Genomic DNA, 118,767 nt, shown 5'->3' on the forward strand with positions numbered 1-118,767 from the left:
TGTTTATGTTATTCGGGAAGTTCTAGCAGTTTTTCATTCTCACAATCAGGTTGGTTTTTTAGGTTTAATGTTTTGTTATATGCTGTGTGCTGCTCGAGCTCGTGGAGGGTTTTGTTTAAGTTGTCTTTGGGTGCTGATCTGAGACCAGCTCTGTGGTTTCTCTTTTGATGGTTAAGATCAGAACTGGGCTGGGACAAAGCTGGTCCTAGATCAACATAAGAGGGCACTGTCTGAAGATGAACAGGAAGAGAGTTGTTACATGCATGATGGGAAATGATATGTTTCCCAACCGTAGATCAAAAGAACAAAGCTAAACCACAAGTAGTAAACAGCCTCTGAGTTTCACATGTGCCATGGGCTGCCGAGCTTTCACATGAGCTGCTGAATTGACATTTAAAGGCTACAGTAACTTTAATACAAACACACTCAACAAAAGAAAGAGATAGAAAAGAAACAGCAAACACAAAATCTTTTTACAGCAGTCAAGCCCTAGTTATCAGGGTCAGGCCATGATGAGAGTGCAGGTCATTTCTAATTTATGGCTTCCATGGAAAAGACAAACCAAACTGTATTATGTGACCTTCAGTCTTTTGAGGTGTGTTTGCTAGTCAGACTTTCAGGTCATGATGACACGTTGTTGGGAAGCGTGCAGTCAAGTGGTGATTATGAGAGACAGTGTAAGAGGTGCCACATTGTTGTCCTTCTTTGCTTGTGCAGAGAGGGAAAGGAATCACATGCACAACCCACATGAGTCATGACTGGAAAAGTATCAGTTTCCTCCCATAATGACTTTGCTTAAAAGGTATCGGCTTGCCAAGGTAAAAAGTTGACAGCTGTGAAGGAACTTAACATCTATCTATCTATCTATCTATCTATCTATCTATCTATCTATCTATCTATCTATCTATATGACTATCTATCTATCTATCTATCTGTCTGTCTGTCATTTATCTATCTATCTATCTGTCTGTCTGTCATTTATCTATCTATCTATCTGTCTGTCTGTCATTTATCTATCTATCTATCTATCTATCTATCTATCTATCTATCTATCTATCTATCTATCTATCTATCTATCTATCTATCTATCTTTCTGTCTGTCTGTCTCCAATCTCATCAAGTGAGATCTTTAATATAAAAAAAACGGAGAAACTGTTTATAGAAAACAGAGAAATAGAATATATACTCTGTGTGTGGTGAATGCCATACAAGGAAACAGTCTAATCAGTCCACAGCGCTACAGTATATGGGCCTTGTGTTCTAGGACAGCATGGCCTTGATTGGTCTGTACCACCTGGTGGTGCGGTCAGACTGTCCTTACAAACTGTTCGTATCCAATGGGATTACATCTCAAAACTTGAGAGGGCATGTGCAACAATCATCAGTAATGATGCAGAGCCCCAGGAGAATGTGATTTTTCTTGATAGTATAGAAGAATGGCTGAGTCATCTCACTCGCGTGGTGAAATTGAGAATATGATTCAACCTACTTCTGAAACATTTCGGTGATTGCTGAGAAAGGAACACAAATTATAATAGGAGAATGATGGCGTGGGTTGTTCAATGTGTGGGACGCCGCGTTTCATTTACATTTTTTTGCTGGTTGCAAAAGTGTATTTTGCAGAAGTACTTTGTAAAATTTGTATTGTGTGATCAGGCAATTCAGTGCATCTTGTGATGTATTATGGGGTGCTTATGCTTAACAATGTAATATGTTTCATATACTGTATGTCTACACGTTTAAAGAATCACATATAAAGACCTAGGATAATTATAATATAAATATGAACTATTATTAGTATTATAAATGCATGCAATGTTCATACAAATTTCAAATGAATAAATATTGCTTTTAAAATGATAATACAACACACAATAATTGTATATATTAATAAATGTTATATAATTTAGCTTTTTAAGTAGCAGTTTCTTCCATTTGAGTTTTGAGGCAGCCATCTTGTGAAATTGGAACTGCTGTCTTGTTGTTATGCTGTGATAGGATTTGCCTCAGAAACACTGCATGAAATGCAAGAACACCCAGTTCTCGTGGTGGTGAAAGAATATGTAAAGTAATACAACCAGATGGCTCCCTGAATGCCATGTAGCCTTGCTCTCAATGAACACTTGGAACTTTCCAGAGAAGTCTATTGTGAATAGGACTGAAAGAGAGTACATGCTTTCCCACAGGAGAATAGTGCATCGTTAGAGCTGAAGTGGTGGGCTTCAGCCCTTTCTTTCCTCCTCTCCTGCTTTCATATGAAAAAGATTAAGTAACTTTTGAAACACTGATCTCGATCCCCCCCCCCCACACAGTCTGCTTGTGAAATGTAAGAATATGAATATATTTTCCAGTCCGGGATTCTATGTGTTATTTGTTTTGAAATGTTTTGTCACTTCCAGGCCCTTGGAGTCTTTGACTCAATGGAGCCAACTGTATAAATATTTAAGAGTATTGTTTCCATTCTTTGGGGGCTATTGCGGCAACATACATTAACTGAGAACTATTATAGCGACCACTGCTTTGTCATACAGTAAAATATATGAAATAATGTTGATTTTTCCAACCTAAATGAGCGCTACTTATAAAGGGGGAATAAGAGTGGCCACAAAAAAGCTATATAATCCCGAGTACAAAGATAAGGAATAAAATTAATACATTTTTCTGGTCAATTTTATGATATACTATTATATATGATGCTAATAGCATAGATTTGCATTTAATAATAAAACATTTCAAACATATGCATTATCACTAGGACTGTAGCCTACATTTCAAATCCTGTTAAATTACAATAATAATAATCATAATAATAATAATAATGATACATGTAGGATTGGAGTCATTACAAAAATGCTTTGAGTGAGTGTTTTTTACCATCTAGATTAATATTATTCTAAAAATAAACTGCATTCTCACGCATATAAATATACACGTCTTATGCGGGCTATAGGTTCTGAGTGAAGTTTCTTTTATACTTTCTAAAAAGTTTGGTGGGGGCAAGTAAGGTAGTGCACTCCGGGACACGTCGCCATCCAATGAGCGCGCGCCGGCTCGGTGACGTTGCCAAACGCTACCGGCCGACACGCCCCCAGCATGGATACAATCAGCTCTAATCGGCGCACGGCATACTGTCACTTTAACGTTGTGAGGACTACAGCCACGATGGGAGTTTTGATAGTCAATCCAGACAAGTTTTCAGAGCTCTCGTCGCCGGAAACTTATCTCTAAAGGACGCAAGCAGTCGGTGTGGCGCGCTCACGGCTCGATCTCGCATGATTTACATGCAGGATGTCAGTGTTGCTGAAAAGCCGGTAAGATAGTGCAAAGTGAGTTTGCTTACGAGAGCTGCCTATTCAGCACCACACAAAGGGATCTACTGAGTTCAATGGTCTACTGTCATCGGGTTTGAATGTCATAGAGAAACAACTACTCTTCAACGAAATGGATCACTTCGCAGCAGAGTGCCTTGTGTCAATGTCCAGCCAAGCAATTGTCCACGGTCCAAAAGGGAATAGAGAGATCAAGCCAGAAACTGCGGCTGCACAGAGGAACGGAGAAGAAACCAAGGAGCCTTTGAAAGACAACTCGTCTCTTTTCGTGGTGGCGAGAATTCTGGCGGATTTTAATCAGCAGACCCCCACCAATTTTGCCGAGCAGGCAAAAATCAAGGAGGAGAGCACGCCGCCAGCAGCAACCCTAACCAGAGATGATGGGAACTCTGCCACACCTACCACCACCATCACCGGCGACTCTGCTCTTAAACAAAGAAGCAAACGATTTAGGGGTCGAATTGAGCAAGAGCCCCCACAGAAAAAGCACAAATGCCACTATTCAGGTTGCGAAAAAGTTTATGGCAAATCGTCCCATCTCAAAGCCCACCTAAGGACACATACAGGTCAGTTTCCATTCCTGCCGAGTGTATTGCCGTTTCGCAGATCCAATGTAAACATCGCTTGTGTTCCGCGCAAGGTCAGTTTTTACGCGATGGGACAACTGTTGTGTTGCGGCGATAGTCTTTATTAAACGCGCATTTACTCTAACCGGTCGTTTTAAAAGGACATAAATTGTTATTCGAGGTAAGTAGCGTCGTAAATATCGGCACGCCCACTATGAGGAAGCTATATGGTAAACAGCAACAGTTCTTCTTCTCCCCCAGTGCCTCGCCTATACGAGCCAACTCAACACACACATGTCCAATAAACCAGTTTTCATTTTCAAGTTCAAAGCACTTTATTGGCACGATTATTCTGCGTGCAATATTGCCAGCGCATTAATGCACACAATAAAAAAAAAACAGAAAAGGAAAACACCGAAATAAGGTGGCATGACTGTTAACAAAAACAATAATAATAGCGACAACAATGCACCATAAAATAAACATTCAACAAGATTACAAAAAAACAAAAACACTGTTTACAACGTATGTGCGCGCGTGCTCATGCATACAGACATTTGTACTATACATTCAATACCTTCTCACAAAAATCTGCTCGCAATTAAATCTAACACGCTGCTGGCGAAAAAGAGTCAGGCACCCCATGATGTAATCGCTCATAAAGTCTTGTAGGCTATAGTTTCAGGAGGCGATGCTGGCAGTTCGCGTAAAGTCACTGGCAATAGCGCGCGGCGCGGCCGGCGAAACAGAGTCCAGAAACGGAGGGTTCGCGCATAATTTGGTTTTCTGCGCGTTAGTCCTTCAGATACATGCAATGGGGTTAAAAATGGAAAAAAAGAATAAAAGATGGGGGTTGGTGAGACTTCTGCGGTTGCTTGTTTGACTGTTAAGCTCTTTGTTGTGATGTGCCACACCCCCGTCGGACAGACTGCCAGCTGATCTGGCCAGCAACAGACTCGACCAGCCGAGCGCGGAATCGCGCGGCGTACCCGCCCTCAGCGCGGACCTCGGCCTTTATAATTGACGGTTAGGGTGGAAAATACATTTAGAAAAGTAATTATACGTTTCTGCACCGCGTTTTCACGCGTCGTGACGTGTAGCGCCGCTGCTATCATTTTATTAACCCCTCGCTGTTGTCACGTCAGACAATAGATGGTCCTCCTTACAGGAAACCTGCTCTAAATCGAAACGTTCTTGACGCCTTGACGTCGTAACCTCAGATCAGAGATAAACCGCATAACTATAAATTCAGAGTTTTCCGAAACACACCCCTGGTTACTCTAAACAGATGAGTGTTCAGACACTGCGATGTGTTTTATCAGGTAAAATAGATCAGAGTCAAGGTGTGATGGTAAGATTGATACACTAAGTTCATCATTCAAGTTTAGGAATGTTTTAGGCTAATTGTTGCTCATGTTGGTTGACCACAGTTGCAGAAAATCAGGGGAGGAGGCGATAGCCTATTTGCACATTTATTAAGGTAATAATTCGGTTAGTTATGGATCAGCTGTTGTGCAAAATTTATAGCTTTGCCTTGGCATTCTAATTGAAGCAATATGTCACAAAAATCCAAGTAAACTAGTTGTCCCGACTAATCCAGAACGCAACTAATAAACCGTAGTGACTCATCACTTGTGGTTATATGTAGATTTGACCTATACTTGCTTATGATGACCTACCAGTCTAAACCATCATCTTGAAAATTACAGCATAACACATTTCATCAGTCAGAAAAACAAAAACAGTCATAATAATACAAAATGTGCTATCATGCCTATCTGGATTTGCTTCCATCATGAGTAGCATATCTGGTGAGGCTGTCTCAAAACCTCACATTGACTTTAAAAGTATGTGTGTGTGTATAATATATATATATATATATATATATATATATATATATATATATATATATATATATATATATAGAGGGTTGACTGGATTTTCACAAAAGGCATCATGTATATAACTTTGATGTACTCAATGTGGGCGTGTCGTCTACAAGGTTGCTAGTTTTTACTTCGCTTGATAATAGGTTGGGTCTTTTACAGTATATATAATAACATGTTTATGTCAGCACACACCACATACCACCCTGCATTCAGGCATATTGTTCTGCAGAACTCCGGCTTCAGTTGTGGTCCAGTGTATGGTGTTGGTTACGTGTCTACTTTTGTGTTGACATGTCAGAGTAAGTCAGATAAATAGCTCAATTCATCGTTTGCGGTGAATTTGTTTATGCTGTGCATTTAAGACCTCCCTCACTTCCTGTCTTTCAGATGAGCTATTCTCTAAATTGCAGACTTTAGATTGGGTTTCACTGTAGTCACCGGTCTGCGATCGGACCACGATTCCGTTAAACAATGAGTGTTCCATCTCATTTGTTTTGGTAATCAGAGAATGTGGGTCATTTGAGTTCAGCAGCCCAGGCTCAGCCAACCTGCTCCTTTCTGGGCGCCTTTCTTAAGCACTCAGCAGATTTTCCATCAGTCTCTACCAATGGAGCAAAGAGAAGATGGATCTTTCTCCCAGCAACGCACTGCTTTTGAACTGAAGGGGGAACACAGAGTTATAAAAACAAACTTGGGGAGCCAAGAGTACTGAAGACCTCATTTGACTTCAGCAAACGCCCTAAATTCCCTGCTGGTTCTGGTTTGCACCCTGCTTTGGATCATTTTTCTTAATCCGGCAGGAATTGGGCACAGAGAGTTGCGTCCAGCTTTCTACTTAGACCGTAGTGTCGCCGATGGAGCCTTATACTGTAGCGGTAGGATAAAAGCTTGGGCTCTGGGGCTTTCCTTCATGCGCAGAGATGCAGTCACGCCAGTCAAACTGCTTTCGTGAAAACGATTAGTAATTTCTGAAAAATGCAACAGGTCTTGCTATGTTTCCATTTTGCTTTTTTACTGTCGTGGCAACTTAATTGTAAACCATTATTTACTTTATTTGTTCGGTAGTGGTGTTCTTGTGCTATTCTGTTGAATGAGTAGTTCCAGGGGAAAAGGGGATGGCCCAAACCATCACAAGTGCAAGCTTGCTGGCAGACGAAGGCGTTTTATGATAGAGCTGGAGCAGATGTACTGTCATGATCAAACGGCACAGAAATGTTGCAAAGGGCTCAGCTTTGAAATGCACTGCAGCAAATGCAGTAGTTTAAACAGCAATGAAAGGAACTTTTTACTTTGTACTTTTGAAGACTATACAATATCGCATTAGTATAGATAACTGTGTCAGTGCAAAGTCTTTTAAGTGTCCTCCCCAAGAATTTGTTACTAGCTCACATAACTTTGTAAAGCACTTGTTTGCGGACTGAAATGGCCTTTTCCATCTCGCTAGCAGTCTTATACCACATATGTTTGCCAAGCCACCAATTTTAGGTTCTGGATCTATTTGTAGCTCTGTTTTCTTTTTAAAGAAAGACTATGTATTGTAACACAGCAATTCTGTGGTAACCTGTGGTTACAGAGTGACCCTCACTGAGATAAGTCTGGTAAAATAACCTTCTTTTGACCTTTCGAGTGGACCTTTTCAGCTTAGCCTGACTGTACTGCCACTGCTTCTGTTCTCTGGATGCATCCTGGACTTTAATCTCCACGTTGTTGGGCTTTATAGTCGTGTTAAGATACGTTCATGGCCTAGGAGAGCATCAAGTATAATATTTGACAGATGTTTTATGGCTATGCACAGTCTCATAGCAAAAAAGGAGGACACACGGGAAAGTTGGAGAGGGTAGAAAGTAAGGAAAAGAATCCAATAGCATGTGGCTGGATGAGGAAGGGCTCATTAATCATCCTTATAAACACAGATGGACAGATTCAGAGAGATGCTTGGTTTGCATTTGATGAGTTGTTAGCTGTAATGGTGCACAATATGCTTTCAGATGATAATTTATAACATTCTCATTACTTTATGAGGCAGCCAAACTTGACTTGTTACCAGAAAAGGAACCTGTGGTATGCATGATGCAGATGAAATGGGTGTGGGGCCATCCGGGAACAAAAAAAAAGAAGATTTTCACAAACCTGCAAGTTTCGGTTTAGGAAGAGGAAGTGACATGGCTTGAGGAGACTGCCATGGCCATGGCTGTGACGTATTTTGGCTGTTTGTTATGCAGAAAAGACATTGTGTTCTTTCAGTGCATGTGAGTTTCTCATAAGTGTAGTTCCTCTGAAAGAGTTTTGCATGCAATACCTGACTTGAAAAATGTCAAAGCGAAACTGTTGTATTAGTAATTAAACCTCTAGAGCGTTAGATTTCTGCACATGTAAAGATTTAATGTAATGCAATAAAGCATTGCTCGATTCAAGTTTACCTCAAAATAGAAATTCAAGTCGTCACTCACTTGATTACAAAAAAAGTAGATGTGAGGTATGTGAAATGAAAGTAAATCAGCCCAGATTTTGGAGGTTTTAAAAGCACATACATAATTGTCTTTAACTGCAAACTGTACATCAAGTCATTGCAAGTCATGCAAGTCATGTTAGGCTTTTATGGATTTATGTGTTATATCATCATAGCAGCAAGCTGCATACAGGTTACACCAAAGATTAAGATATTTTATTTTGCACACTAAAATCATATTTCCATCTGTATTATGTATATGTCTTGTGGATCTGCTATTGAAACAGGGAGTATTTTGATGTTTCTGAATTGACTCAAAATGAACATTATGCCTCAAATGCTGTTGATGAAGCTCAACTTGCACTGAAAGCAGTATATTCCCTTAACTAGCCTGCATTCGATTAACTCACTTTCCAATATAATCCTCTTTTTATAAGTTTTAAGGTACGTATTCACTGGACTTGTGGTTGTCAGCATTCCCTTCAATACTTTGTGAAAGTCGAGGCTAAATGAAAAAGTTCATGAGGTCCAAATTGCTTTCAATAGCAAACCCATGACGGACCCTCGTGATCAGAATGGGTACATGTGGCCCCTGTGTTCTGGGTTAATCTCCATCGCCCCATAATCTAATCTGCTCCCTGTACAACTCCATAATGTCATCTGGGCCCAGTTCCTAGACTCATTATCCTGATTGGGCTACTCAGGACCTATATCACTAGTCCTTGTACTCATGGGAATATCTCCAGGGAAGTGGAGGGGCATGTTACCACATCAAGCCACTAAGTACTTGAGAGAGTCTTGAATATTGATAGCACGCCTCAGATCACACTGTTGCATGATGTGCTGTGCAAGGGAGATTAAATGAGATCACCTCCAAGGCCTCAGAGGTTTTTGTAATCCTCCGCCACATTGAGATGGTAAGTATGAGCAAGCGAAGCGGTGGGACGTAGAAGATGAGAGCGAATGCAGTACACAAATTGCTCATTGTGCTGAGTGGGTTGGTGAAGAGAAGGGGGACACAGCAGGTTGAGGGTCTAAGGTTACCAGACAGCTTTGTCTGATCTCCTGCAAATATGAGGAGGCGGGGTTTCTCTCCAACCCAAAATGCTATATAATACGGAGACAGATTTTGTCACAAATTGATGAGCAAGATTGGGGGAAGGATCTTAAATAGGACACTGCCACCAAAGACAGGATGAACTAATTTTAACAAGATTTAAATCTTAACTTAGCATGATGTAGTTCTACTCTCCACCTTGAGTATTATGAAATAGATTGTTATTGACTCACTATGGGTAAGGTCATAATTGCTGCCTCTGCGTGTGGCTAGTATGCATTAGCTTCAATCACCAGAAGCAGCATACATGCATACAAAGACCATAATGGCATATTTCACGGTTGGTTAGCTTTTTTGTTAGGCCTGTGAACTCTAATGTTCGTTACGTGACCCTTTGTATTGTCTTTAAGAGTCCCAGTAGTGTGCACAATGTAAAGATGACATTGTTTTGCTACAGAATCTGGTGCATGAACAAAAATGGTGTACGTGGTCAAATGTTTTCACTCGAACAATAGTACTGACCATTGGTTCAAATGTGCATTAAAACGGCAAATTCCTAGAACTCCCTCCTCCCAGGTTTATAGCAGATACATGCAAAATTAAACTGACTCGTCAGCCATTTTTCTTTCCTCTGCACTGGGTTATTTACAGACATGACATCCTGTGCTGTCATCCTGCCCGTGGTTCAGGTGGAAGGTTTTAGAGGATGGGTGGGACTTGGGCACTTCTGCCCTGTACTGGGCACAGTGCCATGGCTGGGGTGGAGTGGGGCTGGGCTCAGTGTGAGGGTGATGGCTTCACAGCAGGGAATCTACTTTCTCTGACTAAAACTATTTTCCGTTCCACACCCCTGGCCTGCTACCTCGTAACTAGAATATATGTTAGATGCCAAGAGTGCATGGGCTTGGCTGACCCACTTGCCATTCAGGATACGCACCAGCTAGTTAATTGGAAATGATGTTAAGCAGGGATCTTATGAGTTTTATATGAGCACCTGTGTTTATGTTTGAGAGATTAGTACAAACAGAAGAACTAGGTAATTGGGTAACAATGTTAGGTCAGGTTTTAAAATGTCATGCTGTAATCTCCCAAAAAAGTTATATTTGATTAAAAAGTTAAAAAAACAACATATAAATAACATATAAATAAATGTGATAAATACATGTCTAGGAACTTGATGCATATGCTTTGTTGTGTACTCTCTTTACACCATTTAACCAGTTATCTATATGAATCAGTTCTATCCACTTAGCATGTTTGTTTTCTGATTTTTATTGTCAGCCTCCTGTGTGAGTGGTAGAAACCATGCTTTGGTTCATCTCTCTCTCACTCAAATGTGATAGGCTGAAGTGCTGAAGCCCCCTGGGTGTTTCATCATCCACTCATCCACCCTTTTGCAGTCATCTATCTTTCCTGAAGCAGCCCTCACTGTCGAGAATACAGTTATTTTTCTTTCATATAAAGAGAAGCATACAGTTTTAGCTGCTGTTATAAAAGCGAAAACACAACTCATACTCACCGTAGATTTGGTATTTGAGTTGTTACCTATCAAACTCAGCTGAACGTATGTACACTTTACTTAGCTTTGGCAGAGTCTTATAAAAGCGAGTCTGTTCCTGCCTAACCATCCCCCCATTGCCCTGTGTCCTCTACGCCCACCCATAAGGGCGTAAGGTGACAGAACTGCTGAAGCATTGTATAGTTTGAGCTCTTTTGCTTTCTTACATTTAGTATGTATGGGTGTCGATTTCTCTGTGCAGGAAGAAGGGGATCTGGAGCTATATTTTGGAGCTGTATTTTCAGCTTCCTGAAGCATGAGCCGCCAGCTTAGGGTCTCACGCAAACTCTGTGTGGGGCGCTAACACTGCAATTTGTGGGTGGGGATGTACTGTACAGAGAGGCAGAAGTGTGGGGGTGGGTACAGGGTGGGATCCGTTGTCAAAGCCCTCCATTGATGTAGGTCACTTGCTCAGCTGCATCTGCTGGCAATCTGATTTGGTGATTCTCTGCAGTAGCAGTGCATGCATTTAGGTTTTTATGATGCGGATTGAGGGGGCAAACAAAAAGGAGTGGAGAGAGGCTGTTTTCTGCTGGCTGCCAGAACCTTGGTTTCCTTTCAGGCTTTTATATTGACTTTAGCTCTTGCCAGTGAGATGTTTGACCCCTTACTGTCTAATAAATCTGTATGTGGAGGATCCGGGCCTGTGTGTTCTTCCAGGCGTGGCTGTAGGATGAAAAGGATCATTCAGTGGACAGTTATGGGGGAAGGGTTGGCTTGGCGGTTTCGAATAGAGAGGATCTTACTGTCAGTGGTGTCATACTCAAGGTGAACCTTCAGGAACTAAATATGTTCAAAGAATAGACACCCATACATTAATGTTTAGATAATTGACCTACTCTTATACTTTCAAATCTGACTGACACTTGTTTATGAAATAATGACAACAAAAAATAAGTCAAAAGAATGTTTCAACAGTTTAAGAGTCCCAGTAGTGACACCCAAAATAACAGTAGACCCCACTGACTTTCATTGCATCGACAAATAATGCATTGAGACATTTATGAATGAAGAAAGAAATTTATACAGGTTTGCATCAACAATTTGGGTCGAAGTTTTGCAACATGTAAACAGAGCCTCAAACAGCTTTGACTAATGTTTGAACGTTTATACATGATTCTCAAAAGATTTTTATTAATAGTCATTTAATTTAAACTCTTATGATAATATAAAAATCAAATTTAGCACAGTGTCCTGACATTTAGCAGGCTTTTGTGCCTGTACATGAGTGTCAGCTCTGTGGGTGACCCTCATCCACCTGCCCTTGCCTGTTACCGTTTACGGGCTTACAGCTACAAACTGTCTTAATGGAAAATTGGGTTAAAATAATTATGCTGTGTTGCAAAACAATCCTAGTGGCCCAGTTAGGTCAGGACCCACAGGAACGTTCATTCCAAAGCTACAACAGTGAGTAGGGCAATGCTGCAAGATGTGCTCTTTGTGAGGTGGGAAAATATAGAGGGGAGGGGACATAAATCTGCAGCAGTTGTGGCTGCTTCCTCATATAATGTGTCTTAGACCGTGTGTGCACATGTGCTGTAGAGACTGGGAGGAGTGAGTTATGTCTAGTAGGCTAGGAAGGCTTGATTGAAATGCCTGATGGTGAAGGCTCTTCCGTCAGACACAAGGCCAGTACTATTGTTCACATTTTTCAACAGCATTAAAATCCTGGGAGGAGAATGCGCAATTGAAAGACAAGTGGTTTTTAGCGTTTTTCATTGAAGACAATAGAGGATGATAAATTAAACATAGTTGCCTTTGTCGCAATGTCTCTGGACAAGTCTGGCCCAGTCCTAATCGTTGCACCTGACCTAGCCGTAATGTCTTTGTTACACCCACATCCATTAGCATTAATCCTCAATTTCTCAAAGTCACTGGCACGAACAGAGTACTGAAAGCCTGATGTGACTCACCAAGACTCAGTGTGGTTTGTCAGCCCGGCACCCCCTCCCTCCATTAACACATGCATATGTGTGGTGTACTTCTGTCTTTTTGTTACAATCCCACAGTTGTCTCAAAATGCTGTGATCTGGGTCAAACCACCAGGAAGGTTTTCGCTCAGTCAGCAATCTGCTCACTAGACCTTCACAAGATTAATATAAAGTTGTGTCTAATGTAGATATGACGATAATGCTGACTATTTGTTATATTGCCCTCGACTATAACGTAGTCCAGGCAATGTTTGTGCCAGACTTTGCGTTTTCTGGTCTCCGTGGTGTGTTGCAGTCTCTGTGAACTCACATCTTGGCAATCTCAGTTAGATGGAGGGCGTGACCTATATCTTCTCCCAGCTCGGTTGCTGATGGGATTGCATATACTCCCAAAATTCCCTGCTCCTGTGGGGTAGTGATGAGATCATCTCGGCAAGCATCTCAGCCCTGGTGGAAAGGGGAAAGCTGAGTTGTTGGCAGAAATTCCCAGGTTTGCTGAGAGAAGCTGAGAACTCTCTTGCAGACAGTATTGGAAACTTTGCGATTAAGAACTGGCCTGTCTGGGTCTCCAATGGCCCAAAGCAGTCTCGTCATTAACATTGAGGGCTTGAGCTGGCAGACTTCTGCATGACCCACCAGGAATAAATTACAACCTGCTGGTAAGTGCTGCAGCTACATTTGTGGTGCCATTTTGGAGATCAGACTTGTTGTGGTTTTCCACAGATAACAAATCAGTGTTAGACTGGAGGCTAGGACGCAGTGTGCCCCTGATTCAGTATGCCTGATCTAATTGGGATCACCATGGGCAACATCAGGATCTAATACATATTGTATTGAAAGCATCATGTCTTGGTCTAGTTTACATCTGTATTTGTTGTATCGTTTTTTGCGTTGCCTCCGGCTAAAGTTAACTGAAGGCACATGTGTACTGTCTGTAAGATTCTTGGCCAAAAAACGTTGTAAAAACTAGATCTCTACAGTTGGAAATAGGCCTTTTATACTAATCTAAGATCAGTTTCCACTGTCCCGGTCCTGACCTTCATTACTGCAAGTCAGAATTAACAAATAGCACAGGGTTTCTGCTATAAACTCCTGTTCTACATTTTATGTGGACATTATGTGACGTCTGCAAGGGATATGTCGGTTTGGTATCTAGAGGATGAATTCAAAGTCTTCTCCTAATTACCTAATTAAAATGTTTTCTCAGTCAGATCTGCTTTCTGAATGACAGCAGCTGATGGTGCACTTGCAGACTTTGCTAATTTGAAAGCATGTTCTAGGGCATCAATTGTTTAGTTCTCGGCAAGCCTAGAGAGTCCACTTTGAGCTTGTGGTTAAAAGGATTTGTAAAGATCTCCCACTGGTGGTCTTTACTACGTTTCTCACGTAGTGTCTGGCTGTCTCCATCCCTACCTACGTCTCCGCCTGCGTAAGGGCCTCACGGTTGAAGAAACCTGAGGAATCTTATCTCACCCACACAGAGATGCTGGTAGCTCTTGTTGGAACAGGTGAGCGACACAAAGTCTCCTGGATCGACATTCAGTCTGTACTTGTGTTGCTCAGATAGTGGCCCGATCAGATGTCTGTGGCATAGACTTAAAAGGTCCTTTTCACCCATTTCCTACAGATTCAAAGCAATCTGAAGTTGTTCCTTCTTTGGGCCCTCTATGAAATGGAGTTGTGGATTTGCGATGTGTTTTTGTATTTGAAAGAAGACATGAGCAAGAGTTTATTTACTGACCCAGTGGCCCCAAAAGAGAACAGTTATGTAAGGCTGCTGTCTGTGACATAATGGTATCGCCTCTGAAGGGAAACACTGTTGCTCGGCTACCTTCTCTATGGGATGTCCGTACTAGCAACTGTGATGTAACTGCTGCAAAGGGTAACTGGGTCACTGTGTTCGTTAACACAGAGGTCGAATCTAAAGCTCTCTTAATTACTGGCCCCTGTTGTGAAAAAGACTTGGGCACATGCAAGGCTGGTTGCACCACACCAAAAAGGGTGTAGCTCATCAGTGTGAAGACATGCCATTGCCCATGTAACACAAACCACTTCAAAAAAAAGTCTCCTTTTGTGCCAACTGCCATGCTGTGAATAAATATATTGACCACAGGCAAGGGTATGAGTAAAGTTTACATAAATGATGTTGCGGGTATTTGCATGAACAGTTTGACACATTTTCAACATGACTTATGGCCTCACTATTGTTTTTCCCAAAGGGACAAAAAAAGGAAGTGTCCTCAGTGTCCCCTTTGCATGGTTTTTGACATGGTGGATAGAGCCGCAGCAACTTCCATCTGTTATGAAACCGTTATACGCTGGACAGTGTGACCTTTTTACATAAGCCTACTTCAGTGCCACGTCGAGAGCGCCCTCGTTGGTGATAATAATATTCCTGGAAACATGTCTCACTTGAACTTTTAGTCATGGTGAAACCATGCAAGCAAAAAAATTTTAAGCACGGTGTAACAGGTTCTTTTGAGCTTATATGCTAGCTGCCCAGTGCACTAGCCTTTGCAGTGAATTGTACAATTGTTGATAGAGTTTCCTGTAATTAAAACAAAGCCATAAATATTACATGGGATGTAAAGTACTAAAATTATTAAATTAAACAATTAAATCTGTAAAAGTCATGTCAAAATTCATAATCTAAATTATACTAAAACTTCAATTTAAAAAAAAAGCTACAAATTTAATTGAAACTCAAAAATGACAACAATATATACTAAAATGTGGATTATATAACATAATTATATTATATATAATTATTTCCTCTCAGAAGAATTTGTGTAACACCTGCGCATTGTATTTTTGTCACTATTCACACCTTTACATAGTCTAGTCTTGCTCGTCGCTGTTATAACCTGTGAAATATAATATTGCAATTCTTGCCTTTGCTGTGAAGCTCCTCAACACTCATAACTCACACTTTACAACCTTGACTTCCCACAGACTCTTTCTTGTGTTAATTAGACTGTAAATTACAGGTTGGCTCCTGTCGTTGCTGAAGGGAGAATCTCAGACCATCCACCTCTCTTTCCCCTTTCCTACTTCGCTAATGTTAGATCTTGTGTATTTATGTTTATATGCCACAATCATGACTAGATCCAGGATGTTTAAAAAAGGTCAAACAACAGTGACCCTCCCAGATTTGTTCTTGTGGGTGTGGCACGTTTGAAGGTTAGTGGATTTAAATTGCAGCTTTGTATATTTACGGTATGTTTGGATGGACTTGAATATGTGTGTGGCCAATGAGTATAAGATGTGTTTTTGTACCAATGAGAGTGCTACGAAGTTTCTTGCTTTACTTAAAGTGGGAGTAAGTGTTTGTGTGTGCGCAACTGTATATTTTTGTGCACGTGGGAGGAAATATAATATGACAGATTCAAGTGAACCTACACAGACATTGTTGTGGACACAAAGCTCATTCACACACAGGCTATATTTTCATATGTGTGTGAAGGTTTTATTTGTTGACATATAACATAGCAAGGGTCTACATGTGAGGTGCATATGTCATCACATTACTTTTTGTATGTGTGTTGGTTCACATGGTGGAAGCAGGTCTGTCTGAAAGTGAGTGACAGGGCATAGATTTAGATGAGGGCAGTCTAGACTCGCTCTGCCTGGTGTTTCTCTCGCTTTCTCAATCTTTTATAGTAGGGGGAAGGGACCCCAGCAAAGCTGTCGTCCCACACATAAATTTGGCATCATGTATATGTTTTGTTTGAAGTTGTTTTCCATTGGGGCCTTAAGGGGAAACCACAAAACAAAGGCAGCAGCAAAAAGCTGTCTGGATCTCTGCGTACTTTGCCTGTTCTGTCTAATTTAACCAAGTAATGACTGAGATGTCTGGCTTTTTTCTTTCCCGTTCTTTGCCTTTCAAAATTATGAAAAGTGCAGTCACAGAACCCTCACAATATTCAGCGGCGGTTTTAAGACCTTTGTGGTGGCGCTGCTAAGGGAGGGAAAACTGCTGTTGAAAAGCTGGCAAAATGAGTAAAGCAATTCTCACATTTATGGAGAAAGGCAACAAATGAAATGGGGCTAAAATACATGTTGTATCTGACATGTGTGCACAAAGAAAGAGGGCGTTGGTACCGCGTTTACTCGACTGTGAGGAAACCACACCGAGATATATGGTCCCATCTGGCTTTGGGTAGATTTGTGTCTAAGCCCACTTTTATTGCCTGAAGGGGAAGGGGTAGGGTATAATTTCCCATGCTTTTGGCTCACTGCTAGTTTCGTCTTTGAGTACAAGCCGGGGCAGGGTACCATAGTAAAGACCATTAACCTGCCTAATTAAACTGGCTGTCTGGCTCTGCAACATGTGGTTGTAATGGGGAGAAAATACTTTGCAAGTTCAGTTTGAGACGTGTGCCAGGTCCAAATAAACCAGCGAGTATGTGTTTGTGTGTCCATCAGTTATCTCAATAATGAGTCAGTAAATCCCATAAGCCTCTTTGGAGCAGTCAAAGTGATACATGTCCCCCTAGTATTCTCATGATTCTCCAATTAGCATGATGCAATGATTATTGGGCTGGAACATATGGTTCATTTTTAATGCAGTGCATTCTTGGTTTAATGTGTGGGCTTTTCACTCAGCTTAGCGAGTGTAAAAAAAAAACAAAACTTTTTTGCAGACTTTTGCTTCTATAGAAGAGGATTAGCATGCTCTCATGAGCCGCTTCTAAATAGTTGTGCCACATCAGGTCTTTCACGTCTGGTTAAAGACTGCTCATTTTGGGATTTAAAAGCCATCCGTGGAAGGTAAACCCTTGCGTGACCTGGATCTGAATGGTCTGGGTCATTCACTGTTGTTTTTAGTGTGAACTGATCTTGATTCTGTGGTGGTTTAGCTGCTCTAGTGTGTGAAGTTGGATTGTATGGGACCTGTATGGCTTTTGTGCACTGTTCACCTTCTCTTCGGTGAGTGCTGAATGTTAACATACCAAGAGAAACCACGAAACTGCTTCTAGATCAGTTTAAAAGAGTATATTATGCCAATGAGGCATGTCGGCACGGGCTTAATGGGGGCCATGCAGAATAAAAAAGGCAGCAGTAGGATTTTCTGTGCTGAAAGAGTTCATTGTCCACATAAGGGTTGGACTTGGTTCACATCAGTTGGCACCGCCACCCCTATTTATGGCTGTTAGCGACGCATGGTGGTGTTTATGATGTGGCCTCTTTAACACCTTGTTTTTGGAGCAAGTTTACGCTTTCAAAAATGGATTCAAAGCAAAGTTTCAACAATCGGATACTCTGAAGCACAGCTGCAACTTCTTATTTGTAGATGCCACATCGGCCTATAATCTGCAAAGACTGTAAAGCTTGTATAGCTGTTTTGAAAACATCACATATGTCTGAGTGATCATGAATGTGTGTAGTAAACACTAACAGCTGTGTGTTCTGCTTTCTCTATATGTTTGTCACAGGAGAGCGCCCCTTTCCCTGCACCTGGCCTGACTGCAGTAAGAAGTTTGCTCGCTCTGATGAGCTGGCACGGCACTATCGCACCCACACGGGCGAGAAGAAGTTCGGCTGCCCCCTCTGCGACAAGCGATTCATGCGGAGCGACCACCTGATGAAACACGCACGCCGTCACTCCGACTTCCAGCCGGCCATGCTGAAGAGGCAGCACGGCGGTGGCAATGCCACCGTCTCGAGCAGCACGCGCCCCGGATCCCTCAGCGATTATAGTCGATCTGACGCCTCAAGCCCCACCCTAAGCCCCGCCCTCAGCCCAGCCAATTCGCCTTAACCTGGCCGCACTTTCTTCCCGTGGTGCCTGGGTTCTCCAGGCTCATTTTTTTATTGTTCTTTATCCATCAATTTTTTTTTCCTAAAAATTTAGCAGCATAATAAGCGCCATGCTAAACCCCGTCGCTTGCTGTGGTGTACTGTACTGTACATAACTGCTTCTTGTAGTGCAATTTTCTTGTGCAACCCCTAAAAGAGAAAAAAAAAAACACAAAAAAGAAAATGCCTTTTCCACATGGCAATATTTACATGATGTACCATATGTCTGTATTTTTATAGCTTCTGGCCACAGCCTCTTTCCATTATGGGTTTTTGTTGCTTTCATATACAACCGCTCTGTTCAAATGAACTAAAAAAGTTGAAAGGTTTGACAGGTAAAGATGTTTCTTTTTAGTTAAAACGGGTGAGGGAGAGGGGCACACATACACCTCAGGATTCAGAACAGTTTTTTTTCTCCTTTAATACTCACATTGACTGCACAATACAAGCATCACTTTACTCCGAAATTCAACAGAGGTTGAATTTTGCGCCCTGCTCAGGGATGGCCTCGTTAGCTTGAAAGAATGAACATGATGAAGAGAAACATACGTTAAGAAACAGCCTTACACTTGGACAAAAGGAAACTTTGCACTCTTTTTTTTTTTTTTTTTTTTTTTGTTGGTTGGTTGGTTTCACATCAGGGGAAGCACATTCTGGGTTTTAACAGTCATTCATTCTCTTTATTAAAATCTTTTTTTTTGTAAATCAGTCTTTTAATGAGAGTGGCAGAATATACGAAGGGAGGGCAGTTCTGTCTCGAGACTGGAAATGACTTTATTTTCAACATCGCTATCTCCTGCTTACCCTGTAGTCACACAGAGCTCTGTTGGCCTGGGTCCATGTTTCAAAGGGAATCCTCTCAATATAGCACGAATGTCATTATCAGTCCACTTTTACATGCTTGAGCCGCCCAATGAGAAGAACAGACAGCACCACTTCTCTCGGTGGACTAAACTAAACTCCCCTTGAAAATTTGGAGGCTGAAGTTTTAAAGCAGCTGTTTCCTCAATAAAAACAGCACATTCATCAACTTCAGGGTTTTTCACTACAGTACGACACATTCAAAGGGACTTGTCTGGACGTACGCCTACTTCAGACTCAAATAAAGACAAAAAGCACATGACCAGAATCCACCAAAGACCAAGGTGTGAATGAGAGAACAGAGAGGTTTTTTTATTCTACCCAGAGCAACGAGGGAGGGAGGGATGTTGGCATTCTCTCAGGTAACAGCAGAAGTCCTGGACCTCTGCCCTCAGCAGAGCTCCATCTGCAGAGGCCTTCCACTTAGGAAACTGCATCATCCTACACAGGGCTATTCATAGCACACTAGCCAGGGAGACGAGTGCCATTACAGCGGAGCTTTACGCACTCTGTCTCGCTCACTCTATCTGACAAGAAGGAGTGGGCGTATGAAAGAGATAGATGGAGGGCTGAAGTTTAAAAGAAAGAGATATCAGATCTACCCCCCGAGTCATAACCAGACACCATGCAACAAATAGTAAAGTGACATTATTGCTTCCAAATTTGAAGCTTAATAAATGGACAGAGAGATTGCACTGTGAGCAGGGTTACATCGAAACCATTTTTTGGTATTGCCACTTATCGTTGCACCCGGTGAAGACTAGTGGTTGACTGATATGAGACCGATATGCAACTAATGTAATACCAATATTTACATGATAAAATGATAAATGAATGCCAATTTTAAGACATTTCAGTTCAAGAATGAGTCTGAAATATTGGTTGTTGGCTGATACTTGTAATCTCATAATGAGTAAATAATGACTTGAGTAATCGGCCTGGGCTGCATTTTCCAAAAGCATTTTGAGGCCAAGTACATCTTAGAGATCATTGGTGCTTATAATGCTTCTTGGAAATGTAGCCCTGAACAAAATATCGGTCAGTAAAACACTTATCTGCCAATACCGATAATCAAAATGACCAATTAATAGGCCTATGTTCGGCTGTCAGACACTGTTATCAACTGACAGAGGTATTCGTGAAATGACCAGATAACAGCAGATTAACCAGCCCTGCTGATTTATCAGTCGACCACTAGTTAGGACACGGATTTCCAACTAATTGTGAACAAGATTGTCAGAGTTTGTATCATCAGGGTTGTTTCACTTTGTGGTAAAGTGAGCAACAGGCCTCCATGAGAACAAAGAGCACTATCTACAGGAGGCAGGAAAGAGGGGGTTGGCCCATAGCGAGACAGATAAAGACTGAGGCTTTATCAGGAGCTGAGCACTCCAGCAGAAGAAACACCCAGTCAGCTCCCTCTCTCTCTCTCTCTCACACGCGGAAAACCTCCCTCCCCTCTGCACTACTCCCCTCTCACCCGCCAACAGCATCCCACAATGCATTGCAGGAGCTTAAAGAAGGAAAATGTCCTCGTCTGATTGGATAGCATCCAAACAGCCGGCCAGGGGGGTTGTAATAGAGGAAGTTGAGGCCCAAATCATAACGGCTTACACACAATAGGCATGATGCAGTATCAAATCAGAGTTGAGCTTGTTGGGAATTTTTTTAAAAGAGTATTCTTCCCCCCGTTTGGCACTGTCGACGACTACTCAGACAAGATCAGTCGCTCTTTCTCTAAATTACTGTACTTTTTCCACAAGCACAGGGAAACGCTCACACATCTTTTTTTGTTTTACTGTTGCGGACCACTGACTTGTCAGTGTGACCACTCATTACCTCAGTGAACAGCTGCTTTCAAACTCGACTCTCGTTAAAAAGGGGGCTTTAGGCATTACTACTCGATTTGTACATATTCATACATATCAAACGAACAATGTATTTACCGTCCTTTGTCGCTTCAGCCTGCGAGGATGAAGGGTTACCGTGAGAAACTGTCAACCGGGCCTTACTCGCTCAGGCGAAAGGCATACAAGACCCTCCAGGAACTGAGGCACCGCTATCAAAACTACCGTAGCACTGCCTCATCCGCTGCCTCACTTTCCCATAGCGCAATGTTCCTGAAGTGACATTTTAATATTCATTTTCCAAGCTTTCTGTGACAGTTTTTCACTTTATATTCATAAGCTCATTATTCAACACCAGCCATCTTGTCTCGTCTCATATTATCTTGCACGTTTTCCTTGCCCACCCTGCATGCCCAGTGCGGGGAAACCAGCATCAGAGTCGCCCAGCTGGACGAGCGCTCCAGGGCTTGAGGAGCAGGTGGGGAGGCCTGTGAATGCCAGGCCTTGTCCCCCCTTTATCCTTCCTAACAACCCCCATCCCCCTCACAGGGGCCTCTCTCATAGCCCTCAAAAAAACCTCCACATAATCACGGCTTTCAGCTAAAGAAAACAGCCCTAATCAAAATAAACAGTGCCACGACGGCATTATTCCTGCAATAAACCAACACGTAAAGCTGTCTAGCTGCGATTGCACCCTCCCCTGGCCCTTCAGAGTCATTTCAAATGCGACTTCAACCATCGCCAATGACGTCACCAACTTTAGCCGATTTCTCCTCCAGAATTTCTCACGTCAGCTTTACTTCCAAAGCAAGCTGGCCATGTGTGTTCACTGTATGCAAGAAATTCATTTGTAGACGTTTTATAGTTGCCGTTCAACCGTCTTTGATTGTATCTCGCAAATACTCCCAACTGCTGGTCAGGAGTGGGTATTTCGGGGGCAGAATAAGGTCGGTCTGAACCAACATCTTCTTCATTAGTACTGCTCAAACCATGTCCAATGAACCTCGAAAACCCGAAACCTGCAGGCAACACAAGTCTCTTGCATTTGGGTACTGGTTAGATAGAGTATACACAACTAAATATCTATTTTTTCCTTATAATATTTACTGAAAATGTATTTTCTCAATGCAAATTCACTCACAGCCCAGGTTAGTGTGAATTACATGTAAAAACGCATACATGCGTGCTTGTGTTTCTGTATTTTTCACTGTACCGATACTACTTGAATGCGAAGCAAGACCATTGAACACAGGTGGAAACATGTCTAGGTCATAACAAGTCAAACTGTACCTGCTAAGTTTCTCGGCTTAAAACCCATGGATGTACTCATTTTTCTTTTGTTTGTTCAATATTTCTGCATTGTGTTGTATTTTTTTCTGACCATTTTCTTTGTGTTCAGATCTTAGCTGTTGTTGTTGTTGTTATTATTATTATTATTATTATTATTATTATAATTATAATTATTGGTATTTCTTGCAAAGTATGTTGTTAGTGTTTCATAAGGCTTTCTTTTCTGTCTGCTGCAACGATGCTAGTAAAATTGGACACTGAAAGACACTGAAAGAAAGCTTTTCGTCAGTAGCGGGATATAGGTACCACCAAAACATTGAGGGTAAAAGGTGGTCTTAAGTGAGAAAAAAGGGAAATATCCTGACTTCTCAAAAACATTGCATGAGACTGAATGCGATACACACGATCAAGTCTGATTTATCGCATTACCATAGAGACCACAGCATTGTGAGTAGGTAGTCACATTCATGTTTTATTGTTTTGTTATTTAACATAATTAGAATTTCATCTGTGTTAATTTTTTTTTCTGTCATGTATCTTTTCAAACTCATACCTCTACAAAAATCGAGAAGGTTATGATTTGTTTGTTTTTTTTTGTGGGACGGGGTAGGGGAATTTGTTGGATTTCATATCTGAATGAATTGTAAATTTAAATACAATATTTTTTATGAATTATCATGGTCTTACGAGCCACAGAGCGTCAAAGCGAATCATCTTTCGTGAAATTCATTCTCCCAGTAAACCCACGCACCCGACCCAAACAATTTGTTTTGTACAAATCTGTTTGTTCATAAAATCCGACGCAGTGATTTAGATAGCATTTTTTCGAATCCTACATTCAGCAAACTGCATGTTAGTTCCATAACGAGTGCCAAAGGCATTGGAAAGGTGATTTGATTTCATCATATACAGTGATAGTCAAGATAAATATGACCTTGTACAGTTTTCTATGAGTGACGTATGTTTTTATGTGTATGTAGCGGGGTGAATGATGTATCAGAGGCGCGAGTATTTGTAATTTCCCCATTTGGCGTGATCTAGATGTACTTTTTGTTTCTTTTCGTTATGTTTTTCTTAATTTGTCTTTGTTGTACAGAACAAATGCACATATTAGTAAAAGTGAAAGCTCAGATATTAACCTGTTCACCATCCAACGTGAAAGCTCTACCATTCCAAAGGATTGCAATTGCATTTGCTATAAATATGCTGCTTATATCCAACCAATGCATCAAAGCTTCTTTTCTTTATGTATTTATTTTGCTCTTATTACTCTTTTTGACTGTGATGTATGTATTACATGACTTTTGTTACTAGTTCAATTTGGTACTTAACTTTTCCTCCCTGTCTTTCCAACATCCTGTGAACTCTTCTTACCTAAAGAAAAAGCCACGCCACGTTCTGATACGTTTAACAGAATAGAGAAAAGACAAGATGGCTTCCACGCAAGTGTGCAGTTATCAGCTCAAATATTGTCTTCCCATACAAAATAGGGTCAGTTTGACTAACTGATGTTCTCAGTGCTGTTGGATGATGACGTTTTTAGTAGGATGTTATTGCCAAGGACGCTGTAGTGCCACGACTTTCTCAATTTTGGCATTGGATGACTGCATTAGAAGAGTTGAGCTCTTGTTTAATAGATGTTACCAAAGGCTTCAGGATCGAATGAATGAATGTTGGAATTCAGTTGCTTGATGGTTTCAGAAAAGTACTGAGGGGCTTTGAAAAATATATATTGCACCCTAAACTCATTTTTTAGTGGAAACAATCAAAGGCGGCTGACAGTTTTCAACATGGATACGCAGAACTGACAACGACTTGATTGACCTTCGTTCTCACATTCAAAAGGCTTTTTTGATTTAATATAGTCCAATAAATACATATCTACGAATATGTACACGTACAAAACATTGCCTTTATAGTCCCACCAGTTAAAGTCGGACGTTTCGGTGTGACGATCACTTACTAGTGAAAATTACACTGTGTTTTTGCAGTTAAATGTTTCTCCAAAGAACCTATGGATATGTAAATGCCATACAGTGATTGTCTATCCAGGTAAACAAAATCGCTAGACAGCGAGCGCAACTTCAGAAATGGATATTTACGATGTCATGCGCTAACAAACATCATTTAGTTGAGGTCTGCGTAACGGTAGCCTCTTATTTGAAATGGTGGAAGTGGATTTAAGTCTTAGCCGTGGCTTCGTTTTGACTGTTGTTTATGTTTTGTCTCTTGCTCGACTCGGGAGACACTAACTGCTTTTGAGGGCTGTGGTCATTTCTGTTAGTCTGGTCGTCTGCCAAACCGTGCGGTTGGGTTCGAACAATCTCACAACTGTTAAAAAATAAATAAAAATTGTCTCTGATCCCCAGGTGTCGTGACCTAGTCCCCCTCATTTTTTGAGGAGAATCATTCAGACGACCCCCTGCCGTTTGCCGAAATTCATTTCAAATGATTACACCGACATTTCCCATAAGATAAAACCCCGTAATCTCGCTCTGAAGATCAGACACTGTGAAAGAGCCACTTGACAGACTGAACGCATCCTCGTCCGTTGCAGTTTCCATGCGACTTTTCTCTCCCGACGCCTGTGTAATCAGTTTCGGGCGGTCGATGTTCCTGATATTAAAGCAAAGTGATTCCACGTCCCTCCCTTTTCATACACGCCAGTCAAGCACATCATGTGCAAACACTCTCCTATCGTAGAGATTTCGCTAAGTGTTGTATAGCCTATTGAATCGTAGTGAGGCTCTAGAGGCCTCATGCTGTCCTGTAGACGTCCGGCGCGTGAACTCGACTTGCCTTCCTATTGTACGTATCCGTCTGTATTTTAACAATCTATTTTAACGACACCGTGTGATGCCTGCTCCAGTGACTACATGATGCTGGGTTTCTATTTCCCAGCACCTCTGTACTTTGTACAATAGCTCTTCTCTAGCAATGGCCAGTTCTGTTCTCCATAACCTCATTCAAAACAACTGCCGCAAAATGAAACTGTTTTTCGTTTTGTTTTGTTTCGATTTTTATTTGCAATCAACCAAATCACTACAGTGAAGTATTACAGTTGTACAGTTCCTTGAATTATTCAGATTATATTATTGTTGCTGGTCTATGGTTGCTCTGCTGTACCTTTTTATGACCTTTTATTTTTTACATGTTAGACAATATTGTGACTATGTCCTATGCAAATATGAGAATTAACAAGAATTTGTCAAATAATGTATGTTGTCTTAACTTGTATGCATGAAATAGTGAAGTTTACATTTGAGAATAAATTCATAAATAAGAAGCAATGCTATGACTGTAATTTGTTTGTTTAACAAATATAACTTTCAGCTTTTGATTTTGTACAGTATATATGTTAATATTAATATATAATATATTCACTTGAAGTGTAAGCATGTGTAAATAGCTATTTAAAATGTATTTATATGTATTTACATATAAACAAAATAAATACTTAAAAATTATTTGATTCATAAATTCAGTTTAATTAACATAATTGACTTAATTATTAATATGCTATTTGTAATAGATTTTCTATAATTGTACAATATAAAATAATTGGATAATTATACAAAAATATATTTTATGTATGAATGTGAATATAATATAATGGTTTTTATTATATAGATAAAAATATATAATAAAAAAAAAAGTTGTAATTCACACATTCATACATAAAATATATTTTTGTATTTTAAAAATAATAAAAAATACATAATTCATATAATTATACATACATATATATATATATATATATATATATATATATATATATATATATATATATATATATATATATATATATATATATATATATACACACACACACACATATATATATATATATATATATATATATATATATATATATATATATATATATATTAGATTATTTCAGATAAATTATTGTAATTATTTCAATTATATTATCATCCTGGACTGCATGACAAACTACAGTTACACTGTTACATATAAGTTTTGCTTTCTTTCAGTTTTAAGTTGTCAATTTTATTCTCATCAGTTCATCAAAAATCCATCAAACAAAAAAAAAAGACTTGCTCATTTGTATGCTCAGTAACTTCATTACAGACTCTGAGACTGTACTCCTTATAGAGATCCGTGACATACACAGTATTTGGCAGCCCTGAGCTCACTGCAGTCCCTGGCTCTGAATATCAAAAGCTTTGGCACGCAGAGCACAATTCTAGGCAGACTTTGCATCACAAATTCACCCAAACCCTTTAGCGCCCAGCCAATAGCTGCACTTGTTGCTCAGCAGGATGCCAATAAGAAGAGAGAACAGAGAGACGCCTGTTGAGTGAAATAATGCGCTCAAATACGCCCGTCTGCAGGAAGTACACCTTGTTCTTGGCATTAGCGCACTCATGCAAATATTTACTGTAAGTGATGCAGAGACATGTCAACAGAGACCACAAAACAGGTGGCATTTGTGTCTTCTGTCTAGTCGTTTGCAACACTGAACAAGAGCGATGTTGAATAGAGGGTCAAGATGGTGAGATATCAAAGGAGCAATGTGGCTGGCACATGTGCGTCGCGTCATACGCCATGTGTGTAAAGTGATATATTTCACACAGAAAATCTGGACCACTGCAATATCAAATAAGGGCCGATACAAAACTAAAGAATGAGTGGCCCACATTTTGTCCCACTCAGTTATGCAATGAAGCAACACTTTCAAAATTCACAACCACCCACTAACTGGCCTGCATTTCTCTGGTTATTCTCATTTTCAGGCCTGTTAGGAAGAATGAAAATGCTAAAAATATGCTGAGATAGAGCTGGTGTGTTCCTCACTCCGTCTGCTCACCTGTCCATGAGAAACTTTCTCTCTTTCTGTGATACACGCAGTTAGTTTCATATTCTTCTGCTTTTATATCCCATATTTACAAAACAAATTACAGTTTTTTTATTCATTAATTTATTATTATTAATATTATTGTATAGGCCACATTATTTGAAATCGTATAATGGTGAACAACCAGAAATAAGAGTAAAATAATACTCATTAACCATGTCAATATTTATAGAGGGAAAATCATTTATACATTGATTGTTACACAATTTAAAAAACCTCAGCAATTTTGTGATTATTTTATATATTTGCCATTACCATTTCCAAAGCATGCTTGATCTAGAAAAAAAACAAACTTAAATATCAAATTGCCATTTCACTGTTCGATATTATTTGAGTCTATTTAGAATTAGAATGAAAACTAAGTTTTGCAAGAAATTTTAATTTTCCAGTGGGGTAACATGCTAGGGACAGTAAATGTATTTTTTACCTTTGCCAGTTTTTTTTTTTTTTTTTTAATGCATTCATTTATTTAATATGTCGCCATTTTACTTCACATTGTTTCGTTTTTTTAAATAGTTTTCTTTTTTTTTTTGCAACTAATTACAAATGTATTAATTACTTAAAGCAACTGTATGTAGTTTTATGTGGAAAAGGAAGTAGGACACTCTGAATGCGTCCTTCTTTCACACACATTCGAAGCATGCATTAGTGTATCCTTCGCTGCTAGAGATAACCCACAATTCTTTCCGTCGCCATAAACAACCGTCATTAATTTGAATAATACCGTGCCGGCTAATGTAAACACTAGCGCAGATGTGTTGTTTACAATATAAACGGTTATCTTAAATTACGGTAAAAACTTGAAATCCTCCTCTTTTGATGTCTGTCTAACAGATGTCTGTTGTACAATTTTTTTAAATTACTTTCCAAATTTATAAATAATTTTTTCATCATTTAAGTAACGTGAGAGTGCAAGATGCGTTGGCATAGCAAAGCGATACTTTCTGTTTCCATTCTGCCCGTCCTACGAAGGCCGTCTCATTCCATTTTAGGTTGAGGACACTTTATATAGGCTTCCTACGGAGGATTCGACCTCCAGAGGGCGCAGCCTTGTAAATGAGACACAGCTAATCCATCTGCCGCAAAGCAATCCGCCATTTTTGCGGAATTTGAGAACTGCTCACTAAACTTAAAAAACTCTGACTGTGGACTGTGAGAAGGAAACGGAAACCCTCATGTTTATTAGAAGTCAGTGTACCATCAGAATATTCTGAAACTCAAATTTCGAAGTGAAAAAAACAAAACCTTACATACAGTTGCTTTAATAACGTTTTCTCATTAAGACCACTTTTAAAGGGTTTTTAAACGAATCAGTATATCCGGATGTCACTTTGCGCCACTTGAATGTCCAGCAGTCAATCAGACAGAGACAGAGAGACAGGAAACGCATCATTCATTTCTCTCCCCCTCAGTGAGTGATCATACTGCAGTGGGAGCCAGTGAGTAAGAAAGACAGACCATGTGAGCCCAAAGAACGAACTGTTCCTCTGCTGAATGTGTGTGTGTGTGTGTACAGTGAGTGCTGGTGGGTGGAGGGGTAAGGGGAAAGATTAAAAAGAGAGAGAAAATATCATACTATTTTCTTTTTCTCTCTCTCTTTCTCTATCTGCTTCTGGTTTTCACCAGCTGGGATGCTAAATGGCAGCCTGCGGTCAAATGATGTGAGGCCGGCGATCACTTGACAAGCATTTCATTCAGTTTTGTGGCACAGCGGCTTTAGAGTATTAGCGCTACCGAGTTTAAAACAGAAAGGGGGTGTATGAAGTGCAAATAGAAAAGAAAAGAAGGTGTGTGTGTGTGGGAGACAGAGAGAGGCAGCGAGATAAAGAGTGGGTGAAGCCATGTGGTTGTGCTGGGTGATCAGGACTCGAGCTTCACGAGCTCAGACTGTGAGTGGGCGTCTCTGTCGGTGCCGTCGTGGTGTGAATCTCCTCCGTCCCTCACGTACTCCAGCATGGCAAGGGGGAGGCACCGGGTGGCACTGGCCCGAACTCAAACGATAACCGCTAATACGGGTCTGATCCTGATCACACTCTTACCCACTGGTTCAGGAAATCCTAAAACGATGTAACGCAAGCAAGACTGGTATGAATTTGCATGGCAAATTAACTTACTCTAGATAATTCATCCTAATAAAGGACGTTGTTTACCCAAAATTAAAATGCACTCACCCTCAGGCCATCCAAGATGTAAATGAGTTTGTTTCTCCTCTAAAAAAGGATTTGGTGTAGAGACATTAATTGATGGACTGGAATGGAGTGGTTTATTTTGATGTTTTTATCAGCGGTTTGGACTCTCATTCCGACGGCACCCATTCACTGAAGTGCATCTGTTGGTGGGTGTATGTAAGTGACATTTTAGCCAAATTTTTCGTAATTGGGTGAACTATTGCTTTAAACAGGAAGTCGTGAGAAAGCGGTTTATAATGTACATTACTGTGTACAGCGTTGTTAGTGATAACTGAAATAAAGTTGAAATAAAATAGATTTTAATTTATTAGTAGTTGTAGTATGTTAAAAAAATCTAATTTTTAATTTTTTTGGCAAGTGGGATAGTGTAACACTTTATTTTAAAGTGTCCTTGTCACACGTTACATATAATTATAACAATAATTCATGCGTAGTAATCCTAAAACAAACTCTAATCCTAAACCTAACCGCATAGCTAATTAATCACTCAATACTCAAATATATAACTACACTGTAACCAGAAAACCTTTGAACAAAGTGTAACCATAAGTAAATAAATAAATACCTGTTGAAAGAAAATTATGTAATTAAGACTTATTTTTATAGAATATATCTGATTAATTTCTCTTATACCAATCAATTTGACCAAAAGGAACCATTATCATTCTATTAACAGAAAACTTATTGTCTCTTTGTAGGGCTGAGCTTAAGCCTTCCCGGATGAGACACAGTAAGCAGGGAACATCTTTCTCAGGGGACATACCTCACAGACACTCCTCAACTAGAATCTATAATCTGAACAGGCCCGTGTACACTATATATTTTATGCTGGTCTTTTGCTGGTTTATGCTGATCATGTGCTGGCAAAGAACCAGCATAAATCAACTTAAACCAGCATCTCAGCTTCAAAACATGCCTAACCAGCATAAGCTGTTTTTTTAACAGGGTTGAATGCAAAGTTCTTTCATTTAAGGTGCTGTAAATAATTTTTCATAGCCTTAGAATGCATTGCCTAGTGCCTAGTTAACAATGCAGACAAAAGCTACAATTTTGACGATTTAGCTAAAGTAGCTGAAATGGTAGCATTTTGGTAAGAATGGTTCATAACTTTTCTATTAGTATTAGTATTTGTCTTTCGTCTATTAAAATCGCCTAGACTGATTTGAATATTTAGTCTTTTAAAACTGCAGCTTTGTTGAAGATCTAAAGGTAAAAGCATAGCTAAAACAGCAGCGATCCATTTTCCGTGCTTTTACAGTCAGTCCTCTTGTTTTAATTTAAATGGCCAACGATCTTGGCAGAAAATAAGCATGCATATTTATTAGAGGCTTCATTTCCTCTTTTTAGTCTCATTATGTCAGAGCCAAAACAGACACCGCTGTTACCAACATGAAAGTAAAGATGATAATTAGCGTTTCTGATAAGGGCTTTTGTTGGAAAATTGCTTCCATACAAGTGGCAACGCAGATCACAGGGTGTGTCTCCATCTCTGGGCTTCTCCGGTCTCTGCCAAAAGAGCAAAGCTGTTGATAGTTTCAATTGCAACCATAAATCTGGAGGACACACAAAAAAAGAAAAGACAGTTCTTGTTCTCTTTCTTTGCAGTGTCTCACTGTCTCTTTCAGAAAAAAGGACCCTCCCACCAGTGAGTATTTCGGGTGTTTCCTTTCTTTGCTCGTCTACAGTACATCGCCTCCACAGGGTGGGCTGGTTCACCTGTACAAAGACTTTTATGTTCTCCTTCACTCTTCCTAACGTGTTATGTTTGATACACAGACAAATAGAGTGCAAAATAGGACACGAAAAGGATAAAGATACATCTAAAAATGTTACAGCATCGTCTACTAGGGCTAATGCCAACCTGATAACCCTTGTCCTACAAGAAAAAAAAGCCAAGAAATTGCTTGGGAACACGGTTAGGACAATAACAGGCTGACATGGAAGAGATATATTAGCTTTTAGCACAATGACAGGGTTAATGTATCCATGCTAACCTGATAAGCCCTTGCCTTGACTACTTGATATAGCTAAATAGCCTAAAGAAAAATACAAAAAAATGCTTGGAACATTAAAAAAAAAAAAAAAAAAACAGGTTTGCACGAAATAGATATTTTTAGTTTTTAGAACGCTAGCTGCGCTAATAGCTATGCTAATATGGTAGTTTGCTGTAAACAGAGAACAGAAACAAACAAGCAGCAACAAAATAATAATAGCAATAAAATGTTTGTGAAAATGGTTAGAGGTAAAAGCAGGTTTATGTGGAATAGACAAGTTAGCTACCATGTTAAACAATGATCCCTTCCTGTAAATATTCAACCAAAATGAGTCCTAAGCTAGTCAAAATGCTGATTTACACAGAAAAGCCTGGAAACATGACCCACTGTTACTTTTTTAGATTTTGTTAGACATTGTATCTGTTGTTTTTATTATTTATCACTATTTTTTGAAAGCAAGCTATTCAGCTGCATGTTACTGTGAAATTACCACAGGCAAGCATATTTTACTCTGCTTCGGATAATGCCTGAGAACCCATAGTAAAGTATGGCGTAATGCTTTAATAGCAAGAAATCTGTTTGTGGTATCAACAGTCGGACCGTAAAGTGTGGACTGAGTACAATGGTGCACTATCGCTGCCTTGTGCTGTTATGTACTGTAAGGCACAATAAAGCATTGGCTGCAATGTCACAAGACCTCTAGTCCCAGGAACACATGACAGCATGCCATGCCCCAGCTGAGCTCAGTACACTTTCTCCTTCTTCCTCTCCACCAATGCTGGAAAGAACTGCGTGACCTTATACTGTCTCTCTCTCTCTCGTTTTATTTTTCTTCTCACATTTTTCACATTCTTTTGAGAAACTGTAAGCCGCCGAACAGAAAGTCGGATTATTGACGAGAGACTTCTGAGAAAAAAAATGTGGGCAGGGTGATGTTTTGAAGAGAGCTGTGCACAAACGCAAACTAGGTCATGGGAGAGCCGGGGCCGTTCTGCTGATTGATAGATGGCAGTGTGTCTTTGCATCTCCTTGCGTGCTGCTTTGAGGGGAGATGAGTTCGCGTGCCTTCTTGAAAAGAAAAACATCTTTCCCCTTCTGCTTACCCCTCGAGAGGTCAGGGCCCTACACGTATGTCAGTACTGTTTTGGTTTTCACGTTCAAAACAGAGTACAAGAAGAAGGCTCAGATGTTTCTCCAGAGAAAAAGATCCAAGTAATTTCACGCATTTGTCTTTGAGAGTTTCAGAAGAGAAAACATCTCACATTATACTTGGATTTGCCAAGCATGCAATCAAGCGCCTTCAATTAAACCTCAGAGATTTGAATATGAGCTCATAGGCCGTGTTTGTATGCATGTTTTTATGCACAAATATGATACAAGTTCCAACAATCAGATGCTTTTGATAAATCAAACAGAAGCAGTGCTACACACTGCTGCACTATTGACATGGTGAAATCTGACAGCAACCCCATGGATTGTCATGATTGTCATGACAGGCAAACATTAAAATTACTGAAACAAAACATGAAAACGTTTCCATCTTCAAATAATATTTCCAAAAAAGTGTGTGCATATGCACAGTGCTCATATTTATAAAAAATGTTTTTGATGTTTGGAGGGATGCTAAGAATGAGACATTGAGGTAAGAGGCTTGTGTGAATTTATAGTGTGCTTCTCTTGCTCTGGTTGGATAATTGCCTGATTAGGAAACGAGAAGCCAGCCAGGTTAATTATCAGTGCGCGCTCCTACCGAAATTTGTTTATAGCTAAACATCATATATATGTTTTCTGTTCATACGTTAATTCTATGAATTAAAACATGCATATTCAAGAGATAAACGTAAGGTCATATTTAGGATCATTTCTGTGCAACATTTTATAAATGAGGCCCCCAGAATTTTTTTATTTTCAGTGGAAGTACACAGAGTTACGATCATATGCACAAGTGTAAATTACAGATCTGCTTTAGACTTTGGATGCGTTGTTTTACTTTTGTGGCTAGACCGATATGAGGTCACAAGACCAGCTGTGATTCTAATCAAAACTTCTGTGCAATTAGGGGTGAAATAAGACAATCATAGTGATCATAGTGATGTGACTTTAGGGTGTGTGTGATAGCAGTCTGTGTTGGTGTTGTGTACTAGTGCTTCTGTATGATTAAAGTTAAAATAAGACATTGAAAGTAAAATAAGACATAAAATAAGGACATAGAATCACACTTTTGAAATTCCCATAGTGCCTGCCCATCCTAGGACCACCATGCCTAAATAAAGCATAAATTAAGATAACCTTTATTACTACATTTAAATAAGCACACTACTTGGTATGGTTAGAAAGCCTCCCTCCCCCATTCTAAAGACGTTGATAGCTGGAAAGAATCTTTATGATAGCTGGAATACGGTTCAATTCTTGGGAAAGTGCCCTAGTTTCTGCATCAGCAGAATTATATCTTCTGTACCATGTGCCCTCAGTAAAAAGTGTGGGTGTGTCTCTGATCATTTTGCAAAAACTTGAGACTATCCTGTTTCGCGACCGTCGTAAAAAAACATCTCACACATGAGGCAAATGACATTTGTCGATAACAGATAAGCCACCGTTGCGTTTCGCAATTCAAGAGATTTTGCCCTCTCAAAGGGAGAGGGGCTTAAAATATGCATGACAAAAATTTTAAGGGTGACCCAAATCATTGAGTTATTTACCTCCCGTTCTTTAAAGCGACCTGATTTGAGTTTTAAGTCCCGGGCCTCTAAAATCTTTTGTGTGTAGTATGCAAAGAATGCCCGCCCTCAGTGAACACGCAACACAACTGAGAGTTCATTGTCAGGGCGAGACTTTTCTGGCAGATGTTAAACAGGTGACCGGTGGGGCAGCTGTTTGGTGCTGTGTTTCATGCTAATGGCATGGTCCACGACTGACAGCAACTACTGCAGGGATAGGAAAGCCGGACACCAGTAGATGTGTAGATTTATACGACATTCTATTCCAGTTCTGCGGACTCAATCATATGAGAAGTCAGACAGTCTAATGTGGGTGTTGTATACTGTAGCCTGAAACAGCAGCCGAGGGCGCTGCTCAAATTACAGAACGTTGAGGAAAAACACACACGCAGACACGCAAGTATGCTAGCACATGAGCACACACCTTTCTTCCACGGGAACAATTAAAAGAACCACACAGACACTGTATTTAACAATAAACTAATCTTATTTTGTCTCTTTTTCTTCTGCTATTTACATTGGTACCTAATGTGCAAATTAATAATTTAAAGTAGTGTAAAACTCTCAAATGAATACAAAATCATATTTTACAATTCTAAGACAGTGAGAGTCCATGAGCTTGTCGAATATAAAGGAGGGAGAGGAAAAGCAGGAAGATGGGAAGCGAAAGACACACATGATTGTGGAGGTGTAGAAACGTGGGAAGAGAACGAAGCAGTGGACATCCTTGGCCAGGAAAGACAAAACACTTACAGAGACACGGCGTTGGTTACCTGGACACCGCCACACATCAAAACACAACAAGCTCTGCTCTTATGGTAATCTTGTCCATGAAGTAGAAAAGCACTTGGTTGGGCCTTTGCTTAGCAGAGGCACACAAAGTGGCTAACATGCTAGTCATGCTAGTTGACTTGATTGGTGCAGTTATCTGTAACATCCTGATTTTCTAGCACACAATGAGAACTAGCACTTCGAGCGTGTATGCTTGTTAGCCAGTTAGTAGCTTTGCATGTTGTCGTCTGTGATGGTTTTTGCACTGCTATGGTAAATTTCGGCTTGTACCATTAAATGTCCAATTGTACATTTAGAGATTTGGTCTGGCAATATGTCCTAACCACTCATGATACAACCTGACAAAAAATAAATTAGTTTGTCCAAACTAAATATGACCATGTCAAGCAACATTTAAAATTTTTTGTCTATCGCTTAGTTTCACTGGTTTGCTTTACCCACAGTGCAATCTCATTCTGATCTGATTGGCTGTGAACTTTTTGTGTTACCGAATTTTCATTTTCATTTTACACATGAACATTTTAGCTACTAACATTCCACATTTCAACTAGGACATGATTTTACACCGCTAAACTATGAGAGTCAAAAACCTAAAACGCTTTCAAGAGGTAGATTTGTACCTTTAAATATCCAATTTTACATTAATAGATTTAGATGTTTCTATGTATATTATAATCACAATTGTGTGGTTAAGACTAATATTCCTGAGGACAAATGAAATGGAGGTGAATGACCATTTTGGCACATGAGAGGCTAGCATGGCAGTGTTAGCATGGGTGCTACAGAATGTTGATGAGCAGTTGCCAATTGCTTGTAGCCAAGCTGTGCCATCAGCGAAGGTATAAAACAGTTGACAAAAACACAGTTTCATATGCTTTCCACCTTTAGTCCACTGCTGAAGCATATAAGGGTTTGCATTTCATATATATCCTCAGGTAAGGTGGTTCTTGTAATTTAGCATTCGCTAACATGACTGTGTTAAATATTGCAAATACAGAAAGCAATGAATGGAAGTCAAATGCTTACTGTATCAGATGTCAAGTTCAAGTAGCACACAATAGTGAGGTTTCATTTGATATTATGATGGAATGCAAACCCGCCTATGTAGAGGCTTTATATTACAATATACAGCAGTGTGCATTTATCTGTATGTATATATACATATAAAGGTTGCCTTTATATATATATGTATGTATATATATATATATACCACAAGATCAATCCAAAAGCACACTCTGATATGCCACATATTAAATATTTTCCACCATAATAATTCCTGTACAGCAGACCTATTATAATCTAATCTATATCCCGTAGAATCATATGGGGAAAAGTAGAATATGGCTGACGTCATGAATGCATAGATAAACGGGGGAGGGATGACAGTTGTTACCAAACTTATTGCTTTCAAAAAAATCAGAGTGCTGAACAGTGCATCTCCCTCCCTTTGTAATTATTTTCGATGCACAGCAAATCAATATTATTTAATATTAAGATTCCAAAGAGCTATGCTGTGAAGTATTGCATTATAATGACCTCTGAACAGAGTTTTCCCTTCCATGATTTGGGAAGCTCTGTTAGAGACTAGCGTATGCTTTTACATCTCTTTCTGCAGGTACAAGGAGTTTTACAACAGACTGAGCAAAATGCACAGACGAGAGCTTTTACTCTAGAACAAGTAAAAGATTGAATTAAATCGGACATACGACAAACAATAACACAATCTCTGGCCAAAGCTGTAAACTGATTCTGGTTGCACTTCCTGTCATTGTAAAGCAGTGTTTGTTTGCTATTGAGAGTAAAGTAACAAGAATACAAGGAGGCCGATCTTAAATATAGTAGGAAAATGTTATGCCAGTTCTTTGTATCAGTTGCAAAGTGCAAAAAGGTGGTGGTGTCGCTGATCTTTTTCACACACATTGGGGGTGGCTATATTTGTGTGCACATTTGGAGGGCTATCCAGGTCGGTGCACCTTCACCTCTCGTTCCCTGCGTTTCAGCTCCTCTCTATAACAGTATGAGCAAAAGTTCTCTGTCTCGGGTCGGCCATAGAAGGTGCAGTTCTCCCTCCTGCAACGTTTCTGCTGAAAACAGTACATTGGGCAAACACCACTCTGCCCTTTGGTTTTGTCCTGCCCCAACCAGGCATGGGGCACCGGGTCCTCATCTGCAAACTCCAAACAGTCCCGGATGTCGCCAGTGTTGAAGCCGTTGGTATAAGTGTGGGACTTATGTTCCCCAGGCATGTTGTACGGGAGGGTGTCTACGGCATTAATCGTACGGATACCAGACATGCGGGCTGGGCTGTAGCTCTGAGAGGACAGTGAGCGGTTTTGCTGGGGGTAGGTAGCACAAGTTTTAAGAGTGCCAACCGTTGGCTTGTAAGACTCATCTTGGTAGCTGGATGACTGCACATTGACATCCCTCAGATGAATGACACTGTGCCTCTGGATAGGTGGTGTATGGCTATAGTGAGCTGAAACAGGGACTGGTCCAGGTCTCTTAGCACCATTACTAGGGGAGGAAAAAGGGATAGGGGACATGGAGGATCCTGGGATGGAAGCTGGGATGGGTATTGGGATAGGAGAAGCAGCAAGCTTTGGGCTTCCCCGTTCTTGGACCTTTACAGCCTGGGAAGGATTATGGCTAGGTTGCAACACCGGTGAGCAGCTCTCAGGTGGAGAGCTATCTGAACGCTCCCTTTGGAAAACACTCTCCTGTTCTGGCTTCTTTAGTGCCATCCCATTGGTCTGTGGCTTCTTCTCAGCCTCAGCCTTTCTCTTCTGTTCCTGCTCAGCACTGAAGCGTTCTTGGGCGCTACTCAGGTAGAAGCTGATCATCTCCTCATGGAACTGGTGTCGGTGGCTGGTGAGCAGCAACCCAGCAAAGATGAATTTGCGCTCACCTTGCATGGCTGCCCGAAGTATGTTCAGGCTGAGTTTGACATCTGTGCTGTACTTCCAGTTGTCCAGTGTCCGATCACCCGAGTTTTTGCCTGATCCTGGCGGTCTCTCAACAGGTGAGCTACCAGAAGCACGGTCTGTAGGAGAGGGGCTGGTTGCCTTTTCTGAGGAGGATGTGCTGGCCGACTGGCCTGACTCCTCTTTGCTTCCTTTGCGTGTTTTCGAGTCCTTTTTCTTGGATTTCTGCTCTCCATTCTCTACCGTTCGACCATTTGTTGACGTGGACTTGCTGATCTTGCCATGGACAAGTCCTCCAAGGCCACCCATATTCTTCTTAAGTTTTATACCTAGAGTCTTGCTGAAGCTACCCAGTTTGTTGGCCACTGAGTCTGCCCTTGTTTTGTCTTTGTCCTTTCGTTGCTTGTCCTTGTCCTTCTCTTTAATCGACTTGCCATTATTGATGTTGGAGTTACTGCAAACAGACTCCCGGTCTGAGTCCATGGATTCTGCCAGAGACTGTACATCCTCACCTGCAGAGGCAGTGGGCGACTCGGGCTGAGCCAAGGGAGCCTGTAATAGATAGATCAGCCATTAGGAGTCACCTTTATCAGCAATTCAAACAGTTTAGAAATGGGAAACAACCATGCTCCTGGAGGGCTACCAATGCTTATTTAAGGTTTGCAGGATTACTTAAAAACATATCCAAGTGTGTTGAAGCAGAGCTGGAACTTATGTGTGCAGGAAGGTATCCTTCAGTAGCAGGGTTTGCAACCCCTGTCAACCAATAAATGAATGACTTACCCTTGTTTCAGAAGGAATTCGAATCCATGTTACATTCATGTAGTTGTGCAGAAGGTTTAATTTAGCTTCCAGTGATAGAATAAGACTAGAGAGAGAGAGAGAGGAGAACATGGTCACACATCTCTACTAAAACCTAATTTGTAGCAAAAGGTTTATCAGCTCGAATGAGGTGTTGAATATTCTTGTCATCTCTTACGTGCCAATGAGGGAATGGAAGAAATTACAATCCATTTAAGGCATGCAACTAGGAACTCAATCAGTGCATAAATCTAGTCACCATGGAATGACAGTTTGTATTTATCAGCCCATTATGAAGCCAATGGACTGGGGGCCAAGTGATTACATTTACTTCAGCACAGATGTTTCTTTTGGTTTCAGTTCCTTCTGTAAGTCATGGCTGAGGCAGAGCTGCTGCAATTTATTTATATGCTTTAAGTGGCTGACCTCTGCAAAGTTACTCAGATTTAAAAACAGCCTATACAAGATTTAATGCAAGAATATGCAAGCAATAAAAGTATGGAACATATACAGGCTTTACTGACTGTATGAGTCTTTAAGATATTTCAATCAAGAGGCGATCAACCTCTGTGAGGATAATATGCCCTGTTGCCATGTGCTGGGACAGATTTAGTCCAACTTAATCCCTCATATGGTAGAGATAACATATAGTCAGAGGCCGTTGTTTGGCCTCAATTGACCTTTGTCTTAATTACCCCTCATTTAGATTAGAACCTGCTCATAAGTTATTGCATTTTTCTAAGCTTGCTGCAGGGCTGGATAAAGGATGAGAGAGAAAAAGAGGGGTCTTACTTTGCCAGCTTAGCATTGTCGTTGTCATCCCTCCCCCACTCCCAGTCCCTCCCAGGGTCCACTGCGAAGTGCAACGCTAGCAGCTTGTGCTCAGAGTCGGTCAGCGGGATGACGGCTGGATGGGAGGGACAAAAAGATGAGATGAAAGATTTTAATGTAACGTTCAAAACAAGGTTTCCAAATAGACTAAAGCAAACAGTAGATGTAGTTTTTTCTGGATACTAGGAAAAAAGTGTACTTGTTCATATTACACTGCTTAGCTACTGATTTTTTAAAGATATATTTCACCTAAAAATTAAAGTTCTGTCAATATTTTTGATGTTACGTACGTGTGCCATAGGCATTGTGTCTGATTTATCCGGTGAAGTGTATGAGTGCATAATGGTTTAAATTTATGAACTGTTTTTCACACAAAGTGAATGATGTCAAATATTTACTTTTTAAGATACTTTTTTGCCCAAAAACTATTCTTTTCTAGAATCACCAGTTTCTTTTAAAGAATCATCAGTATGAGAAAACTGCAAAAATGTAAGAAAAAAATCATATTTCCATGATTCCAACACCCTATTTGACAGGAAAAACATTTCAGCATTAATCAAGGGGGATGTTAACCATAAGTTAACAGGCCTGGGTGCGGCACTGTTTCCTAAAAAGAAAATATCACAGCCTTCCATACGTTCTAACTACTTCCCTTTTTCCTTCATTCCCATCACTGTATTTGTCAATGTATCTTACTAGTCTTTTTAACCCACAGGCACCAGGCAGAATGGAAGGGAAAAGAGAGAGTGAGTTAAAAGAAGAGAGATAAAAAGAGAGATTCAGTTCTCATGACTGTTGGAAAATACAGCATGTTTGAACAGAGGACGTTCCAATCCCTTCTGTCACAACCATACAGTCACAAACATGCACACACTGAGAGAACAAACTGTCTCTTCTCCTCATGAACGGCCTGCCCTTTGCCAGGTGACTGCTGGGTAGAACTCACGGTTTACCAATGATGAACATACTGCTCTTCGATGACTCATTTAAATGACACTATGCAGAGTAGGAGTGAGAGACATCGAGTCACAGTAATGAATAAAAGTGTGTGTGAAAGAAAGAAAAGGTCAAGGAAAGAGAAAGTGTTTGTAGTAGGGCTGATAAAATGTAGAAAAAAATCTAATTGTGACATGAATGTGTAAGATGATTATAACACAATATTTACATTCAAGATTTATATTCGAGATACACAGGTATGCACAAGATATAAGGATATGCATTTTAAAACCTGTTATTAAAAAATAGCAGTTTAAATCATAATAGCTCAAAATAATCACTTTTTTTAATTATGCTACCCTAGTTGGTAGAGAAGTGTACCAACTAGCAATTTTCCACAGTAAGACATGAGCATGCTTGAAGCACACTTCCTCCCTGTTGAATTTTCAATCAACACACGACTTTGCCTCCCACCCACGTCTTTTAATTCACAATCCTGGCAACAAGAAGCGCCAAAAATGTCCAGCTGGTCTACTGAACATTCATACAATCCAAAATCTCAGTCCACCCTCTAAGAATTTCCAACTTTTATTCACTTCAAGCACATTTTGTCTTGAATATGTACCTTTCATTCAGTTTCTGAAAGTTTTCTCAAAAAACAAAGGGATTATTATCCACCATGGAATTACAATCTTATATCATTACCATATCATGGTACCAGCACAGTACTTTTTTTTGTGAAGGTTTGGGGAGGATGACAAAAGAAGACAACTGTCACAAATGGCTACATTTTTTGTATTCAAATTCTCCAGTAGAGCTTTGTGAGTCAAACCAAAGAGCACAGAGATGAATCATCAGATTGCACAATTTGTTTTAAAGAAAAGAAAAGGAAAAACAAGAACTGAGGCGCAAATGGCAAAATTAAAGATTTAGATGTAACCCTCAGATGCAGAATGCATTTACTGAAAAACAGGTTGTAACCACTTTTAAATTATATTGAAGCAAACAGATGGCTACATAAGGCAAATTTAGGCTGGGTACTAATGCTGTTTCCACACCTGGCTCAATTGGCGCATATGTTTTGGAACTTGGCACATTTTTAGTTCAAATGGTTTAGGCATATATGAACATGACAATCACATCAAAACAATCATCCGAAATCATCTGGACAAGGTAGTCTCGGCCTGGGACTTTGAAGCGATTCTGACTCAATTATTTCATTTACAATACTCCATGGGAATGAGAGGTCACTGCTATGATGTGCTTCTTGCTGATTGGAGGATCAAAGTCTCTCCTCAGGATTATGAGTAGCCCATTTTAGTTCTACAACAGGAATTTGAAACATTTTTGGAAATAAAGCCAAGACAACACTGAATAAAAGATGAATATATCATTGCGTTCGCAGTCTCAAATCTCATATACAACTATGTTTCTTTAAAAGGAATATTGTTCCAAGACCAACAAAAGATGTTGATCCAAAAAAATATCTAATTTGCCAAAATCATTCACCCCAACCATGACGTTCTTTTCACTGTTATTGAAACACATAAACTCTGGCGCATTTGAGGTTACGAGGTTTCTTCCAGCATTTTGTGGGTCACATTCTTGGGGAGTCACACCAGGAGAAGAAAGATCATCCAAAGTCCAATATGAAAGAAATGTAGGTGGAATTCCCAAAGCAGAGCACACACTGTTCAGAATAACACACAAAATAGTACACGTGGGCATGGACTCATAGACAGGCAACCAACAAGCACCCCATTGTGTTCCCCGTCGCAAACACAGATACAGTTTCCCACCAGAGCGGGGTCAGACGGTGAAGGCTGGAGCTATGTGGAGTTGTGTCCCGACTCCTATACTGCAGCTGTCCTCCCTTCTCTGGCCCGGCATACACACTCACACGCTTCAGCTCGCACTGTTGGGCCGGTTCCAGGTCCAAACACCGCCACTGCCAGTTCTACCCTGAGGGACTGGAGCATAATGTATTTTGTATCCCTTCTGGCAATCGTGTAGACCTGTCCTTGACTGACCCGCCTCAACTGCATACGTTCAAAACTGTGACGTCAGGGCCACTCTCTCTGAAAGAACGAGGGGTGTTGATTCTTCAAGTATCTGTTGGTATTCAGTACCCCTACATTGCCTGTCTATTGTTATAACTGAAATACTTTGACTGGATAAACAACGAGTGATAATGGACGAGTAATCAGGAGATGACGAGACTGCAAATAAGGTCTTTCGCTGAGCACTGCGATAATACAAACAGAAGTTGTTGACAGACAACATTGCTCATGGAGTCTGACATGCTACATTACAAACGCATTACATGCAGAGTTTATTCCGTTGGCACGAGGGAGAGGTTGATGTATGCCGAGTGGGTCTGGCTGCACGAAATGGCACTGCGTCAGGAAAGTTAGGCAATGAGCGGGAATATCTGTCATGTGAGGCATGTGTGATATAATCCTTTTGAGAGTGACTCCCAAAGCATTATTTCCCGGGATCGTTGCGGTTTTTCTTGACTCTCCCCCCTCTGGTGGGTGATATCAATCACTGCAGTTGCACCCACTGAGAAAAACAATTAGTCCGCTTTAGTCACGCGAATCGTGCTTGATGAGGTGTAGATTCAGGAGTTTTTGTTCACAGTTGTGTTTTTTTCAGCCCCTTTCAAACAATAATCGCGAGGCTAAACAAAGCTTCGTCGTGAATCTCCGAAAAAATGTGTGGGAATGTGATTGCCTACATACTTTCCAGAGCCACATAAAACACGCAATCTGTATACGGAAACATCCGTAGGCCTCCTGATGCTCACCGCTGATTGCGATGCGAGAAATCTGGATGTTTTTAACCCAAGCTTGGCGTGAGTTGGTCATGGCACAAGAAGCTTTTTCATTCTTTCAAGATGAAACTTTAAAAGCTGCCTGCCGAATGCCAAAGAAAATAGAGGTCTTCGTAAAGCTGGACAGGCGCGTCTTAAAATAGCAACGCACGTTTCCTATTGGTTGACTGGTGTCATATAAAGTGTAACCACAGAAAAATGAAGGTGCATTAAAGAAGTGCTAGCATGGCACGTCACAGGTAAACCATTCAGTATGTCTACAACGAGCAGGAAAATCTCAGGGAAAAAAACACTTCAAAAGGGCCCTAAATCACCAGAAGAGTTTAAAATCAGTGACATATTACAATTACCCTGTGGTTAACAGAAGATTACAAGTGGAAAAAGAGAAAAGTTGATGAAAGATATTTGACCACATTTTGTTCTCCTTGACAAATACTTTCAGCTAATGGCTAATCTTAAGGAACAGGGAAAAGTTTGCAGTCTAGTGATGATTTCATGAAGGGACTGAACAACAACAACAACACACACACACACACACACACACACACACACACACACACATATATATATATATATATATCTGTAAGCTGTAGAGTTACAGTATAGCAAATACAATTTGCTTAATAGACCCAATGTAAAGTCCCCACCAAGATAAAATAACTGTCTGAAACTGCTCCATATTCCCTATATAGGGTGTTTGCCATTTTAAGGTGCTGGCCGAATTTTGAGTTGAATGACTTAATTTTTCTTAATACGTTCGCTATACCCACAAAGTACTGATATTAAGTGTACAATCACTAATAATACAATATATTATGCGGACATTTACTGAGTTAGAAATTTACTGAGGTGGCATTGCTATTAACTCACAAAAGATGATAGGGAGGTGATGATAATTTAGTGGATGATTTTAAAGATATTGGCTAATCACCTGTATGTAGTGTATTCATTATAATGTAAAATTAACTTACTGATATTGTGCACTCAACTGCCATACACTATATAGGGATTAATGAATGAGCAAATGAGTGTATAAGTGAGCAATTTTGAACACAGCTGTCTGAACATCCAGTTTTAATGTTTTATGAAGAATAACAAGAGCATAAAGAGCCTAAAAGAGTAAATACACTGTAAACTCACTTTTTTGCATGTTTTTTTTCCCAGTGTAAACACATTTTCTATTCCTAATGAATTTGAACTAAACATACTGAAAGGGTTGTCCTTTCTTTCTTTCTTAAGCTTTAATTTACATTAAAGCTGTTAATGATGCTATTTTCTAGTCAGTAGAATGTGGTATTAGGGTGGGGCCTTTTTCATTCTAAATGATGATTGGACAAAAAAATGTACCCGCCCACAAGTGCATGATGAGTCATCAATATTTTTGCTCTGCTTTTCAAGAAAAGAAAAAAAAATTCAATGTGCAAATGTACTAAAAAGCAATTATTTTAGTAACGTTTAGAAGTACACTGATTTATAAATGTTAGCTTCAAAGCTAACATACATTGAAAGCCGCAAGTGAAAAATTTCACGGGTCTTTTGAAACAACTCTCTCTCGACTTCACACACACACAAGAGTCTCAGTGTTCTCGGGAAACCGCTGGCACCTGAACACACACTGGGCAGACGGGCACTCCCTGGCAGACCCGAGCGGAAGATCCGGGGGGGAGGGGGTATCACCACCAAGACAGCCACACAGAGACAGACTCTCCGTCGGGAAGTGGAAGAAGGGAGGTAGGGGTTTGGGAGGAGCAGATTAGGGCCTAAACCACATGCATCTGCCCTAAATGGTAGAGGCCAAGCGGTTCTTTAGGGATGGAGAGAGAGAGAAAGAAAGAAAGCGAAAGGTAAGAATAGAATCAAGGGAAATGAGTCAGAAGGAGATGCCTTATTGTGTGAATGTGTGCATTTGTGTAAAAGGAGTGGTAAACGTGCATATGGGGCCTCATGGTGCTAACCGTCTCCAGACATACGTCAACAGATGACCTCATTCAGCTCAGAGGAAACCAAGGTCCTTCATCTCACTGCATAGCATGGGCAGTGTTAGATGTATTTTTAAAGTTTTAGATTTTGGGTCAAAGGGCTTTAAAGTTACCAGTAGTTTTAGGAAACAAACTGTAATCTTTAATTGTTAAACTTTTTCTTTCACTTTAGGAAAAGAAAATGTACAAGTACAGTACGTTTGTCATTCCATATGCATGAGACCTATACAACTTTTTTTATTTATTTTTTTATACTTTTAGAAATATATTTGCTATTAGGTCATTCTTAAAGAAAAGTTTCTAATCTGTCAAAACTAGCTACGGTCTTATGAAACTATTTGGTCAGTCAGTCAGTTGTGTTTACTTTAAAAATATAATGTAATTAGGGCTGTCAAACGATTGATCACATCCAAAATAAAAGTTTTTGTTTACATAATATACGTGTGTGTGTACTGTGTTTATTTATTATGTGTGTGTATGTATATATATATATATATATATATATATATATATATATATATATATATATATATATACACACACTCACACATGTATATACATTTAGATGTTTATATTATTATTACATTTTATATTTAATTACATTTCATACATATATAAATATAACATATTTTGTAATATCATACATAAATGTGACATTTTCTAAAAAAAGGTAATCCCCCAGTTTCCTGTGGATAAATTACACTCTTCACAGAAAGGTGGAGGCATTCCAGACGGGAGTGTGCAAGGTGTTTTCTTTTATTTTCCGAGTAGCCAGTCATTCATATCCTGGAGAAATGTGACTACAGTGAAGGCCTCTAATCTGTCAACAACCCGCTGCTTCAAACCGACCACATGCTTTTGGGGTCATCGGGTACGTGAGGGTATGTGAGGAGGTTTCCTGTGCTTAACAGAAGGACAGCGCGCCATCTAGCGGGGTAAACACTCAACCGGTGGTTCTGTATATCACCCAGACATGTTATTTACATAAACTACAGACAATGCTGTCTATATCCAATTTTACGCCACAAAATATGGTGCATCAAATATGCCCTTTAGAGAGATGTGACTGTGGCTAGTTGTCAAACTTTTTTTTTTTTTTTTTTTTTTTTTTTTTTTTTTACGAACGCATCTCAGGGTTGGTTGATTTTTTTAATTTGACCACAAAAAAAATACAAAGAAAAATAAATAAATACATTTTTGTGTTTTCACAATATATGGGGCAAGTTATAATAATGGAACCTGCCGAAAAAAAACGTATGAATTTTGCCTATATTCTGTACAGTACACACAATTTAAAACACCAAAATTAAATGTAAAACTAAAAATCCGTTTTTTTCTATAATGATAAGACTCATGTAAACATGTAAAAACCTAACCCAGGCACCTTTCTGGAAAGAAAGTGGTTAAAATATTAACTGTTGTTTAAATAGATATTTGAAACCACTGCTAGAAAAAATAAAACATCTTTCTAATTAAATTTTGGACTTAACAGTTATTGAAATATAAACCATGTGACAACTAGCCCCGGTGCCCACTACAATATTTGTTTGATTTTTGATGGCATCCAAAGGTCTTGTCCAACAGACAAGGCAGTTGGTGTGTGTTTGTGCCTGACAAATGCTCTGACTGTGGGACAACTGCAGTGTGTGTGTGTGTGTGTGTCAAGAGAACAGCTTGTACTGTACTGACAGCTTCAGTGTGTCAGTGAAAGGGGGTTTGGAGAGAGAAAGAGAGAGACAGAAAGATAAGCATGCATGGACCTCTGCCTGCTTTCCCATTCAGACAACATCAGCCTGTTGTGTGCTGTTTTACCTCACGCTCAAACTGGCACCACTGCAGTGAACAGACAGACTTCTGAGAGGGTGGGACACATTATAGTGCACATCACACTCTACTGTACAGATCGCAAGATAGACCATAATGGTCTAGAACGGCGGCTCTAATTCAGACAGACAGCTAATAATGCCCTTAACTGGGAGCCAGACTCCCTCAGAGAGTCTGAAACAGTATATTAAACCGTATAATTCCTTGTTTTTTTCCCCACTGTCTCAATCTCTAATGGCCTGCACTCTACAAAATGTGCTTTTAATAATTGATCAAAGGTAATTAGATTTCAGGTCTGCATTATTCATTTAGCATTAGACTGATCCAAGTCCAATCTTTGCAAAAACTTCTAGATAATTTTAGTGGAATGATTGAACCAGCAAACTAAATAATTACACTTCAGGGTTATACATTTGTTCAGAATTGCATACCAATATGCTTTTCATACTAATTCCTACAGTATGCAGTATACAAATTTTCAATACGCATGGAATACCTGGAGTTCAAGAGTGATTAATGGACCTGAATTGGGCCTAATGATTTCAACATTAACAAAATTCACTTCATTACGAAATAATATTTTATAATATAATAGCAATGTATATTAAGAGATATCCAGTGTAACACTGATTTTATCTATACATAAACTATAGATAAAACCATATAAATTGGTATAAAGAGGTATTACACCTGTACAAACAAAAAAACAAAACAAAAATATAGATAAAAATGTAAGTGAATTAAATATAAAACATTAGTCACACATTTAAAAAAAATCATCCCATCACATAAATGGATGATGGTAAAATTCAATGTATACTATTTTGTATGAAAATAGAATTAATAGAATTTTAAAAATGGAATTAACTATTAACTTCATGTGATAAATGTTACATTTAAATGAGTATTCCATGCTCCAGGTAAAAATATGTGAAAATAAAATGTTTTTATGCTATTTCTCCACATGTTTCATTAAGGTTTACTAAGTGGCTTGTATTCACTTCAATACCTAAAACAGATTGGTTTACTGAATTATTGCCTATAGAACTATTTAATCTACTTAACATTCCTGTCCTAAAGCTACCGACTGGAATTAACTGCAAAAACTCGTCTACCCTGGATTGTATATCAATTAGCCATAGTTGCTTAACCCCGGCTGTATCATCATGTTACGAAATAGTTTGGTGTCTACCTTGCTCTCTCTGCTGGTCTCTCTGCTCCATGGACACCAGGGCTGAGAAGTGGGCCTGGTCGTAGGCCAGCACCAGCGGGGAACAGTGACAGCGGTTGGGAGGCACCTCCAACGGCAGGTACAGCCCTCCAAAGGGAATGGGTGCAAAAGCTGCAAGGTAAGAGCAGCAAATGGTTCATTTGTCTGTACGACACTTAAATGAATCTGTTTTAAACTTAAAGACTAAATTCATACTAAAATGTATCATTGAAACGGGTGGAACTGAACCTGAACTTTAAAACTCACATTATCTTTTTGAATAAGGCTAATCTTCATCATCTTTGGGTCAGTCTGAATGAATCGTTTAGAATCTTGATTCATTTAGAATTCAATAAAAAGGTTCGACTCAAAACAACGTTCTCGCAAAAAAAAAAAAAAAAAAAAAAAAAAGTTCTGCTTTGTGTCAGAAGTTTGTACGCCCAAGTTCATGAGAAAGCCGTGGTTTTAGACACGAGGGTGAGTAAATGACAGAATTTTAATTTTTAATCCTTTAAGTGCATTCAAGCATGTAATTACAGTCCCACAAAGTTGAATTATCAGGTGTTTAATAGCTCCCGATAACAGCTGTAATTGGTTTTCAACTAGAAAATAAAGTTGTTTTCCATTGAAATAGCTTTCACGTAGAAAACGCTATGAAGCCCTCTAGTGCCATGAAGGAAAACTGCACATTTTCCAGACGGTAAAGCAAATGTGGTAGATTTGTTGGATTGCGAGTCTTACCCTCGCCTCCAGAGTCTCTGAGCATGGTGTCGGCAATCACCACGATAGGTCTTCTCAAAACATGGGCCAGTACAAACACATGGAACTCCTCCAAGCTCTCGTAAACCGGGTCTTCTGAGTTATCCACCCTTCAAGAGATAAACATGCAGACACGGTGACATACCTGACAAACAATGTGATTTTATTTACTTATTGGTGCAAGTAAAAAAATTCAACCGAGCCGCAGCAGCTTCCGGTTCACCGTAATGTCACTTCTAAAGATTGATAACTAATTCAAGTGAGCTTTAGACTTGATCAGGCAGACAATATAACATTTTCTAAATTCAAAAACATGTAGAAATAGAACTGTAAGTCATTAAAAAATTAACCGTTACTTCTTTTCACTTCATCAGTGCTAACCACCAAACCACACACACTCATACTGTTAGAGGGAGAAACATCATTTGGTGACATAACAATATAACATGTACATAATTATGTCATTTCAGGAGTATCGAATTAAAATATACCGCCTACAGTATTGACGTAGGAGTTAAAGGGATAGTTCATTCATTCTGTCATTGATTACTTACCCGCCGTTCGTTCATCTTCAGAACTCAAATTAAGAAATATTTGATGAAATCCGGGAGCTTTGTTACATTCCCATAGACAGCAATGCAACTAAAATCTTCAAAGACCAAAGAGGTAGTAAGGACGTTGTTAAAATAGATGTAAACTGTGACATCAGTGGATTAAATGTAATTTACTGAAGTGCAGATAGTACTTTTTGTGAGCAAAGAAAACAAAAAAGTTTATATCACATCTTCTTCTCTTTTGTGTCTGTGCTGGTTAAATGTTTTTGACAGTAACATGGCAAAGAGAAGATATCGCCGGCTAAAGTAGTAATTTTTGTTTTCTTTGCACACCTAATGGACTATTCTAGCAATGGCTTTTCTACCTTTCTGGGTCGTAAACGTATCAGTTGCATTGCTGTCAAAACGCTCTGGGATTTCCTCAGAAATACCTTAATCTGTGCTCAGAAGAAGAAAGGTTTTAGGGTGTTTGGAATGAACAGGGTGAGTAATTAATGACAGAATTTAAATTTTTTGGGGTGAGCTATGCATTTAAAATGAAAGCTTCTGACATGTAATAAAACCCATCCTTTTTCTATTGTGAGAATCCCTCACGCACAGTACCATCACTAACTGGATCATTTTTCATCAAGCAGACTGATTTATTAACGTATGTCTTTTAAAACCGTTCTAGACCTACTAAACACTGTTGTGTAACACCTATTACCTGAATAAGCTGTCATTTCAAAGTTTTTTTTTCTTCTTTTACACAAGTCAAAACATTTTTGCTAACTACTGTGAGAGTAGACAGAACCGTGATCGCTCTGAGAAAAACAGGAAGTTATATTTTCCAATCCAGAAGACTCTGAAGCATGACCAGAGACCTGGCGGTTGATACTTTCACTTCCAGTCAGCGTGACTTCAGAAGGCAGATTTAAGGCAAGGGGTAAGTTTCCTCCTGAAGCAAGATTTGGTCGAAACTCTTTTCACCGCAGCGCTTCAGTACACACTACCGAGAGCAGAAACCAAACCCAACTGCTGTCTGCCAGCGCAGAGTTTCCACTACGCTCATCTGTGACCTGAGATCAACCGAACTGGTTGATTCGCAGGTGAAATAAACTATGGACTGTTTTCAAACAGGTTACCCAGACACTCCTCCTGTCTGCCATTGGTCGAGCAGACACTTCAAACGCACGCTATTGGCTGAAGCAGTGTTGCTATGCAGAGCTGGGCGGAATACTCAAACAACAAAGAAATGTTTTGAAGACACAGAGTTACACTTTTAAGAGGAACTGGCCTACAAGTGGTTTATTAATAGTCTCCGCATGTGAAACTGAGAAAGAAAAAAGCATTTTAACAATGAAAAAATAGACACTTCATATTTAGGTTAGAAATTTGAAGGCCAGATTTCAGAAAAATATTTTTTTTTATGCTAGAATACTGTTTTTGTGTATTACATTAAACAGTATGGATACTACTATTAAAAAAGGTAGGTGTACAGGTATGAAGCATTCTTGGAAATGAAATGATTTCACCCATAACATTTATCGCTTTTATGTTGTTTCAAACCTGTATTTATAGATCAAACTTTATTTCTTTTGTAGAACAAAAAATAAGATATTTTGAAAAATCATGAGGTCCAGGAACCATTGTTATCATTGACTAAAGCAAAATATGTTTGTTAATGGAAATAAATATATGTATTAAAAAAAATGAAAATGCTGGATTAAAAAAAAAGAGGAAACTATATAGAAATGTTGAGTCAGTAACTGGAAGAAATAGTAGCTACTTATTAAACTAAAAAAAAAACAAAAAAAAACTAGCGAAAATGATGAAACATTGAAAAACATAAAATATAAAGATGAAATCTAATTCAAAATCTAAGTAAAATCTATAATGGTATATGAATAATATTGAAGTAATACTGCATTGGACCCTATAGATGGGTTTGGAAAGACATGAGGGTCAGTAAATGATCATAGAATTAATAAATCATTAATAAATGAACAGTTTTGAACAGTTAATATTTAAAACGAATTCAACCAGAATGACCATTTGTGCTTTTTTAAGAAAAACCCCCACAGATGGTAAGGTAAGGTAATGGTAAAGGTCAATATCATCTTTGTTTTTTCCCGCTGGAAATGGGAGGCACGTTGTATTTTGGGACACAGCATTCCACGCTTTCAGAAAATATACATACTGTGCGCAGTATACATAAATATGATATTCTGAATGAATAAATAAAATAATGTAACCCTCTCCAACCACCAGGTGGCAGTGTCACACATTTTAATGAGCACCAAGCTATTCTTCAACCACTAAATAAGCTCAGCTTCACAGCATTCTTCTCTACGCATTATAACAGTGCCTTATATAGCAAACAAAGGTTCTTGATGGGTTCTTTGTGTTTTGTCTAATGGCACAGTGTCCATCCAAAGGCCACGAGTTAAGTGAGGTTACTGGATGGAGTTAATCTCTAGTGGCCTCTAATGGCAGTCTGAGTGCACTAAGAGTGGGTCTGTGGGAAAGGTAGGTGGGCGTACTGGGACAGTCCATAGCTTGACTGCATTTCATCCAAACTTTGAACTTTGAAGTGGAAATTATTACGCATACTAGTTAATGCCATATAAATGTACACACATGTACATAGTAATGGCATGCATGAGTATGCTATGATGGGTAAATGTGTGTAGGAGGCTTTGTTTTTGTTCTGTAGCCTTTTATGTAAATTGCATTATTGTTGTACTTGGTTACACAATTTGCAAAAGAGGAAGCGTTTGTAGTTACACATCTATACAGTAGGTGGGAATGGAAAGACAACCGAATGTGACATAACAAGATGTAACCGTTTGTCTATATATGTGAGGGTGTGTGGGTGAGCTTTACCCTCCGCTGGAGTTGCCGTTCTTGCTAAAGTGTGTGCGTGGCTCACTGGAGGCCAGCTTCAGCAATTCGTTCCACTCTCTCTCCCATTCCTCCTCGGTATAAACCAGCCCCGACTACAGAGAGAGAGAACATAGCGCTCGTTTATAACATTTATAACATTTCTCACAACATTTCCACGTGAAATTCCACCGGAGATGTCCCGTTTTATATCCATTACACCCGTCAAAACCACCCGTGCTCGTTTTATAAATCAATTCTTCATGTTTATTAAAAAAAACATTACTCAAGAAATAAGAATTAAATATATAATAATTATTGCAGTCAACTGATTAATTACACACAAAATAAAAGTTTTTCTTTTACATAATATATGTGTATTGTTTATTTATTATGGATATATAAATACATACACATACAGTATATATTTTGAAAATATTTAAACCTTTATACATTTATATCCTCATATTCTTATATTTGATGTTATATATAAAACTACGTAATATATAAACAGAACATATTTTTCCTAAAAATATAAATGTGTTTGTGTGTTTGTATTTATAACATTAATAAATATACACAGTACACACGCAGACGAGTGAACACATAAACACGTTGTATGCGATTAATCGAAAATTAATTGTTGACAGCACTAATAATAATATTAATAATTAATTTATATAAAATGTTTTAATGTTATTATATGTTTATATAAATATGTTATATTGAAGTATTTAAATGTTCACTTTATAATAATAATAGTACACTTTAATTGTTAAAAATACAAATAAGTAAAACAAGTTTATCATTAATATTAATAAAATCCTTAATGTATCATTATTTACAATGAAATTATTTTACATTTAATAATAAATAATATTTCAATATTAATTATTAATCTTTTTAATATTATGCATATTTCATAGAAATTTTTGTGTTTATAACGTGCTGTAGACTGCTGAAAGATAAGTAGATTACCGCTATAACCTAAAAGAAAAAAATGCATTTGAAAAATATAAATTAATATATAAATTAATTTATATTCGTTTAACAGTATTCATCAACGTTTTTTTTTTATTAGGCTAATACCATATTATGCACAATATTTGTAAAAATGTCATAAATCCTTAAAAAACTTTTTGGATTTTTTTTATAGCATTTCCTATTAACTCCAAACAATAAACTAAATGGCTACTTCATACAATAAATGTGTGATTAGATACAGTTATACAATGTTTTATTTCAGTGGTAACAATACCGACTGACAACTGTCTATAGTCTATTGCTAAATTTGTTGTTATTCGGCAGTTCGCACAATTTAGTATTCGGCGGCGTTGAGACTACTAGCATACTAGCAGGTTAAAACATTTAGTTAGTAAACGGAAAAGCGAGAGGTTGCGCAAACGTAAGCGAAAACCTCTGAGCGTATTTAACAAATTTAAATGTTTTCCTCAACACATGCACTTTTGTTCAGTTTTATAGTCGGTTTTATCTCAATGGCATCGATATGCGCAAGTTCTATAGGAAACACACACCCACTCGTTCTCTCTCCTCCACCTCTCACACAAACATTTCCTCTCCATCCACACCCACTCGTTTTTACAGCTTTAATCACTGGTACTCGTACAGCAGAAGCTGATTCAAGAGCTTCAGGACAATGAAAACAGTGCGGCTAATAAACAATTCAAGTATTAGCTATTGATCACGCGCTGCTGATTTCCTCTCCACGTTTGCTCTTACAGCAATAAGCTTTTTACGCTAAAAGCAGTGGAGGAAACACGCAAGCTAATCTGCGGAGGTGTTTACGTGGAGGACCATTATGAACAGAAAAATTTTGAGGGCTAAAAGGAAACGCGCGTAAACCCAAACCAGCTACAGCTAGTACCATATTAGCATAACATGCACCGCTGTGTAGTTTATCTATACAAAAGAGTGGCAAGGATAGTTTTAATATATAAAGAAATTGAAACGGTATGTTTGAGAACTTGTCTATAATAAATGCTAACCTAGCGACAAAACCCTAGTAAGCTAGTTATAACAGTGAAAAGTGCAATGAAATAGGTTTTTAGTATTTGATTTCTTTCCTTAATTGCGTTAAAGTAGACGGCTAAGGAAACATGACTTAAAAGAAACATGCATAAACAAACTAAAACTAGCATAAACACAACATTAGCATAATATGCACTGTTGCTATTTACTATTAGGTACAGTGAGGAAATCTGTAGTTTAGCTATAAAAAAAGGTGAAAGTATTTAGTGGTACTTAGTGGTTTAGAAGATTAAATATATCAAAACAGTATTTTTGGTATGTTTGAGGAATTGTATAACTGTAACAGATGCTAACATGCTAAACAGATGCTAAATCGTAACAGGCTAGTTATAAAATGGTGACAAATTTGTTCAAGGAAGTTGGTTATGTTTCCACTCCTATATATTTGCCGATCTTTATCATAACAGAAACAGAAGTGACTGAGAACAGAAGGAAAATGATGAACGGTGAACCTTAATGCTAATTAATTTCCTTTGAACAGTTTCTCACGATTGTACATGACATGGATTTTTAACACATTATTTCCTAATTCAATCCTCTACTTTGCAAATATATCTTTACAAAATTGGTTTCTATGCTTTTTGTTTATTGCTGGAGTCTCTGCGACAATACTGCGAACATTCAGTGGCGAAAAACATGCTTCCTTAGATACGTGCAACTCCAGAGTACAAAGAGACTTTTATCGCTCATTACTCATTGTGGAGAGAAATGTAGACCACGATTAAAGGGCCAAGACTATACTCTTTAGCGCACATGTGTTGAGCACCTGTGTTCATGCATGCTATCAGACAGAGTACACACTAAAACTAGGCTAAGCATTCAGTGCCAGAACTGAAGCATATTTTAGGTGTTAGTTGCCAACCTCTTTGTTCTGCTGAGTCTGTTGCCACCTCCACCTCCTCTTCAGAGCTTCTCTCTCCGCTCCGCTCTTCATCATGGCATACAGACTCTTCCTCAGCACCAGATCTCGGTCATGGAAGCCCCACATTCCTGGAAAACGCAGACAGTCAAAACATGCAACCACATTAATCGGGAAACGCACAACTGTGAAGTGTTTCGATTGTAAAGAACCGAACAGAAAAGAGACTGAACGGTTCTCTTTTTATCCAAGAGTTCGTGTAATACATGTGACACTTGTGCATGAACGTGTGAAAGTCTCACCTAAAGAAGCCGCATGCAGAAGACAGTTGCCGTCTCCTGTTGTCGCTAATGGTAGTAGTTTCTTACAGCTGGTGCACATGGTGGACCACCAGTTTAAACGACCTACAGAAAGGTTGAAACGCAACGTTTCAAGTCAAACGTGGACTAATAAACATCTCCCAGCATGCTCTCAAAACAAACAAGTTTCTAGTCATACAGCCAATTATCCTTTTTAGTGGTTTGTGATTGTCCAAGTTTTGATCGATTGTGATTTTTCTGTTCATTTTGGCCCTGAATCCAAAATACATATTTGTGTAGCTTAGTTACAATGCATAGCTCACTGAGCATCGCTGTTTTCCTGGCATGCAGTGGAAAAATAAGCGGTCCTCTGCAGCTCTGGACCCCGAGGCGGTTTGAACTGGGCACTGACCGTTCGCCCACACTTTTCTCTGGAGCTGGTGAAGCTCACCGCGGGTGAACGTCAGCGCCTCCACCCTCAGCCCCTCTGCCCTCTCTAGGGACAGGGTCTTCCTCCCACAGTCCAAAAGCATTTCCAAAGCCCCGAGGCCATGTCCAAGCTGTTAGCATTTCACTATAGTATTTTGCTTGCAGACTGGAAATGCATCGTTGCAATACTTGATCTTTTGTTAATTAATGTTCTAGTTTAAAATATGTGCCGATTTTTAGAAGCTCATATAGTTTATATGGTTTCGTACCACTTTCAGCAAAATCTAAAATGAAATGACACATCTTAATCATTAAATGAATAAATGGATAAAAATTAAATGCAATATTTTGAATACTGCATTTAATAATATAATATAATAATAATTATCATTATTATTATTATTAACAATAATAATTCTTAAATATATATAAAGAATACAAATTAAAGGTAAATCTTTAAAATACTACATTTACACTTAATACTAATATTAATACATTGAAACTATAATTATAAATTAACAATTAAAATAATAGATTTAAATTTTTATTATAAATCAATAATAATAATAATAATTATTATTATTACTATTAATAATACTATGATTAATTTTATTATTACTGTTATTATTATTATTATTCATTATAAATAGGAATAACAATCTTAAATTCTAAACAAGCAAAGAAACAAATAAAGTCATCGACTGATTATTATTATTATTATTATTATTATTATCATTATCACTATTATTATTACAGTAGTTTTTATTATTATTAGAAATAATATTACATGAAATAATAACTTACGTTTTTTAATAAATAAATAAATAAATATATAAATAAATAAAGTCAAGTCAGTGCCTCATATTGTAATTACAATGTAAAGAGAGATATGTACAGCATGTCAGAATTTTACTTTAGGGTGACCGTTTTTAAATGTTAGTGTTATTGAGCTTTGTTGCATGGGATTTGTTTTCTCGTTGATCCCAGATATTGAGAGATTAGATTAATTCTGTCACCGTTGTACCGCATTGACTCCAGCAGTCGAGTTGGTCTTATGCAATCTAAGCTGACATTTGATCATAAATCAGTGTTTTTATCATCATGCCGCTGATCTGAGAGCGGTGTTTGGGGCTCACCGGCCTGCTCCAGGGCCACCATGGTGGATTGCTCAATGAGGTCACGCTCAATGAAGCTGCGGAAGTCCTCGCTGTACACGCTCAGGTCGGGCAGCTGGAATGTGTAGATGGGCATCTCCAGGGGGAACTGCTCCCTGGCACAGTCCCCTGACACCTGCAGCCGGGCCAGAGACATGATGGCAGAGCTGGCGTGGGAAATGCCCCGGGACAGACGCTTCTCTGGAGAGAGAGGAAAGAAAAAGAATAGTCTTAATAAATGTTAATGCATGTTTTGCCTATAAATCATCACCTCAGTGAGTGAGGGAATGAATGAAGAAATATGAATGAAGAAATAAATATGCTAATTATAAAAGCCAATTAAATGTTTTTAATTAATATTAAAAATGTATTTACTACATAAAGGTTCCAGGTTTTTTCATCTTCACTTCACTTCACTTCACAAACTAACAATAAATAAATAAATACCTTTTTTACTCCCTTTAAACAATTGATACAATTACTTAAAAACCTATCCAAGTCATTTTTATTGGCTGCACAATAAGACAGATAATCAAATCAATAATCAATTTTCCTATTGAATTATTTTTAAAATATTTCCAAACAAAAATTAAATGCAGTATATTATTTTTCCCTAAATAATTTTAATATCTCAAAAATGTAATAAAATTACAAAAAAATGTGCCTTATAATCAATAGAAAAGTAATGGGTGTGACTTTTTGCACCACGATTGCCACTAAACCGCATTCATTGGTCAGAAAAACAGACAGCTCCACCCCTCACTCACATCATTGGTCGAGCCGATGTTGTTGTTGGGCTGATCAAAACTCAACAAATGACTAACTTCTATTTATTCCCTGCATATTATAATTGCGATGTAACTGAATCTTTTTATTCATATATTGCAGCGTAGACCACAGAAATACATTTTATATTCATGACGACTTTAAACTGGTACAGAAGAAAGTATTGAGAAATCACAATGAGGATCTGTCAGAGAGCTCTGCTCACCCTGAGTGTTGTCCTCTTGTTTCTGAAGGCATTGCTCAGGCTTGCTGATGTGCTGCGGGGTGCTGCTACGCTCCGGCTGCTTGTAGTAACGGCCCTCATTGAAGACGTGGGGCAGGTTGGCAGTGTGAACCTGCCGGAGCTGCTCGTAGTCATTGAGAGCGGCGCTCAGGTCCCAGTTTTTGCCTGATTCGTCACAAACGAACAACAACGATGATGTTACACGGTGAGAATATGCTAACGCTTTAGCATCAACCGTCTTCTTCTACTTTCCGATTTTCTCTGAAAATAATCTTGCTACAGACGTATAAACTCTACCCTTAAGGCCGTAGTTTGTTAGCCTTAAAACTGATAAAGTTATAGCACGTATGCTCTCAAAACAATGCTGTGCACCTAATATCCAATATAATTTTTTTTGTTAACACTGACAAAGAATGTGATGTCTCCATTTTAAACAGGAAGCAAAATCAGACATCGAATACTAAAAAAACTTCAATAATTTTAATGATGTTTATTATTTTTACTGTACACACACACACACACACACATATATATATATATATATATATATATATATATATATATATATATGTAGAGAGAGAGAGAGAGAGAGATTTTAATATTTATTAAATGTATTAAAAATTATTTAACTTATTTAAGACTCATCTTGCTTGGGCCACAAATGACGAGTCAACAATAATTCCACTAAATAGGAAATCATCCTTAATGAATGAACACGGCCTGGGCTTTCGTCAAGCCACTGTTTGAGTGCACCTGCCAGCCCCCTTGATACTTTTCAATCTAATCCCAGTTACACCACCTGCCAACACAAAACGCTTACAGTTCACATCAGACCCCAAACAATAGAGTTTAGCTTCACATCAAGCCTGAATTGCTTCTTCTGCAACGTGCTCTGAGAGGAGACAATTTGACGCGTTGTTCACATTGGTTCAGTTCATTTTGTCTACAGATAGAGAGAACGTTCATACCGAGCAAAACAGGAGGAAAATCACAGGAAAGACAGAGAAGCCAAACCCTCTAATGTGAAATGACAGTCACCTCAAGACTCCTCACACACACACACACACACACACACACACACACACACACACACACACAGCTGCTTCCATGTCCTCCAGCGCCTGTCTTATCTCTGTAACCCAAAGGTCTTGCAAACCGAAGAAACAGGTCGGTCTAACTATCCTCAGAGGGATACACACAGCCTGTGTGTGTGTGTTTTGCCTATATGGTGTCTCTGCAGTAAAAGGACAGTAAAACCTAAAAACCAATATGACGTACGATTTATTTAACAAGATACTAAATAATGTCGATTTTAATAATTACATTTAAATGCCCAGAGATGCCATTTTACATGCATTTTTCATTTAAAGATGATTTCAATTGATAATCAGGTTTAAAGCAATTTACCGAAATTCCATCACCCTCAGGCCATCCAAGATCTGGATGTGTTTGTTTCTTCATCTGAACAAATTTTGTAAAGAGTAGATTTCATCACTAGCACGCCAAAAGAGCTTCAGCAGTGAATGGGTGCCGTCAGAATGAGAGCGCAAACAGCTGATGAAAACATCACAATAATCCACAAGTAGTCCCTCAAATAACGTCTTGTGAAGTGAAAGGCTGGGTGTTTTCACTTTTTTGGCTTGATCTATGCATATGTAAGTCCTGATTCAGTAAAAATTATGGATTTGTTCTAACATTACATTTTATTCTTACTTCACAAAACATGATGGACTGAAGTGGTGTGGATAACTTGTGGATTATCGACGGCACCCATTCACCGCAGAGGATCTATTGGTGAGCAAGTGATGCATTTCTACAAATCTGCTCCTATAAGAAACAAACTCTTCCACATCTTGGATGACCTGAGGATGAGCGATTTTTCAGCTGCTATTTCTTTCACCAGAGGAGACATTTGGACGCTTCAATTTAAACTCGAAACAAACTAAAAACAATAATTCTGTAATCATTTGAAACCTATAGCATCCATTTTATTTCTAACTGGCGATTCTCCCTTCAGTCTGGACAGTTATTACATTCTTCCTGTAGCCTATGTATCACCAGAACCCACATCAATCAATACAAATCTCATTGTAGTTTATGGATTTGTTCATCCTTTGACCAGCCAGAAATTTTAAAAGACATTTTAAGGCTTAATCGAATGACCGCTCAGCACCTCTGATGCATGCGTTTCATAGATTGCTAAGCATTATGGGTCTCAATCAATGTGCTGAAGGGAGTTTCCTGTCGATGTCCCCTCCTCTGCCTGTCCCTCAGATGTGCAATTGGATTTTGCAGACATGATCACATATTGTGCACACATTCAGACCACACAATATAAAATATTTCAATCATTTCCGAAGCTGATTTTTTTTTTTACATCGTGGGTCAGTGTTTTAAAATTCCAGAGCTGGTTGCAGTCGTGGTCAAACACCTAATTTAATTAAACGAGTACCCATGGGAGCTTTGATGGGTATTTGAGGGTTTTAAAGGGATAAAAATGTCAAATTAAAAAAAAAAAATCAGCTTTGATGATATTGATATTCCCAAAAATACACAGTATCTCTATACAGTTTGTGCTTTATTCATATTTATTTAATGTACTTTTTAATTATATTTGTATTATTACAATTTATTTTTAATCATATTATTACGTTTATGTTATATTATATTATACTTATTTATCATCGTTTCGGGAGAAAAGCCTTTCGCAGCTCAAACGTAGCACACCGCATCCACTGTGGTTCAAAAAACACAAACTAAGCAGGTGAAGAATGAAACTGGACAACTGAACAACTCTAATTTGTTGCTTTTCTCTGTCTTCGCTAACGAACGAAGACATTCACAGTTCTTTGAGTAATAAAACGTCTTTTCCCGTTAATCAGGTGCTCTGCTTTATCTACGCTGATCAGAATGACACAGCAGTCGACGGCCCATGAGATGTGAAGAGACGACTCATTAAATATCTCACAGTTTTGTTTCCGGAAAGCTTACAATATGCTGACTACGTAGTGCATACCGTACTACACAGTAAGAGAGATAACATATTATTCAACAGCAAATGTTCAAACAGTGCGCAACACGAACGTGCATGTAAACAATGCTAGTAGTAGTTGTAATACCTTATCAGTCCTTTAGAGGGTGACAATACACCCCTCACGAACCACAAATAAAGCGACACAACTATAGACTACATAAGACTTTTAGTTTTGTCTTTTTTATAATCCTAAAGCATGAAACGTCATCTCTCAATCACAACAGCAGCTGAATAAAGCACAGGACCCATAACAAAATGTCTGCCATTGTCGGCTGAGTCATTTTTTTCGTCAGAACACCTCTAACCGCACAAAGGGCCTGTGGGTGAGATGAAACGCAGAGGCCCTTTCCACAACAGCTTCAGAGATGGTGGATCCGCAGGGAACCGACGGAGGCAGGAGACACACAGCAACAACAGCCAGGTGGGATGACGTGCTAATGATGAGTAGCACTGACAACCGGGGGACACATCCTTCCCCTGCCACCAACTATCAGTCAATCACAACTTTGATCTGATCTGAGAGCGGTTTCGTGCGGTTTGATCAGATGCTTAGCTCTCAGAGACCTCCAGATGTTCGCCTTGTGAGAGAGGACGATATTTGCTGCGAAAATATATTAGTTTTGTAGTATTAGACAGGCTACACTGCAGAAAAAAATGCTTTTCAAGCCGAGGTTTGTGGTCTTGTTTTCAGCCAAAATATCTAAAAATTCTTAGACAAGCAAAAACGGTCTTGTGGGGTTTTTTTAAATAAGAAAATTATTTTTGATGGTCTTGAAAATCCATCTTGATTTAAGAATTTTTTGCAGCATGTAGCATGTTCATGACATGATAAAAACTCTTATAGAAAAGCCTAGTAAATGCTTCAATGCCCTGTCATTCATCCACACCAGTAGGTGTCATTACAAAACCATAAGATCATATGAAAACAAAGGTCGCTTGTATCCACTGAAAAAATACTATGGATTTTCATGGCTACTAGCAACTGTTTGGTTACTAGTTTTCTTCAAAATATCTTCAAATACAGGTTTGGAACAATCCAGTGAGTAAATATCTTGTTGAAAAAAACAGCATATGCTGATTATGTAAGCTCTAAAAAAATGCTGGGTTAAATATGACCAGAGCCAAAAATTGGGTTGTTTTGACCCAGCACTTTGGTTTAACCCAACCATCTGGTTAGTAACATAACATGGTCCAAATTTTACGCAGAACTAGGTTGTATTTAACTGGATGCTGGTTTGAGCTGGTTTAAGGTGGTCTTTACCTGGTTTAAGTTGGTGATATGCATCTTAAACCAGCTCAAACCAGCATCCAAGCTTCAAAACATACCTAATACGTGCATATGCAGATTTTTTTAACAGGGATGAAACAACCTTTCTAAAAAAGTTGTCGTGCTCTTATTTTGTAATTTGTTAAACTTATTATATCCAACTCCCTCCGCACCAAAAGTATGACAGAAAATTCTGGAAAAAAACTAGCTTTTACTTGAAAACAGCTGGTCTTGTCACGCTACTGTAAAATGTAGCATGCATGCTAGCTACACCCAATCAGTAAATTCATAAAGCGGTCTCTTCTCAAAACAAGCTCCACAGAAAACATGAAGCATGAGGTAACTCCAGGATCTTATGATGAGTGAGAACAGACTTCTGTACGCTACTGAAAAACAGTGCAGTTTTGGTAAATCTGAGGCTAGATCAGTGTCTTTGTTAGTCTTGATATATATCATGTACTGTATGACGAACCTTTGATTTCGTCAACGATATCTTCATTTGTGTTGCGAAGATGAACAAAGCTCTTGCGAGTTTGCAACAATATAGTATAATTACTGAAAACTGACATATTTATATTCTTATATAACAATATTGTCACGGTTGTGGTTTCGTGGAAAAGAAGCACACGGCAAGTAACAAACTTAAACAGATTGAATCTACTCAATGGGCAAAATACATATAAACAGGCATGCAGGCAAGCAGGACAAAAAGCACGTAAGGATATCGGCGATCGGACAAACTCAAGACAAACACACAGGATTTAAATATACAACGTAATTGACTAAACTAACAGGGAGCAGGTGAAGATAAATACACAATTAACAGGAAGGGAAGGTAGGGCACAGAGAGCACATGGCACAGGACAAAAACAATAACATAGTCCAGAGATGTGACTAATATATTTAATATATAGAGCACAGGTCAAGCAAAACGACTGTAACTGCAGTAGCGCCTGCTAGTGGTATGGCAACATGACGCCACTCAGAGGTTGCTGAGTGCGTGTTACATAAATATCAGTGCTATGTGACGACCGGGACGCTACAAACAGCTTTTGACTAATCAGCCCACTTTATTTCTCATTACATGCCCTCATTCAAGAGTTGCAGGGTACAGTGTTCCCACCCGAGCCGGCGGTAGACCCCCATATGCTGGATGATAACAACATTCTTGCCTTTTACGAACCTTCGAAGTACACAATGGATTACATAATCGCACAGTAGGAGAACATTTCCAGACCTAATAAGCCGTAAACATGTGGATAGCGGCTTTTTTTGCATACTGCAGCGGTGCCATTTCTTGGGAGGACTGAAGGCACTTCATACCCTTTTCATTCATAACTACGGCTTGCCAGAGGCAGGATTGTTGTGGTTGGAGTGAAACGTCAGCGACGGGGTCATTTAATAGCATTAACAAATTGCTAATTTGGAACAACAAGCCTCAGCCTCTTGATCTGTGACTGATCTGAGAACGGTCTTATGGGTTTTTAGGAGAGATCGGGACGAGGGGCTGCTGATCCCGATCTTTTTCCTGAAGAACGTGCGTGCTGAAAGTGTTTAACAGCTATCTATTAACACAGAGCCCTCAGAGAGGGGTTTAAATGTACATTAGATAGTATGAATGCTTATGCAACGTCTAAAAAAGCTGCTTCAGTACATTCACTCTGATGCATGACATGATTTATGGAGAATAAATGCTGGATCAGACAAAACACTCAACGGACTGCTTAATCTATGCAGATACTGCTTAAGTGCATATGAAGTAGTGGTTGCATCGAATATATGTCTGTCTTTCTCTCTCTTTTTGTGTTTGTTTAATAAAACACTTACTTATAGGCAATGAATAAAGAAATAAAAAATTATGTATAATAAAATAAATCAATAATGTATAATAATTATTATAATAATAATAATAAATAAAAGCATTGTACAGTGTATTGATAACAATAAAATACTAATAAATAATAATGCTTAAATGCTTAAATAGTATAAAAATTCATAAGTAAATAAATTATTCTACTATAAAGTATATTACACAAATGTTATAGGATGTATAATTAAACATATGACAAGTTTATTATTATTATTATTCTTTTCTGTTTTTTTTTGTGTGTGTTGGTGCTGTTTTTTTAACCTACTAAAAAAAACCAACTGCAGGACTCAACTAATTGGAATGTACAAGGACAAAACATGATAACTATTAAAAGTGTAATTATCTGTTTTTTGACATTAAATGCTGCTTAAATATCTTACATTTTTTATTTTTATAATTTACACACAATAAAGTAGAAATAGCAGTATGTGATTTAGAAATAAAACATATTATATAATTTAGGACTAAATGAAATTAGTACTAATGCTTAAATAATTCTGAAAATGTTATCATTTACGATATATATATATTATTTTTCCAATATTTACTATATCTTATTACTGGTCTAATTTAAGTTGACATTTATATTATAAAAAATATATAAATTGATATATATATATATATTATGGTTCAAAATTTAAAGAGTTACATTTCTGCTCTAATGAAATGACCCCGTTAAGAATAATTTTCCATGTGCTTGGGAAAATCAGCAGAGTGATGATGGCGAAGCATCTCTTCACTTCAGTATTCTGTTAAAAACGGCACTGCTCTATCAGAGTCAGGCTTCAGACAGACGGGTAATATGATCGTGTGAAGATCTGACGGCTGTGAGATGTGAGGTGGCCTTGGTCAGGCAGGTGAGAACAACACTCACAGCTGAACAGCTTCTACTGGAGCTGATGCTGAGTGAGCAGGTGTGTGTTTAGGGACAGATGTACACTTCTATTCACCTATATCAGAACCTATGTGGCATTCAATTCATTTTATATTCATATTTTTGAACTGCTGTCTAGGTAGGACTGGAACATAGCCACACTTTTTCTGTTGCATTTTTGAAGGACATTTTTAACTCCCTTATACAATCATTTTTCAAAAGCGTGCACTTCTTTTCTATTCTTTTCTATACGGGGAACATTTCTCTCCCCTCGGCCTTGACTTTTTGTTTGTCGATACGTCACTCTCTCTCTCTCTTTGGCCCGTCTCCTCTGGACAGAATGCACTTGCGGCCTTCCACTCCTCAACGAGTTCCACTCAATGGGCACAAAGGTCTCCTGAGGGAGCCTGGTCGTAAAGCCATCACACGGGCCCTAAATCTGCCCCCGCCGCCCACCGTGGCAGGCCCTCGCTGCTGCCAATCGGAGCAGAAAGCAGACCAGCACAAAACCCTTATCACAGCAGAAACCGAAACCCTCGAGACCTGTGAGCGAGACTGGAAGCACCACCGACGAGCCGAAAGGGACGAGAGTTAAAACACAGGTCTGAGTACACTGCGCTCGGGCCTGGACTACATGGAAAGATCAACTCATTCTACTGGAGAAAAGAAACTGGCTTGAATGAAATCTCAAGCACGGGGCCACAGTCGATTTGGCGGCGCATTTTGCGCTTGACTGAACCACAAACCCTATGTAAGCACACATGGGACTAAAATCAAGCTTAGACGCACAGATGCCACGCAGACGAGGGCACAGATGCATATGCTAAACATCTGTGCCAGCAGTGCTGTAAATCTAGTAAAGCTTAACTATTAAGCATACTAACAGCAACAAAACTCCTTTTGAAGAAGTCAAATAATAAGATATTCAATCCAAGGTCCTTTTTTAATTTACACAGGTTTAAAGTGATTATATAGTAAAAACATTATTTTTCAAAACTTATCATAATTTCATATTGTTATCATAATATTGTGATAGTATTGTGATAGTATGATCTAAATAACCCACCTGCAATCTGATCAACTAGAATGCACAATATTTTTATTAAGACTTCTATTCAGCAAAGATGCATTAAATTGATCAAAACTGACTGTAAAGACATTTATAAGGTTGCGAATTAATTTTATTTATTTATTTTCATTCGAATTCGATTTTATTCTCTTATTAATTTTATAAAGGTACAGGTCAGGTCTCTTACCTTCCAGCAGGTCTCGTGCCAGACCCGGTTCTGCCCCCGTGGACCGAACAAAGTCTGACAGGACCGCATCCATGTCCAGAGTCATGGGATCATGTGGCTGCGCTGCCTGCCCTGCAGCTTCACGCTCTCATCTACACAAAAACACAGGAAATATCACAGAACCAACGAAGAACACCAAAACAGAGCACAAAGAAACAACAAAAACAGATTAATCAGAGATGAGGAATGACTGATATGACTAAGGAGTGACTGAACTGACCACAAAAAGGTGTAGGGTTTACTTCGAAAGTATATGAAAGTAGTGATGGTATATATTTACAACAGATCCTTCTTTCTGGTCTTCGAATCTGATTGGCTGATAGGTGAGTGATATTCTAGTCATAACAGCCCTACAACTGTTTCACTGTTTGTTTAACTCTGTAGAATTTGTCAGCTGTGGTTGCCATAATAATTTAGTAAAAAATACAGAAAAACTGCAAACACAAATACGGCCCGAACCTGTAGATTTTACGGTATAAAACTGTAATTTACAAGCAAGAAAATTTGCATGTAAACCAGTAAATTTAACGACGCACACTGCTATTAAAATCAGTTTCGTACCTTTCAACATACTGACAACCACCGTAATAATGGTGGAAAAAGAGAAAGCTTCAAGAAGAATCAAAGCTCATCACAAGCAGCTCAAGTATAGACTAATATAGAAAAGGAGCATAAAACACCATCATGGTAACAAACATGACACTTAAATAAAACAATGAACATTCATTAAACAAAAGAAGATGTCACATAAAGCCCAAACGTACATAAATGATACCAAAAAACTATTAGAAAACATGATTTGTTTTATTAACTTTCTAAAACCTGTACAATTCACAGTATTTTACTGTAAAATGAGATGTTTTACAGTTTTTCTCTCCATAATAACCTAATAACCTATTAACAGGTTTTTTTTTTTTTTTTTCCCCGTAGCATTTTTATAAGATTTTGCAGTTAAAATGACACTTATTTTTTACCGTGTCCGCTTGCTGTATTTCTCATGGTGAGTGTCATGGTGGACAGAAGAAAAAAATTGTTTTTTGGGCGAACTGTCCCTTTAAGCGGTGGTGTGTCAATAACCTGTTGCATGTGTGTTTACGGGTGTGTTCTGCCGTCACAAGGCCGTGAGTCACAGCGCTGGACAGCAGACAGACTGGTGTGATGTTTCGACACTGCGCTGACAGTATGAGGGCTGCGTGTGGGATTTTTCAGCTGGAACATGTTGGCTGTGACATTCTGCTCAAGGCCTTTTTTGTCATTGCCTTATGAAACGCGCCGTTGTTGAATGCTGGTGAGATCAGACCCGAAGCCCGCTCTGCTGGCTGGACGGGGACACCTACGGCCTCGCTGCAATAACAGAGGACTGTTTATCCTCGCGCGCGTGCCGTGTGTCAGACTTCCGCACCATTTACGGAGCGTGACACAAAAACGAGAAGAATGTGAAACTGCCCACAGTGGAGAACAAGCTTAGCTGCCCACTACTGAGCGCACAGTACTCACAGACCTGAAACATGATGCAGTGTGGATACGGCGGGGTCACGGGTCAAATATTAGACGACTATTTATTTGACTCGAAAAATACATACAGTCCTTTCTGGTCCTCGAATCTGATTGGCTGAGAGGAATGTGACATCCTCTGCAGTGTTTCTCTTAATTAATGTCAAATGATCTACCTGGTCTCGTGGCATTAAGGTACCTGGGCGCACTTTTTAGCGAGACACGAAATATGTACCAATAAGTACATATCACTGCTGTTCAACATATAAGTTGAAAGACAACTCTTTCAGGTTTAAATCTTTGCAGGATGTTTTCATTCACTTAGAGCTGTGTTACACACTGCTTGAAAAAATCCACAATGGAGGCACTTTAAATAAAATGACACGAAATGCATTTGGATACTGGTGTGAAAAATGTTTTCGGTCGCTAATCTAAACCCGAACGGCTGAAGCAAGTCTCTTTTTGCGTTTTTTCATAGGTCGCATTTGTGCTGCCAGATGTTGTCCGGTTCAAACAGATGACAGAATGACATAATCACAAAGCCTGATGTCCTTTACACAACCAGTGTGGTAACATATAACGTGGGAAATTACAAATATATAACAAACTATTGAGATATTATTCAGTTTTTTATTCATTTTTTAAATCATTTAATCTCAATGTAATAATAAATGTAATTAATAAATAATACATTGTAAAGATTTGTATTTTATTCATGTTTATTTTATATAAAGTAGTCATTTTTATGGTTTCAGTTTTATTTTTAGCTTCAGTTTAACTATAATAAATAATACGTAATAAATCAATATTCACTGTTAAATATTGTGTTGTATTTTCATTAAATTAGTAAATTAAAAAATGAAAAACGGTAAATACCTGCTCCTTTTTTTATATTAATCACAGTTGCTTCAAAACTTTCGATTAGCAGAGAACGACATAAATAACGGCAAATCCTAAACCTGTATTCACACAAGTTTCTGTTTTGACAGCAGAAACGTATATCTTGCTTATATCAAGATGAGAAAACATTTTTCTTTTCATATGCCTTTCATTATTTATCAGGACGCCCGGCACTTTAGTGTGAGTTTAGCTGACCCACTTCCATCCTTCTGTTTGTATTGTGTGGCTTGTGTGGGTCTCTGTTAGGATTCACTGCAAGCTAAACTAGTTTAGCGAAGCACTCAAGATATCCAGCGCTTCCATATTTAAAACACTGGGAGGTATTTGGTTATGACTGTTTATAAAAACCGATCTAGCGATCACCGCCTGACCTGTTCTCTGATACATCAATGTAAAGATCTTCAACTAAAAAAACTCCAACAACCCCACCCCCCCCCAAAAAAACTTTAGTGCGATGTCAGCCAAATGTAGTCGCTAACATGCTTTTGAGCTCTGGATTAAGTGCGATTTAGGCCGGAGTTTATGTAGTGAATGTAAAACAAGTGTTCTTTTTAATTTTATTTTCTTAAAAAAAAAACAGGTTTCACCATCAAAACAGTGCCCCATGTGAGTTTTGATAACAGAAGTAGCCCTATAGATCTTCAGCAAACATTAACTTTTCTCTACAGCATGAAGTGTGAGTTTTCGGCAGTGACAGTCGGTCAAATGAAAACTCAGCGTAGTTGTGGTTAATGTTTGAAAGCGATGATGGCTGACGGCAGAGTCGTTAGTCAATAACAGCCAATTAAAAATCAGCACAGCATTTCGTTACGGCGTTTTACGCTGGGGCGTTTGTAACTATACCTTATTTCATATAATGAATTATTAGCATATATAAACAACCTTTTATGTAATCATTAATGTGAAATGTATAAATGCTATATCATGATCACATAGTATAATTAAACTATCTATAAGTTAATACATAAATGTTATGTATGTGTGTACATACTACATATATATTAAATATTTATAGAAATAAACTTGTATATAATCATTCACATATAAAGGGAAATGTTGTATTATTTTTATATAACCTGTAATTAATATTAATATTATGATATTAAATTTGCATGTAATCATTAACATATAACAATATACATATATATATATATATATATATATATATATATATATATATATATATATATATATATATATATACACATACATATATAATTGAGCTTGTATATAATAATTCTTAAATATAAATAAGTGTTATATTGTTATAATTGTTATAAATCATAAACATTTTAATATTATGTTTTTATTGTAAAATAACTTATTCAAATTGTTAAAACAATGAGTTCCAGTTGCTCATGATCAATGAACATTGATTTTAAATAATTAATAAACATTATAAATGTTTGAGACTGTGTACAGAGCAATTTATAGCAGCTAAAATAGTTATATCAAATATATTTTATTTTAATTTCTAAAAAATTACATCTCTCTCTCTCTCTCTCTCTCTCTCTTTATTAGGTAAATCAACACAGCACAGAAATATGTTAAAAGATGGAAATCTGATCAGACGCATGTTCCGTGCGGCCTTTGTGAAGTTTTATGAGTAAATATTGATGGTATATGTAAAGTCATCCTTACTTTCTGTGATCTCAATGGGAGTTGAGCAGCCACCTCCCCACCATGCTTATGTCTGCGTCACACACTCTCGAACACACACTCCTCTCGACTAGTCCATGGCTGGCAGGTGAGGAAGACTCAGGCTCAAATACAGGCCTGCAAACACACACAGAGAGAAAACCATTAGCGAACAAATGTCACGTAAACCCCAGTGCCCTATAAAGCACAGTAATGTAGTCTGACTTTAGCCACATTATGCAAGCGTGACCCAATATCCCAGTGACCCTCTTAAAACACCCCTACAATCTCACATTACTGCGGTTTGCTCAAACCTACCCTTACGAACATCTCTATTTCATGCGAGTTCTCTGAAACGGCAGTGATCCTAGTTAATGGACAGTAAAAACCTCATCTGAGATGCGCTGGAAATGATACTGTGCTTTATAGCTTTCAGGAAAAAAATCGAAATGAGATTCATATTCGATAGATGGAAGACCTGAGGAATGGGAAGAAATCAGAGATCGCTGTGATGTTACGCGTTGAGCTCGTCCTCACGTCCCATTAGAGAAGAACAAGCATCACAGTCGGTTTATTATGGCATTTTTCTGGATAAAACAACCAGGATTTAAACCTCAGTATGAGCCATCGCTGCTTACAGGACCACTTCTTGCAAGAGGTCAAAAAAAGTCCAAATCATTCTCAAATTAATATCATCAGTTTGAAACTAACATTTTTTTGACTTGTTTGACTCCCGATTGTATTTATGTGTTTATTTAGCAGAAGTTTTGTTAAATTCCACAGATAATTTTCAGCCATTTCAGTATTTATTTATTTTTACAGCCATTTCGAATAATTAATATTGAATTTTTTAAATTATTATTCCACAGATATTTTTAACAATTAAACAATGAATAAATTAATTAATTTATTAAAACATTTACATTCCTGAAATATTCTTCTGCCTTATTATTATATATATTATTTTTTCCAAACTGTATTAATTTACAAAAATCCAGATATTTATTTATTTGTCTGTTGTTGGTTTGTTAAATTCAATTCAATTCAATTCAATTCAATTCAATTCCCAGAAATATTGTTAAGCCTCTGTGTGTTTACTTAATATACTATATTTATGTAGATGAAAGTTTTAGCAAATTCCACAGATATTTATCAGCCATTGATCACAGATTCTTTAGGCATTTTTTTGTTTGTTTGATTGCTTAAATATATTAAATATTTTTAGTATTATTATTATTATTGTATTATTTATGTATATAAATGAGATATGTATATAAATAAATTAGACAAAACTAGAAAAAAAGCCATATTGATTTACGATGGTTTTACAGTACAAGTATTTTTGGAGAAAAAAAACATTGTTTTGTGAGATATGTCTGTGTGTGTGTGTGTGTGTGTGTGTGTGTGTGCTGTGAGCGATGAGGTCATCCTACAGGCAATATGAATCTGCGTTGCACGAAAAAATAATATGCATACACAAAACACGCTATATTTGATGCCTCAGCAGGCCCAAAGTCTCACACGGCAGCAGTTTTTACAGCAAGATCCCTTTGAGCTAGAATCACAATACATAATTCACAGCTATGCATGCTGTACATTCACTCCCCTGCCCTCACAGCTCTGACGGGCCTTTTATAGAACGGCTGAGTCTCATTTCACAGCATTACACTGCAGGAGAGTGACAGGCGCAGAGATGGACAGCTACATTAGACCAAGGGTCAAAGGTCAGGCCTTTTAGGAAGAGAGCTTGGTAAAAGAACAGAGGAAGAGACCCTCTATATGTGACTTTAGTAATTTAGTAAAAGTATTTAATGCATTTAAAACATATTTAACGGTGGTCCAGAGTGAATCAACATAAGTTTACACTGCATTAAATGCCAGATAGAGTTTACTGTGTATCCAAAACACCAATAATTTCCAGAAAAAAAGGTCATTACTGTATACGCAGGCACGACTTTTAAAGAGCCTACAAGCCTAAATACGGCGTGACTCTTATTTTGAAATGCTTTAGCACTTTCAACTACTTAAAATGCACTCTTATAACTGTCTAAAAATTATTAAAATATTAAAATATAACGACAACACTCAACATTTATTTATTTGTTTTTTTATTTTGGAGGTGTTTAATTTCTTTTAATTTTCTTCCTCAATAAAAATAAAAATAAATACTTTTCTATTTAGATAATTAAGACTGTTATAGACTTGAAAGTTATTTTAAGGCTTGAAATGCATTTTAATTATTTTAAAAAATCAGCTCAAGAAAAATAATAATTACATGAATCTGTATTGTGATTGCTATTTTTTCCAAACTTGCAGCTATCGTTATTTTTCTCTTAAGAAACGGAAAAAAGGGCAGATATACCTCCCTGACGGACTCCCACAGTTTTTAAAGAAAGCTTTTAAATGAAGGAAATACGAAAAAGCCGAGTAGAGCACGCTTAGCGCGCTTTGTTTATCAAATATAATCTCCACCCACAAGTGCATTCATAGAAACACATGTACATACAGTGAAAACAGGAAACAGTTTGTTTACACATCATCACGCTGCACTGACCCGAGCACAAGGAGCTGCGGGCTTCTAGTATTTATGGGCCCACTTTAACAAGCTCGAAACACCGACAGTGAGAGTGTGAGCGCAAGAAACAGAAAGACCCCCGCTCTCACCTCCACCTACACTTTCCACACGCTCACCTCCGCCACAACAACAACAGCTCTCCCGCGCATGATCAATGTTTCCACGGCTAAATTTAACACGGTAACCTTCATAATTGCGCTCAGAGGCTGCGAGGTTTATTTTCGGAGCGTCAGACGTCTGGCAGCGGTGGAAAAATGTGCCATCACACCCAACTGATATGCAAAGCAAGTGTGAGAATTATGGGAAGCAATTACTCACAATTTCTCCACAACACGTACATGGAGCGCTTGCATGCATAGTTATGAAAAACAAAAAAAAAAACTTAAATGTATTTATTTTAAGTCATATATTACATTGTTAAATAAATGTATCAATTTAAATGCTAAATACATAGCATTATAATAAACAAAAATTTTTTTGAAAAATATACTTACACAGAAATGATAAAGATTATATACAAAAATATTATACTAAATAATATAATAGAATATAATTGAATATAGTGCTTTTCTATTGTATTAAAAGTCTGAAAGAAAATAATAAAAATAAACAATCATTATTATTATTATTATTATTATTATTATTATTATTATTATTATTAGCAACAACAAGATTATAATTATTCATATGTATTATGCCATTATAATCATGTATTATATCATGTATTATAAGATTGAAATTATATATTAAAATCATTTATTTTCCATTAAATTAAAAACAAGAAAATAAAGTAATAAAGAAATTATTATTATTACCAGCAACAACAACAACAGTACAACTATTTATATATATAATGTAATATTTTAATATTTACATTTCTATTTATTTTAATATTTAAATGATGTTATAAATGATCAATTACTTGAATATAACTATATAAATGCAAATACATGTACATTTTTTCAAAATATAAGCAATGTATACGAATACATACAGATATATATATATATATATATATATATATATATATATATATATATATATATATATATATATATATATATGTATCTGTATATGTACAGTATATGTACAGCACACGCACCTGAATCCACCTCTTTTGTGAAGCTTTGCTAAAGACAGGTTCAAGAGGACTGCTGACACTTAAAGACACAATGAGCACCATCCATCAAACCTGCCAATACACACACAGCATCTACACAACAATATCTTCCACAGGTGCTCTTCAGGTACACACACACACACCTGGCTCCGTTCCCTCGCACTGATCCTCAACACGCAGCCGATTACCTCATAGACCTGCAAAGCCAAAGACACACAGCTGCAGGTCTAGCAACCCCAAGGAATTCTGGGATACAAGCCCAGCGATGAAAACAAGACTCAGGACGTGTCACGCAGTGCTCATTCATCCGTGTGTGCTTTAACAAGACCAGACTCAGACACACACTAACCGCAAACAAGAAGGCTTTCAGACCTTCTCATGAAGCTTTTGCAGAACCAGCCATTCCCAACTACGCTAAAAAAATAAGAGCCATGTTTTTGGGCGTCAGTATGTACATGCACCGTGGTAATACCATGCTATTGTTTGAAATACATTTGTTTTAACGTGTAAAAATATGGTATATTGAATGTGGTAGTGAGTACGATATTAACATGCGATACCATGATCAGTTCTTAAAATATTGAAGTTTTTGAAGAAAAGCCAATATGAAATTAAAATTAATATTATTTACACTCAATACAGTACATGCTCTTAATGTTAATGAGAAATAAAATAAGAAATTTAAAATATGGAATAAATAAATTAAATCATTTTCACCGTGTTAAAAAAGTCACCAAGCATACGCAGTAGTGACAATTATATTATATTAATCATTTTGATTTGAAAATATAACAAAATATAATATAATTTATTTTTATGAAACATAATCTGCTACACGTCTAAATGTGTCACATCCACCTTTCATATACAGTAGAGACAAATGTAATAACAGAAAATAATAGATATTAATAATATTTTACAGCAATAATTATTGCATAGCTGTTGTGTTAAAAAAAATATTCAGCAGGTTTGTTAAATATTAAAATAAATTCCTTATTAAATATCATTAGCTAGTAACACACACATGCATTTTTCTCTGCCCCTGAAATGATTTTCTTCTAACACAGTAGAGATGTTTTTTTTGCTGTTTAAACTTAATGCAAAATGTGTAGAAAACGCCGCTCGATTCAAAGCGATGTCATGTGGAGGGGAACTGCATTATATTCCTCAGTAAACCTCTTCACACTCTATCCCTTGACCAAAAGCGCTTTGAAAGCGCTGCGATGTTCCCACGTGCCCTGTACACTACTGAAGAAACATAAAACACACAGATTTCCTCATAAATCACTTATGCTGTTACAGCGTCAGATGCTTATGAAGAGAGATCAAATGAACGGCTGTAATTATGGCAGCAGCTCTGGCTCATTTGGCTCCGATACGGTGTGTTTTTGTGTAACGTCGAGGGTCTCTGCACGAGCTTCTGATCATCAGAACAACTTGCTTCTCTGTGTATTTGATCACAACAACAAAACACGTCAGACATGAGCTAGAGAGAGACAGAGACGCAGAGAAACACAGACCACACGCAAACCACAGAGATCATCGAGATAATACGTCCGAACAAACTCAAATAAGCTGAAAACACCCCGAAAATGCACTGAAAGAGTGACCAGAATGTTATATAGACTGTCCGGGTGGGCATTTTTAATTTGGGCCAGTAAATAAACACCTTTTAACTAACAGCTATTCGTTTGCAAAAGATGAAGCGTAATATTTGAAGTGTTTCAGTTAGATATAAATGAAAACAGAAAGAAATAAAAAACATAATGAGTTACTTACATTTTTGTATGGAAATAAAGAAATAATGGAGTTAAAACTGTCCCAAAAAATCATAAAGAAAAGCACCTATTAAAAAAATTTAATACAATTTCATCAAGCAGTTCAGCTTAGAAAAAAAAGTGTAAAAGTTTATATATAAAGTCAAACATAGCAAATAATATGTCTAAACATTCAAAAAAAAGAGCCATGATAACTTAGTTATTTATATTTATATAGTTAAGTATTTAATTTATTTTTGTGTGTGTGTGTGTATATATATATATATATATATATATATATATATATATATATATATATATATATATATATATATATATATATAAGCTTTTCATTTTGAAATAATTAGTTCATTTTTATTAAATACATTTTGCTTTTTTATATATCATGCTTTTATATATCATGAGGAAAATATTTATGTAATATTTTAAGTGAGTTCAAGAGTTCACAAGGCACATGGGAAGATGATATAGTGATATAGTGTATAAAGAGGTTTATTGGTAACTATATTTCCATTTAAATTATTTATTTCCATCGTGTTAAAACATAAAATAATGCAAAAGTGGCTAAAGAAATACCCCATAGGCACAAGCATTTTTCTCATTTACCTCTGAAAATGTAAAATCTAGTTCTGTTGCAATAAAGCTGCTGTTGACTGACCCAGGCGTGGCTTACTAATGAGCGTGGTCAGTTCTAGGATGTGTCGGAGGGAAAAGTTATTAACAGTGACTCATGATAAAAGCATGGAGTCATAATATGCCAGAACATTCTCACAGAGACACATGAAAGGACACGACCTGATTTGAATCCAGAAGCGTATCTCTAGAGATCAAGGATACGTGTCAGCAAAAACTGTGCTAGCTGTCCCCTGCTACTGGTTAAAACAGGTGGCTTTTTACCAAAACATAGTCATATATAAAACTGCCATTATTCGGAAAACTGGACAGTATGTAAGTTCAGCCTCGGGATCTGTTGCTCCCTGTGTTAGCATGCTAGCACCAGAAGCCTGTTGCCATCGCTGTTAGGCTGCAGATCCCAAATGACAGCTAATTACAGGCCCCTAATTTATCCATGTTCATCGCTGCTGTGAGACAAATCAGAAAACACTAAAGCGTAGAGGGATTTGAAAGAAGAATCAGCACCCTCCTGTGAAACTACGCCTCCTTTATATTTAGCAACAAGCCCGAGAAGATTCAGTCTCTCAGACCTAGTTAGAGAGAAACGCTCCTCTGTTCAAAAGAAGACTCGCGAGAATGATCAAAAACAAGGAGAAAGACGAGTCGCAAAGAAAAGCGTCTTCCCTAAACACGTCGCAGTAATGGTCGAAAACAGGGCTAATCGCTAACTGCTACGTTTCTAAATGATTAGCGATTGACTATCTATCTATCTATCTATCTATCTATCTATCTATACTAATTTATTCAAAAAAACATGAAAATATACATTCAATGACTTTAATACAGCTCTTCTTTGCCTATATTCATATTCATATATATATATATATATATATATATATATATATATATATATATATATATATATATATATATATATATATATATATATATATATATATATATATATATATATATATATAATAAATAAACTCAGTACACACTCATGTCTTATAAAAAAGACCTTTATCTATCACGATGAATCATTTGACAGCACTATTTAAGTCAAATGATGCAATCAATATGTTTAAACATGCGGAGAAAGTGTGCAATCAATCCCAAGTCTCTTAAAATATCAGATCATTTTATTTTTTCATGAAACGTCAGGTTTACTTAAAATGTCATGTAGTACGAACATGTATTGATATTTTAGGTTTCAAACGTTTTGGGCCTGTAGGATTTTTTTTTTTCAATTAATGAATTTTTATTGAGCAAGGATGCATTGACTAAAAAAGACTGTAAAAATTATAATATTATATTAAAAAAAAATTGTTTCCAATAAATGCTGATATTTACTTTATTCGCAAAAGATGCCTGATAAATTAATCTTTCGCACAAAGAAATAAAAAATGAAAATTGCCACAAATTAGCACATTGCACTGATTTCTGAAAAATGATATAAGAATAAGCTGAACATTCAGCTCTACATCACAAGAATAAACTACATTTCAAAACATATTCAAATAGAACGCAGCTAGTTTAAATGATACCAATATTTAGCAGTTTCACAGTTTTTTTCTGCGTTTTCGATCCAATAAATGCAGCCTTGGCGACTTCTTTCAAAAGCATGAAGAGACTTCAGAGACCCCAAACATATGTATGAATTAATAATGCATGATATATTTGTAAAATAAAAAGAAAATGAATATGCTTAAATATTTTATTGAAACAATGTTGAGACTATTCGACCAACAGTTTAATACCTGACTTCCCAAGACTTAACAATGCAGGAAAAGCACTGAGATCCTGGCTAATAAACCTGCTAAATCTGCTATGCTCCTCACTAATCAGAATACTGGAGATAATTTACACTAAATCCAAATTATAACTCCAATCTGAATCTGACATGCACGCAACGCATGTTGTTGACCTTCTCGACTCGTCTCAGAGGTGAATGAGTCTCCAGGGGCCGCCCGGCCTCATGGGTTCACCCCGCCCTCGTAACCTGGGAGGAGTGTGTGTGTGTGTGTGTGTGTGTGTGTGTTTTGTTTTCGCTGACTAATATCGACCCACGAGCCAGCTGCTTGAGTTATCTCTACGTGTCCTGTAGAACAAAACAAACAACTACAGTGCATACTATTATTTCCCGCACTATACAGATGGTCCTGTGTCGGTGGAAAACCACCCGTAAGCTGTTTTTTCCACTTCCAGTAGAAACACATAATACTCCAGTTGTCCGGCTTAACCCGAAACGCGCCGTTTTCCGCCATCGCGCTTTCTCAACCAATCAAGACGTAGTAAGGAACATTAAATGAAGAGCAGAAGCGGCTCTTAGCGTGCGCTGATAGGCGAGCGCCGGCCAGCGGATGCCAGGCGCGCAGATGGACTCTCTGCTGGGCTCAGTTCACCGCCAGCTTTGCACATCAGAGTCCGATTTGAAATCTAATAAGGGTGACGACATAATATTTTCAGCGGCTAGAGCTACTCTTGGTTTCGGAAAACAAAACAAAACAAAACAAAACAAAACACAATTGCGTATGACATCATACTGTTCTGAGAGTTTCTAAATGATCGAAGCGCTAGACATTTCCATGCAAACAGAAAAGTATTCGTGAAAAGCAGTTTGCTTTACGGGATTCGGATGTAAAAACGCTTACTTATTGTATATTATAATGTCATTATATAAAGACATGTCATACTGTATTTATACTAAAAATAGTTAGAAATTAAAACGCATGCATGCATATAAGAGAAATATGTTCAGTTTATATATTAAATACATTTATAACTATATAAATGTACATACATGTAAATATTTGTAAGATATATACTGTATGTGTGTATGTTTATATTTATATATACATATATTATGTAAACAAAAACGTTTATTTTGGATGCAATTAATCATGAATAATTGTTCTGGCAATGTATTAAATTATTTTAAATATACTTATTTTAATGATATATTTACATCATATTATGACATAATATACAATACATTTATCATATAATATTGTCGTAATAAAATCTTAAAGTAGTACGTGTGTGTGTGTGTGTGTGTGTGTGTGTGTTTTAACTTTCACAATATTATTTATGACTTTTTTTATTATTTACAGGATAAAATATCAAATAAAACTATATAAGTGTTACTACTTGTTACAAATCATGCATCATTCTATACACAAAACACAATATATCTAGATATATATCTAGAATTACATAATATATTATAATTTTATCATTAAACATTTTTAATGAAATTATTATTTATATTATATATTATTTATAGTTATTTAATACACAACAGTACAATCTTAGATCGTATTACAATAGATTATAATAGATTACAATACAATATCTGCATTTCATTTTGGCAACTTTTTTCACTCTGACATTATTAGTAGTAGTGGTAGTCGAAAATGTAAAACATTATATATACTGTATATATATATATATATATATATAGTTTATAATTATCTAATAATAATACATTATACATTTTTAAAATAACATTTTTACTTTTTTACTGAATTATATAATGTCTTTTACATTTTATTCCCATTCCGGCTACTTGAGTTACACATTATTAAGGATATTTGAATAGTACGTAACAATGCAGTCCTACAGTAATAGTTTAGTGATAGTTACTGTAAATGACAATCAATTTCATTTTCTATAAATGTGTAAAATATGACTAATGCAAACAACCAACGAGTCACGTCTTCCTCACACCTTTTTTCCAGGCAAATGAAATAAAGCAGAAGCTGTTTGTCACTCCAACCAAACGAAACGTGTGTGGAGATGACGAGCCACGCAACATTAAACGCAGCTCTGAATAAGCGTGTTTCCTCCGTGACAGTGTCCTTGCGTTCTCAGGAACAGATTCTTCACAGACACCAGACTCACTCACACTTCAGTTTACACATCTGTCATGTGCTTTAACACATATTTTTAAGGCCTCAATTTAGAGAACCCATCTGCGTTTGTCAATATAAATAAAAACTATCGAAACATCACTTCATATGCAAGTTAAAGTTTTGTGGCCTTCTGTCTGTGTGTTTTTGAAGCTAACATCTACAATCAGTGCAAACTATTTCTGAACAATTAGTGAAGAAGTCATGTGACTGAGGACTAATAACAGCTGCTGCAAATTCAGTATAATACATAATAATGATATATAATATATAAATAATAATGATAATTATAATATAATATAAAACAACTAATATAATAATATATATATATATATATATATATATATATATATATATATATATATATATATATATATATATTTTTTTTTTTTTTTTTTTATTGAAATATGTATTAAATTATATATTTATATTTCCAATGGCATTCTGGTATTATATTTTAAACATATTCTCATAAAATATGTTTGCTGCATAATGATATTGTATTGCAATTTAAAATTAATTCCTTTAAAAAAAAAAAAAAAACAATAATACTTACAAAACATTGTGAAACATCTGCATTGTGGAATTATTTTATGACTGTTTTTAACTATTTAAAAAATGATTTGATCTGTTTACATTCTAAATATAATTTTAATAAAATAAAACATAATATTTTAATATATAATGAAAATATTATCTGATACGATCTGATTTTGTATTGTGATTGAACTGAAATGTGTTAGTTGTTGTGAATAGCGGTCAATCTGTGTGCCTCAAAAATATTAACATGTATTTTTTATAATAATTCTTCAATAAAAATAAGGTGAACTAACAACATGCTATTTTTTCAATGAATGAAACAAAACCTGTTTATTAAATACTAATGAGTTATTTTAAATTGGTTGCTTTTACTGTATTTTGATCAAATAAATGCAGGCTTGGTGAACATCAGAGACTCATATTTTTTTAGCGTTTTCAAAAATATTTAAAAAATGTAATTATTACAGCAACCTTGTATGTAATGTCTGCTCCTAAATTGAAAAAAGGTTTGATTATTTAATAATAATATTAATAATAATAAGTTTAAACAAACTTTTGACTCACTCATCCAGCGCTAGACAGATTTTTATCCAATCAAAAGCTCCCCAGAATGAGAAGGCCCCGCCCCTAAAACCGCCAGGGATGATCAAGTTTTGTTGGTTTTTAAAGATCGATACGCCCTGCCCGATCTACAGCGAAACAAGCGAGTTTACATGGAATTTAATTTACAACACACACGAGGATTCAACTAAAACAGGTGCTGGTAGGACGAGTTCTCTGGGTCTTAATGGATGATGAATTCATTTATTATCTCTTTGTGGGCTTCAGATCAAGTTCTGGATAAACAGCGTGTCCCGTGTGAGTGAAGTGTACAGACAGACAGCGACGGGGATTCAGATGTGACATCTTGTTCCAGCCTGATGTCATGTCTGGTCTTAACGCTTGTTCTCTACACATGACTGATGAGCTAAGAGGCTTATTCAGTACATTGAGTCTGCGCTACATTTGCCAAACCAGATATATTATGATAATGTGCTCAGCTGTGAACCGAAAACCTCTTTTGAATTCCCTTTGCAGGACAATGCCGCTCACAAACTGTGAGGCCGAATGGCTGAAAGGTCAACGAAAGCCTCTTCTCACAATAAAATTGATTTCAAAAAACGAATCACAGCTCTCGGATCACTTAGAAAGTACTGATAGCTCAGCTGTGCATGAAAAATGCATGAAAGAGATAAAAATACAGTCTGTTATCATAGATACCATATCACAATGTCAATGACTTTGCGAATATAATAAATAAAAAGATATCTTAAACATAATTTCACAATTAAAAACGGTGCGTAGTGCTGGTCAATTATCATCTAATAAAAAAAAAAAAATAGCTATTCAACCAAATTCATTACATATATTTCTATCACAGTTATCTAACATTATCAAGATTTAAAAATTTAGTCTTGGTAATATTAGTAAAAAAAAAAAAAAAAAAAAATTAATTAACGATAATATAATTTTTTATTGATTATGGAAAGTCAAGCTGAGTGCATTGCATTGTAGGATACTAATTATATACAATATATTATTATTATAATTATGTTTAATAGTAGTAGTAATTTATTATAGTAATATTTTATTAATATTTATTATAATAGTTATATTTCACTATTGTGTATAAACAATAACATTTTATATTATAATATTTGATAAATATTATAATTTATAGCATAATGATTTATTTAATTAAATTATTACATTATTTATTTAGTAAAAATACAATTTCTTAACCTTTTCAAATAACAGGGAAACAGAACAGTTTTCCGATTTATGAATGAATCATTCTGTCGGGGTTTGTGAACTGAATCAAGTAATTAAATAAAAAGATCAGACCTGAAAATAATAGTGCATTTAATAAGTGTTTGTGAATGAATCATTCAGATCAATTGATTCGCTGAAAAGATTTGACTCAAAAGAATAAATCGTTTTTCAAATTGCACAACACAGCTTCTCTAATAAACTCAAATGTCAAATTAATATTTTCCGTATTATGTTTAAAATCTTGGTCAAAATTCAAAATAAGCCTAGCCTTAATTTATTTATATATAAAAAAAAGACAATAATAAAAAGTGTTGAGGTCCACGATGCTACACAGTTCCCAGTTCGGTGAAATGAAATGATTAAAGAGATGAAATGGATATCAACCACAAACACATGCCTTATTATTCCAGACATATGTTCCTGAATGTTATGCACACCCTGGAGTTTGTAAAGCTGAAGGGATACGGTTACACCGGACACTGATCCGCAGTCACGGGACGTGCTTCTGCCGTCGAAGCCTGCTCCAAAGCAGCAGATTCAGTGACTGAATTTCAATGCAGAGTAGAAAAGGCTATTCAGCCTCTGAATCAATCACTCACTTCCCATCTCTCCTCCTCCAGCCACAATGCTAAGCTTGTGCGTGTGTGTTGGTATGGATGCAAAAGCCGGACGGAAGTATGGGAAAGAGGATACGTACCGGATCTGCCGAAGACTCGAGCCATTATCGAGAGCATTTCAATGTGTTTGCTAATAACTCCAGTCGTACAAGGCGCAGGCAAACAACTGATTCAGAACTCTGCGTTTCACAGCCACCGTTAATAATCAGCTAATGGGAATATTTAAAGGGATAGCCCATCGTTTGATTTAAAAAAGGTTTAAAAGTGTTTCAAAGGAAGTGCCGGTTGCTCTTTTTCATCAAAGTGGATGCTTTAATGCTTTAGTACAGATGTAAAAAAATATCATACCAGGACTCTATGTGCTATATTTCAATTCAGATTTGTCAGACAACATTGATTACTGCCTGATGATCATTTTTCTACAGCAAGCTGTTAATGAATTGATTAGCTGGTTTCACAGACTTAAACCTAGTCCTAGACTAAAACGTAAAGTATCTTACGCTGACTGATCTTAAAACATGGCAGTCTTTTGTCTTAAGATGCACACCAGCAACGCTTTTTCTAAAAAATAAAAATGACCAAAGACAATTTGTAATAGTTTTAATCCTACAACACTGATCCAACATTTTCTTTTCTTTTCTTTCTGTGTTTTTGGTTGAATATGTGTATAGATTTTGGTCTGTTTCTCACACAAAGCCGTCGTATTACATGATACATCGTAAATCAAAAGATCTAGCATATATAACATTCCTCAAAATTCACCTTTTGTTCCACACTAGAGAGATTCGAAACAATGAATGGGATTTTTTTTTTTTTTTTTTTTGGCTGCGCAAATCTGGCAGGACGACAAAGAACTGCTTTGAAATGAGTGATTAGCCTTTACTAGCTGAAAAAAAAACATCTATCTGAATACTTGATTCCTTTTCACAACTCTGGCATTTGAGGAAATGGTTTCATTAATTTTAGATGGGTTTATTAATGCAATTTCATCCGACGCATTAGTTTCAACGTGCAGATCGGCACAAATATTCCCGAAGATCAATGAGGTCGGCTGCATTGGACCTATCTCGTCTCTCGTGCCAGGAATTAGATGGCTGACTTTGGCGGGTTCGGGTCAAACCTTTTCGGATGGAAACAACGAGCGGGGTCGAGTGTCACGAAGAAAGCGCTTGTCGTCACGACCCTCCTTCCCTTTCTAATTCCGTCTCTGACGCCTCGACTCGAGAGGCACGTGACGACATCTCGGTATGTGTGCAGCCGCCTGGGCGTGTAAGTGTTTGCTCCACCAGCTGACAGAAAGCTCAGAAATCTGGTTCTCGCTGCAGCAGCAGATGCTGCAGCCGGCAACAGGCGTCTAAACAAACCTGATGAGAGAGATGGGCATGCATTTGGAGGCCAGAAAACCAAGATCAGAGTAATGCAGCACCACTGGTCTACACTTCAGCTTGTATTGACTTTAGCATGCCTATATGATGCATTCACTCCTAAAAAAAACAACCTGGTCGCATAAAAATATGTACCTTTTTGTTCAACCCCATTTTTACGTAGCTTCCTGCATGTTTCGCCACGGTTTCAAAGAGAAATGTCCACTGAGTGGCGCTAAAACACGGGTTCAGTACGTGAACACTGGCACATTTTTATTACATTGATATAGGTACATATTGCTGTGTTTTTTTTATTGCGTTGCCATAGGTATGTATATCGTAAACTTCTCAATGGTTGATTACTTTTGCACCAAAACTTGCCATTATTGGTTTTCAAAGGATGATATCATCACACGCACCTTTTTAATGATAAAAGGCCGGTTGTTCGGAAACACGCAAGTAGACATCCCTTGCTTCCCGGTCAATGCGGTTTGGATTTATTTATTTGTTCACATAGTTCTTATCAAACAAGCAGATCTGATGAAAATTCAGTAACCAATTACCTCAAAATGGCTGAATCATTTCCGATTCTGTCAGTAGTAAGATCACTAGTTTGTGCCTGTAAATGGTGAAATTTTCCCATTTAAAACAATTACTGTCCACATAGACTTAAAGACACGACATAGCTTATTAGCTTTAGCATTTTTCTCAAGCATGGCTCCGGTCCAATCCTGTTCTAGCAAAGGCTGTGTTTGGGCCTGGACTCTCCATGGATTGGCAAGGGAACAGACAGAACCAACATGGCTTTGAACGCAGCGGTAGGTTGGGCCGGCTGCGTCCAGAACCGGGCCTCTCCTTTTCTCTCATTGTGTCTCTCTCTTGTTCCTGTCCTACTTTTCAGCCATCCGAACAAGAGCTCAGCTAATACAACATCGGTTGACCCAAATCTACAGGGGTCCATCAGGTGATATATACGAAGACAATTACGAAGATTTCCCCAAGTGAAACGCAGTTTGTTATAGAGTGACATATGGGGCAAGGTGCAATTTCACAGTTGAACGTCGACACAAAGGTGTCAGGTTGTCTGGAGACGGAAAACGTCTTAAAGTGCAAATGAGATTTTACCAGAACCGTACAGACATTTACTCTAGCAAGTTAAACAATTGGGGGTATAAACTGATGTGATATATTCAGAGGGCCCTAAGATTTCTGCTAGAAAGAACCGTGGAATTCAGTAATAAAAATGCCAGACAATTGTTGGTTTATGAACCTGCTCTGTTTTCTCTTTGAATGAGCGGCACAATTTAATGCATGATGCTCATGGTGTTTTTAGCAACTGCCGAGTCCTTATTCGCAACGTACACAAGTTTTGTAAAGCCTCCGAACCACCAGAGGGCCCTCTTGCGCTTAGCGATAACTTTGGCTTCCATTATGACAACGCAATGCATCATTTTAAAACGTTAAAGCTAAAACGTTAGCAAGGCTAAATTATTGAACTTTTTTTTTGCTATTGTATTTGTCCTATTGTTTGCGATGTTTGTTATTTATTGTTGTAATCTAAAAACTAGCTCAAATTCAACAGCACAAATATCGGTTTATCACAAATTTTCCCTGGTATTTTAATTTTAACAATAAAATTTGCACAGCCCTGCCCAACAAGGAAGTGTTACGTTTGAATTTGTTCAAATTCTGCTTGATTATACACATTTTGGCTATGAACATTCATAATTTAGGAAAAAACTGTTTCACAGAGCCTTAAAAGTGAAATTTGTTGTTAAATGTTGTTAAATTGTGTTTAAATTGATTCGATTATTTAAATAAATTAGCCATGCTTTTTGACACAGGATGGATTCTGCTGGGAAAATTGATTTAAAGAGACCTGCAAATTGTACTATATATTTAAAAAAAAAAGTTTGTCCATATTTAAGGGATAGTGATATAACAATGCTAGTTTGGTAGATTTTGTTAATGTTAGCAAATACAACAAGCATACTAAAAAAAACATATGATATTTGCCTAAAAACATACTTAGAAACATTCTTGAAAGCAAAAAACAAAAAGCCCGTAAAGGCATAAAGGTTATATAGTATCTGACTTTTAACACAACATACAGCCAGTGTGGATGAGGGGGTGATCAGTTCTCCACTTTGTCCATTGATTGAAAAGTCGACTTTTTGAAAATATGTAGTTTCGGTACAGAGCAGGTCGTTGTTGTCTCCTGAGAGAGTGCTGATGGGAAACAAAGGCTCAGCGGGACACTGGGTGGAGATGACGTGTCTGTTGAGCTCGCTTTGCCTTCTGCGTGTCAGTTTGTGTCTGGGCTGTCATTTTCTTGCCCCCATCCCCCACGACAGAGTAAATGGCACAGTACGAATGTCACCGCTGGCCACCAGCCCTTCTTAGCGTGCGTGTGTTTGTTCAACAACACCCGGCATCCCTCTTGATTGAATTTTCACTGTCACTTATGCATCTCAGCATGGCTTTCTTCCAGACACAATTGATATTGTCTCACTCTTCCTTTAAGTGAAGAGCCCAAACATCCGTATCCTTCACCCCTCCTTCATCCTCCTCTTTTTCGCCTTTCCGTTCTCTTACGCTATTGAGAGATGCTTTCGGTCTCATTGGATTGTTTTAATTCTTGTCCTACTTCTGCCTAGTTGAAGTATGCAGAAATCCTCCAAATGTAGCAGAATGGCCTACTTACTTCCAGTGGATATAATATAGAAAGAATATGAAGTTCACCCAACTGCTCCTCCCTCATTAGATCAGAGTGCGTTTTTTTCTTTTGGCAGTAAATTGATCTTTACTTGACCGGATTCATTGAGAATAAAGCTTGTAATAAGAGGTATCCAAACGTGTTTATTTAAAATATTTCGTACTGCTGTCCAAATGAATAGAATCAACAATATTTTTTGAAAGAGGTTTCTTCTCACCAAGGCTTAATTTATTTAATCAAGAATAGTGGATGAAAACTTAAAAATAGCATTTTCCATCCAACATGGCTGACTTCCTGCTGGGCGGAGACAGATGAAACCAAATACATTTGAATTTTGCTCACATCGAAAAAACTTCCTGACTACAGCATGCATTTAGTGGCACTATAGAGCCCTTTGACCACAATCAAGCCCAAGCACTACATAACTTTAACATTTTTCACAGGTCTGATGTGTCAGTTTTCAAGTATGACCTCAAAAATGGGAAAATTCTCTCTTTATATATATAATATTAGCACAAACATGGCAAAATCGATAGGGTACCATATTTGGTACCATAAAGGCCTGCACTGGAGCACTGCGTGTGCAATCACAGTGTGTACATTGGCCGTAAAGGGGGCGCTCATGAGCATCCTTCTGAAACCCAAAATGACACGTCATGGTCTTGTGGATCTGATGGACAAGGGCAAACGGAGGCCATTAGATAGCCATTAGCTAGTAAAAGTCAACATGAATGGTGTTTGCAACTCATTTCCTTTTCAAAAATGTATGAAAATGGCCATTACAATCTAGGACAGATGTAAAATAAGGCAGCCCCAACTGAAAAGGAAAGGGTTATTACATTTTGCTAAAAGATGTTTTTATATTGGAATAAGGTGCAATGACTAATTTTCAGTGTGACACATTCATTTAACACAAAGGGAACATTTTAGTTGTCCTTTTAAAGCTAATATAACACTGCAAACGCAAACTATTGTTCACAGAATAGACAAACTGCTGTCAAGTAAAGACAAAAGCAAAAAAACAGCCTTTCACAAAGTGCCTATACTCCTCCACAATTAGGAGATACACAGAGAAAGTTGTTGATATTGTTAGTATTGCTAATGCTAGCATATCTGGTCTCACTTATAGCATTTCCTGTTGGAAAAATATAGCGCTCATGCCAAAAAAAGCTTAAAATACAGTTGAGTACAGACAACTTCATAAATATGTATGATTATTGTAGCAAAGTGGATGAAATTAAAGACTTCTCAATTTAGGTTTTTACTGAGCTAAGCTGGCACAACACATTGTGCATATTTCAGCTTTGATGTTAACAACTACTCAACCTTTTGGCATCATACGTAAGAATTTTAATTAATTCTGAAATCTTTGGGAGTGAATTAAATATTTCTTAAATATTCATGGTGATGCAAAGACATATTCTAACAGCATTAATATTGCAACATCCTGTAATACACAGGGTCCACTTGTGACATCGAGTATTCAATGTACATGATTGGCAGGTCAAAAATCATTCAAGCATTTACTGAGAGCCCTATTCATATTTTTACTCTAGCAGCTGTTCCTGAAATACAATAAAATGCTAATTTCGTTTCCACATCCTACACCAATAAACGTCTTGTAGATTCCTGTAAATGAATCAGTGTTTGAGTCACTCATGAGTCAAATGAGTGTAACCTGTTAAAATGAAAACCCATAAGCAAACTAAATTTCCATTTCCAATATTTATATAATATATATTTTTAAATATATATCTAAAACATTCTTAAAATTGAATGTCAAAAATAATCCAAAATGGAAAATGTAATTATGCTGAGAAAACAAATAACAAAATATTAATAAAAGCCCAGTCTCATGAAAATGTATATAAATAGTACTGAACTGAGAAGAATTGTGAGATAAAATGTTATAATTACCTAGTTAATTTTTAGGGAGAAAAATCTATAATAGAAAAAACACAGACTGGCAAGATCTAAGCAAGTCTGAGGAATAAACTCACAAATTATAAAAGATAAAAAAAAATGGCATTTTTTCTATGACAGAAACTGGCTTCCATAAAAATGTGTGTAATTTCTTGATATTCCTCATCAATCAAGAGTCTAAATCATCACCAGACTCCAGACAAACTCATAAGACCTGCCTTCAAAGGTCAAAACACAGGGCTGGTCTCAGAACTGTGACCCTCAGTAACACTGTCCTCATGCCTCTATCGTAAGAACTTCTCACCCCGTCCATCTCCAGTAAGTTCTTCAGCCTGACACCAGCCAGTCCTGACCTGACCCAGCGTCTGTCGGTTTGAGGGGCATATTTAACCTGTCAGGTTCTCTGTCCGATAGCCGCTGTTCCTGGTCCAGTCTCAGAGCTGTCAACCAGATTCCTCACCACACTCTGAGTTGCTCCATAGACTGTCAGTCATATCTGAAGTTTGACTCTCCTTTCGGCTTATGAGAACAAGCTGATCTTTCTTAAGGACATCTCTACTAGGTTATTCAGCAAGTAAAACGTTTTAGTTCTGACTATAAAAGGGGACTTTTGGTTAAAAAACACTCAAGATTCAAGTGAATTGTTAAGTGAACTATTTGATGAAAAGTTAAGGGTTTGCACAATTTGACGTGGTATTATTTTTTAGGTTCATGTAATTGGTTTAATATTGGATATTTAATATTGCTTAGCATTTACCCTGTTTTTACATTTAGATTCACTTTTAATTCACATGTTCAAACACCACTTTCATTTTAAAACGAGTTTTAACTCATTTTTGGGCCATAGTTACCACCTTCTTATCTAACAGCATAAGCTTTGCATTAAGAAATGATGAACTGTTGTAGAAGCAGTAAATGCACAATAACTCCTCAGACATGTTCACAACCAACAACAACCTTGACTTTCCACATTCTCCTCTATAAACCTGCTTCAGCCCTGCACTCATCTGAAGTGCTTCTGAATGAGAAATATCACAATCACAATAGACACTCTTCATTCAAATAAGATTAAAGTAAACCTCTTTTTGACCTTAGACATCCTACAGCTCTAAATCAATCTAAAGTTATAGTAAACGTCTTCAGGTAAAGCATGGGAGTCACGTTAAACTAGGGCTGCAGCAATTAATTGTTAAAAACCGTTCATGAAAATAATCGACGGTATCAATTGATTGTGACTGTGTGTGCGCTGTGTGTGGAAATTATTATGGCTGGAATGATAAATTGATGCAGAATCATGGTTCGATTTTCTGAATACACGGTGATTCTTCTGGGGTCAATTCTGAGCTTACATTTTAACAGCCAATAGCACTAGTTTTTCTCCACATACTCAACTACTGATGAAGAAGAGCGCTGAATCATGTATTTCATGTATTTGCTTTCATCATGTGAGATTAATGTAAACACAGCCCACTGTGAACACCTTTGTAACTCACTTTAACCTTATCGAATTTTATGAATGATTATTTTAGGTTCAAGCGTGTGTAAGGATTCGGAAACAAACAGAGTACAGCTGTTTCTAAAACCCAAGACACACTGCACGGTTTTTGGCTGTCCTAGACGAAAGACTAAAGTTTGTGATTTGCCGCGATTGTTTCACGATACCAATCTTTCATTTGGGACAGGCAAAATTCCTGCAGGTTGTCTCAGGCATAAAGCATGCAGTTCAATCTGAGCTCAGAATTGATTCGAAAAATCACAGAATCGATCCATGAATCAATTCTGCATCAATTTATTGTCCCAGTCCTAGAAAGTATCTGCACTCACTTCACTTTACAGTAGTAAATTAAGCCTTTGCATGGATAAAACTCTTGTGGGAAACAGCGAAGGACACAAAGTGAGATATAATTGTATGTATATAACAACAATACAATATACTTCAAGAGTTTAACTAACTTGAGGTTACGCAAAGTATTTAAAGGGGGTAGTCCTGTCATCTTTTACTCGTTTAAACCCATATTTTCTTTTTCTGTGTAAAGCAACGCTAGGTGAATGTCTGAAAAAATATGCCGGACAGTCTTTGTAATACAATGAAAGCGAATGAGAATTGGGGTTGTCAAGATCCACAATGACACAAGGGTTTGTAAATGATGTCAGAATCTCCATTTTTGGTGAAACAATTCTTTTCACAAGATTTCCGAGTACTCGCTGATTTCCCCCGGGATGACGTGGGATTAAAAACACTGATAGAGCCCCTGCTTAGTGACCTCACAGAGCCTCTAGATTTCAGAGATCCCACCATGACAGTTCAAATCCCACAGATCCTCACACTACTCCCTCTCAGAATGGCCTCATTCAGGATGTCCTATCCGAGCTATAGCTTCAGTAGTAAATTACTACACACACAGATCTGTCTCTGAACAGTCAGACTCAAAATCGATGCCTATGATGGCATGAGTGTAAGTGGCAAATGAATGTAAAAAAAAAACCTTTATGGTGAGTAAATGGAATTTTAGACTATAAAAATATGCATAAATAAATATATATATATAATATATATATATATATATATTTGTAAAAAAACAAAAGTTTCCCTAAAAGAAAATTTAAGCACTAAAAGAAACGTATCAGGAAATCTGAAATTATTCTATTCAACATGATTCAATTGCATATTTTTACATTTTCATTAAAAAAAAAGTATATTTTGTTTAAAAACATTTGATGTGATAAACATGCACATGTGTAAAAACCTAAACAGAGTACATTTTTTTTTTTAATGGTTAACATTACATTGCTTGTATATTACATTATACTGAACATATTATATTTTATTATAATAAAATATACTGAAATACTTGTTATGCCACATCTGTAAGGTGGATGGATTATCTCGACAAAGAAGTGCTCACTAACACAGATTTAGAGAGATTTGTGAACAATATTTGAAAGCTCATGGAAAAGGGAGACAAAAACAAAGGTGCTGCGTTTATAATTTTGTCCAGTGTATATTATTTTATATTACAGTTTCTGCTGTTGATTTGGCCATATAACTATAATGGTTTTCAATTATCTTTGAGAATACAGCAGACACTAGCAACGTGTGAAAAGTAATTATTACATTATTTCACGTTGACTTTAAATTCCAATACTGAATTTTTATTTGAAGTATATATTTATAACAAACACACGCATATTTTATTAAGAGTTTATGATTATACAGTATAGTTTCTGTGTGGCTTGTGGCCGTCAAGCTAAACTGCCAAGCTTTTTTGATTTGTCTGGAGTATCTGAGTGTCCATATGCACAGCCCGACAATCAGTACGACACCGAGATTAGAGCCAGCGAACGCGAACGAGACCGACCTCAGGAAATTAAAGTCATCACGGAATGACCCGTCCCATCTAGAAAAGCCCTCTCTGACCTGCGCAACCCTTCCTGATTTTCTCCCTTGTTTCGCTGTCTTTTCAATCCCTTCATTCTCTACTCTCTCTCTCTTTCTCTCTCTGGACCAGTCCTCCCCACAATCCCTTTCGCCCCCTGGGTGACCTCTCTCTTGCCTGTGGACAGACCACTTAACATTGCTTCCCCACCTGTGGAGCGACGGAGGGAGCGGGTCGCACTTCAAAGCCTCATGCAGTGATTGAGCACTGATTGCTGTGGGCCACTTGACTCATTTCATCTCATCTCAAGGACTAAAACTTCTGGAGAATGAGGTGGGAGGCAGATGGAATGCTGCGGAGAAACAGAAAGCTTCGGCCTTTGATGGGATGAGCTTACTGCTCCTGACAACATTTACATTACAAAAAAAAACACAATAAAGTTCTCCAGAAGTTAAATACAGAATACAACTATATTTAAGCTGCTTTCACGTTGATGCAGAGGTTGCTGTGCTTTATAGAATTACATCTTAGCCGTATTTTAGAATTTCCCCAATTTGTTATTGGCAGATATTTTGCTACTACAGGGACTTTCCTGTTAAAGTGCGCATAATGTGTTTATGCCAATTAATAATTCACCCAAAATAAAATTTGTTTTGAAGTGCCAAGTTAGGCAAAGCCAGGGAGAAATGACAGATCAGAAATGAAATTAAATCTGCTTCAGAAGACAAATATGTATGGACTAACATTTACGTTACACTTATGGTTCATTATGGAACTTGAAAACCACTGGTTATTATATGTTTACTGTATGGAAAAGAGCAGCATGAACGTTCTTTAAAACATCTCTAATACTGAGCTCTACCCAAAACACCAAAGTATCTTGTGGTTTTTAAATGTACATGAGCATAATAGGTGTGTGCTGCACATGTGATGATAAATATAACAATACATATGTAATTTTAAGAACTGTTCTAAATATTAAAGTCTACATCACAGATATAATAATAAGACAAAGGTAAATTATTACTAGGATTACTTTAACATTTATTTTATTTATTATTTTTTGTCTAAAGAACAATAAAAAAAAGTTAGCATTTAAAGTGGCATCTGACAAAACTATAGTTACTCGTATAGTTATTGTTCTTGATCTGAACAGGCCTTTTGAATATGTGAAGATATCTCCAATATCAAATATCAACAAAAGCTGGAATTATATATAGTTTCTAGAAGTATATTTTGCATATTGTGCATGTGCACCCTGATATTATATAGGTATAAGAGATCCAAGATAAGTATATGGAGATTTTTATTCTCATCAACCAAACCGTAACCGGTTTTTCTACCTAAAAATGTCTTCAATGCCATTGATGGTTATATGAAGAACCTTTAACATCTATGGAAACTTCCCAAGGGTTCTTTAATATTGTTGTTTTAAGAACTTTTCACTAAAAGGTTCATTCTGTCCCAAACACCTGTGACCCACCAACCTTGAAATATCAAAAGCTGTACAAAAAAAGCATCAAAGTCTGTGATGTCTCTTAACAAATGAATTCATTTCGTGTCTGGTTACAGAGCCGATCTCCAAACTGATCTCAATTAAGTGCTTAAAACATGGACAGAATTCCATGTAGAAACTGAATAGTTGGCAGAAATCGTCCCCTGGTGCCCAGTGCCTTCATCGGCCCGGGGTTTCCGCTTTGGTGCCTTGCCTTGATCATCCCATCTGTCTTCAAATCATCCTCCTTTCTCCGTTTCAGAGAAATAAAAAGCTGGAGTCTTGCAGACTGGGTCAATAGGGGCATGTCAGATTGTATGACAGCATCTGAAACAACCAGGTCAAGGTCATACGTGCTCATGTGCATCATTTAATACGACGAAACAACCAAAAGAAAGTCCATACGCCCTAAAAAGTGTGTCTTGTCTGCCGTGAAAGTGCAATGCAGCTGTAGGTTTGTGCGGTAACGTGTCGCATTCAGCGCATCTCAGAAAAACCTCTTTGGACTTTTCAAAATTTCCCCTCGAGGATCAATAAAATATCTCCTTTTCTATTCATCATGCTTTGAGTTTAACCTTAAGCCCCTAATAAGATTTACGACTGTCAATGTATGCATATGCATACACAAAGGCCTGCAAACAGCGCCGACAAACAAAAGGGATGCAGCACACAAACCTTTCTAAAGGCTGTTTGCACATTGCCAGAAAAGTCTACCTTCGAAAGTGTGAAAGTTTCCCGTTACAGACAAGCTGTTAATAGGAAAAGAAAATATTTTTCAAAGGATTCAGCGCGCCTAGAGGTGTCAGCGAGTCAGCTGGCGATCTTGTGGGTGCGTTTGATGCTAAAACAATCAGACGAGTGCGTGATAGCCTGGACTGAAACTTCCCCTGACTGACATTCTTAAGAAACCACAAGCACACAGTACAAACACTGTTACACAAGTTCAAATGTCAAAAATCAAAGATATAGTAGCCGATGATGAAAACGATGCCTTTTGGCCTGCGACAAACATGACAAAGCCACAACACCCCATAAATTCAACGAAGCTCAAAGGTGAAGTCTGTAAGTTTTTGCTAAACGTTCATCTGGCTCTTGTTGGAGTCTAGACTGACACCTTCTGGCCTGGATGCATGATTTTGTTTGTTTACCGACTGTATCTGGTTCACAGTGTAGCTGTTTAGCTTCTGATTTGTTTCGTTTTTTTCGCTTAGATGCACAAAGCATTGGTTTAAACCTCGTTCACCGAGGACGCCAACTATATCGATAAAGACACAGTTATGAAAATCGTTCTAAATTTAAAGCTATAATTATTGACGGCACAGTGGGACAACAATTTCGCTGGAATCACTTTCAGAAAATCTTTCAGCTGATAAGCTTATAATGAACAGAAACGTATCGTGCGTTGGCATGGACAATGCTATAATAGATAACCGTTGCGGTTATCTTTATATTTATCGTTCTTAGTGTAAGCAAGCCTTTAAAGTGCAATTCAAGAAAACAGTTTACTGTTATTTATTAGTATTAAAAGTAGTAGTAACTCTGTTCATGACAACTCAAAATACCTGCTCTGAGTAGATAAAAACAGGAGGTTTTCCAGATAATAGATATGAATAGAGAAGCAATTCCCATCCGTATGTGACTAAACGATATTTCAAACTATTTAACAGTACGCAGCATATATTTTATATCTCCGGGATGAAAACTAAGGCGCTCTTTTACGATTTACATACATTTGTGGACGCAGAATGGTCTCTACATAAGATAAAAATCATAATATTATACTCTATTTAATCTTTTTCTCGGTCAGAGCATTCATTCATTTGGTAAACCGCCACATAGTGACCAGCAAAAACCAACTGTCCATTATCCTTGATTTATATTAAACCATCTAAAGTCATCTCGAAGACCTCTAGAAGTTACAACTGCCATAATATTACCATTACGGCCGCTATCTCCAAAACCATTGTGAATTTCGCGACGTCTAAAACTTAGCTCGACCAAAAAATAAATACAAAAACGACTGAGTGCACCCTTAAGCATAATAAAAGAGAAAATACGGAGCCCAACAGCCCGGCTCAGGGCCTAAATGCACCATTGGTGGATAGCTAGTAGGTTGTTTACAGGTACCTTCAGCCCACAGCACCTATAAAGTAGGCTATATATTAAAAGCATCTATAGATTGAATAACCAAAGAGCCTTTCTGACACACATAAACCAAAGCATGCTGATTTCTGCTAGGGATTTGTGCATAGAAGCAGTGAACAAGAAAGCATCCACCATCATCCCTCTCTCACATCAAATATTATACATTTGATCATTATTTTGTAATCCATAAACGGATTTTCTGTTCAGCCTGTTACGCAACAGTCCCAGCCCGTACTGATGTATAGCCATATAATGTGTCTACAGACAAAGAAAATTCAATCCCCAATCATATCGCAATGCATTTGATGATGATGCGCTGAAAAGACGCCCTTACCTCAAACCCACCAAAATAATCGGCTATTTATTTTCCCACCCAAGTTCCTTTGTTCAGACCGGCCTCGATCGGGGAAATAAATAAATAAAAACACTGTATACCCGCAAGATGCGTCTTATAGCGGTCCAGGCACGTACAGAAGACAGGTGCACCTGGATCTCCTGTTATTGCACACGGATGCTCCTTACGCCAGCTGGCTATTATTTAAGACGCGCCTTACCGTTCCTCAGTCAGTCCTTAGTTTATTCCTCATCGTCCATATAGCATTCCGTTCGAGAATGGCTTTAAAATCAAATGCCCAGCCCGCTGTATTCTTTCACATCCTCATGTCATTCACTGATGCAGCAGTGGCACCGAAGACACGCCCACCTCATCTCTTACCCCCTTCTTGAATGACGTAAAGCAGCGACAGACTCCGCCCACAGCCCACTCTCACGCCTATTGAATGACGTTATAAATGAGCTACAGACTCCGCCCACCGTGGAAAACAGCTGCTGCCTGTTAGGATCGCTATCAGGGTCTGTGGTGTCACACACTTTTTGCACGACTAAAAAGACCGTTTTGTTTTCTATGAAAATAAAAAGCTATCAAAACATACTGTTAATTATTCACATTTATTACATGACATAAAATACAGTTTTTTTGCTTTATTGTGCATATTTTTTATTTTTATTTATATATATATATATATATATATATATATATATATATAATAGAACATAAAGATGAAACAAATAACATACATATATATATATATATATATATATATATATATATATATATATATATATATATATATATATATATATATATATATATATATATATGTGTGTGTGTGTGTGTGTGTATTATTTATTTATTTCATTTCCTCAACAAGAATTTAATTTTCATTTATGACTTTTATTAAATGTCAGTAAACAAAAATGGTCTGGTCATTGGTTTTGATTGGTATATATTTTAAATTGTTTAATTATTTAGCTGCATATTTATTACTGTTTATTTATTTGTTTAGGCTATTTGTTTGCTTGTTGTTGTTGTGGTTGGCGTTATTATTATTATTATTATTATTATTATTATTATTTGACTAAATATAGTGGCAAGCACACACACATACATACGTACAAATAAATAAATAAATACATTTCCCTTCAACAACATGGGCATTGATCATAATGCCACAACACTGAATTTAACTGGAAGTTTAATTTTTTTTTTTTGCAGAAGAACGTTAAAACAGCAGCAGCACCAAGAACAACATTAAGACTTCCTACTGAAACAATGGAGAGCCTGTTGTTTGGTCTGGTGTATCAGTAATAGCACACCCTCTGCTGCCCTCTGCTGCTCATTTGATATATATATAATATTGTAGTTGTCATTTTTTTTATTTTGTTATCATTCCACTTCTTTTTAATAATTTAAACTACAGTTGAAATGCATCAAAATACGGCACTGTATCTATATGATGCAATGGGGATATTTGGTTTTACTGTATACCGCTTAGCTCACACATCTGTTTACTGAAGAGGCTGAGACAGATTCACAGGAGCTGAAGTCCTCTGGGACATAAATGAGAAAAACACACAAGACAACAATAGCATTCCTAAATCTGAAACGTATGAAGTTAATGCCCGTTTGCTCGTTTGAAATAAACTCATATCTCATCTTAGGCAAAATAAATCTGAATCGTGAGATATAAAGGGAGATTCCTTACATAAACCGGACTTAAAACCCAAGCTCTGGAACTTGTAAGACTTCCTTCAACAGGAAAGTGACCAGAAATAGCGAGCAAAAACAACGGCGCTGAAGTGGCTTTGAACCAGAAGGTTAATGTGCACGTCCTTAATCCTGTTTTTAGAGTGGCCCGAAAATCCTGCTCACATCCATCCAACTTTGAGTCAGAGCAAATTTGCCAAAAAAAAAGAATGAGCAAATCTTCTTTAAGAAGCTTTTTATAAGATGTGCAAAAGAGAAAAAAATAAAAACAAACATGATGAACTGCACAGAGAATTACGTGAATGTCTCACTGTCATTTTTAGCTCTTTATTTAAATAAATAATATATTTATTCATGATACTCTTTACTTTTAAAAACACACTTAATGTGCAATAAAAGTGAAATCATATTCAGTGTTTTATTGTTGTTGTTTAATTTTTCCTTCATTTATTATAATTAATATATAATTATCATTAATATATCAGTATAATAATATTGTACATGCACAGTATATATATATATATATATATATATATATATATATATATACACAATATATATATATATACACAATATATATATATATACACAATATATATATATACACAATATATATATATATATATATATATATATATATATATATATATATATATATATATATATATAATTACTGTTATTTTTGTTGTATATTTATTCATTAATAATAATAACAACACTAATAATAATAATAATAATAATAATAATTGATTATTATTGTTGTTGTTATAGGACTGTGTATGAAAGTGTATACTTTTAAAAATACTTTGCATTGGATACTTTAATATTTCAGCATCCTATTAAGTGTGCAATACTTCACGAAGAGTGAATAATGCAGCATTTCGCCTTTGTCCTTTACGCAGAATAAAGCAGAGGAATGGGTGGACCCCGGAGGCCTGCTGACCAATCCCCTTGAAAGCAACTTGTCGGGCAAGTTTTGTTATTTAGACGCTGGTTGTCATTGGCAGCGCAGGACTGGGGCATTTCGTTGAATGAACTGCGCGTGACTGTGTGTATGGCGTCTGGATGCGCCGCGCAACATCGCGAACGATGAACGCGGCTCGGACGCTCGTTATTCTGTCGTTATGCTGCCTCGGTCGCGTTCAGTCCCGATCGCCGGCGCTGTCCTGTCCCGGCGGACAGTTCTCGCTAAAAAACCAGTGCGCTTTATGTCACCCCACCTGCGCGGAGTGCAAGGGCCACGAGCTGTTCGAGTGCACCGCTTGCGGTTTAGGTAAGTGGTGGTTCACTGCAATATTCCGTACAGTTAAAACTTAAGCGTCTATCGGATCAAACAGGTGCCTCCGTCGGGACGGTTCCCCCAGTACGCATGCGCACTTCGTTTTAAAACGATGTTACGTTTTCATAGAAGTAAAAGTTATAGAAGTTAAACTATTACAACTAGTGAGTTACGGGAGTAAAAAAATTATTTGGAGCTGTTTGGGAATGTGGAGAGTAAACAGGGACACTGCAAAAATATATGTCAGAATACATCTTGAAGCGTTGTTTTGGCCATTTAAACGATACGATTCTGCGGCAGCATTGTTGCAGGTTCACAAAGGGGTTTTTCCAAAAGACAAACCTCCGTGCACAGCTGCTGAGGAGAAACAATGAAGCCGCTCTCTCTATTTATCGACGCGACAAAGACCGCTTTACCTCAAAAGGGGAGTTTGCTCAGCGACCTCAAACGCGATAGCGCCTCGCGCGCTTTTAATCACAGGAAGAGTTGAAATCAAGGCCCCATCCGTAAATTAATCTATTATGGTTTCGAGCATCGATGGCCCTGAGGAAGTTTTAGATTAGACCAGCCTTCGAGCTGCCAAACACGGGAGTGGGGAAAAGGAGAGACCGCTTCCTTTCCAGCATTGTGAAAGCTTGTAGTGTTTCTGTTTGGACGTAGTTAAAAAATACCTCAGGTTTAGCCATTGGCATTTTCTTTAGCCTCAGTCCCTGCTATCCATTTCTGACTGAAACGCATTCTGTGACATTAAGTCGGTTATTAAATTATAAAATCTTTTCTGATGCTAACAAAAACACGTTTTAAGAAAGTTTCGCCATTATGGTATTAAAACGGTGTTTCTAAACGTTGTCTCTAAATTGGTTATTTAGACTCTTGGAGGAAACGTTAAGGGAACGTTTCTTTTTCTATGTAAATAATGTTTTGAGAACGCTATTAAAGGACCAGGCAGCTTTTTAACGAACGTTCTTTTAAGGTTACTTTCCAAACTTTGAAAGAACATTAGCCAAACAAGATTTTTTATTTGTTTTTGCCATACATCATCAGCTTCCTCCCTTAAGAGTTGATGGTAGCCATTGACTTCAACAGTAGATAAAATACTATGGAAGTCAATGGCTACCGTCAACCGTTTGTTTGCCAAAATATAATCTTGTGTGTTCAAAAGTAGAAAGAAACTCACACTGATTTGGAACAAGTGAAGTGTAAGTAAATGCTGTCGTGTTTTTTTCCCCCCCTTTAAAGATGATACTGTTAAGTGCATAAAGCTTTCCATTCTTTGTTTCATCAGATAAACCAGTGCGTCATTTGAAAAGCACTTTCTAATGTTGGACTTTTTCAGCGTGCACACATTTTCAAATGTCAATATGTCATAGAAAAGTGTATAAGTATACATATTAGGGCACACTTTGTCTGTATGTTTTTGTTATGCCATTGCTTTTTCCGTGCTTTCAATGGCAAATAGTTAGAGCGGCGGTTCAACCATGAATGTAGCTAAATCTTTTTCACGAACAAGCTCCAAATGCATTACAATGCCCAGCGTTCTACGCAGAACAGAACAAGTCTTTGGAACAGATAATAATTTAAGTCAATATTTGCCAATCTCGCCATCCATTGTTGCATATTAATAACAGCTTGCGGGTTCGAATGGCATTCGGGCGAGTAAACGGTAACAGAATTAGAATTTTGGGCTGAACCGCTTCTTTTAATAGCACAAAACGAATAAGCAAACACGGCTCCTTTGAATTCTGTTTAGTAGGCGTCCGTGGTTGCCATCCCTCCTTTTCAAGCATCTCAAAGAAGAGTGCTGTAAATCTTAATCTCTCTCTCCACAGCCCGAGGTGGTTGAAGGGGGAGGCCTTGCGTCCACCAGTCTGTGACAACTACAGCATTTACAAAAAAGTGCCCGTTCCCCACCGTAGCCCTTGTTTATGTGTCCCGGTCTAGGCAAAAAAAACCCGTCGGCCAGATCCCTGCTACTGTTACTATTTAAAGAAGAGCTCATGATAGACACAAGCAGATGTTGGTATTTGAGTTTCGGTTTTAGGGATTGTTCGCGGAAAGAGTAAGCATTTAACGCGGCTTCGTTTATTTCGCGTAAAAGAGCATGTCCTGTTTTTTTTCCTTGTCATTTTTTTCAATTGGTGCATAAAGAAAGTGAAAACTATTTTTTACGATTTTAGAGATGCGATGCATTAAACATTCAGTGTATGTAGATTTTTTTATGTTTTTGGTTTAAAAAAAGTCTCATACTCTGTGTTTACCAAAGCAACATTTATTTGATCAAAAATATGATCAAAACAGCCATATTGTGAAACATTATTACAATTTAAATGCGTCAAGTAATATATTAAAATGCATTTTATTCCTGTGGTGCAATCAGTATCATTACTCCAGTTTTATCGTTGCCAGATTTAGCAACAATAAGTTCATGTTCATAAATGGGAATATCAACACTGTGATGTTAGTGTTAAAAAAAATATGCTGCTTAATGTTTTTGTGGAAACTACTTGATATTTAATTTTACAAAAGAACAGCAGTTATTTGAAATGTTTAATTCATTTTATTTCTATATTTATTTACTTATTGGCAAGAGTGTGAAAGCACTAGTTTGCCTAGTTGCCTATTTTAAATAAAAACATTAATTTCAATAAATTACACTGTATATATTTGCAGTGTTTTTAAACAGTTGTACCGCAACACCGACGATTACAAGAACAGAATGACAAAAGCTCAAAATTAAAATGTCCTGATGCATTACAATAGTGACAGCCAGTCTTTGAAAATAATGTCCAAAAAACATGCTTATACATTTATGACATTCACCCTCGGCGGCTCGCGTTAGGAAAACTCATGACCGATGTCGTAATATTACCTGCTCGGAAAACATGCTGTTATTTTTTAAGAGGACGCCAGTGATCCATATCACCAGCAGACTACAAAGTGCATGCATTTCCTCTCAACACACACACACACACACACACACACAAGCAATGTTTTATACCGTACAAACTGTATGTGCTATTGTCCTACACCTATACAAAAAAAACACCATTTAGTATGTTTTTCTAAGGTTTTTGAATCATAGGCAAATTGCAATACCTTTGTCTTACCCATGTCATTAAACAAATTTTTGTCCCCATAAACCACGAAAGCCATTACACACACATCTAAGCAATTCAAATTCCAACATGAATCTAACCTAGTGTAACCGGATCATGGATCGTGGTTCAAATAAAGGTCATTCGGAGCAATGTTAAATGCATTGTGTGTGTGGTTTCAGACGAGGAGGGGAAGGAGCGCTTCTTGTATCAGGGCCACTGCAGGCTACACTGCGCACGAGAGTTTTATCCAGACCGAGAGCAGTACACCTGTCTTCCATGCATGTCTAACTGTGAGATCTGTGCTGACGCCGATGTTTGTGCTAAGTGCAGAGAAGGCTACGATCTTCAGAGCGGCATCTGTCTGGCGGTCCTCTGTGGAGCTGGTGAGTTTGTCTTTCTATAAAATGCACTCACAGGCCTTCAGGTTACAGAGTAGAGCGCTGCAGCGATGGCCGTTTGCCGTAGGCCAACCTGAAGCTAGCGTCACCCCTGTTCCCGAGACACACAATTGAACCGGATTTCACCGTTCTGTGACACAAACTCGTTTTAAAAGCCAGAATACAATCACCAGAAGTTAAAAAAAAAGCATGTAAATGAACTACATCAAGGTTGCACGATGTCAAAATCTCTGTTTTAAGCTAAGACAGCTCTTTGAGTCCGCAATGCCATAGATTTTTGTGTCTAAACGAACCTTTACCTTTACAAGAAGGTTCTTCGGGATATAGAAAAGGTTTCTTTTCCAGGTACTGGTCACATTCGAAAAGAAAACATTTTCAAAAAACACATTTAAGTATTTTATTAATCCACTTTTTCTATGTAAGTATGTACCTTTCATTAAAGGCCATTGCTATCATATAAATCAGAAATCTCTACTACTATTTATTTATATTATTTTGTTTTCTGGCTATGTTGATAATATTTCTGATTTATGGTCTGAAACCCTCTTGTTTTTTTAGGATAGGAACTAACTATTGTATAACTTCTAAAAAAAACCATGTAACTCGATACTAAAACATGTGCTTGAACCACAGGTCAGGTTCAAGACCCGGATACACAAGAATGCATAGACTGCGGGATTGGCTGTAAAACATGTTCCACAGGTAAACGTTTTACATTTGACTATTTTAACTAATTCATTAGTGTAATATTATGACGGATTATTAATCAGTTCTCACTAATACCGCTGTGTGTCCACAACAGACGATCCAGAGGTTTGTCAGAGCTGCACGGATGGCTACTTCTTGTAAGTTTACACCGTATTTATCTTCTTGGAAATGAAGATGTGCTGAAAATGTACTCACTCTCCAGCTACTCAAGATGTAGATGAGCTTGTTTCTTCATCAGAACAGAATTGGAGAAACCTGGATCGTCTGCAGTGAATGGGTGCCGTTAAAATGTCCAAACAGCTGATGACAACATTAGAGGAAGCAATATTATGAACCGAGGCCTCGTATTTTAGCACGATGCAGTGGTTTGAAGAAAAAAGAGGAGTGGTGTGGATTATTGTGATGTTTTTAATCAGCCGCTGGACTCTTATTCTGACGGCACCCATTCACCGCAGAGGATCCATTGACAAGCGACTGACGGAACGCTACATTTCTGATGAAGAAACGACCCCATCAATATTTTGGCTGGCACGAGGGCGAGGAATTGAAATTTTTAGCTGAACTACGCCTTTAAGCTGCGCCGAGGCCTTTTCGGAGCGTGTTGCAGAGATGCAGTGAAGAGAACAGAGGTCTGATTGTGCGTTGCTCCCCGTGTCGTGGCCTCCCGCTATTGTGTGCATCAGATTTCACTTTCAGCGAAGTCTCACGGCCGGTTACCTGAGATCCACGCTGCTCGACATAGAGGCACCTCTTATGAGTTTTTCCCTCAACTCACTCAATCTGTCTTCTTTCTCTCTCTCCTCACTAATTTGAGCCCATCTCCTCCTCGCTCGGTTTGAAACTGAAGGACTTGGAGGGTTGGAGTGTCTCGTACGAGAGTCCTGACTAATGAATGTCCACTCAGAGAGGAAAAGAGCAATGTTAATCCCCCCCGAACATTCCTCATGCTTTCATTGTGCTTGCTCGGTTGCCATGGCAGCCGTTGTCCTCCGTCTCGCTCAAACATCTTGCTTAAGTCTTGAGTTCTAAAGTGAGGCACCTCTGTGTCTCAGACAGAGCACTTGATCAGCCATGCTTATCAACCGCTCGACTACAAGATATTTGTTTAACATAGCGTAAACATGTCCTTTTATTCTGTTTATGCTTGTTACCTGCTAAATCTACTCAGTCCTCTTACTTAGGTTGCTGCTGTTTTTCGCGTTTTTGAATGATGGTAAAACCATAAAAATGAAAATATGGAAAAAATGCTATAAAAATGTTATATAAAAAAAACGATTAAATAAAAAGATAATACATTTTCGTAAAGAAATTCTTACTTAAATGCTGCTAATTTCAATAATTATGTATGCTCTAAAGAGTAGAAAGTAGAAAGTCATAAATTTATTTATTCCTAACAGAATTGTTTCCATTAATAAAACATTTTTTAAATATGTTAAAATATTATATTACAATTTAAAATAATGTTTGTCTTATTTTTTCAAATTTTGAGCATCATTAATCCAGTCTTTCAGGGGAAAAACATTTATTTATATATATATATATATATATATATATATATATATATATATATATATATATATATATATATATATTTCTGTCCTTGCTGAATTTAAACAGTATAATTTTGAATATACAATATTAATTATAAGCTTCTAAACAGAGCTCGTCTTGGCAGTGAGGTTATCAAATAAGATCTGAATCAGGGCCGAATTAACGTCTTGTTAGCTCTGATGATAGTGTTATAATGCTTCCAGCTGTCATTCCTTAAATAGTCCCAGTCTGTATATAGCAACACAGCAGGAAGTGCCTAGCAGGAGTTTCCTTCTTTGATCAGGAGAGACCAAGGTGCCATTAAATGATCTTTAAATCTGTCCCTCATTTCCTCTCTTCCTTTAATATGAAAGCTCTTATAACTTCACTGAATAATTATCAGTCAGTCTGATAAACACTGCGGCCAGTCAGAAAACTGATCGATTTAAAGATTGTGGTCTTCCCTTTAGCCTTTATAACTGATTTAAGAATCGTGACAGAAGACTTTAAACTACGATCTTCCACTTTAACTTTAATTATGCTTTAATTTCTATTGTCATCTGAAAGTTGGATGAGTAACACTGCTGCAGGCAGGTGCGCTGTGGTTTTGGGATGGTGTTCATTTCTCTGGTGTGGTTAGGCTTCTCTGGTTACTCTTTCTGTCAATGCACTGAAACTTACCTCCCCTGGCTCACGTAATCTCAGTTTGCATTATATCCCTCGCCCTGAAAGAGGAGCTTGTAAATCAGAGCGTCCTTGATTCAAAAGTAAGTCTACAAAGACTTTGCTGCTCTGAAGCCGCTCCAAAGTCAAGTAAGCCAGTTTTCAAACAGGTCAGAGCGATAGAAAAGATACTGGTATTGGTCCAAGGTGATAGTGAGGCAACTAAAGAGTTTTCACCCAATACTTTTGTGTATTTGGATGTGTTATATACTCAAACCTTACCATTTAAATAGCTGCTAAGTTCACTGTGTTGAATTTACATTAAATAGCGTTGTTTCCAAATTTTCAAATGTAATGCATAGGAAATATAATGTTTTAAAATTAAATCATCTGAATCATTTAAATGAGTTTCAAATGAGCCCTTAATTGCTCGCCCTCTTGTTGATTTTTTCGCGTTTGTTTGAATGAAAACGCAAATACATTTTTTTTGCCGTTTTGTGGCGTTTAAAACTTTCAAACACTGCTTTAAATGAAATCGACCAATCATCCAAGAGGTTTGAAAAAATTCATCTTTGAACAAATTGTTTGGCAGTTGCTGAACAAATAAGGTAAAAATAAATGCATATTATAGGAAAATGAAAGTATTTGAACCTTTCATAACTCCACATATATTCCACATTTCCAAAGGGACATTTGTGCCCTATATACATCAAACAAAATCGAAGAACGAACTGAAATGGCGTTAATTTCTCGAACAAAATCAGGCCAAAACTACGTTTGTTTCTCATTCAGCTGAGGTCAAGGGAGCAACATCTCCAAGTCTGTATATACATATCCGCACCTGTACGATCGCTCGCGGAGAGACTTTAAAAGTTCAGCGAAAGCAATTAACTCCTACAAAGAAATTACAACGAAGCTTGTGTCAGCGACCCAAAAAGCGATGTCGAGAAACACAAGGTTGAAGTTCAATGAATATGACACCATACTGCTGCTGTCGTTGTTCTTTCAAAGCGAATTTAAAAGGTATACAATACTTAAACCTTTATTTTTAATCATACCTATATTACATTAACATGCGGCAGCATAGGGGTGTCAGAATGCTCAGAAACAGTATACTGTCATTTTCAAATATCTTTTTTTGCCCTCAAACAAAAAATGAAAAAGTGGTTTGTTTGAAGTATATCGTGGCGTACCTTTAGAGTATACTCCTCATCGGTTGGTACTACAGCACTGAATGAACCAATTAGTGTATAGTTGTTTGTATATGTCAAATTAAGCTAAATGAAAATGTTTCCATGGCAACATTTTTCATACAGTTATAGTTTTAGTTACCTGCGTTTTCGACATTACCTTCTCGCATAATTCTTCTAGTGAGAACCGAAAAAGCTCAAATAACGCTGGTAAGTGAATAATGGGAAGATGTTCGCTTCGGGGTGGAGTAACGCTTTAAAGCAGCGCAGTCAGTGTTCAGCTTCGATATGTGACAAGTCTATTGTTCGTTATCTCCGTGTGCAGATACAGACAGCAGTGTCGTCAGCACTGTCCCCAGAGGACCTATGAGGACCGCGGTAGAGGACTGTGCATCAGCTGCCCGGAGCCATGCGTGGACTGCTGGAGCGATAGCCTGTGTCTCACTTGCCAGTCCGGATACTTCCTGAACAGTGCGTACGCTGCTTCCTGCTTCCTGAACAGCTCGCTAAAGGTCACACTCATTTTCCTGTCGGATAGCCATAGCTGTTTGAGTCACTTTACTCCAGTTAGGCTCCAGTTGTAGAGAGCGGGATCACCTCGAGGATCCCCCGAGGGTCAAAGCTCCAATGGGTCGCTTATAACCAAACTTAAAGGCATAGTACACCCCCAAAAAATTACATTCTGCCGTTAATTACTCACCCTAAAATATCTTAATTTGTCTTCCGAAGATGAACAAAGGTCTTACAGGTTTGAGTAATTAATGACAGAATTGAAATGTTTGGGTGGACTATGCCTTTAAATGATTTACTGACAGGTCTGTGCAAGTTATCAAATGGGATTGTCATGCTCAGTCAGTAAAGCTGGTTCTGTCATTCTGCGATCGTTTATTACACGGAGGCGTAGTTCACTGACAGGCTACGTAATATCTCATTCATTACCTCAAGTAATACATCAGATTTGATAAAGGATATTGTATAGCTTGTTAGTGAATCAAAGAGATCATTTGACATTTTAAATGCGTTTATTTATTTACCTTTTAAATGACTTCCAAAATTTATGGACAATTAATTTACTGTCCATTTATTTAGTGAAAGATTGAAATACGTTTGCATGCATGCTCTGATAATTTAATTTCATCATTTATTTAATAATTAGCAATTACATAAATAAGGAAAAAACGTTTGGAAATGCCTGATAGAGCATTGCATGTACTTCACAGAAAGGATATTATGCACAGCTGCACTGTTTCCCTCACTCATTTGAATGGGAAATAGAAATGGGATGCAAATAAAGTTAATGCAAAATCTGTGCAGGTTGGTGCTGTGATTCTGAGAGGTTCGTTCGTGCGGATTATACACCTACTCGATATTTTACGTTAATACCTGTAATAACTGATTTATCAGCTGCTGTTTGGAGTCGGGAAGATTTTTTAAGGTAGAAAAAAGTCTATTATGCTTATTATTAATTTATGAAATCTTTTTTGCCTGAAAAGACGGCACCTGTGTGAAGGAGTGCCCAGCAGACACGTTTAAAGACTCCAGAGGGTGGCGCTGTCTGCCCTGTCACGGCTCCTGTCTGGCCTGCCACGGCCCTGGAGTGAGAGACTGTGACAGATGCAGTGGCTGGAGCCGCCCAGTTTACGGGAAGTGTCCGGTGATCAGCTGCCCGGAAGGTCAATATGTTGATGGTGAGAAAGAACTCCTGCCATTTAATATAAGAGTTGTTAAAAAAGTCGACAGGCGCAGAGGCGCTGTTTAGTCTTAGATTTGCTTTTGTCTGTTGTAGTTGGTGTAATACTGTGCTCTGCTGGACATCCCGTAGTAATACACTTAAATCACCAGTGATCATTTTGAAAACGTTTCACTTAATATATTAATTGAATATTTTTGGCATTTTAACATCTAGAAATGATAAAGAACTAAGTTAGGAAATCATCTACTTAGTCATTAGATAAAAAGATACATTTTCAACTTTAATTTAGCTTCCATTCAATGACAATTATGATTAAATTGTTACATTTTTTCCCATATAATATTTTTATTGCACATCATTGGCACGTATATATGAAAGTACAGCTATTTTTATATTTTAAGGTTCTTGCCAGTGTATCATTTATATGTGATTGCAGTTTTTATTAATAATTTAACTTTTATTTTTATATTTTAATATAAATTTAATATTGGTCATAGTTTAAATTTATTTGTCCTTCTATTTTAGCTCTAGTAATTTTAGTACTTCATCTTTTCAACTTATTTCAGTTGCCAAAGCAAAAGTTCTCTCTCTCTTTTATTAGGTTTTACCACCTAATTTGTAAATATTTCTTTAATTGTTTAAATTCTGTGATCTAAAAGCTTAAATAATTGTAGGAGTTTAAATAAAACTAACAGTTATAATCGTGTGGGCTTTTTTTTTTAAGGGGAAAGCCGCACTTGCCGTTACTGTGATAGATCCTGCTTGACATGTTACGGTCCTAAGGCTCAGAATTGCATCACATGTGCTACCGGTAACGTATAGGTTAGCTTTCCTTTCCCTCCCACCTGATAAACAGACTGTCAAAGTTCCCTTTTAATGAGTTCCTGCTTCAAAAGCACTTAATGAATAAATAAGCAATTTGCCTGCTTAATAGGTTCTTTGCCCCTCTGTTTGCTTTCTCAACAGGATACATGCTGGAGCAGGATGCAGTCTGTGTAGACCGCTGTCCTCTGGGTTTCTATGCGAACAGCTCCAGTCTTCTGTGTGAGAGGTGTTCTGCTAACTGTGAGGCCTGTGAGAGCAGAGATGAGTGTGTGAGCTGTAAGACGGACACTTACCAGCTCTATCTTTTCCAGGGCAGCTGCTGGTCAGAGTGTCCAGAGTGAGTCACTTCTGAAACCTGCTTTACAGGGGCCCATATATATAAATATATAACACTGGCCAATTTAGTGTTGGAGTTTTCATGGCTGAATTTGACCAGCCTGGTGGCCAATCTTCATTGATTGCACATTCCACCAGTGTGAAGGTTTAATTAGCAGAGTAACAGCACAGTTTTGCTTAAAATATTGCAATGCCCACAACATTATGGGTGACATATCAGAGTTCGTTGGTGCATGTCTCGCTGGCGCCTCTGTGACCCAGACAGGAAGTCTTTGTGATGTATCAAGAGCCACGGCATCCAGGATAATGTCAGCCTGCCACCAAGAAGGACGAACCACATCCAACAGGAGTAACTGTGGACGCAAGAGGAAGCTGTTTGAAAGGGATGTCCAGGTGCTAACCCCGTATTGGATCCAAAAAACATAAAATCACAGCTGCCCAACTGTCAGGAGCTTCTCGGGGTCAATATACATGTCCCGGCTGCTATAGCCAAACCTTTGGTCACTCGTGCCAATGCCAAATGTCGGTTTCAATGTTGCTAGCACATGTATTGTTCTCTCATGGTCTTTCCCACATCCGGAGAGCTACGGTGTGCCCCAAAGAAGCGCAGCACCCAGACTGTTGCATTCCCAGAGTGAAGCATGGGGGGGGAATTCTGCAAGAAGAATGGCTCAAAATCCCTCTGGCCACTGGGCAGGACTTGTATCTGTCATTCCCAAGACCGATTGATGCTGTATTGGCCGCAAAAAGAAGGCCCTACACCATACTAATATATATATATATATATATATATATATATATATATATATATATATATATATATATATATGAATATGTTTATTATATGTTAATGAATACAGGAGGGAAACAAACTTGCATGTCTTGGGTTTCTTGCAGAGGTTATTTTGAGTCTGAGCTGGGGACATGCGAACCCTGCGATGAACTCTGTTTGACCTGCGACGGCACAAGAGCGCAGTGTCTTTCATGTCGAGATGGTCTTCATCTGACCAACGGGCAGTGCAGGCAGAACTGTGGCCCCATGAGCTACGTGGCAGAAGACGGCACATGCAGACGCTGTGCTCCTCACTGCGACGTTTGCACAGATTTATCCACCTGTACAAGTGAGTGATCCTGAGATCATTTCAATGAGTAGTTACAGATCTGAAACCTATCAGTGACTTTTAAATGAACTCACGTTTCCTCTTTTATAATTTATTGCACACTATCTATTGATGTGGGAGTATGTGTACATATCAGTTATAATTGATCTATAAATTACCTTTTTGTAACTATTTCATTTCAGGGTGCAGTTTTCTTTATTTGCTCTTAAACGGGGCGTGCAAGGCCGTCTGTCCGAAGGGTTACTTTGAAGACTTGGATCAGGGCGTCTGTGTGAGCTGCCATTCCACCTGTGCCACCTGCTCTGGTCCTCTTTCTGATGATTGTGAGACATGTTCTGCCCTCAACCCAAAACTCTACGAGGGCACATGCTTGGAAGAGTGCCCAGCAGGAACTTATTACCAGACTTCTGATAAGGAATGCCAAGGTGAAATATTAGCTGTAGTTATATCGCTAACACACAAAAACAACAGAATCCTGGTTAGTGTAAGCTCCACCTTAAGATGCAAGTATGCTTCAATTTTACATATAATCTAGGTTAAAGTGTGTGGCTTGTAACTTTCATAATCAGAATAGTACGTTATGGAAGCCTGTTTAAAAAACTTAAATACTGAATTTTAATACTGAAATCAGCTTTTAGCAATACAGATTGTATCAAAACAAAAAAGGTAATTGCAACTTTTTCTCTCACAACTTTTTATTCTTTTGTCTGACAATTTCTAACTCAATTCTGTATTGATACTGTTTTAGTATTTTAAACATAAAACGTTGAATATTGATATTTGAAAAAAACCCCAAAAAAAACATTTAAAATCCGAAATTCGCATATTGGAATTATATTTGTTGGAGTAATAGAGCAAAACGGTCAATATTATGACAATGTAATAGTCTTAATATTAAAGTATTGAATTGAACTGCTATATAAAATCAATACCACATTTGTAGTCATGCTGCTTTTTGGTTGATACTGATTATGCCCCCATATCTTGAATTTTGTGATAATTCTAAATGCATTTTAAGAAACTGAATCAATGATGTGAAAAAAGATGCACTAGTCTAACCTACTAGACCAGTGGTTCTCAACCTACTTCAAGGCTTTTTACTTTTTTACCCCTCCTCTCAGAATCAATACCGTAAGCCAAGGAGCTCAAACAATGTTACATGGTTCGGTTGCACATCAAAAATAAGAGATAAATGTATGTGCCTAATGTACGACTCTTGTATGTCACTGTTATCTACATCTACTGGCAATTATAGAGCTGTAGTTTGCGTATCATAGTTTGCGCAGCGGTCAGGTGTGCATACTTGTGTTAGGGAATTCAGAACAAATATAATTACAAAGAAATACAAGCACACTTTGCTCAAAACTAAGATAAAGCCTTCTAGTGGCTTGGCTGTACGTGTTTGTGTCAAAACTGAAGTATAGATGTTATCTGAGGATTTATTTGGTTATATATTTGCAATTACCGAACACAGATAATCGTGCTCATTTATATATCCTGTATTTGACTCCATAGAATGTCACCAGACCTGTGCTCGCTGTGAGGGTCCAGAACCCACTCAGTGTCTGCAGTGTGAAAATGGCCTGGTTTTGGATCCCAACACCATGATGTGCGGAGTTACCGGGAATTCAGACTGCCCACCCAGAACGTTCCTCCAAAACAACCAGTTCACTTGCCAAGCGTGCCATCGACTCTGCCAGTCCTGCGAAGGGCCAGGCTCCTCTGACTGCCAGACCTGCACTCTGCCCAATTACCTACACAGTACGAATGACCATTGAATTACTCTTAAGACAACAGTGGCTTTGAATTCCTCCTAAGTGTAGTAGAAAGGAAAAACATGGTTTGTTGTAGAGCTTATACAAGCATCTGCTTGTGTTCCAGATGGTTCGTGCGTGAGCAAATGTCCTGTAGGAACTTACAGCGCCCATGAGGAGGCTGACGGTGTAGAGCTGGGTTTCTGCATGCCCTGTGATCCTGTGTGTGCCACCTGCACCGGGGCATCTCCCAGAGACTGTCTGAGCTGTGCACCAGGCTACCTTCATCTGCTCTCTCATCTCTGCGTTAGTCACTGTCCCACAGGGTAAGACCTCCCTGCACACAAAACATGTTTACAATAGATTCCCAGACTGTATATAATAACAAGAGACGTGTTTCTTGATGTGCCTTCGTCAGGTACTACAGCACAGGGGAGCGCTGCGAGAAGTGCGACCGTTCTTGCGAGCAGTGCTCGGGTCCAGGGACGGACGCCTGCAGGGTATGCACACCTCCCCTGCTGGACCTGCAGGGCACCAGGCAGTGCGTGGATCAATGTCCGCAGCGCTTCTATGAGAGCGAGCGCAGCTGCAGGCAGTGTCACACCAGCTGCAAATCCTGCACGGGTATTTCTGTTAAAACATTTTCACATTTTATGAGCTTCCTGAAGACCAACATATCTTACCATTGTATGGCCCCAAATGTAGCCAACAGAACCAGATCTATCTGTCTGTGATCGAATATTTCAGCATTTTAAGTTGTTTCAAGCATTGAAACTTTAGTCGCTGGGCAAGAATGATCAATTTTGGTACTACGCTGACATCTCTTTAAATACCTCACCCTTTCTCTTCTGTGTTGTTTGCAGATAACACTCCTCAGGGCTGTGTGACGTGTGACTGGGGCAGCGTCCTGCAGGACGGAGTGTGTTACCCTCGCTGTGAAGAGAGCCGATATTACTCGCAGGGCGTAAGTGCTGATGACAGAGCCTGTGTTACTGCTAGTTTTCTCAAAGGATGATAACCATTAATACTTTTATCAAAAAATTTCATTCAGTACTGTAGCTACAAGATATAAATAACACGATTTGGTATCTTTCAATGGCATTAGGGGGTTTGTGAACCCTGTGATGAGTCCTGTAAACATTGTTCGGGTGCCGGGCCCCAGAGATGTCTCACCTGTCACCCAGGTTTCTCCCTGCATGTTCCTGACAGTCAGTGCTTGCCGTGCTGCCAGTCTGGGGAGAAGAACGAGAAGTGCTGTCTTTGCGATTCAGGCTCAGGTATTTTTTTACTTTAAGCCTGCGTTTTTGCAGAAAATGTACAAAAATGTACAAAATCTCAGGCCATCCGAGGTGTAGGTGAGTCGGGGAAATTTAATGTTACATCACTTACCAGTGGATCCTCTGCAGTGAATGGGTGCCGTCAGAATGACATTTTCGAGGATCCATTTCAAGCGATGTGATGCTAAATTTCTCCAAATCTATTCCAATGAAGAAACTTATTCTTCTACATATTGAATGGCCTCGGGGTGAGTACAGTATATCTGGGTGAACTATTCCTTTAATTATGTTTTAGTAAATGTTGAAATTAACATTGAGATTACCAAATGCTTCTAATTTAAAGCACTCAGAATAATTTAAGTGTATCAGTTTGCACAGTAAATAATATATATATATATATATATATATATATATATATATATATATTTATTTTTTCACACTTTATTTTAAGGTTCAATTCTCCATATTAACTATTAAACTATTGATAGTTTATGGGATATAGAATATGGTCATGCAGTGTATATATATATTTTATTAAGTATTATTGAACAACCACTATGTTAATAATAGACATGCTACTAAATAATAGTGAGAAGTGATCCCTATACTAATGTGTTAGATTTTTGTATTACTATTATTTTTAAAAACTTATAAACCACACAAATATATATTTTTTTGCAGCATTGTGTCTCGAGGCGCCTGTACCACGTATAAGTCAGGACGATGCTATTCTGAGGTCCCAAGCGGTACAGCACGCATCTGCAGCTTTACCCGCCGCTCTGCTGCTAGCTGTAGTGCTAGCGCTAGTCGTGTTTGCTCTGGTACAGGCGAGGGCCAAGAAACGGTTATGCTGGAGACGGAGTTACGAACGGCTGAGTGGGGTGGCTAGAGAACAGCCCAGTCCTCGGCCCATGCCGCACGGGGTGCCAGAACCAGAGGACAGCGGGGACGAGGTGGACGTGGTCTACACCAGTCGAGACGGCTCTGTTTATCGACGTTACGGATTCATCCACGAGCCAGACACGGAAGAGGAGCAGGACGAGGACGACGCTAATGAGAACACACACCTGAGCAGAGCCTAAATTACGGTCACTAACGAGTCACATTTTACTAATTCTTTATACGCACACTTCTCACTGGATTGCAAGGTGGTAAAGATTAATAATAAATCAAAACACGATAGCGTCTTCACATTTATTCTTATATATTGTATATATTTCTAAATTCAAAATATTGCCGCCAGTGTCTATGTAGAATACCTTTATGTTATTGTAATACAACCCTTTCCATAATGCAATGTAATATTTGCTAATGTTAATGTTACTATAGCACGGTACCAAACTTTTTTTTTTTTTTTGGTGATTAAAAGGTGACAGATAGTTTTTCGTATTTTCTTAATAAAGAATATTCAGTCGATTTCAGAAAAGCCATTTTTCATCTTTATTAGACCTGCTGAACATTAAGTCTCCGTCGCATCCGAGCAAGACACCACAGACCGTAGAAACCCACATTTAATCATTTCTCAAATGTGCATGTGTACGAATGCACGCACAAAAGTGTTACAGCGCTCTCTTAAAATGTATGCCCCCCAAACGACCTTGTGATGCCATTCTCTTAATTCTGAAAACAACTTGAAATAAATGAAAAATATATATATATATATATATATATATATATATATATATATATATATATATATATATATATATAATCAAACGATTCTATTGTATGAAATCAAAAATGGACAGCATTCATTTGTCAGCACACATTAAGAGTCTTGTGGTGAATAATTAATCCGTGCTAAGTTAATAAACAGGAAAAAAGTTTGTACTTTGTAATCTTCAAATGTTTGACTTCGTCAGATCAAATTTGCTTCCCTTAGTCAGGGTCAAGTTTTATTTATAAAGCACATTAAAAAAAAACAACAGATGTCATACCAAAGCGTTATACAGTATTTTATCATTTAAAATGATTAATAATTAAAAATGGACATGACTGTCTTATATGGTCATACACATGAAGATTCTACAGTGCTGTTCCAGATGACCCCAAAAAATGTAATAAAAATCAAGAAACTGTGATTTGCTCATTCTCTTTAACTGTTGTTTAAGAAAAAAATAAAAGATTTCCATTTTTTTTACTGACCAACAATTGTAATTTGTAAATAAAAACTAATTTTGATGGCTGCAGCGCGCAAGACATTGTCACACCAACTGTCTATTTATTTACACTGTGTAACTTGAGGATACTAATTGTTCATTTTTGCATGCAAAACGTTTTGTCCAGCTTTGCTTCACTCAAGACTTCGATGGATGGACCGTACCAACGGAAAATTCCGTAATTAGCCGAAGAAAAAAAAGTTATAACGTTTTAGGTGTATATATATTTACAGTTAAATATCGTTATTTCATTAACTGATGTAATTTTAACATTCATTTAACAACATTACATGTAACATACAACTCTAATAAAACTAAGTTCAAATTAAATTGCAATGCAATGTGAAACAATGCTAATTCACTTAAATAAAACACTAACGTCGATGAGTTTTGAGTCTTCAAACACTGCCAACACAGTTACACATTCAAACATGTAAAAGTGTCTATATTAACTATATTTAATGCCTTAACTAACAATGGGAAATAAATTGTTAATATTTATTTCTTTGTTTGTGCAACTGTTAATTGTCGGTTAATATTTGTTCAGGTCTAGTAAATAACATTGTTACATACAGTTTATGCTTTTAATAACATTAGGAAATAATGGAAACTTTTTTTAAAGTATACTTTAAAAGTACCGTGCTTTTCATTGTTAGTTTGCTAACTAATGAAGTCAACTAATGTTAACAAAGGGAGCCTTACTGTAAAGTTAATTCATTTAATCAAAAAGACACCAGATTATTTATAATGTAAAGATTTCTGTTTCAAATGAATAAATAAATAAAAAATAGATTTATGAAAGAATCATGCAAAAATGGTCATGGTTTCCATTACCAAAATAAATAAATATAAGTAAAAAAAAAAATTATTATTGAAAAATTATTGATAAAATTTTTTTAAATTCCATTTAAAAATAAAAAATTGAACCACAGATTAATATATCACTAATGTTTCCACAAAATACATTAAAACAGGACATTTCCTTGAGGATAGTGTACACCTCTCGTTATGCTTGAAGACTTCAATGTACGCCTAGATCAGGGTTGCCAGGTTTTCAAAGCAAAACCCGCAAAAATTCCTACTCACAACCAGCCTACCTTACATACACTACCACACAGTTGTTCTAATCACAACAAACTCACGCAGAAACAGGAGACAAATTCAAAGAAATGTGTTCTACAATCAGCTGAAAATATCTAACATGTTAGATAGACTGAATGGTTTTTAAAGTCTCAAGCTTAAAAATGCCCGTGACCATTATCCACTACCCAATGTTTTGTGGAATCTGTCAGCTGTAATCAGCAGACTTCTCCAAACTAGTGTCAACTTGTTCAGACTGGGCAAAAATCGGTTAGTGTAATTCCAGGCATTACTCAACCTTAACATGGTTACCGCCTCATGGCAATAGGATGTTCTACACGAGCACTGTTCTAAGATCAGGGTTTATCAGTCATTCCTTTCCTCTTTCTTGAGTTCCTGTTTCAAAAGAATTTGCTGAATAAATAAGATATTTGCCTACTTAATAGGTTCTTCGCACCTCTGTTTGCTTTCTCAACAGGATGCATGCTGGAGCAGGAGGCCGTGTGTGTAGACCGCTGTCCTCTGGGTTTTTTCCAACGCAGCACACTCTGTACTGTCCATTAAGTTTGTACAAAGTATGCCTTAATTTTTTTTGGTATTAATCAGTCCGTGCACAAGGTGGCGACACTGAATAAATATAGACACTGTGTGTCATTTACATATCTCTCTCCACAGAAGCAGACACTCTTAATGCATTTTATTTCGTTTCATTATGTATGTTTGATTGAATCAACCTGATCGCACAGGCGGCTCACATGAACGAGCGACATTATTTCTAGCTCTGCCTGACATT

At 37.6% G+C, this 118,767-nt stretch overlaps 3 protein-coding genes across 4 annotated transcripts; 2 read left to right on the forward strand and 1 right to left on the reverse strand.

Annotated features, from left to right (window-relative positions):
- Positions 1-3,119: 3,119 nt before the first annotated feature.
- On the forward strand, positions 3,120-25,866 carry klf13 (Kruppel-like factor 13). The gene is made up of 2 exons (XM_043228252.1): positions 3,120-3,895; positions 18,215-25,866. The coding sequence occupies exons 1-2, from the start codon at positions 3,442-3,444 to the stop codon at positions 18,538-18,540; spliced, it is 780 nt and encodes a 259-aa protein (XP_043084187.1). The 5' UTR covers positions 3,120-3,441; the 3' UTR covers positions 18,541-25,866.
- Positions 25,867-34,823: 8,957 nt separating this feature from the next.
- otud7a (OTU deubiquitinase 7A) lies at positions 34,824-97,513 on the reverse strand. The gene is made up of 13 exons (XM_043228443.1): positions 97,371-97,513; positions 70,832-70,966; positions 66,758-66,888; positions 58,439-58,621; positions 57,430-57,648; positions 55,868-55,969; positions 55,569-55,696; positions 52,661-52,773; positions 49,224-49,351; positions 48,465-48,614; positions 39,662-39,776; positions 38,852-38,936; positions 34,824-38,620 (listed from the first exon to the last, which is right to left on the reverse strand). Exons 3-13 carry the CDS (start codon positions 66,840-66,842, stop codon positions 37,103-37,105), a joined length of 2,826 nt encoding a protein of 941 aa, XP_043084378.1. The 5' UTR covers positions 66,843-66,888; positions 70,832-70,966; positions 97,371-97,513; the 3' UTR covers positions 34,824-37,102.
- Positions 97,514-99,824: 2,311 nt separating this feature from the next.
- LOC122330974 (proprotein convertase subtilisin/kexin type 5) lies at positions 99,825-117,395 on the forward strand. 2 transcript variants are annotated; one of them, XM_043228366.1, is made up of 16 exons: positions 99,825-100,136; positions 103,420-103,623; positions 104,272-104,340; positions 104,441-104,483; positions 108,055-108,200; positions 109,223-109,417; positions 110,147-110,233; positions 110,389-110,584; positions 111,481-111,704; positions 111,887-112,129; positions 113,220-113,465; positions 113,586-113,784; positions 113,877-114,082; positions 114,322-114,422; positions 114,564-114,735; positions 115,417-117,395. In XM_043228366.1, the coding sequence occupies exons 1-16, from the start codon at positions 99,929-99,931 to the stop codon at positions 115,815-115,817; spliced, it is 2,940 nt and encodes a 979-aa protein (XP_043084301.1). In that variant the 5' UTR covers positions 99,825-99,928; the 3' UTR covers positions 115,818-117,395. The 2 variants fall into 2 exon arrangements, with proteins under 2 accessions (XP_043084301.1, XP_043084302.1); XM_043228367.1 differs by lacking the exon at positions 110,147-110,233.
- Positions 117,396-118,767: the final 1,372 nt, after the last annotated feature.

The sequence above is a fragment of the Puntigrus tetrazona genome, chromosome 25, assembly GCF_018831695.1.
Source record: "Puntigrus tetrazona isolate hp1 chromosome 25, ASM1883169v1, whole genome shotgun sequence".
Lineage (NCBI taxonomy): Eukaryota > Metazoa > Chordata > Actinopteri > Cypriniformes > Cyprinidae > Puntigrus > Puntigrus tetrazona.

Coding starts and splice junctions, on each gene's coding strand:
- klf13 (XM_043228252.1), top strand. CDS start 3,442: ATGGATCACTTCGCAGCAGAGTGCCTTGTGTCAATGTCCAGCCAAGCA. Junction 3,896..18,214: donor CCACCTAAGGACACATACAG/GTCAGTTTCCAT, acceptor TGTTTGTCACAG/GAGAGCGCCCCTTTCCCTGC.
- otud7a (XM_043228443.1), bottom strand. CDS start 66,842: ATGACTCTGGACATGGATGCGGTCCTGTCAGACTTTGTTCGGTCCACG. Junction 49,352..52,660: donor AACGGCAACTCCAGCGGAGG/GTAAAGCTCACC, acceptor TATCTCTTGAAG/GGTGGATAACTCAGAAGACC. Junction 38,621..38,851: donor GAATTCCTTCTGAAACAAGG/GTAAGTCATTCA, acceptor TATCTATTACAG/GCTCCCTTGGCTCAGCCCGA.
- LOC122330974 (XM_043228366.1), top strand. CDS start 99,929: ATGCGCCGCGCAACATCGCGAACGATGAACGCGGCTCGGACGCTCGTT. Junction 104,341..104,440: donor CTGTAAAACATGTTCCACAG/GTAAACGTTTTA, acceptor TGTCCACAACAG/ACGATCCAGAGGTTTGTCAG. Junction 114,083..114,321: donor CAGCTGCAAATCCTGCACGG/GTATTTCTGTTA, acceptor TGTTGTTTGCAG/ATAACACTCCTCAGGGCTGT.